Genomic DNA, 120,539 nt, shown 5'->3' with positions numbered 1-120,539 from the left:
GCAGCATATATGAAGATAGATTATATCTTGGGCCATCAAACAAATATAAAAGAATTGAAATCACATAGTGTGTTCTCTGACCACAACAAAATAAAACCAGAAATCAGTCACAGGAAAACACTTAGAAGCTAAACAATACACTACTAAACAATTCATGGGTCAAAAAGAAGTCATAAGGGAAAATTTTAAAAATACACTGAATGTAATTAAAATGAAAGTGCATCAAAATTGGTGAGACATAGCTAAAGCAATGCTGAGAGGTATATTTACTGCACTAAATGCATACATTGAAAAAGAGATAGTCTCAAATCAATAATCAAACTTCCCACCTTAATAACTTAGAAAAAAAAGGAGTAATAAAAATCCAAAGCAAGCAGAAAGAAGGAAATAATAAAGAGAAGAACAGAAATCCATGAAATAGAACACACCAGTGAAACAAAGAACCGTTTCTTTGAGAAAATCAATAAGATTACAAACCTCTTGCAAGACTAACAAAGAGAAACACAAATTATCAATATCAGGAAGAAAACAACTATCACTATACACTGTACAGATATATAAAGATAATAAAGGAATATTGTAATCAACTCTATATACATGTATTTGACAAATTAGTTAAAATCAAACAATTCCTAAACAACAAAGAAAAGCCCCCCTCCCACATTTGCAAAGTATTACAGCTCATTCAATATGAAGTAAATAATTTAAACAGCCTGGTAACTATTAAGGAAATTAAACTACCAAAAAAGGAAAATGGACTAACAAGCAAAATAAAGACAGACTCATAGATAGAGAGCAGGCTGACTGACAGCTGTCAGGAGAGGGGGTGGGGGGACTACAAAGGGGGATTGAGAAAAATTTCACCTGAACGTTAACAATAAAATCTCAATAAAAATACCAAGTTAAAAGAAAAAAATAAGAGAATGAAGAAGAGTCCTGGCCGGTTTAGCTCAGTGGTTAGAGCATTGGCCTTCGGATTGAAGGGTCAAGGGTTCAGTTCCTGATAAGGGCATGTACCTGGGTTGCAGGCTCAATCCTCGGCCCCAGTTGGGGTTATGTGGGAGGCAAACTATCAATGTGTCTCTCATTGATGTTTTTCTCCCTTTCTCTCTCTCTGTCCCTCCCTCTCTTCGACTCTCTAGAAAATTCAATGGAAAAAATATTCTTGGGTAAGGATTAACAAAAAAAAAAAAAAAAAAGAAATGAAGCAGAATGAGGACAGAGGCCTGCTCTGACTTGCTTGCTGCTATAACTTCCCTAACTAGAATGATGTCTGGCATAGAGTAAATACTCCATAAATATTATTGAGTGAAAAAAAAACCACACCTTGATCTAGTCTCACACCTTATACAAAAATTAACACAAAATGAATCATGGAATTAGATGTAAAATATAAAACTATAAATCCTGTAGAAAAGAAACAGGGGAAAATCTTTGATATCTAAGGTTAGGCAAAGAGTTTTAAAACGACATCAAAAGCATGATCTTTAAAAGGAAACATGGATAAATTGGACTTCATCAAAATTAAAAACCTTTGCTTTATGAAAGACCCTGTTAAGAGGAAGCTATGGATTCGGAGAAAATATTTTCAAACTACATACCTGACAAAAGACTAGTATCTATTATAATAAAGAACTCTCAAAACTCAAGAGTAAAAAACCTGATACTTTTATATTTACTAAAGACATTGAATTTGTAATTAAAAACCTCCCCCCACAAAAACAAAAACAAAAACTCCAGGCCCAGATGGCTGTACTGGTGAATTATGTCAATCACTGATAAAAGAAATTAGTGACATTAATCCTACAGAAAGTAGAGTAGGACTGAACACTTTCCAACTCTTTTGTGTATGACTCTCTGAGATGTAAACCTGGGAGCAGAATTGCTAGAACATGGAGCATTTAATTAATTTCACTAAGAGCTGCCAGATTGCTCTCCAGAATACTCCAGTATTCTTACCCATCAAGAGTGTGTGAGGAGTATTGTTTTCCACTATCTCCCCAACATTTGTTATGGTGGAGGCAATAAAATGCTGTGGAGAGAATGGCTTTTGGAAAGAAATGTCTGGATTCTAAAACTGGCTCTACCATTTTCTGATTCTGTGACCCTAGATAATTTAACTGAGTCTGTGTCTCAGGCTTTTCATTTGTAAAATGGATTAATAGTATCTATCTAATAGATACCAGGGCTTCTTCGGCATTAGTGGGTGAAAATGGTACTGTTTTATATTTTAGACATTTCCTCGATTTATCCTATTTCTGAATGAGGATTTCAAATTAGGCTGAAAAGCTGCAGAAATAAATGAGTTTCAAGTGAGCTACAGCACACTAGTCAATGAGTTTTGGCCTTTAGATTATTAATGCATGTAGTATACAGAGCTGATCACAAATTTCCTCATAAATTTGGATATGCAAATAGAATTTAGCTCCTTTTTGAATTACTGCTCTGATTTTCCTCACAAGTCTCACTCCCATCCTGCATTCCAATAGCTCAGGAACTCAAATTCCTCCCATTCTACCTCTTCTCCTCTCCAACGTGACATCTGGGTATATTGGGAAGGGCATTTCAATATCGAAAGGAAGGGATCCCCTGGCCTAATACTTGTTCTTGAGTGTGCACAAACTGAAATTCTCAGTTGGCCCAGTTTCATACCTGGGCATTCTGCCAGCATTTGCTTCTAAAACTGATGAATCCGTGGTCTTGTTTTTTTTCAGCTGTAAGGGCTTGTACCCCTCCCTGATAATTTGGCCTCCTCACAACAACCCTGTTCAGTGCTGCAGATCATAGTGATTTTCTGCCTCATACTCCATTGAGCCTAAAAGGATCTCTGCTCCGAATCCACACCATATAGGAATCCAGAGACACCTCTTCCTGACCATGCCACTCTGCCCTTGTATTGCTCCTGGAACCACAGTAAGCGTACTTCAAAGCACTTCCCTCCTAAAGCCCCAGGAGGGAAAACAGCCCAAAGCCTCTTTGGTCCCCATATGTCAGTTTACTGCTCCATCCCAAAGCCCCAGGTCAGACTGACTTCTTCCCATTCTCCCCGCCCCCCTTGTCTATTCCATCTACTTTCACCCATCGGGACAGGACGGCACATCTTTCTCCCCTTTGTTTGCTGTCTTATTTCCTCCTTCCTTTCATTGTTTGGGGCTTTAATTTCTTAATGGGATTTTAATTTACCTGGTAGACAATTTCAATAGTGAAATTGTCCAATCTGGAGTATTTTTACATGGCAGTCATTGTATGTGGGCTGTATTATCATATGGTACTTATTTTGTAATCTCTAATGGACTCAGTCTAATAACTGGGTTGGGCATAATTCAAGAGTGAATTTCAGTCCAGAGAATGGTGTGGATTTGTAGAAAATATTCTATACAGCCAATTTCAGATGGTTCACAGGCATCTCACTGTCACTCCCTGCTCCCACTGGAGGATAAATAGCAGTGATGGTAAACGTGGATAGAGGAGTGTTCATTTATCCAAAAGGACTTCTCCAATGTTCTGCTAATTGCCTCTCCTGAAGGACCAACCATGCCCCTGGTTGACCATGGGGAAGACAAGGGAATGGCTTCTGAAGAAAGTGGCAGCTTTTGCCTCTCTGCTCTGCCTTTTCTTAGAAGGCATCAGCTGCACCACAGTCACTAGTAAGTGGGGTGGTGGCAGTGAAGAGGTTGTGCACCGACACTCAGTACACACATGATCTGCATGCCCTCCCACCATGTGGCTTGTACCTAGTCAGACAGAGAGGGAGGTGAGTTGTACCTGGTAAGCTCTGGTGCTGGGGGTAAGGAGAGGACATCCGTGAAGGCCTTTAGCTCTGCCATAGTATGTAATCATGCAACAAATAATAATTCCACATATCAAAGCAGAATTTGATTCCCAACCCCCTGTCTCTCCCTCAGATTGCCCATCTCAGTGAATACCATAAGCTACTCAATTGCTCACTCCTGAAGTCTAGGACTCATCCAGATCTGTCCTCTTCCCTCACTCTTCACATCTGACCTATCAGCAAGTCTTGCTGGCTTTGCCCACAGAATATTCCTAAATACTCCATCTCCACCGTTATGACCCTCATCCAAAGTCCATCATTCCTCCCTGTTACTCTGGATTTTCTCCCACCATAGAACAGCCAGGGTGATCTTTGAAAAATGCAGATTAGGTCATGTCATTTTCCACCTAATTCTCTCCAGTAGATTCCTCCTTATGCTTTTAGAAAATACAAACTCACCCTGGCTGGTCTTGCTCAGTGGCTAGAGTGTTGGCCCACGGATCAATGAGTCACGGGTTCGATTCTGGTCAAGAGCACATACCTTGGTTGCAGTACATTCCCGGCCCTGGTCGGGTTGTGTGGGAGGCAGTCGGTCGATGTGTCTCTCTCATGTCGATGTTTCTCTCTTTCTTTCTCCCTCTTTCTCCCTCCCTCCCACTCTATCTGGTGATAAATGGAAAAATGTCCTCAGGTGAGGATTAAAAAAATATATAAGCTCATTACCATGAAAAGGCTCTGTGTGACCCGCCCATTTCTGTACCTCTCCATCCTCTTGGCTCACTCTTCCCATCACTGACTGTGCTCCAGCTACACACTCTGTTCCTTGAACACCCAGGGTTGTTCTGCCTCAAGACCTTTGCACCTACTGAGTGCTCTACCAGAAACACTCCTCCCTTTAAAATATTCGGGAAGCCTTCCCTTACCACCTAAATTGCTCCCCTGAAGTCCCCCTCTAACATATCAGCCTACTCTATTCTCTTTATAGCACTTAAAAATCATCAGATTTAACTTATTTATATGTTGGCCTTTTATTGTCTGTCTTTCTATATTGGAACAACCTTATTAGTGCCTGGAAGAGCACCTGGTTCAAAGGAGCGCTCAACAAATAATTGATGAATGAACATAGAACTTTGTATCTTATTTCGATTTTTTGTGCTATGGTTCACTCTGAGAATCTATCATAGAGGAAGGGATGGCTGGTAGGGCAGGATCAGGGCAATCCCAATAATACCATTAAGTGCCTTAAGAAATCATTTTGAATTCTAATGTTATCCCTTTAAAAATACCTCTTGTGGATTTAGCACAAGTGCTGAGATTACAGTAGAGAGCTGGGCAAGGATTTGGGATCCTGCGTGTTAGATCTGCCTAGGCATGACCAATATGAGGTCCATTTCCCCACAGTGTCTGTACACCCCCCTCCCTGGTGCCAGGCACACACCCTCTTCTACCTTCTATGTGAACACATCTCTTCTCAGTTCTGCACACTGCTTTCCCTTCAGCGTGTCACACCCTCAATGTGTACACACATACACTCCTTATCTCAGAACTCTTTCATTGAGTCACTCCAACTTTATTTTGGTTGAGGGCTCAGAGCAGGGGCGAGCTGCACACATGGACTCTCCGTTGAACACAAATGGCAGGGCTGAGCTTGGTGGGCAGGGGCAGGTGCATCAGGATATTCCTGCTGTGCAACCTAGCAGTACCCAGGGGCCCTTCCATGTACACAGGACAGGAATATACAGCCAGGCCACCAGGGTGTGGCAGGTCATTGGTGCCCAGGGCCTGGGCGCAGACGCTGACTGGAGGCAGAGGGCTGGGCTGGCTGGAGGGACTGTCCTGCAAGGCCCCTGTTAGTGGATCCCACTGGGCATTCCAGAGCTGTAGCCCAATCAGCAGCAGACCCGTCTCTGGAACTATGGGGTTTGGGCTGTTCACCACCTGGGGGCGCCAGAAGATGGTCAGGCAAAGCTAGGAAGCTAAGGGGTGTTCATAGAGTGGGATCAGAGAAGCAGATGGGGCTACTGAGGGGACAGGATCACCGAAAGGCACGGTTGGTTAGCTGGGAGGGATAATCAGGAGGTTGAGGGGGCGGAATTGGAAATGAAGGAGCTGCCGGAAGATACCTGGAGGTGCAGTGGGTTGCTGTTCAGCTCCTGATGTTTATGGGGGAAATGAGTGGAGGTGGGGCCTTGGCAACCTGGCACATTCGAGCTGGGAACATGGTGGTCCAGGGTGACCATAGCAAAGGCAGCCTCCCAGCGCAGCGACAGCAGCAGGCGGCGTGGGTGGCGAAAGGCTGATAGGTGAAAGATGCGCTTTGGTACTTCAGTGCCCACGCCCAGGTAGCGAACCAACAGCTGTCCACGGCGCGACAGCTGACGCAGCCAGTGCCAAGGCGGCTGCTGCCCCGCAGGCGCATGGCGTCTCCAAGGCGGGGGTAGGCGGCCAGTCCAGAGAGCATGGGCCACAGCTGCACAGCGTTGGGAGGCGCAAGGGGGCGCACCCTTTAGCTGCTGTAACAGGCAGTCAAGGTCCGGCTGCAGTGTGCTCACCAGCTGGCTCAGTTCCCTCACCTCCATCTGGAGGAAGCCCTCCACCGCCCGCCCCGCATTTTGCCCCATCACCATCCACCTGGCCTCTGCCTCGTCTTGGCTAGTGGTCTCGGTCAGCAGAGCCTGCAACGACTCCAGTCTCCGCTTGGCTAGAACAAGGCGCTGCCGCAGCCGCCTTTCGGTGCGCCGGGAACCACCCCGAGGTGCAGGCACCCAAGTGGATGAAGTCTGTTGCAGGGCGCTCAGAAGAGCACGACTCTGGCGTCGCAACAGCCAGGCCTGGGGTCCAGCACTCAGTCCACAGATCCCGGGTTCAGGTGGTATGGGCAGGAGGTGCATCTGGGCCTTGCATTCTGACATAGCGTCCAGCTCCTCTAGATCTTGGAGGTGGCAGTGAGGAGTGAGACACACGGTGGTCTCTGTGCACCCCAGACCCAGGGGAGTAGGCCTTCCTGACACTTTAACCCATAACTATATGAATATTGTTGTGTTGCCCCCTCCTACCCTTTTGTTGCAGCCGCTGTTCACATTCCCAGGAGGGTGGCACTACATGGCTTTTCCCCACCTCAACACAGATACTTGACTGAAACTTACCTGGGCTGGGTATCAGAGTGGACAGCAGATACTGCGGTGTGTGTGGTTGGTCCCAATGCCCCCTGCTGTGGCCCAGGCAGGCATGTATGAGGCTAATCAGGGCCTCCCTGTCCTTGTTGTCTCCCACAGGACCCCCATAGAAAACCGAAGCTGAGGATGAGGTCAGAGCCCCTCAGTTCCAACCTCTCCAGTTTCCACCACTTCCCAAACCAAAGCTGTAAATGATGTCCCGGCCTCAGAACTCCCACCTCCACACCTTTCCAGGCTCTCCTGGGGGCAGATGACTATTTGGGGGACAGGAAGGGTCTCACCAGCCAGCTCCTGCATGGCAGCATGGGGGTTGCTAAGGCTTGCCCACAGCTGGTCTTGGGTCTGAAGAACCTGGGTCAGGGTCACTTGATCCCTGGGGGAGGAGAGCAGGAAGTAGGCTTTTAAAACCATCTATATGCTGAGGACTCTCACATCTTCCTCTCCAGCCCAAACCTCTCTCCTGTGCTCCAGACTCATGAAGGCTCACTAATTACTAATTTGAGGCTCACCTCAAATACAACTTGCTTTCAGTAGAAATAAGCATTTTCCTCTACACCAGCCACCCAATTGTACAAGGCAGAAATCTGGAAGCCATCCTTGATTCCTTCTTTTCCTCACCCCATATTTTCTTTCCATCCCTGCTGTTACTACCCTAGTCCCTACCACCATGATCTCTTCCCTAGAGACTTCCAGAGCCTCTTAAAATTGTTCTGCCTTCCTCCAGCCCAGCCCTGTCTGGTCTGGTCTTCACACTGAAGCCAGAGTGATATTTCCAAGGCTCATATTTCTTCTACTTAAAACCCTTCAGTGGCTTCCCAGTCCTCAGGATAAAATTAGTCCCCTTGTCATGGTCTTAAAGATCTTCTACCACAAGCCTCACCTCTCCCACTCAACCCCCAGCATGTCCACCTCGGGCACACTGCCATCTTCTCCCTACTGCTGAGCTTAGTTTCCTTTGCTCAGAAAGGCCCCATCTCTACCTGATCTGCCTCTGCTTTTAAGACTCAACTGAAAGCGAGATCCTAAAGTCCTTGGAGAAGCTTTCCTTGACTCCCCCCCTGCCCTCACACTTTGGTGCTCCCAGAGGTGAATACAGCCTGTGGAAAACACTCCATGTTTGCTGTGTGACTGACTGACTGAACAGGATGGTTGGGGCCCTCACCAGCGCCCCCTGTGTGCCTGCAGCTTCATTCCATAGAGCTGCCGGTGTAGTAGGAGGCCGTGGAGGAGGAGCAGAGGCAGCACCTTGGTAGGGGGTTGCACGGAGAGTCCTTGCTGGGCTAGTTCCATATTGGTGATCAAGATGTGGCCCAGCTCCAGGGACTGCTCCCAAAACACAGGCATGCAGTGCTGAGTCAGCACAGCTGGAGAGGAAGGAGAGTGCTGAGTCAGCACAGCACAGTTGCCCTCCCATCTGAGAGCCTTTGGGGGTTGGGGGAGGGCATCTCACCTGGTAAGGAAGCGGTAGCCTCTGCAGACACAATAAGCCAGAGACGGAAGTCTCTGTGGACCACATTCCTGCTTGCAGGTTGAGCTAAAAGCAGTTCTAACTCCAGGTCCGAGACCACTAGGGGTCAGACATGGGACTGAGTTTAATCACTGGGTAAAGAGGGTCAGACACAAATCTAGGGATCAGACTTGAGGCTAAGGGGTCAGGAGTCAGATACAAGGAACAGGTTGGAAGATAGGGGATTGGCCATGAGGCCTGAGAGTTTAAACTCAGGCCCAAGTGTAGGAAAGGGTCCTAGAAATGATCTCTTGGCAGCAAACCCACCCTTGGCTCCATCCAGCAGTCCCAGCAAGGGCTGTAGCAGCTCTTTCGGCCACTGAGGCATCAGGTGACAGTTATCCAGCACCAGCCAGTGCCCGTTGTGCATAGTCTGGCATAGAGTGCTGACCACAGTGGAGACTGGGTCCCAGGCCTCAGAGCCCAAGGCTATCACCTCCACATGCTTCTGCCCCTGGGACCACAGAGAGATGTCAGAATAACTCCAGGTGACCCTAGGGTGACCCAAGGGACCCAGAGTAACATCACAATAACCTCAAAAGTTTCTAAGTAATCCAGAAATATCCATGAGAATGTTGGGAGGCCCCACCCCCACCCCATCCTAGTTCATAGGAGCCTGGTTGCTCTGTGGCCAAGAGGCATGGCCCAAACCTGCTCATGCTGGGCAGCCAGTTTCTGGATGACAGTCAGGGGATGCATGATGAATGTGGGGTGACCAGGTGGTGGCAACAAGATCAGCAGGGGCTGAGTAGCCTGACTGTGTTCAAATGGTATGGTGGAGGCACTCAGGTTTTCGTCCAGGGGCCGGCCCAGGAAGCAGGTGGTGAAGTCTGCCAGGGCACCAGCGAAGCACTCAGGTCTCAGCACACGCCACAGGATCAGCTTCTGGAGGAGGCTGAGTGGATCAGGCCCAGGCCCAGGTGCAGGCCCCAGCACTGTGGATGATAGTGACAGGTAAGTCTGCCAAACACTGGAGTGCTCTGCCAGGGAGATACGCAGTCCAGCAAATGGCGGCAACTGCTCTAATATTCCACATTCGTGCCAGGCTCTCAGCCCTAGCCAGGCTGGTCGAGCCACACCTGGGACTGGCTTGCTATAGCCTGTGCTGGGAGAAGCTGCCAGTCCAGGCCAAAGTGCCAGCTGCTCCAGGTGTGGTGCCTTCCTTGCCACTTGCAGCAGAGCCAAAGCACCCAAGGCACCTACCAAGGGCATGTGGGTCAGGCCCAGTGCAGCCACGGTACTGCCCAGCAGCTGGCGGGTCAGCTGTGTTCTCAGCTGCAGCAGATGGCAGCGCAGGTCCTGCTCCTGATGATTTTCACACCGCTTCATGCTGTTCAGGGCCTTCTTGGTGGTTGCCAGCCAGTTCTCTGGGCTCATTTGGAAAGGTGGCAGCAGGTTGTGCAGTGGGCTAAGGGCCTTGATAATGGCCATTCCATGCTGGACTATACACCGATAGGGTGCCCACACTACCATTTCCTGAAGCATCAGGTCTTCTAGCTCCTCATAGTGGGCATGCAGCTGACATAGCTCTGCCTGAGTCCTTACCATGTCCCGCAGGAACTTGGCTGGATCCTGATCATTTGGGTTCTGGAACAGTAGCATCAGCAGGAGCCGCTCCTGCACACAGTCATTATTGCATGGATTTGCTCCTTCCCCACATGGTCCCCCATCATCTCCACTCTTTCTCACCCCCATACCTGGGCCCCTCCAAATCTCAACCCATAGAATGGGCCCCTGAGCACCTCAGCAGCCTCCATAGCTTCGCAGGTATCCAGGGCTCTCCTCTTGAGGTCCTGCCAGCGGCCCTCAAGCTCAGGACGCTCTGTGCACAAGATTTCATGCAGCATCTGTTCTTCTAGGATGTCCATGTTCAGTCCCAGATCCAGCACATTCAGCCCCTTCAGCAGTTCACAGCCTAGTGCTTGGGGTCATATGGGAGACTTTTAACCCCTTCCCCATGGCAGAGCCACAGGGTGGGGGTACACAGGGAGTGTGGTTCCCTGCTATAGTCCTGAGCCTGCTCTGGGCCAGACTGAGTGAAGCTAGGAGTCTAGTATGTCCACAAAGCTGTGCTGGGAACTTACCCCCAGAGCCTCACCTTTTCCCAAGGCACTGAGAGGGAGGGTAGTGCTCAGATAGAGACAGAAGCCAGGCTGCACCTGGGGTGGGCTCAGCTGGTCCCGCTGCAGTAGCCATTGCAGCTCTTGGCACCCTAGGCCCAGCTCCATATTGGTTAGTAGCACGGGCAGGCCTGTGAGGGGAAGGGAAGGAAGGACACCCAACCACCATGCCAGCACGTAGGCCCCCCCATGCACAAAATCTGGCTCTGATGAGCTCCCCTTTGGCTGACAGCAGAGTTCCCCCCGGGCTCTTCAACAGAGTTAGTGCCCAGGATGAGGGTAGGAGCTGAGGTCAGCCTAGGGTATGAGAGGCCTGTGGGACCACAGAATGTGGGGAGGACAGAGGGGGACATGATGGGCAGGGACCAGTTCTTACCACCAGCAGCTGCTTCCAGGAGCTGAGGACCCAGGTCTGGGTCAGAGCCCGAGAGTACCCTGAGGTGGAGAACAGGCAGAGGCTGCTGCCTCTCTGTCTCATCCTCCTTGTTCTCTTGCACTTGCTTCTCTTTCGTTTCCACCTCCTCCTCCTTTCCCCTTTCCTCTGCCTTCTGTTCTTTTGTCTTGTCCTTAGCTTGGTCACTCTCTTCACTATTGTAATGATCTTCCTCTTCCATGCCCTCCCCTGTATACTCTTTTTGACTTCTCCTGGAGCCCTGCCCTGTGCAGAAAGAAGCAGAGGAGGTCTTCTCAGAGGAGGACTTAGCCTGCTAGGGAGCACCACAAACCCAAAGGCTCCATCTCGTGAGGAAAGTCACTTAAGCTCTCTGTGACTCAGTTTCCTTATTTGCAAGATGGGGTTGATATTGGTGAGTCCCTCAGAGGGTTACTGTGAAGTTGACATGAAATAATATATAGCAAGCATTCAGTTGGCACCCAGTAAGCAGTCAATAAATGTTAGCTATCGTTATTTCTCTAAAATCCCAGGGAGGGGTTCTAGGCACCCCTGAAATTGTTCCATTTCTGCCTTTCTGTGGGTCGAAGTGTCAATGCAGTTCCCTTGTTGCCTAAGCTGGTGTGTCACTAACAACTGAAAGTCGTCACTAATATAGAAATCAGTACTTGTAAGTCAAAGGCCGTAAACTGTGGAATTAGCCAAGTCATGGGCAGCATGGTGGACACAGACATCTGGCTAGCCAACAGCCACCCACCTCTTCTCCTTTGCCTCCTCTACTGCAGGAGCCAGAAAAAAGGAATACTTATTATTTTTTAAATCGTAAGAAATCTAAGAATTTTTTTTTTTTTTTAATTTTTTTTTTATCCTCACCCGAGGACATTTTTCCATTTTTTGCTCAAGTAGAGTGGGAGGGAGAGAGAGGAACAGAGAGAGAGGGAAACATCGATGCGAAAGGAACACATCGAGTGGCTGCCACCCGCACGACCAACCAGGGCCGGGGAAAAACTGCAACCGAGGCACGTGCCCTTAGCGGGAACCGAACCCGGGTCTCTCCAGACCGCAGGCCGACGCTCTAACCACTGAGCCAAACCGGCCAGGGCAGAAATCTAAGAATTTTTTAAAGTGTTAAGCATTTAAGAAGTTGGCAAGTGGAGGTCTCCAGGTTTATAGTTTGATAAGTTTATTTCCTATTGCTTAACACATTGCCACAAACTTAGCAGCTTAAAACACCACCTGTTTATTATCTCAGTTCTGTAGGTTAGAAGCAACATGACTGAATGCTCTACTCAGGGTTACACTGGGCTAAACTGAGGTATTGACTGGAATTCTCATCTGGGACTTGGGGCCTTTTCCAGGCTTAGGGGACAGATATTAGTCCCAGATAGCCTGATGACAGAGCCTGTGTTACAGACTCCCTTTATTATACACCTTCCATTAGAGATGTTCACTATTCTCACCCCTAACCCCTTCTTCTGGGAAATGAACACCCTCCCATCCTTCCTCTAGGAAATGTTCCTTCTCACACTCCACCCATATGGGTCTCTGATCCAAGCAGAACCAATAGAAATATTTCCCCAGAATTTCTGAACACTGGGCACATTTGGATTGTAAAGCTCTGAGTTGTCCAAGTTTCCAATAGTGCTGAGCAGACCAGAGAAGTGGAAGATCATAGACTGGTCAGCCACATAGATTCAGAATCATTGCAATATGGGCCAAAAGATGTAAATGTGACCTAATATAAAAGGCTGGTGAAACCTGGGATCCCCTGGCCACAAAAATTTAACATCTTCATTATGAAAGGGAAGATCACTATAACTAGAGTGCTGGGCAGGTCAGACGCCGAGAAGCACTATGATCGTTATCCCTGGCTTTACCTCTGCCCTTGGTGGGAGCTGAGGCCGAGCATCTAGTCTCTCTCTGAGGCAGTGGGTTCAGCCAGATGAGGGCCTGCTTGCTGGGATCAAGTACCAGAGGCCAACGGCAACTGAAGTAGTGGGTGCAACTTCTCAGAAGCAGGCCTGCTAGGCGAGCTGATTTTGCCTGGGGCTTCAGGTCTCGGTCCCACTGGAACTGTTCGGATTCAGAGCTTAGCAAGGACAGTAGGCTGAAGGGAGAGCGTATGGAGAGCAGGGGCTTTTTTGGTGGCAGGGCAGATTTCTGATTCTGCTTCAGGGCCTGTGCCACATCATCTGGGCCCAGGGGCTCCTGAAAGCCCCTACACAGAGCCAGCCACTTCGCCAATAGCTCCTGGCGCCGCAGTGGTGGGAAGGGACCCAGGTAAATGACGGCAGCTGAACACAGGAGGGCATCTCCAAACACAGTCATGCAGTGCCCCTTCAACTTCTGGTGTGGAAAGGAAGACCAGACGGTTCGTAGGCCAGTGAGGAGGGGAGAAGCAGAGGGTCTGGCAGAGAGGGAGCAAGGCAGGGTATGGAGGAAAGCATGGCAAGAGGGGCAGCATGGGACAGAGGGAGGCAGTGAGGGCACCAGAAGGCACAGAGGAGTACAGGCAGTGGTGCAGAAATGAACTCTGGGGGAACATCTGAGAAGGGCTGGTTACCTGGAGCTCTGTAGTCCAGGAATGCATGGGTGTGAGCAGTGCAGCCTTTATGGGCAACTTGTGATAGTGGCCACTCTGAGCCCAGGTGAGATTCTCTAACAGATGGTTGTGGGAAGCCTGGAAATCTTCCAGCTTCTTGGTCAGGGCGAAGTTGTGTTCCAGGGTCTTCTGAGCCTGGAACTGGTAGTGGGCCAGGTGGGCCTGCTCCCGAGACAGTGTGGCCTCTACCTGCCGCAGCAGCAGGCCCGTGGGCAGTCCGCGCTGTTGTGCCAGCCTGTAGTGCAGGACGGCCCAGAGCCAGGCTGCCAGGCTTGCTGCAGGTGTGCTTACTGCCCGCAAGGCTGCATCACTCATACCTGGAGCCTTCAGAGCTAGGTTTAACTTTGCTACCTCTGAGTCTGTCATCTTCTCCTTGGGGAAGAACACCAGCTCCTGGGAGAGTTGATGTTAAAAGGGATGGGGGAGACATAGGTGCTCGGAACCTTACTCCAACATTCTTACCTTGTCAAGTGTCCCTTTATGCCTCCACTCTTCCTCATCTGCTATGCCCCATATTTCCTACCTGATAAAAGTCCTCAGTGCATAACAGCTGCTTGGCACTGGCCCAGCCTCTATCACGGTGGAAGAGGTCACACAGTGTATCGGTCACCTGGATCACAGATTCTGGTGGTGCTCGATAGCTCCGTATCTCTTCAAAGTCACTCACTTTCAGCTGGCTCAGGGGCCCGAGAAATGCCTTGCCCATCTAAATGAGGAGAGATTCACTCTTGATGTGAACTCCTGAAATACCCTCTTTGTTCAAGGTATTGCCAAGTGGGATCATCTCCTCTTACAAGTCCCCATGAGAGGACTGTTCCTCAAGCCATCCTATTACTTTTGCCTCCCCTCCCCCCACCGCCAAAGACTCCATGACAAATCACTCCATCCTCTCTCTGGGCATCCTGTCAGGGGCTGGTCTCCCTCAAGAGAGGAGCAATGCAGGGCAGGGCCCAGAAAGAGCCCACCTGCTCCAGGAAAGCCTCATGCTGAGCCCGCAGGGCATCCCACTGCCTGGTCAGGTTCTTGATGAGGTTCTCCTGCTGCCGACACTCTTCCAGTTGCTGCTTGTGCAGGAGCTTGCCTTGCTCTAGCTGCTGCTGCACTGTTTTGAGGTTCTGTGAACAGAGACCCAGACTGTGCATTGGGACGGCGCTCTAACCAGCTGAACAACCTGCCCAGGGCTTCAAAAGTCTTTGTTGGTACTTTAGAGTCTCCTGGACTTTCTTTGTCATTACATACTGTTTTGTAATTGCCTACATTAGTTTATATCTTCCAGTCAACTAGATACCACAAAGGCAAGAACAGTGCCTTATCTTTCTTATTAGGAGGCACTCTAACCTAATAGTAACTAACATTTATTAAACTCTTACTACTTGCCAGCACTTTTAAATGCTTTACGTGTCAAATCTCATTTAATCCTCATTCTAAATCTCTCTGGATTTCAGTTTTCTCATCTGTAAAGTGGGAAGAAGGAGAGCCGCCTCAGAAAGTTGTGGCATGGATTCTATCTATCTAGACGTACGCCTAAGATGTAGGCGTAGACATAGACATAAATATTAACGACTGCCCAGACAAAAGAATGTGGAGGTCAATTAATTTTTGTTGAGTACAGTAATGAATAAATGAACCAACTGAATAGGAAAGAGAAAAGAGATAGAGTAATCCAGAGTGACTTCTGGGATTTGGCTTAAATAAGTGGATGGTGGCGCCATTTCCTCCGGTGGGGACATTGAAAGGAGCACACACTATTATGGCTGTTGAGTGGATAGCCAGGGGATCTGACCCTGAATGCCCCGAGACTATGCACACCTCTTATCCATAGTTTGGGCCTCTTACAAGTGACCTGGGGATCAAAGAATAGCACCCCTAAACCAGATCAACAATTCCTGGTATAATCATCTTGGGAAAAGGTAGGGCCTAAGACAAAAAGCTGGAATACAGAAAACACGGGAGAGAGGACTTCTGTCCCTCCATGAACTTCTTTTTTTTGTTTTTGGCATCTCTACTGAGTCCTGAGGTTCAATCTAACTAGTGACTCCTCGTGGTGGATGTTAGGAGGCACCAGTTCCACGAGAACTTCAGGGAGCACCATCTATGTAGAACGCAGTGAAAACCACAGACGATGCAAGCCATGTCCCTAAAGCTGAGCTACACTGGGTGATAGCCCTGAGGGCACTGATCAGAGAGGCAGCTTAGGCATTAGGAGCTATAAGGCCTGAAAGCCCAGTAGAAAGTGAGTCAGATTATCCACATGTGAGTTGATTACTACTTCAATTCTTTGTAGTTTTCCCTGAACCTGCATCAAAGTCTTGTGTAGCAGGAAGAGAAAAAAAAAAAATGCTATTTCAGAATTCCTCTTATTAAAAAAAAAAAAGAAAAAGGAAAACAAAAACAAAAACAAAAAAAACCTCTCTTCATGTTGGGAAAACAGCTTTACCTGAGAGTATTTGGCTACAGAAGGTGTGATGATGCCACTCCCAGTTCTAGCTAGATATGACAGGCTAGTTTATTCAAAGAAGGATTGCTCTGTATAAGGAAGCAACAGGATTTAGGGTTTGGACAAGAAAAAAAAAATCTCTTATTATGAATGTTATTTGGGGAGCTCTGAAAGAAAATGGGGTGACTGAATAACATTGTGGAGCAGGTATTGGGGAGATGTGGGGGGAGAAGAGAAAACTTGGCCACTGGGAAATGCCCTGTAGAGGAGGGTGACTGAGGAAATGGCGGCCATTGAGGACTAGTATACCATTTGAATCCATTTCTGATTCTGTCCTGGAATATAAATTCCCCCTACGGCCATCACCCATCCACGTTTCCCCACTCTACACAGCAGCCTTGTATACCTGGTGCTTTGTGAAAGGAAGAGGTAGAAGGACAAAGTGGTATTGGAAAGAGGTTAGCTACAAGAGGTGTGCCAACTAGCAGTGATAGAGCGTTCAGGAGAAGAGGATCAGAGGGCGAGGCAACCATGAGAATGTAGTCCCTGCCCCATCCCCAGTGGAATCTGCTGAGATCTTGGAGAACATTCTGAATCTTACACAATTAAGGGACTAAGGACAACCAGAAGCTGACACTTGGGTTTTATGTGTTTAGAAGAATCAGCCAGGTCTCAGCTGTGTTCTGGGGAGTTTTGAGTCTAAGTTCTAAAGGAGAAGGCAGCAGGGATTAGAAATACCCCATGGGGAAAGGGGGACTTTCTAGAGATAAGAACTAAGGTTCAGTATGTTTGGTTCCTCCAAAGTCCCCTTTTTGGCTTCTGCTTTGGCCCATAGTCTTCTCCCCCTTACCATGAAGGAGTTTTTCAGCTTCTGTTCCAAGGTGGAGATCTGGTTGGTGTGAGTATTGTGTTGCTCAAATAGTGTTGTCAGATTCCCCAGGGCATTGTGGACCCTGGAGATACAAGGTACCAGTGAATGGACCTGAGGGAGCAGAAGGAGAACAGGGCAGGGAATGGGACCGCTCACCGCTGGGCCTTGTTCTTCATCTGCACAACCATCTGTTGCTGCAGCAGCACAAAGGTGTCCAGGAAGTCCAGGTAGGTCTTGGGGGTTACAAGTGGCAATTCAGGGCACAGGTGCCCATGGTAGCTGGCTGCCGAAAGGTGGATGAGAGCCATGGCTTTGGCCACGCCAGGAATTGAGTCCTGGAGGTCTGGGCACTTCAAGGAGTCTACAACAGGCATGGCTTTATCCTGGACTATTGAGCTTGTAGAGGAATGGGAAAGGAAAGGGACTGCCTCCTGGCTCAGGAAGGAGGGCAGGAAAGGTGAAGGGGGTTCACTAGGTTCTAGAGAGAGAGAGAGAGAGAGAGAGAGAGAGAGAGAGAGAGAGACTGTAATAATCCTCTTTAGAACCTTGTTGAGATGAGTGGCAAGGACAGGTAGAAAGTGCTCACCATCACCAGGGGATAGATTCTGACCACCCTCCAGGTGGTGCTGGGCCACACTGACCAGGGAATCTTGGTCCCAGGGTTCATAGTGGTCAATGCTGGTGACGGCCAGTTGGAGGAGTCTCAGGAAAAGAATGGAGGGCAATTGTTTGTGGGCCTGGTCATCTCCAGTCAGGATGAACATGTGCAAGTGGCTGCACACTTGCTGGTAGAATCTGTGGGCCGGGAGCTCAGATACAGTCCTCCTCTTTATTCCCATTTTCCCATGCAGGCCCCAGTCCCAACCTTGAACCCTTAGCCCTGACCTTCTGAGCCCTTACAGCAACCCCTACTTTTCTTTCTGGCCTTTTGGCCAGAATAGAGCAAGAGCAGAGAAGCCCCTAGAACGGGGTTCTTGGCCTCACCTCTGCAGCAGGATTTCTTTCCTGATGGTCTGCTTGACAGTAAGGTTGTCTCTGAGGAGATGTTCTTCAATGTTGTCCAGATGTGCCTCTGTGTACAGGTCAGGGAAACTGCCTGAGGTTGCCAAGGCTAGCAGGCGATGAAAGGTGGTAAGATCCGCACCCTTGGGCACCAGCAGGGCCACTGGCTGGCCTAACATGCCAGCATGCCAGCTGGCATCCCGTAGACACTGGAGAATGGCCTCCTCTGAACCACATGGCAGATGGAAGAGGCGGGCCTGACAAATGCCAGCTGCCAAAGTGATGGCAGTACAGCGCCCAGTGCCCCAAGCCCCCGAGAGCAGCAGGCCATGCTGCCGGGGCCTGGTCAGCACTCGGACCAGGCGGGCCACGTGTTGGGCCATCGAGTGACACTGGGCAAGGTGTGGGCTCAGCTTTAGCTGAGCGGCTGACATGGCCAGCTGCTCCCCCAGGCTCTCCCACTGCCGTTCCAGGTACAAGTTGGGGATCTCAGAGTTGGAACCTAGTATCAGCTCCTGACTGAAGATCAGGTCTGAGGGCTTTTCCAGGGGACAGAGTAGTAGCACTGGCAGCAACAGGGGTGAGACCAGGTCCATCTGGGATGTCTTCAGCCACCAATTCGTGGATCTCTTTAGCTCAAGTTTACAGCTGGGAACCCTTGTGACTTCTTCCTGGTTTAACTTTTGACTTATGCTCTCTGTGTTCTTCCACTTTACTGGGGCTATGGGTGATGCAAGACCTGAATCACTGGAGGATGGGCCTGTGGTGACGCAAAGGCCGTAAGTGTCCTCCTCCTCCTCTGTCTCACTGCTGCTATTGCTGCAGTCCTCCCACTGTGCCAGCTCCCCTTCAGACTCCACTTCAGGCACTCTTTCCTCCCCCTCCCCCTCCTCCTCCTCCTCATAGCCCTTGCCCAGGCTTTGGGGCACTGGCCCACAGCAGAAGACATTCTGAGCTACTTCTAGGAGCAGCTTGGCACAGTAGGTGCGCTCCTTAGGGCTATCTAGCCGGTCACAAAAGGTTCTCTGTGCCTCATGCAGCCACAGACGTACCATATTGCGCATGGCCATCATAATTGTCAGGCGGGTGCCACGCAAGCCTGATACCAGGCGCAAATGCTCCTGGTGGTTGGGATAGTCCAGAATACCTCGGGAGCCTGTTCTGGTTGGCAGCAGCTGCAGGCTGCCTAGTAGTTGGCTCACAGAGTGCAGGGAGAAGCGGTAGTGTGGGTGGACAGGTGAAGGTATAAAACAGCTGCCCACAACCTCCCATGCCTCCACGGAGGCCCAGACCAGGGCTCTTGCTAGAACACTCTCCCGCTCCACAGAGGGAAAGCGTTCAAGCCAGGCCTGGATGATGGGTGTGTGCCTGCTCAGCAGCGTGGCTTGGGTCATGTCAGCCAGGGCCAGCACTGTGAAGAGTCGAAAGAGGCGTGGGGACAGTGGGTGCTCACAGAAGCCCGGCACTGTGGCTGTGGCGAGGAAGTTGACTATAGGTTGCAGCGCCTGCAGTTCCAAGGTACTGTGGGCATACACAGTGCCATTCATGGCCTGGCGTAGAGTCTCCAACACTGGCTGACAGCTCTTCTCTGGATCTGTGGGACATTGAGAATAACAGTGAGGACATGCATGAGTTTGCAGGGCAGTGTCATCCTGCTCCTCTAGCCCTGCCTCATTCTGTTTACTTCCTCACACATAGGATTCTAAAGGAATTTTGTGCATCTGATGCATCGGGACTTGGTCATATCTAAGTTGTTCTCTCCTACACACTCTCCCTAAAAGTGAGTAATTTCCTTTCTCTTCTCCCCTAATCGTGCAGCTCCTGAAGGGCTCCCTTGGCTTTCCAGCAGTTCATTCAGTGTTCTGATGTCTCCAGGAGTAATTGCTATCTATGTACATATATATTTGATTTTGCTCACGGGAGGCGGGTGAATGTTGCCACCATCTTGGACCTCCAGCAACCATTTACATTTCATGTAAATTATTGATATGGTTGGCTTAAGGTTTGTCATGTTGATATTGGTCTCCTCTATTTTGTATTGCTTATTTCCTGTTTCCTTTTATATAACTTGAATGTTTTTAGTGTCCCACTCTATTTTATTTATTCATTTATTTTTAGCTATACTCTTTATTATTGTTTAGTAATTTTTCTAGGGCTAACATTATGCTTCCTTAACTTACCATTACTTAGAAGTAATATCGTACCAATTCACACTTTATACTTGACCTTTCCCAATTCCGATTTCACCTTCCTATTTTACATTTCGTCATTTCATAAATGTAGTTCTTTTACTGTTGTAAAAGAACTTTACAACAGTATAATTAATTTTACTCACTACCCCACCCTATCCTCTTACTATTCCAATTTCTTTTTTACTTCTATATACATTACAAACGCCATCTTACAATGTTATTATTTTTGTTTTAAACTACTGGCTGTCTTTTAAGGAAATTGAGATGAAAAAGATAGTTCTTTATATATACCCACATATTTGCTATTTCTGATGCTCTTCATTTTTTCCCATAGACCTGAATACCCATATATTATTTCTCTTCTGTCTAAACAACATCTTTTAACATTTCTTGTAGTGCAGTTCTATCAGCAGTAAATTTTTTCAGCTTTCATGTATCTGAATTAACTTTATTTCATTCTCATTTATGAAGGGTATCTTTACTGAATAGAGAATTCTAAGATGCCAGTTTTCCCCCCTTTTAGTACTTTAAAGGTGTTGTTCCACCATCATTTAGACTATTATTTCTAATGATAAGTTAACCATCATTCTTAATGTTGTTCATCTGTACATAATGTGTCTTATCTTTTCTGACCTTTCTCAGCAGGTTGATTGTATGTGCCTGTGTGTGTGTATGTCTGTGTGTTTAACTTGGGGATAACTGAGCTTTCTATATTTTAAAGTCAATATTTTCTAAGAAATTGGGGAAACTTTTGGTCATTATTATCTCAAAGATTTTTTTTTTTTCTGCCCTATTCTCAGTCTCCTTTCCTTCTGGAACTCCAATTACATATGAGTTAAACTGGGGCTCTATTCATATTCAATGTTTTGTCCTTCAGGGTTTATTAACACTTTTGCCATTTTCAATCTGCTATTAAGCCATCCAGTGAATTTTTCTTTTCAGTTATTGTATTTTCCAGTTCTAAAATTTCCATTTAGTTATTTTTTGTAGTTTCCATTTCTTTTCTGAGACCTATATGTTCACTCATTAAGATCATAGTTTCTTTTAAGTACTTGACAACTTTTATAATAGCTTCCCTAAAGTATTTGTCTGCTAAACTTCTAGATCATCTCAGGGTCAGTTTTTATTGACTGTTTTCTCTTGACAATGGGTCACAGTTTTTTTTGTTTTGTTTTGTTGTATGTCTATTACATTTTAAATTTATTCTTTGCCCACTCTTTTGGTTGCTGTCACCCAAGAACAACTTTTGCACTTCTATCTATAATATATTTCACTCTACAATGTTTTCAGCCTTCCTGTTGAAAAATCTTCTCAGCTGTCATTCACAGATATGAATTTACTGTTTCTATTATCCACTGACATCCTGATTGTTTGTGCAGAGTCACTGAGAAGGGCAAATAATATAGTTGGAGAAAAGTACAGGTTTTGATGCTAAACAGATTTGAATTTGAATCTTAGTTCTGACACTTATTGGCTAGAGTGTCTTGGGCAAGTTATATAATCTGATTCTTCATCTTTAAACTAATCATGACAAGCATCCATCTTAATGGGCTTTTATGAACACTAAAGATGACATAAAGTATATTGGACATAGTATGAAATACATTGTACCTACTATTATGAATTACTTATATACCACCTGGTTCAAGTTTTCTTCATCCCATAAGGGACTTCAGTGTCTAACTGGATAATCCATGTAATGCTTTAGCCCATTTGCTCCATTCTGTACCTATTTTTCATTTCTGCCCAGTCTCATGACCATATTCTGAATCTGTCACCATTTAGAAACACACCACTTTAGAAACTTAAAATTTTAAATTTCCAAATATCCCAAACTTTCATCACAATTTCTCCCCTTTTTTAATTTTCCTCCACAAATTTTACTGAGCACTTACTTCCTGTTGAGTCTATCAAAATGAATGAGACAAATTTCTGTTTTCCTGAAGTTCAGAGTATAGTAGAAGAGACTGACACATAAACATAAAATTATAAAACCATGGTTGTTGCAGGAATAGTATCTAACCTAGCCTGGAAGTTCAGGCTTCCTAGAGATATTTCCTAAGATTATTTGTAAAGAATAAGTAGAATTTAACCAGATAAAGGAGAGAAAGCAGAGAGGACAGCAATCCCTGAAGCTAGAGGTAGCCTGATTTATTGGATGCCTGTACCTAGTTGAGTCCAGTTACAACACAGAATGTAAGAGGCTAGAGTACAAAGCCTCATCACAGGGAACCTTGCAAGAGCATTTACCAAAGTTACAGGTAATGATGGACTGAACCAGGGAAGATGGAATAGAAATAAGTGGAAATACTTGAGAGATATTTAGCAAGCAAAATTGAGAGACACATTGGTGAGAAAGATATCAATAGAAGATTTCTGGCTTAAGTAACTGGATGGATGGTAGTACCAGTTACTCAGAGGACACATAGGAGCAGGTTTTGGGGGAAGATGATGAATTCAGGGTTAGATTTGAGGTGCAATGAGACAAGAAGGTAGTGCCCTGGCCACTTTGGCTCAGCGGTTAGAGCGTCGGCCTACGGTCCAGAGAGACAAGAAGGTAGGGATATGCACTACGTGGTTGGATAAACAGGTCTGGTGAGTGGAAGAGAAGCCTGGATTGCAGATAAAGATTTAGCAGTCAAAGCAGAGAGATGGTAGAAGAGGCCATGAGAAGAGTAAGATTGTTCAGGGAACATATGTAGAATAAGAAGATATTAAGAATGAAACACTGAGGTTTGGTGTGCAGGTGTATATTTGAGAGTCAATGAATATTGCTAGGAATTTTATAGTCTTAAAAGATGACAATGACTCCTTCTTTCCCTCCTCCCAGCTCCTCACCAGGAGCGGCCAGGTGCAGATCCTCCAGCAGGAAGAGGAGGGAGCCTTTGGAATTTCGGTGCTGCCACGGGTTGTCTCGTGCTTGGCTCTGGACCCCTTGGCTCAGCAGAAGGCGAAGGTGGGTGGTACTGAAGGCAGGGTGGATGGGGGTGTACATGTAAGGGTGATGTGGTTCCACCAGCACCTCCACAAAGGCTGACTTCCCTGTTGCTGCCCCTCCAGCCAGCAGCACTGGGTGTCCCTCCGACAGAAGCAGGTCCACCACATACAAGAGCCGTTCAGTCTGCAAAACAGGAGCAGGGCTTACTGTGGCAGCTTCAGGACAGTAGTCTAGCTGAAAGTAAAGGTCTGGGGATCTGATCTTAAAGCTGTAGTTGCAGAACACTTCATGTATTCTTGTGAAAACATATCAAGGAATAAGAGCAGGTAGGCCTTAGCTGGGCCTAGAACGTGGACTCTCCCAGGATATCCCCATTAGCCACAACCCCAGCTACTGCACACTGTTTTCACACCTGGGGAGAAGGACTGAAGGTGCCCAGAGATCCCTTGATGAGGCTGCCCATGTATTGGCCAGTGAAGGGGACCAGTGTCCCATCTTCAGGGCATACATGTAGATCAAACACCAAGGCTGACGGTGGTAGCTCAGGATAGTTGGAGAGGCAACTAATAGAATCCCGCAGGAAGGTATCAAAGAGGGGCCAGAGTCTGCTCAGACGGACATACAGGCAAAAGTATCAGACAGTTATAGCAGTTCCATTTGTGACACACTCACTACTCCACCCACCCCTGACAGTGATGTCCCCTGGGTTTGACACCTACAGGCCAGTCTATCTTAGCCCTCTGCATCCCCCACTGCCCACCCCTGCAGATACCTGGAGGGAAGGTGGGCTCCAAAGCCCCAGATCAAGGCAAAAAGAAAGCTGCTGACAACCAGCAAGTGTTCCCTGTGCTTATTAGGCACATCATTGCCGTCATCCTGGGACCTGGTCAGAGAACTTCTTTTCAAGGACTTTAAGCTTTGGGCTACAGGATCACTATAGCTGAGGTTTCCTGCAAAGGCCACCATGTTCAGAATAGAAGCCCAAGTAAGAGGAAGTGGGAGAAGGGGAGGAGACTTGGCTCTATTCCTTCTTACTTTCAGTCCCCAAGCCCAGGTCCACCAAAGAACCCCTGACCCGGGCCCCAGCCATGTGCCATCTTTCCGCCAGGCCCCACAGTGCTCAACCCAGCCTTCTTTCCCTTCCCCTCACCTGGGACATGTGTCTTCTCATCTGTGCATAGGTGGGGATCAAGCAGGCAACGCAAGAGGCGAGCCAGGCTGGTGATTTCAGCCACACCTGGGCAAACATCTTTCTGCCCGTGTGCCTGCAGCAGGGAGCTGGCACCCTGGCAGGTGAGGAACTGGAGCGTTGCAGGCACCAGGTGGTTAGCCAGGTCGTTGAGCTCGGTGACTGTCTGGGGTTGCAGGCAGTACTCATGGGGCAGGGCTGCCATCAGGACCTTAAGCATCCCCTGCCAAGTCTGCTCCCCACCACACCAGACTAGGGCACAACGGCCCACCACTGTGGGGGACATTCCTGTTACATCTCCCACCTCCATCAAGAGAAAAGTATCTGGGGGTCGTTCTATCAGTTGACCATTGGGAAGGATCAGCTGTGGGGGGGCACTCAGGAGGCAAGTGATAGAGTCCAGCCAAGCAGCACTGGAGGCCCCATCACATATCACCCAGTGCTGAACCCTCACTGAGTCCTGTGCCCTGCTCTTTGGGTCCACAATCTTACGCTGACTGGCTGCCTGAAGCAGCCTGGGGAAGATGCCTTGGTGCCAGCAGGGGCCCTCTAGCCATCCCAGGAACTCCTGGGGGCTGAAGACACTGGGATACAGGTGGGTAATTTCCACAGACAGACAACCCGGTGTTGAGGTGTCCTCCATGCCCGCCAGCCGATTCTGGATCTTAAATAAGCTGTACCAACAAGTGGTCTTGCCACTGCCTGCAGGGCCCAGGAACAAAATGCCAGAGGCCCGGTCCAGGGCCTGACACAGCTGCTCCAGGGAACCCAAAATATCAGGGCTGGGATACAGGCCTTGGTGCTGCAATTCCTCCACCAGCAGTGGCGTCCTCAGCCTGTGGGTCACAGGCTCCGCCAGCACTTGTCTGGCACAGGGGAAGACCCCACAGAGCAGCTCTTGGAGGTTGTAAAGGTGGACCCCATCAGGGATGCTGAACAGTGGTGAGCGTAGCAGGGCACGCAGTAGGGCAGTCTCCTGGACATCAGCAAGTGTGTGGGGTGGCTGGGAGTTGGGTTCCTCCTCGGTCTCATTTAGGGCCTGTATCATGTCTGTGAGGACCTGCTTGAGCAGTGGCAAGCGGCAGGGCAGGGGCCCAGATGCCAGCTCACTCTCTAGGGAGAAGAATTTGGATAGGCGGGCAGCCAGGAGGGAGGCATCCCACATCCCTGCACCCAGCAGAGTCAGCTCTGCCACTTGCTGTAGGTTGGGCAGTGCCAGTGCCACAGGCCGCAGCAGCAGGCGCAGATTGGCAGGCACAGCAGGGCTCAGGGTACGCAGCGTCAGGACACAGCCATAGCCAAGGCGCATGTTCACCTGATGTTGCTCAAAGAAACCACTGCCAAGGAGCTGCGGGTGGGTTGGGTCGATGGCACTGGTGCCTCGGGAAGCCTGCTGGTACAGTGGGGCATAGAGGTTGTGCAGTTCAGCCAGGCGCTGGCCCAGGGCAGACAGCAAACCAAGGGGCAGGTGCTGAGCTGCCTCCAACAGCAGCCAGGCGCCACCCTGCAGGGCACCGTTCAGGTAGTTGCTCAGACTTTGGGCCTCTAACTGAGGCAAGCAGGGCATTATTACCAGCTGGCGCCCCAGGGCCTGTGCCAAGCTCTTCACTATGGCTGCCTTGCCCACGCCATCAGGGCCCAGTAGGGTCCCACAGGCCACCTCTTCCAAGGCCAATAACAGCACCAGGGCTGGCCGCTCATGCAGCAAGCTAGGTAGAGGCCCTAGTCTGGGACCCAGGTACTCATAATTGTACAGGAAGGACCGGCCCAGCACATCTACCCAGCATGCAGCAGGTGTCAGAGAAGTCTCAGTAGATGCAGTAGTCTTGAGACTCTGCAGGGGGCTTTGGAGGGTGATGTGAGGTGAACCCAGGTGGTACTTGAGTTGGCGGGCCCAGTGGAAGTCTGTCAGATCACTGACCTGGTGCTCCTTCAGCAGCTGTGCTATATCCCGGTGAGCCACTGCCATGACCAGCAGGGCACTGAGCAGGCTGGTCTGACGGACAGAGGGCAGGAGCTCCCTATCCTGGGAGGCCCTCTGGGCCTGTACAAAATGCACCAGTACCTCCAGCTTGCACACATGTGTGGGGACCATGGCCAAGGTCCTCCCCTCAAGCAGAGCCTCCTCCATCTCGGCCCGCCATACCACCTCCTCTGCCACAAGCACACACTGCCATGGGAAGGACTCGACTAACTCCAGCCAGTGGTGGACATACAGTTGCAGGGCCAACTGTCTTTGCTGGGGCAGCTCCTTGAAGGCCTTGTCTAGGGATGGGGCCAGAGCCTCACAGCTCTGCAGACGGGCAGCCACACAGCCCTGCAGCAAGTGCACCAGTGCCAAACGCAGACACTTCTCCAGAGAGGCCAGCCACCTGGGGAGGTCTGGATTCAGAGGAAGGGGCTGCTGCAGCTTCACCTCCTCCCCACCTGCTCCTAGCACTGCAAGTCCCTTCACCTGAGTCTGTACACCTGACCTTGACTCTGGGGCATCCATGTTTTTATCATTTGGGCTGGACTTGAAGCTCACAGCGAGCACGTGAGGAAAGCAGCGCCGTACCCATATCTGGGCCTCACGTGGCTCCAGTGGGGCAATCAGGAGGTCCACCAGCTCACTGTCACTGAGGAAGAAAAGGCGGGGGAAGCGAGCACAGAACCTATAGAGCACACTCTTTGGAGCCATAATGATTTCCTCCAGCTCCACCGAGCCTGCTTGAAGCAGTTGTCGCAGCTGTTGGCCTTGGAAGTAAGGGGTCCGCTTGACATTGGGCACTACAAGTGACAGAACCAAGGGGTCAGCTACAGAGATCTGCATCAGGATCCGATACTGCTCATCCATGGCCTTGAAACGGGAGTGCTGTGGTGAGGAAGAGGGTAAAAGTGAGGGTGGATGTGAAGAGGCAGCTCCCCCTGCCACTGTGCCCCGCTACTCAGGAGCCTTTGTCCACCCTGCCTCACTCCCCTTCCCTACCAGATCAGAAGTGGGAAACTGGATCTTCATCTCATGCAGAATTTTATTCAGAAAAATCCACTTGTGCTGGAAAGTCACCCATGCCTCCAATATGTCACCTGTGTGAGCAGCCAGAGGAATGCTGAAGGGATACTAGGGTTCTAGCTTCTGCAAGGGGGTCCAGCCTGCTCCTGATCTCTTAGGTTGTCCCACCCCCAAAATATTTTGCTCAGCAGGACCCAGGTCCCAGGACCCGGAGACCTTACTTGGAGGAGAGACAATTTTCACTGTGAATAAAGAAGTAGACCTGAAGGAGGTCCTCACTCTTTCAGATCTTCCCCACCCAACCCCCGCCTCTCACCCCATCCTTCTGAGCCATCCCACTTCAGGTCCCACCCATTAACTGAGCTGGAAGCCTTCACTCACTCAGGTCACGCATGATGGTCACCCACTCCAAAGCTCTTTTGTATAAGTCTCCCGACTTTTGGATGGCGAGGATTGATAACAACACCTGAAGACTTTCCTGGATAGAATCCCGCAGGCTGTTGTAATCTAAGGAAGGGTGGGCTCCAGCTAAGCTGAACGGCAGTCAGATGAGGCAAAGGCAGGAGTAGGTGATACCCCAAACACACTGAGACAGACCTCTAGCTAGTCTCCAGAAGACCCAGACATTTTTTTTCTTCTACTAGTTGAACTATATGCTCACCAAGAGCCACAGTGTGTTGGGAAAACTGTTTATGTGAGTTATAATTTCAACTCCAGAATTTAATCTAATATTATGAAATGTGGGTAGGAAAAGAGCTATTGGTTCTATGGAAACTATGGAAGGCTTCAGTAAAGATGAGTTGATAGAACACATTAAATTAAGTACAGGCCAGCCAATTTTTTTTAAATTAGGAAATTATCATAAACATCTAAAAACTTCTGTGACTCAGGTAACTTCATGTCACTGCTCAACTTTACAGAAACTGAAATTGGAAATAGTAGACAATGCCTTAGTGCAAGAAAGGAAGTGAGAAACTTTTTTCAGCTGACTGCAAATCAAAGCTCTTGTTCTAGGCTAAAAGATTATATATAAATGTACCTTTATATGTTTTATACTAAAATAATCGTAAGCCACATATGCATCATATTTTATGATTTCCCTTCGTAACTAACTTTTTGAACTTGCCAGTTGGGTTTCAATTGTGTTGGAAAGAAATTTTTTCTTTACTAGCAATTCCCTAACTATCCTATTTTGAGTGCCTGTACCTACACTGTTCCCTCTCCCTGCCATGCCCTTCTCCCCTTGCAAGTTTAGAAAACTCTCCTCCTTCATAAGTCAGCAAAAGGCCTCTCCCTAAGGGAGGGGGAGATTTCTCTGACTCTCCTTGGTCCTTTGAAGCTGTCTCCTTTCTGAGATTCTACTGCCTCCACCATGCACTTATCTCTATTCTGTCTTTCTCACTGGACTGGGAGCTCATGAGGGACAGGACTTTTCTCTGTAAATCTCAGGCTCTCCTCCTGTGTTTGGCTCAGAGGAGGCCAGGTGAGTTTGATGAGGGAATGAGAAAAGAATGAATGAGTGGGACAAAAGATCAGACAGAGGGTACTTTCTAGAGCACAAGAGCATCAAAAGGTGGAGAGACGTGACCATGAGGCATTTCTTAATACACTCAGAAAGCGAAGGACCTTTGCTAAAGAAGCCAGGCACTGGTTGGGAGTGAAGGGGCAGAGACTCCCAAGATTAAGACTGTATGGGAGTGCCCGGCTGGTGACTGAGCATTGTCTCATGCACTGAGAGGTCCCAGTTTGATTCCCGGTCAGGGCACATGCCCAGGTTGCGGGCTCAATCACCAGTAGGTGGTGTGCAGGAGGCAGCTGATCCCTGTTTCTCTCTCACATGGATATTTCTATCTCTCTCTTAAAAAAAAAAAAATCAATAAAAACATATAAAGAAGATTTATATGAGAGCTACATGAAACACATTATCTCAGAACAGAATGATGTCTCAGGCTGTCCAGCAAGGATCAGGACCTGGCTATAGAAGTCAGATCAGGCAGGACTTGGTGGATGTGGTAGATGAACATGGCCCCCTGCAGGGGACTTTCACTGGGCCACAAGGTCTGGGTCTCACCTGAAAGGATGAAGGTGCCACTGTCTACGGCCACTACCTCCTTGTGGGAGCTGTGGAGCATTTGCTTCTTGGAGCGCTCCAAGCCTCGGGGCTTGTAGGGCACGTGCAGGATGAAGTTGAGCAGTCGCAGCTGGCGTGCTTCCCAGACTTGCTGCAGCTGCTGCAGGTTCTCTTGGGCACGAATGTGTTCCTTTTCATTCCACCAGATCTGGAAGAGCCATAGCTCAGGGGATAACACTGGAGCTGGGACTCAAGGGCCAGAGCTCAGGAGTAGAGGTTTCAGAGATGGAGAATGAGACCACCAGGCTTCACAGACAGGCCTTCAGCATCATAGTCTGACTTAGGGCTGCTGCCCTGAAATCCACTATTTGCAAGGCTCCCGCTGAACAGCGCATGTACTTTTGGGGCAGAGTAAGTATTGGGGACTTGAGTGTCCACAACCTCAGGGTTGCCACCACTTCCTTCTCCTGGTGGGACATGCAACTGAAACCACCCATCAGATCCCCATATGCTCCAGGCAGGCCAGCAATCTCAACCCCACCCCCACCCACGCACAAACCAATATCTACTACCCCCTGCCTCAAGGGGCTGCTGGACCTTCACTGGCTCTGTTAGAGCTTAGCAAACAGAAGCTTCGACCACCTCCCTACCTCTAGTGAGCCCCACCTGATTGATTTGATCTGCAAACTCCAGCAGTGGACAAGTGAGCAGCTGGCCCAGTGTTAGGAGTTCTACGGTGAGACTGCCCAGCCCTAAGGCTAGAAGTAGAAGGGACAACAAGTCAACGCAACAGCAGTATATGGTAGATCTGGGACCCCGAGCCCAGTCTAGCCCAGCTCCCATACGGCAGATCTCAGAGTACAATACAGAGCCTAGAACCCTAATCCTAAGGTCCAGAGCACAGCGCAGGGCCCAGAGCTCAGACTCCAGCCTGAGCCAGCCCAGATTCGCAGGGAGGACCCCCATGGTACCTTGGGGGAGGCAAGGAGCAACCCAGGGAGGGGAGATGTTTCCAACAGGAGTGGCAGGGAACTGACTTGCTGCACTGTTCTAACCCTATGTCCTCTCCTTCCCCTCCCCTCTCTGACTACCTCAACACACCTCGGAGGAGGGCTTGAAAGTTGAGGCTATGCAGTGGGAGGCTGTTCAGCTTGATAAGTAAGGGCAGGTAGCTGCGAAACTCCTCCAGAATGTGCACGGCGTGCTGCAGAACTGGGCTTTGCAGCGCCAGGGTGGCACTCATCCGGGCTGCCTCTCTCAGCCAGCCGTCTGTCTTCTCCTGGGCCATAGGCAGGCTGAACTGTAGGGAGAAGGGCTCATGGTCAGCTAGAGACTCTTTCCCAGCCCCAACCCCCCTATAGACTCTCCATTCCCAGGCAGGAGCTCCAAGGAAGGGTTGTCAGCACCTTGACAAAAGCCATGCACTTCCATTCACTGATGTTTTCAGAGATGATTCGGTACAGGTACCAGATACTGTGCTGCTGCACGATGGGATGGATCCCACAGATGGGCAAGGACACCGGACTCTCATCCCCTGTGGGACAGGGTTGGCTGAGCCTGGGCTATATGGGGGGGGTGGTTGCATGGTGGGGAATGGTCAGTCAGGAGCCCATAATGACAAAAGGGAGGGTCCCAAAAGTGCCAGGGCAGGGTGGGGGGGCGTTCCAAAATTGTTTAGTGGAACAGTGGATTTGGGGACAGTCCAAGGGACAGTTATTCCAGGGATAAAATATCTGAGAAAATGCAATGGCAATAAAAGGAAAGGTTCCTCTTCCACTAGTCTCCACCTCACTGACTCCTCTCGGGCCACAGCACACTCTTTACAGTGGCTCGGGCACAGCAGGCTGGCTCCCCGAGGCCCAGGGTCTTGGCCTGACAGTTCCTTCTGGAGCACCCTTCCCTCCAGGAGCCATATGCTCACCCCTCCCCAAGTTCACATCCTTGCTCAAACGTCACCTCCTTAATGAGGCCTAGGCAGCCCACCCCTTTAAGAACATTCCCCACAGCTTTTCTTGTTGTTACTGTGGATAATAAATACCCATTTTTCCAATAGTTTACTTTGTACTTTGGTACTCAGATATGACATGATCCCATGACTTTTTTTTTTTTTTATCCTCACCTGAGGACATTTTTGCATTTATCTTCAGACAGAGCGGGAGGGAGAAAGGGAGGAAGAGAGAGGGGGAGAAACATCGATGTGAGAGAGACACATCAACAGGTTGCCATCCACACAACCCCAACCAAGGCGGGGACAAATTGCAACCAACGTACATGCCCTTAGCGGGAACCGACCCTCCCATGACTTTTTAAAAGAAGTTAACATTTCCTTACTTTCAGGCTTAAAAGATTTTGCGATTCATCTTGTACCTGTCCTCCCACAGCCCTGTAAGCATCCCTTCCCTGAGGAGCCCTGGTTCCTTTCCACGGGAATGATACAGGAAACTAAGATCGGGCACAGTGTGCTTCCTTGCTATGATGGACATAAACTCATATCCACATACATGTGCACATAAACACGCACACACACACAACATGTGTATGTGTGCTTTAAAACGCAGTAGAAAGCACAGAGTAGATACTAAAGAAAACGGAAGCTTGTAAGACAAGTTCACAATATTTCCCCCAAACTAAAAACAAAAAACAAAAACAAACAGAAGAAAGAAATGAGTCATGATAAAGAAGATAAAGGAAATGGAGGAAAGATCCAGAAAATCCAACATACAAATAAGAATTCCGGAAGGAAACCAGAGCTAATATAAGAATCATTATCAAATAATCAATAAACATGTTACCTACATAGGAAAAAATCAGACTGATACCAGAGCTGTTCCCAGTGCTACCTGTTGGAAGACAGTGATGCACTCTCTGAATCGGAAGAAAACCTCAGCGCTCATATTTAGCTGAGCTGTGATATGAGCATATTAGAAAGTCATTCTCAGCATAGAAATTTAGAAATGTTAACCCTCTAATTCCTTCTTAGAAAAGAAATACTCAAACATTACAGCCATCCAAGGAAAGAATTAAAATAATTTAAAAATGTGGTATTTTTTAAAAAAGGTAATGCGTAAACAAAACCAGGAATCCTTAGATATTAAAATAGTTGTTAACATGGTTATAAAACAAAGACAATGTCAAAAGTGTTGAGTAAAAGATACATAATGAAAAATAAAGAGTAGTATCACCCTGGCTGGTTTGGCTCAGCAGTTAGAGCATCGGCCTGCGGTCCAGAGAGTCCCGGGTTCATTTCCCGCTAAGGGCTTGTACCTCGGTTGCAGTTTGTCCCTGGCCCTGGTTGGGTCACGTGGGTGGCAACCACTTGATGTGTCCCTTTCACATCGATGTTTCTCTCTCTCTCTCTCTCTCTCCCCCTCCCACTCTATCTGAACAAAAAAATGGAAAAAAGTCCTTGGGTGGGGATAAAAAAAAAAGAAAGAAAAATAAAGAGTAGTATTAATAATCTGATCCAAGACCCTAGATTATTATTTTTTTAATCCTCACCTGATAACATTTTTGCATTTATCTTCTGATAGAGCGGGAGGTAAGGAGGGAGGGAGGGGGGGAGGAAGAGAGAAACATCGACATGAGAGAGACACATTGAGTGGCTGCCACCCACACGACCCTAACAGGGGCTGGGGACAAACTGCAACCAAGGTACGTGCCCTTAGTGGGAACCAAAGCCAGGACTCTGTGGTCTGAGGGCCGACGCTCTCACCACTGAGTCAAACCAGCCAGGGCAACCCTAGATTATTTTAATAGAACCCGGAGTTTGGTGAGAAGACAGAGATGGAAGAAGGAAGTCAAAGCAATGCTGTGGGGGTTCCTGGGCACAGCACCTCAGGGCCTGAGTCCACTACTCTGCTTTCTCAGAGACATCTCCAACCTTAGCAGGAAAGGTGAAGGTCTGTGGTCTATGTCAGAAGATGGGAAGAGGGTCTCCCAATACTTAGCCAAAGAGAAAGTCCCTTGCTTGAGGACAGTCCAAGTAGCCAACATGTCACATTTGGCCAAATGGCCCTGGGACTGGGAATGCCCATAGACAGAGGTGGTAATAGTGCAGTTGGGCAAGAAGCAATGTGCCTTCCAAAGGACATAAGTGACTGATAGAAGTGACTGCATCTGAGAAAAAAGAGAACTTGAGTTCACAAAGTTCTTCATGTGCAGAAGGGAAGGAGCTGCCCCGCTGTATGGAAGAGGTCAGACCAGTAGTTCTGTCCCCATCTCCTGCGGAGCAGTGAGGCCCTCAGCAGCCACCTCAACAGCACATTGGCTGGAAGCAGTGGTTGTGGAGCACGAAGGCCTGTTCGCAGGGGGCCCGCTGCCCTGCACAGGGCTGGGCTGACGCTATACGAAGGCTAAGTACTACATCAAAGACACCTTTGCAATCTCCTGCGTGGGCTTTTAGCCCTCTGACCCCATCACATTCTAATGGAACATTCACCTGTTTGTCTTCCCTCCTAGACTGTGAGTCCCCTGTCTCCCCACCCTAATGTGTTTCCAATGTACAAAGATTTTGTACTGCAATTTTCAAATATAAAAGGGACTAATGAAGGTATGAGATTCCTGAAACTTGCTTAGGGTCACACAGGACCCAGGACCTTGAGTTCAAGCCCTCATCTCAGCGGGAGGGTCTATCACGGTGGGAGCGGAGGGAGCCAGGATCCTCGGTGCTGGTACCGGTCAAAGTGGCATAAGCATGTTGCAGATCGTTGAGGTGGCTGGCGGTGTCCTGGAACTGACGCTGCAGGGTGACAAGCTGGCTCTCGGTGCTCTTCTGGTCTTGTGAAGGGTCCATGAAGGGGCTGGACAGGGCCTTGTCAATCAGGCCTTCCAGCTTCACCAACGCAGCCATCATCAGCTGCTGCAGCTTGGGCACAATGGCATGTCGCTTGCTGAGCAGGAACTCTGAAGCCTGGCTTCTCTCAGACTGAAATACCTCCCACGTATCCAGAAGCTGAGGGGCAAGCAGAGGGCAGTCAAGTCGGTTGGCGGTGGGGGAGGGGGACGGGTGGGCTGGGCGACTCCCTGAATGGTCTTCTCACCGAGGTGTCCAGCGCCTCCATGTCGGCACTGAAGAGGCGGAAGTGGTTGCGGATGAGTTCATGTAGTGACCGTGTGTATTCCATTCGCTCCTCCAACTTGCTGTACTGCTCATGGGCCTCGTTCAACTGCAGGGGCCACAGCGTGAGACCAACACCCCCACTCCCCCACCCCCAGAACAATCCTGCGCACCTCTTTGGGCCCATTCCTGAGGGGCACTCCCACCTTCTGGAGGCTCTAGGCTCCAGCCTCCGCCCTTTAACCCACTGGGAGCAGGGGCCATCTGAGATCACTTCCACAGACCCAGGTCTCTCTGCACACAGCACAGTGTCTCCCCCACCAAATCATTACCCTGGTGACAGGGCGGCAGATCGCTATCCGACTGTCACACAGAACAGACCTCTGTCTCTTTCACCACACCGGGGCCTCCCACTGCCCTGGGGAAACTGAGGCAGGAGAACAGGGCGAGAATTAGCAGGGGCCGGTCACGCACCTGACTGCAGTCTAAGAGCATCAAGCCCCATTGGAGCTCAGCTGAGACCTGAAGAGAGTGTGCTGAGCATTTGAGCAGGATGGGCCCCGACTAGGCTGGGAAGGAAGGACGGGGAGAGCCCACCTTCTGGGAGCACCGGGCAATGGCATGAATGTCCGAGTTGATGTTTTGGAAGACCTCGATGAACTCTGTGAGCTCTTTCATCAGGTGCTGGCTGCGGCTCCTGCACTCGCTCTGCACGTGGGCAAGGATGTCCATCCTGATGCTCTCCAGCTTGGATTCTGAACACAGGACAGGGCTGGGTGTAAAGGGGTGCATACAAAAAAGGGGTGCTGGGAGAGTGCTATAGGTCCAGAGTGGAAGTAGGAAGGGGAAACCAGATCATGAACTCATTCCCTCACTCACTGAACACTTACTGGACACCTGCCCAGTGTTCAGTCAGCTGCTATACACTGGGGCCTGTGCTGGGCACCGATAGACAAGAGAGAGAGAGTGACAGAGTGAGTGAGTGAGTGAGTGAGCGAGCGAGCGAGACAGAAAGGGTCTCCAGTCTCAGAAGCTTACAATATGGTGGCAGAGACAGACATATAAACAGATAGTCAAAACGGTGTGATAAGTGCCTAGAAGTCCTCAACCTGGCATAGTGCAAGGAGAGGAGGCCCAAGGAAGCTGGGAGAAGCCTCCGCAGAGAGGGGACATTGGAGCTGAATGTGCTGGGTAGTTCATGCTCCAAAGGGCAAAGGCACACCGCATAGACGAAACAGCATGTGCAAGGGCCTGTGGATGATGTGTCATGAATAGCAGAATGCCCTGCCAAAGGTGCAAGTTTTCTGCTTGGGGAGTCTTACTGCTTCTGCTCTAATAGGAGAGATACCAAGAACAGTGTGTAATCTGCCTTTTATTTTTAAGGGTTAAAGGAAAGAAGATATGGAAGTAGAATAAAATCATGGAAGCTGCCTTTGGCAATATGAACGACCCCATTGTCTTCGAGGGCAAGAATAATACGAATATGGGACAAGATCAAATATAAGATACTGCTAATTGTAAGAAGCACCATTATTTTATATACCACAAAAAAAAAAAATGATGCCATCTAAACTCTGACATGCCATCAATCATAAAACGCCTCTTAAGTTCAGAGATGTTAAAATAATGCACAGAAGAGCAAAACACAATATAGAAATATGGTATAAAATATACCACAAAATGCAGTATTATTACATGCCAGATACAATGTCAGCTATTTTTTTTTTATTGATTTTTTTAGAGAAAGAGATAGAAACATCGATGTGAGAGAGAAACTCATGCTCTCCACTGGGGACCAGGCCCGAAACGTGGGTATATGCCCTGGCCAGGAATCTCACCGGGGCCTCTCAGTCCATGGGACAATGCTCAATCCACTAAGTCACACCGGCCAGGCAATATCAACTACTTTACCTGTACTTTAACCCATTTTATTTTCACAAAAATACTTTGAGGTAGATACTGTTATTGTCCCTATTTTGTCCCCAACCAAGGGCTCAGAGATGTTAAGTAACTTTATGAACATCACACAGTGGCAGAGCAAGGATTCAAACTCAGGCAGCCTGGCGTCACTATTATAGTTGATGTTTTGAGCAGTAAAAAGTTAATCAGGTTATCCCCCATGAGCCTCTCTTCCACTGGAAAGTTGGATAGTGAGTTCCAGGGGCACATAATTGAGATGTACTGAGTATGGCCCATTTGGAGTCTTAGAGGAGGTAACCAAGAGGACTCGGCACCAAGAGCTGAGAAACAAGAGAAAGAGAACCTGTTGAGGGGCACCCAGGGTTGAAAAGAACACCAGGATGCGAACTGATCCTTTTTCAAATATCCCTCTGGACTGTGACAATAGCTAGGCCATTGCCATGGTGCTGCTTTTGGACCAGCAGCATCAGGCCGCGAAGGCAGCGAGCTCAAGAGCGACACCGTGTGGTGTAAAGGAGCAATGTACTGATAAAGTACCGCGGTTCCTAAGGTTGAAGTTGGAAATAGATGGGAAAACAGATTTGAGAGAGATTTAGGAGACAAAAGAATGGCAATGATTTGGCAACAGGTTGAATGTGGTAAAGTTAGGGAGAGGAAAGAGTAAAAGATAAAGTCAAGTTTCTGATGAGGACAACTCACCAGAGTGGGTAATTACATCATTCACTGTTCAAGGGAACTCAGTAAGGAGCGAAACAGAGTAGGAAGGGAAGAAGGTAAAATCAGCAAGAAGGATTAGCAGACAGAAAGGGATAAGACAACATGAAAAAAATTAAGCACCTACTGCATGCAAATAACATCTCATTTACCCTCCTTGCCATGACCCTGTGAGTGACTTCATTCTTTTGTCCATGCTACAAATAACACTGAAGCTCCATATCTGAGGTCACACAAACCAGTGAAAAACAGCCAGGATTCCGAACCCCATGCTTTCTCTCTCCATCTGCTCTTTTTGAAGGAGCCAGTTGATCCTGGACTAAGAATCAAGAAGCCAACAAACTAGAAAGAACACAGGCTTTCCAAGTAACGGTGGAGCGAAAGATGCCCCGAACAGGGTCAGAACGAAAACAGGCCAGTCACAGGCCCTCCCTGCTCCTCCCTTGCCAGCCTGAACCACCTTGTACATTTAGGACAGGGGTAGGGAAAGAGGGGAGCAGTTTTGTGGCCCATAAGGTACCTAATGAGGCATGCATGTCACCTGTTGAAGAACAAAAGCAAGGAGGGCTAGTACTTTCTTTTTTTTTTTTTTTATCCTCACCCGAGGACATTTTTTACATTTTTGTTCAGATAGAGTGGGAGGGAGAGAGAGAAACATCGACGTGAAAGGGGCACATCGAGTGGCTGCCACCCACATGACCAACCAGGGCTAGGGACAAACTGCAACCGAGGTACGCGCCCCTATCGGGAACCGAACTCGGGTCTCTCTGGACTGCAGGCCGATGCTCTAACCGCTGAGCCAAACCGGCCAGGGCAGGGCTAGTACTTTCAAGCAAACTCTTTCAGACCTCGGCTTTGAGGCTTCCCGCCTTCATAAAGAAAGCATGGGTTCGATCTCTGCAGAAAACGAACACTAAGATTTTTCTTAGTTACATTTGGTTGAACGCCCTCCATGCCATAAGAACAGAAAGTGTCAGGTGACAGGAACATGATTCTGAAGGAGTATGGGGAATGAGCAGGACCAAAACAGATGAAGAGGCTGTCTTCTTTGGTGGTCAGACCTACGGCTGCAATGGGAAGGGGCTCTCGGAAGCTCTGCAGGTCCAATGAGGGGCATGCATGGTCCCTGGTGGACAGTCCAGGCTCAAGGAGGGCCATGTGGATGAGGTAAGGAGGTGGGTGGAAAAGGAGGGAGGGTGAGCAGCACTCACTTATGTCTGCCTGTATATTGTGGCAGCTCAGCAGCAGCAAATTGCCTTTTGTGATCAACTCAATAGGCATATTGGAGACACAGGCCTTCCAAATGTTCAGGCGGCTCACCAGCATCACGTAGTTCTTGATAGGACAACCTCTCATAGACTCCAGTTTCTGAGGCCCCCAGGTTTGCAGAAATTCATAAATGCCTGGCATCCAGTGATATTTCCTGCAGAATCCCTGCACCTCCCATAGCATGTCCTAGGGGCAGACAAAGTGCTTAGGGCACAGGTGGGTGACTGTGATAGGACTTGGTAAGCACCATCCCACTCCTTAAGCTCTGCTCTCACCTTCAGCAGGGCCTGTTGGGTAGTCAGGGCCTGCTGGATTCGAGGGTTGTTATCCAGATCCTCTTGCAGCTGCTTGTAATTGGGGGGCAAGAACTGGCCCCGCAGCCGGTACCCACGCACCTCCAAGGCTTCAGTAGTTGTGTGAGACTTCCAGGGCCACACCAATCCTATATTCGGACCACAGAAGATGTGCACAGCGTCGCCGGGCTGGCCGTGGGACTTGGGCATCAAGGATTCCATGTTCGAGCCCTCCTCTTCATTTTCTTCTAGGGAGACACATGCCATAATTGTCCACGAGTGCCCTCCAGGGCCCCCACACAACCTCTCTCTCTAAAATGTGTACACCCACACACACACACCCTGCTCATGACTGAGTTTACACATACATCTATATTACAAACACAGTACACCAGACCCACAGAGGAATTTATTAGTGAGGGTTCAGGTAGAGAGAAGAAAGTTTAGCTACAATAAGCAGGAAGGAAATTATAGAATATTAAGTAGGTTGCGACTACTTGGAAGAGCTGGAAAACAAAAGCACTCCAGCTGCAAGGGGGTCTGGGAAGTGTAGCTGGTAGGAGGAGGTGGAAAGGATGTCGAGCATGCCAGTACTCAGTATCTTCCTCAAGAAATACCCTTGAACCAGGCCTTCCTTTTACCTTCTTAGGAACTGATTAATTGAAAATGGCAGTATTTGCATTAAAAATTTCAACCAAAAGAGGAGAAAAGCATCAAAGTGTTTAGAAAGGAGATCCTTACTAGCAACACCTAAACATTATAGCGCCTCACCCCGCTCAGTCCTCTTACCTCTTCTCTGGACTCACTTTCTAAGTGAGCGCATCCCGATTCATGGTTTTTGTTGTTGTTGTTGTTTTTCTAGCTTTATTTTTTTATTTTTTTTATTAATTAATTTTTGTTACAGATGTTTCTCCTTCTCCCCCACTGATTCCCCCCTCCCCTTCCCTCCCTGCCCTGTCCCCAGTTTGTTGTCCATGTCCACTGTTCATGCACACATGCATATAAGTTCTGTGGTTTATGTCTCCCTCACCACCCCACTCTTTAGGGGATTGTCAGTCTGTACCCCGCTTCCGCGTCTCTGGGACTACCCCATTCCTCAGACTGTTATGTTCATTATATTCCACAAATAAGTGAGATCATATGATACTTGTCTTTCTCTGTTTGGCTTGTTTCACTTAGGATGATACTTTCCAGGTCCCTCCATGTAGTCTCAAAGGAGAAGAGATCTTTCTTTCTTACAGCTGCGTAGTACTCCATTGTGTATATGTACCACTGCTTTTATATCCATTAGTCTACTGATGGACACTTGGGCTGTTTCCAGATCTTAGCTATTGTAAATAGTGCTGCTACGAACATGGGGGTACATATATTCTTTCTGATTGGTGTTTCAGGCTTCTTACGGTATATTCCTAGAAGTGAGATCACTGGGTCAAATGGAAGTTCAATTTTTAATTTTTTGAGGTAACACCATATTGTTTTCCATAGTGGCTGCACCAGTCTGCATTCCCACCAGCAGTGTACTAGAGTCCCCTTTTCTCCACACCCTCACCAACACTTGTTGTTTGATGATTTGTTGATGGCGGCCATTCTGACAGGTGTGAGGTGATACCTCATTGTTGTTTTAATTTGCCTCTCTCTGATGATTAGTGATGATGAGCATTTCTTCATATGTCTCTTAGTCATTTGTATGTCCTGTTTGGAGAAGTGTCTATTTAGTTCCTCTGCCCATTTTTTAATTGGGTTCTTTGTCTTCCTTTAGTGGAGTTGTATGAGCACTCTATATATATTGGAAATTAACCTCTTATCTGATATATCATTGGCAATTATGCTCTCCCATACAGTGGGTAGCCTTTCCATTTTGATGATTGTATCTTTCGCTGTGCAGAAGCTATTGAGTTTGATGTAGTCCCATGTGTTCATTTTCTCCTTTGTTTCTATTGCCTCAGGTGATGTATCAGTGAAAATTCTGCTGCGTATGATGTCTGAAATTTTGTTGCCTACAGTTTCTTCTAGGATTTTTATGGATTCATTAGTCGCATTTAAGTCTTTTATCCATTTTGAGTTTATTCTCGTGTAGGGCGTAAGTTGATGGTCTAGTTTCATTTTTCTGCATGTAGCTGTCCAATTTCCCAGCACCATTTATTAAAGAGGCTGTCCTTACTCCACTGTATGCTCTTGCCACCTTTGTCAAATATTAATTGAGCATATTGCCTTGGGTCCATTTCTGGGTTCTCTGTTCTGTTCCACTGGTCTATATGCCTGTTCTTGTGCCAGTACCAGGCTGTTTTGATTACAGTGGCTTTGTAGTATAATCTGAAATCTGGTAATGTGATCCCTCCAACTTTGTTCTTCGTTTTCAAGATTGCTGTGGCTATTTGAGGTCTTTTTTGGTTCCATATGAGCTTTTGAAGTACTTGTTCTAATTCTGTGAAGTATGCCATTGGTATTTTGATGGGGATTGCATTGAATCTATAGATTTCTTTGGGTAATATGGACATTTTAACGATGTTAATTCTCCTAATCCATGAACAGGATATATGCTTCCACTTTTTTATATCTTCCTCTATTTCTTTTTTCAATGACCTGTAGTTTTCTGCGAATAGGTCCTTTATTTCTTTAGTTAAGTTTATTCCTAGGTATCTTAATTTTTTTGCCGCAATAGTAAATGGGATTGTATTCTTAGTTTCTCTTTCTGTGAGGTCATCATTGGTGTATAAGAATGCCATAGATTTCTTGATGTTAATTTTGTAATCTACTTTGCCAAATTCATGTATTAAGTCTAGTAGATTTCTGATGGAGTCTTTGGGGTTTTCTATGTATAGTATCATTACATCTGCAAATAATGACAATTTCACTTCCTCCTTTCCAATTTGGATCCCTTTTATTTTTTCTTCCTGTCTGATTGCTGTGGCTAAGACTTCCAGTACTATGTTAAATAGGAGTGGCGAAAGTGGGCATCCTTGCCTTTTTCCTGTTCTTAAGGAAAATGCTTTTAGTTTTTGCCCATTGAGTATAATGTTGGCTGTAGGTCTTTCATATATGGCCTTTATTATGTCAAGATATGATCCCTCTATTCCCACATTGCTGAGCGTTTTTATCGGAAATGGATGCTGGATTTTGTCGAAGGCTTTTTCGGCATCTATTGATATGTTCATGTGGTTTTTATTCTTCATTTTATTTATGTGGTGTATCACATTTATTGATTTGTGAATATTGTACCCGCCTTGCATCCCTGGGATGAATCCCACTTGGTCATGGTGGATAACTTTTTTGGTGTATTGCTGGATCCGATTTGCTAGTATTTTGTTCAGGATTTTGGCATCTATGTTCATCAGGGATATTGGCCTGTAGTTTTCTTTCTTTGTAGTGTCTTTTTCTGGTTTTGGAATTAGAATTATGCTGGCTTCATAAAACGAGTTTGGAAGTCTTCCTTCTTCTTGAATTTTTTGAAATAGTTTGAGGAGAATGGGTGTTAGTTCTTCTTTGAAAGTTCAGTAAAACTCCCCCGTGAAGCCATCCCGATTCATGGTTTTAAATGCCTTCTTTTTGCTTCCAAATTTACCTTTAGCTCAGATCTCTCCCTGGATGCCAGTCCCATTTAAACAACTGCCCACTCCACACCTGTGCTTGGATGTTTAGTATGAACCTCAAACTTAATAGGGTCAAAAATGAGCCCTGATTTCTCCCCACCAAAATTGCTCTTCCCACAGTCTTCCAACTTCAGCAAATGGGAACTCCATTCTCCCAGCTTCTCCAGTCAAAACCTTTAGTCATCTTTGACTTCTGTCTCATACACAGCACACCCAGCTATCACAAAATCCCATTGGCTCTACATTAAAAATATATCCAGAATCCAATCCATTCTCACCATCTCTTCCACTGCCTGCCCCTCTCCCCAGACCAAGTCCGTCAAATCTCACTGCCTGACTGCAGTCCTCTTCCACCTCGCCTCCCTGCTTGGGCTTTTGTCTCCCCCTTTCCCCTGTCCTTGATTGAGAATGGGATGTTTAGAGCTGTAGCTCGTCTCCCCACTAGGAGGCAGTATGCCTGAAGATGGAAAGACATCTCTGACTGCAGCCTCTCTTACTACACACACCCTCTAAAGGATCTACCCTGACCTACGGCTAAACCCAGGAAGGGGTTAGGGAAGGATATAAAGAACCTGGTACTTGATGACATTTTTGAGCCACTGAACCAACCCTGGAAGCACCTACCTCGGGATTTCTTGTTATGTGAGATCATTGTTTTTATTGTTTAGGCCACTCTAATGGGGGAGGAAGCATTCTGTTAAAACTGCTCCATCCACACCCACAGCCTGACTCGATGGCGATGCCATTAGCACACTGCATGTGCCCTCCCCCTCCTTCCACCCTTCCTTCCTCCTGCCTCAGCCTTAAATACCTTCACAGTACAGGGCATCCCAGGGGGTCTTCAGGTCTGTAGACTGCATCATTACCTTCATGCCACCATATGGAGAAGGGGCAGAAGTGGAAAACAATGAGGGTTTGGACCAGGTTGAAAGCTTCTGATTACGGAGGGTATAATTTGGGAATTCCTATAGCCCCCCCCCCCAATACCTTCAGAGCAGAGGCCTTGACAAACTGAAGGCCCCCAGTCAGAATCTGGATCATGTTTTCAATACAGGGCTCATGAGACAGCTGGCCGCAGCTGTCAAAGACCAGCTGTGCTGAGAGAAAGGGACTGTGCCTTGGGGCCTATAAAGAAAGGTCAGGAGAGGTCGTGGGGCTGCTCCCCGTCATCTGGCCCCTGCCCACCTCCACACCTGCCACCACCACCTCACTTGCAGGATGTTGGCCACAAAAGAGGTTATCTTCTCCTCTATGATAGACACGAGGCTCTGGCAAATCATGTAGTCCACCAGGCGGGCCAACTGTCCCAGCTGTGGCAGCCAGGTCTCTGTCTGCTTCAGCTTCTTCTCCAGATGCTGGCGCTGCACCCTCTGAAGGTATATGGAGCCCTGGCCTGTTCGGGTCCTATTGCAGTTTTCTACCCGTTCCTGCAGGCCTTGTTGCATTTGATATGTATCCTCATGAACCTGCCAGCATAGAGAGTGGAAACCTAATTGGAGAAAGGGGGATGGAGAGCAAACCAGCCACCCACTGGTCTGTGCAAAACTCTTAAGTGTTTTGTTTTGTTTTTTAATTTTTTCTTTTTTATCCTCACCCAAGGACTTTTTTTTTTTTTTTTTTTTGCATTTATCTTCAGATAGAGCGAGAGGGAGAGAGGGAGGAAGAAAGAGAGAGAAACATCGATGTGAAAGGGACACATTGACTGGTTGCCACCCACACGACCCCAACTGGGGCCAGGGACAAACTGCAACCGAGGTACGTGCCCTTAGCGGGAACCAAACCCAGGACTCTCTGGTCCACAGGCCGACCCTTCAACTGCTGAGCCAAACTGGCCAGGGCAAAACTCTGAACTCTTAAAGCCAGAAACCTAGAACCTAGATATGCACACAGAGGGCTGCTTTTTTAGTGGAGATTAATCCCAGACATTTTTAAGTGACCAGAGAAGATGTGAAATGGAGAATAGATATTAAGAGACCACAAAGTACTATGTTGATGTCAGGCCTGTCTACTAAATGCCCCTGGGGGAGCTCAAATAGAAAATGTGTGCATGTGTAAATAGAGAGTCCCACATGACACAGATTAGAGAAAGGTTGGATAAGTAAGGCCAGCAATAATTCCAAGATATGGACTCTAACCACGGGGTGTGGGTGATGTGGCCTATGGACCAGCAGAGTACTGCCTTATGTGATAGTGGAAGCTGTCTGTGTGTACTGACAGAGACTTTCTATGGGGACGGGGGTATGTGAAATAAAAGTCTGGGGGCTTCTTTGTGGCTGCTAGAATCTGGGAGGGTCCTCAGCCTGCAAAGGCTGCTGACAGTCCCCAACTCCCTGAGCCCAACCTGTTGAGGGACACCAGAGACACTCGGAAGATGTTCTTTGTCAAATGGACATTTTGTCTTTGCTGCTCTCCTGTCCTTTTTCATGCTCAATAGAGCTTGTGATTAGAACTAATTGGTATTTGTGAATTGTTTTCTGCTAACCCTGAGCTCAAATCCCAGTCATCTGAGACCCAGACCTAAGGCAGCTGAGGCCTACGCTAGGCGCATTATACACAAGTGTGCCCTCAGACTGGGTGAGATGCCTTCTTCTGTGCTCTCGCCCTCCTCTCAGCACCACGTGCTGCCCACTTCGTTGCCCCAGTCCAAGGCTCATCATTACCAGTTACTTGTATGACTCGTTCACTACACTCTGATTTCTTCAAGGAGGAGATCTCTGTCTCACCTCATTTCACTTCGCTGTTGCTTAACCCAGTGCCGGGCATCGGCAGTTCCACAGTAAATATTTGTAACAGGCATGTATCACCTCACATGAAAGAGCTCACTGAGTGCCAACAGAGATAAAACCGTAGTCAATGGCTACAACACAACGTAATCAGAATACAATTTAAAAGCTCACCACTAGGGGCAGTATCTTCAAAATTCTGAGGACATTTTTTTTTTTTTTAACTTGGAATTCTGTACCTAGCCATAGTATCACGGCTGTTTAAAGATGAATGAAGAGCCCTGGCTGGTTTGGCTCAGTGGTTGGAGCATCGGCCTGCGGTCCAGAGAGACCAGGGTTTGGTTCCTGCTAAGGGCAGGTACTTCGGTTGCAGTTTGTCCCCGGCTCTGGTCGGTCGTGCAGGTAACAGCCACTCGATGTGTTCCTTTCCTTTCACATCGATGCTTCTCTCTCTCTCTGTTCCTCTCTTCCCCTCCCACTCTACCTGAACAAAAAATGGAAAAATGTCCTCGGGTGAGGATAAAAAAAATAAAAATAATAAAGATGAATGAAGAGCCCTGGATGAATGAAGAGCCCTGGCCAGTTTGGCTCAGTGGTTAGAGCGTCGGCCTGCGGTCCAGAGGGACCCGGGTTCGGTTCCCGGGCCTGTACCTCGGTTGCAGTTTGTCCCCGGTCCTGGTTGGTCGTGCGGGTGGCGGCCACTCGATGTGTCACTTTCATGTCGATGTCTCACTTTCATGTCGATGTCTCTCTCTCTCTCTCTCTCTCTCTCTCTCTCCCTCCTACTCTATCTGTACAAAAAATGGAAGAATGTCCTCGGGTGAGGATAAAAAAATAATAATAATAAAGATGAATGAAGACATTTTTAAATATACAAAGACTCCACAAATTTACCATCTACAGATTTTCTCTGGGGAAAAAATGCACTCAACAACAATAGTATATCTCTGACAGAGACATGCAGTAGATAAAGAAGATGAAGTGGTCTATGAGAAGTTTTAATGAGCAAAGAAATTTGTGAAACATATCGTTAATTCTAAATAGGTAGGCTGTAAAACAAGAATGCTCATAATAAAGCAGAATTAAAATTCCAAGAGATATAAACATGAGCATAACAGAAAGGGTAGAGGGTGGAGAGAGAGAAAGGAAATTAGGAGAATGCTAAGGTTTTTATTCTGCCTGGGAGAAAGATATGGATACAAATTCACATTTGACATTCATTCACTCAACACATACTCGCTGAGCACCTACTATACAGCATGCCCTATAATAAACACTGGAGATATATTAGTGCAAGAAACAGATGCAAATTCCTACCCTTTTGTGGGAAGATACAATAAATAGGTAATTTATAGTATATGGAAAAAGGTGAGAAGTGCTATAAATACACACACACACACACACACACAGAGCATGGAAAGAAGGATCAAGAGTGCTGGTGATCAAGGGGGCTGTGATTTTAAATAGGGTGACCACAGGAGGACTTCCTGAGAAGGTGCTTTTAGAAAAAGACAAGAAAGAGTTATAGTTATAAAAATGCAAGCTGAGCAGCTACATTTGCTGTTCTTACATATGCATTACATATGTATATAAGAGAAAACTAGAAAAGTGCAGTTTAAGCCAGTCAAAGGTTTTATTTAATGCAATATGAAGTCCCTGAAGAGCATATTGGCCCAATAATATCAATCAGAACAAAGCTCCTATCTTCCTCCTCCTCCAACCTTAATATGACTTTCACCTTTGTCCTGGTGAGATGCCTTCTCTATTACCTTCATCAAAGGGTCAGGTAATGAGGCGGGAGTCAAGGTCCAAAAGGACATTCCAGTTAGATCTGCGTCTTTGGAAAAGTTTTTCCAGTGACTTCCCCTTGTATTTCGTTGCCAGATCTAAGTTACATGACCTCCTCCAAGCTAGGAGTCTATGAAAAGGAACAAAATCAAGATCCTAAAACTAAGAAGGATGAGTAGGCACTGAATAGTTCCTGGGCTACCATGAGAATAAAAGTATAACATCCAAATAATTAGAGGAAAATAATAGCAACAAATATGTAAACAATTCAATAAAAGACAAGAAATGCAAAGAAGCCCTGGCCGGTTTAGCTCAGCAGTTAGAGCGCCGGCCTGCGGTCCTGAGAGACCCAGGTTCGGTTCCCACTAAGGGCATGTACCTCGGTTGCGGTTTGTCACCGGCTCTGGTCAGTCATGCGGGTGGCAGCCACTCGATGTGTTCCTTTCACATCAATGTTTCTCTCTCTCTCTCTCTGTTCCTCTCTCTCCCTCCCACTCTACCTGAACAAAAAATGGAAAAATGTCCTCGGGTGAGGATAAAAAAAAAAAAAAAAAAAGGGAAACATAAGACCTGGTTTTTACTGTATACCATACATAAAAATTCTTTTTTTTTATCCTCACCCGAGGACATTTTTTCTATTTTTTGTTCAGATAGAGTGTGGGAGGGAGAGAGAGAGAGAGAGAAACATCGACGTGAAAGGGACACGTCGAGTGGTTGCCACCCACACGACCCAACCAGGGCCAGGGACAAACTGCAACCGAGGTACATGCTCTTAGCAGGAACCGAACCCGGGTCTCTCAGGACCGCAGGCCGACGCTCTAACCGCTGAGCCAAACCGGCCAGGGCCATAAAAATTCATTTTAAATGGATCATAGACCTAAATTAAAAAAGGTAATACAATTTCTAGAAGAAAACACAGGAGAATAGCTACATGACTTTGGGGGTAGGCAAAGATTTCTTAAACGAGGTCAAAAGGCATGGACTAGAAAAAGACTGATAAAATGAACTTCAAGAAAATTAAGAACTTCTGTTAATCAAAAGACATCATTTTAAAAGTGAAAAGTTTAGCCACAGACTGTGAGAAAATATATACAACTTTTAATTTTGAAATAGGACTCATATCCAGAATTCATAAAGAACTCCTACAAATTAGCCCAGCCGGTGTGGCTCAGTGGTTGAGCATTGACCCATGCACCAAGAGGTCGCCGGTTGGATTCCAGGTCAGGGCACATGCCCAGGTTGTGGGCCAAATCCCCAGTGGGGGGCCTGTAGGAGGTGGTGTTCTCTCTCATTGATGTTTCTATCTCTCCCTCTCCCTTCCTCTCTCTCTAAAATCAATAAAGAAAAAAAAAATTTTAATAAAAAAAATAAAAAGAACTCCTACAAATTAATAGGAAAAAAGAAACACAAACAACCCAATTAAAAATGAGCAAGAGAGTTAGACACTTCACAGAAGAAGGTAGCACGTGGCCAATAAACATGAAAAGATGCTCAACATCACTGGTGATCAAAGAAACACAAAACCACAGTAAGATACCACTATTCACCTATTAGTGTGGCTAAAATCAAAAACCCTGACAATACCAAGTACTAATGAGAACATGGGACGACTGGAAATGTCCTACATCACTGGTGAGACTGTAAACTGGTACAATCACTCTAGAAAACTATTTGGCATTGTAAGACATACACATCATTTATTCCAGCGACCACTCCTGGAATATATGCCCCAAACAAATGAGTGCTATGTCCACCAAAAGACACCTACGAGAATGTTCATAGCAGCATTATTCATAATAGTGAAAAATTAGATCCATCAATAGGAAAATTAGCAAATAAATGGTGGTACATTCATACGAGGAAATACATAGCTTACAAAAGAAGGAATTACTGCTACTAGAGCATTATGGATAAATCTCACTAACATAATGTTGAGTCAAAAAAAAAAAAAGAAAAAAGAGCTAAACAATGCTGTCTGATTTCACTTATATGAAATTCAAAATTAATCTATGGTGACAGAGGTCAGAGTAGTAGTTACTTTGTGGGGTTATTGAGGTGCTGGGGGCTTACTGGGGTGCTGGGAGTGTTCTCTTATCTTCACGTGGGTTTATATATGCAAATATTTCAACAAACTGGACACTTGGTGTTTACTGCAAGTATAATTTATTAATAATAATAATAATAAAAACACCACAGCCCCGGCCGGTTTGCCTCAGTGGTTAGCTCGTCGACCCGCGGACCAGAGAGTCCTGGGTTTGGTTCCCGCTAAGGGCACGTACTTCAGTTACACTTTGTCCCTGGCCCTAGTTGGGGTTGTGTAGGAGGCAACCACTCGATGTGTCTCTCTCACATCGATGTTTCTCCCTCTCTCTTCCTCCCTCTCTTACTCCCACTCTATCTGAAGATAAATGCAAAAATGTCCTTGGGTGAGGATAAAAAAACACATACACACACAAAAAAACCAAACTACTGAGTATAAGAAAGTTATAAAGAGTTTTGTAACAGTTAAACAAGTGTGGGATTTAGAAACTGGGAGGAAGACAGAGACCGTGGAGCGCGGTGCCCCTTCTGCCCACTCAGTTTAGTGCAATGCCAGGTCCAGCTGCTGTTGTCAGGAGCGTACAGACCATCACTTCCCTGTGTGAATATACCAAGGACCTCCTTCACATCATTTCTCATTTTCACACAGTCTGGGTGTATCCTCTCTCTCAGAACTGGACATACCTGCAGATGGTGATTAGCCAGAGAACTTTGTGAGTATCCAGCCCCACCTAACAGACAACAAACTGCGATGATAGGTCATGGGCAAGAGGCAAGTACACTGCAGAGCCTCCCAGAGCCCTTGGCAGGGGGCATGTACTGCAGATGCAAAGTTAGGAAGGATGTCATCACTGGATGCTTCTACCAGCCACAGTGGCCAGCAGCATGAGAGATCAGGATTCCAACTCTCAGTTCCCTAGTGCCCCTGGTACAAACAGCTGAAAAATAGATGTTGTTATGTTCCTTCTCCTCCCTGCTCATGGCCAGGACCACCCCTTAGAAAAAGGCTGAGTCCAAGGCTCTTCCTACCTATTATTGATACCACCACCCAGAGCAGAGACTGCTGTTGCTAGGCAGGACAATGGCTCTGAGCCAACTGCAGAATACAGGCCACCCAGGGGGATCCCAGGAGAAGTTGAAGCCAAGAGGAGATGGAACTCTGGTGAGCTTGCCTTCGAGAAAAGGTTCACAGTAAACTGGAGCCTCTCACCATGTGAAGGATGGATGAGCAGAGGTGCAGGCAGCGAGAAAGCAGGTGCAGGGCCTTGTGATTCTCTGTGGCCAGAGCCTGCTGCAGGTCCAGCAGCTGGTAGCAACGATCCGGCTCCTGGGGCAGCCAGGACACAGAATGCAGCTCCTGCAGAAGCCTGGAATCAAGGGCCATGCTGGTCAGAGCTGGCATCTCAGCCCTCTTTCCTTGGACATGTTTGACCTCTTCCTAGCCCAGCTCACCTCAGAATGAGCAAAGGTTTAGACACACTGTAATACATCCAGTTACCAACAGTGACAGCTTCCTCTTGAGAGTTTTTTGGAAGGATTCAAGCCCAGGAAGCTGCTGGCTGGGGAATTCTTTGGGAGAGGCCTGGGGTAGGTGCAAATGTTTACACTGAGTGACCTTTCTGCCAGGAGAGAGGGCCAAATATATCCCAAGGTCTGACTTAGAAGGAGAGACTACAGAGGCTTCCTCCTTGGAATAGGGGAAGCTGGGGGGCCCTAAAAGTCTAGATGGATAGGTGATGATCCAAAGGTGATGAACCTAAAACTTCCCTACAGGCTATTTCTGAAGAAACTCACCTCTGTTATCCATACCCCACCCCACCCCACCCCCACCTGCCCTGAAAACACCACATCTCTAAACATTCTTGAAAGGGATGAAAGACCTCTAATAAACAGAGGATGATTCTTTATTCTGTTCCTATTAAGAGGCACTGAACATGATACTTTATAGTCACAATCTCATTTGGTTCTCGCTATAGCTGTGTGGCAGAAATCTTTATCTCTAGTTTGAAATTCAGGAAACTGAGTCTCAAAGAATAAAGTCCCTTGCTAGCATCCAGGATTTAAACTCAGATCAGTCTAGCCTCCAAGCCCTTATGCATTTTTGTTGTTGTTGTTTTTAAAACCTTATGCTTTTAATGAACACCATGATGATCAGGCTAGAATGGAGGATGCCCAGAGCATAGGTTATAAACTGGTAGCCCAGGGGCTAAATTCAGACTGAAATGGTTTCTATATGTACCACGAAGAGTTGGCCAACATAGTGTTTTAATAAAAATTTGAGCTCACCAGGTAAAATTAAGAAACTAAACAAAAATGTGGATTTACAGGAAATACTGAAAACTAAGGAAGCTGACATGCTGGACCTATATGCCCAATGGCAACTGTGAATTGGAAGTGAGTGTGACTGTCCTCTTTAGATGCGGTCTCCAGGTTGCAGTCCCCATACTTTGTAATGCCTTCCACCCAACCCACTGCATTTCTTCCTTAGCTCCTGCTTGGGCCCCACAGCCATCTGAGATGGCAAGTCCTGTCACAGAAGACAACTGAGGAGTGCAGAAAAAGCAAGCAAGTACTGAAAATAGGGACAACTAAGCTTTTCCAAAGAAAGAATCCAAGTAATACCATGGAAAGAGTAGATAGTTTAGATTCAAACACCTGCATTAGATCCCCAGATTAGATACTTAATAATTGTGTGATCTGGGGTAACCTGATGTAGGAATACATGATTATATGGCGACATGTTCAGAATATATTATTCAGAGAAAAAAACAACTGGTTACCTAACACTATGTAAAATCTGGTCACAATTGTATAGGTGACAGAAAAAAGACAGAGGGATATGCAACAGAATGTTCATAGTGGTGACTTGTGGGTGGAAGGATTGACACTGTTTTCCCTTTGTGCTTCTTTGCATTTTCTAAATTTTCTACAAGAAATATGTTATTACTTTTTATAAAAATGATTTTTAAAACTCCACAGAAGCTGTGTTCTGAAAACTTCTCACCTGCTGATATGGAGCAGCGCCACTCCAAAGTGGGGCACAGCAGACAGCAGGTGCCTGCCCAGGAAAGCCCGGCAGCGGTGCAGCCCCTGAGACTTCATGCTCTTCTTCCAGCTACAGAGCAGAGGGCAGTGAGGACATGCAGCTTGCTCTCTGCAGTGCTTCCCCAGATCCACACACATCGTCACCTACCGGGCCCAGGCCTTGCGCAAGAGGCAGTACTTGAAGAACGGAATGAACTGGAGCTGTTGCCAGAGGACAGAGTGGCGGTGCCAGGTGCCCAGCGTCATTGCTTCAGTGTCCTCCGCGGGATGTATATGCAGGACCCCAAAGGGAGAGAAGATGTAGTGCTCAGGATTCACCTTGCTTAGTGGCACCACCACCAGGCTGTAGGGCCTTTAAAAAGGGGCTCTGATCAATGGGAGCCCTGGGAACTTGTGCAGACTTTAGGAACGGACAAAAGAAGGGAGAGGAGATTAAAAAAAAAAAAAAAAAAAAAAGGAGGAAAGAAAGAAAGCAGTGGAAAGTGGGAAGAAGGGGATAAAGAGCAGAATGATCTTCAAAATAGAAAGATGGAGCAAATGTTATTAAGAAGAAATCGAAGCCAAGGATAGGTTGAGAGAAAGAAAAAGACCCCCAGCCAGTTCCAAGAGGTTCATATCTCCAGACCTAGCTATCCTACATCCCATTATAAATCAAAGACTGCCATTAGTTATAAGAGGCAGAATTTTTTAAATGAAACACTAAAATAAAAAGTGCTGCCAATATGATACTCCATCGACCTGTAAGATACATCACAGTTTCAGAGATGTTGAAATGTGGAAAAAAAAAAAAGGTGCATCTTGGAAATGATAAAATATATACATCTCTAGACACTGAAATAGCATCAGCGGTAATCAGAGAATGCCACCTGGAATAACTGAGAATGGGGAAAAGCAAGAGGCAACACGAAGTCTACACACAGGCCAGAGAGGGACACTGCCACCTCGTGAACAAGGCACCTCCAGAGCCATCCAACTAAATCCTTGTGCTTCAGAGAAATGCACCTGCATTTCACATGAGATGCAGTTTACAAGCAGCTATATAATAGTTGTATCTTGCAGCAGTAAACTAGTTAGCATCATGCTAGGTTTGGGCACACTGAATTAAGCATTTATTAATTCTTACTCTGTAGTTTTCTTTTCATAACTTATAGCCAGTAATATTCTGAAGCACTGAATATATCTTTATGCCCTTGGAAAGCTCTGTCCTACCTAGGTCCTATGCCTATAATGTCTAAAAGATATAATGGTCCTCCTCTATCTTTTATCTCTCTCAGCTTTCTAGAATACATTATCTTTTTAAAGTTCTTTTTTCCCTTTTAAAAATATTTCCCTCCCAGAAACTTGCATTTTATTTATTTATTTACTTTTGTTAATCCTTGCTGGAGGATATTTTCCCATTGATTTTTAGATAGAGTAGAAGGGAGGGAGGGAGGGAAAAAGGGGGGGGAGAGAGAGAGAGAGAGAGAGAGAGAAATATCAATGTGTCCATCTCCCTCACAACCCCAACCAGAGCAAGGGATCGAATCTACAACCCAGGTACATGCCCTTGAGTGGGAATTGAACCCACGACCCATCGGTTCATAGGCCAATGCTCTAACTGCTGACCCAAACAAACCAGGGCTCTAGAATACATTATTGAGAAAATGACTTAAGAGTGTTCAGATATATTACAGAATGAACTCACTAAGTTAAGTCACACAGAAACTTTATGTCTGACAAAGTAACTAGATCTTTCAAGTACTTTTATCCCCAGATTACAGATGAAAAAACTAAACTAAGAGAAGTCATAACTTTGCCTAACGCAGTTAAGGGAAGAATATAGGATTTAAAACCAAATCTACCTGACTGAAGCCTCCTCTCTTAACTACTGGGCCATTTAGCTTCCCACAGGCTGGCTACCTACCCTAGTGAGCCCTGGACCTCCCAAGGGGACACTCCTGTCCCTATGACTTTCTTAGTCAAGGCTGCCCTTTCTGCACAGGGCCAGAAATTAGGGAGTACTTCCTCACTCCCAATGGCCACTGCTCCTTTGGGGAGATATTCACTCATTCTATAAATGTTTATTAAGCCAAGCTCTGTGTCAGGCATTGAGCATACAGTAATGAACACAACAAATCCAGTCCCTGATGTCATGGAGTTTAGTTAAACCACTTATCAAGTTCCCCTTCTTTCCAAGTACTGTGATTGGAGATGAGGACATAAAATTTACTACATAGTCCTTGCCCTCAAACAACTCAGATCAACTGGAGTATTAAGTGATGCTAGAGAGTAAACGGGGCAAGTCAAGATCTTTCCGAGTCCCAGACCCATCTACTCAACTGCTTCCAGAACATCTCAGTCTCTGTCTTGCATGTACCTGAAACACAGCAAGGTCTATACTCCAAATATGTTCCTACTTTGGGTAATTCATTCATTTATTCAACAAATGTTACTGGCTTTGTACTCTATGTTAAACTGTCCTAAACCTTGAGGACACATTGCTGAACATTACAAACAAAAACCCCTGCTCTGACAGAGCTCTCATTCCATGGGAGAAGAGGATAAACCTAATAAATAGGGGGTGGGGGGGGGGCAGGAAAAGGGAGATGGCAGTGGGGGGGGGGGGGCGGAATGCAAGTTTAAGTGGGGCAGTAGAGTGGGGAGGAGATCGTGGAGCAAACACTCTAGGGAAGTGAAGGAACAAATTCCTCTGTAAATGTGAATCAAAATCTAGGACAAATATACAACAAATTAATAAATTCAAACACTGGGGGTGGGGTGGGAGGCGGGATAGGAAGGAGAGTGTCTAGGGGGAAAGGAAAAACATCTGTAACAAAAAAAATTAATAAAAATGGAAAACAAAAACTAAAATAAATAAATAAATTCAAACACATTGCGGGGGAAAAAACCTGTTATATGACAAATAAAATGAAACCACAAATGCCAGGATTCTACTTCTGCTGATGGTGTGCTAGAAATTTGGACCAACACTCCCACTTGAGAACAACTAGAAAAAACTGGGCAGAATATCTGGATAAGATGTGAAACTCATCTGTATGAACCTACCAGAGAACCCACAAATTAAATCTCCTGGGCTTCGGATTGGGACCCTAGTTACAACGAATACTAACCAGAGGACACCTCCGTCCTTGCTGTGGAGCCGCGGCAACTTCCACCGCTTCTGCTCCGAGGCTGTCGACAGCTCAGCTCCTCCTCTCGGTCGGTCATTTGGGAGCTTAGAGCAAAACGGACACACAACTGCCTCCACCGGGATCATCAGGCGCCCGTTTGGGGAAAAGAGGCACCAAACATGAAACTCACTTCACTGGGTTCCTTCCTTGGCAGACGCCGGCCCTGTGATTATTCACTGCCCTTTCAGTTCTCTTGCTCATGGTTTCTGGCTTATGTGCCTAATTATCTTTGATGGTGCTGCTTCTCTAATTGTAACTGCGCTGATCATTTAAAGTCCTAAGCTCACAATTTTCCACCACGGTCAATTGGCATCTCATCCCACACTGCTGACATTACTACCCTAACTGCCAGACAGTCCAGCGTAGCAGCCACTAGGTGGCAGTAGGTAGCTCATCACATTCCACCAAAAGTGGTAATTTAATTATTTGTGATGGCAGGCACTACATGTCATGGATTACTAGTATCCTATTTCCCATTAGCAAGGAGCTCAGTAATGTTCAAGGTCAAGGACATTACCAGACCAACATCAGAATCCCATATTTGAGGCTCGTTGCCTGGGACTACTCATGATACCAAGTACTGTATCAGTCAGGGTCCAGTCAAGAAAACCGAAACCACAGCAGGCATTACAACAAAGTGAATTCAATAGACAGAATGTGGTTTTTAAAAGGTATCAGGGGACTGAGAAAGCAAAAAGGGAGCACTAAGGTAGCACAGAGATAACTACCAGCCCTGGGACTAGAAGGACAAAGGGAAGAGGTTGGGGTTCTTAGTCGCTATGAGCTTGGAGGAGGGATTGTAGAGTTGGAATTTCTAAGGTGGTATTTCCTGGCTGCTACCAGTACCTAAGGATTTTGGAGGAGGAGCCTTGCAGAGTTGAGACTCAGAATTCTGATGGGAAGGTGTGACCTGGCTGGCTGGCGTTAGTACCTCTTAGAATCATGAAGAGGCTGATTCAGAAATGTGCCTGCTGCTGCCAGGATGAAGGACCCCTTCTGGGACCATGCTGACAGGAAGAGCAAGCAAAGAAAGGAGAAAGCCCCTTCTCCTCGTATCCAGCTGCCTAGTCTCCTTCTAGCACCCCCTAGTCATCAAGCCTAACAGGAGGCCAGCTGAAAAATGAGAAATGAAATTCTCAGTCTCAGCCCAAGTATTACAAAGCAGAGACAGAAGAGTAAAATTAGAACCAAGACACAGTTGCTTAATAACTGGCACAGTGCTCTCAGTGAGTTTGTTAAATGACTTGGTAAATGAAGGGATGTTCCATAGTGCTACCTAAGCCCAGGAAAAAGAGATCAGTGCATACAGAAAATAAAGCTCTCTGGGAGAGTGTATCAGATACTGCTTAAAAGCATGGACTTCTGAATTGAGATGGTTTAAGTCCTGTTTCCACCAACTACGTGACTTTGGACAAGTCCCTTAACCTCTCTATGCATCAGTCTACTCATCTTATATATGGAAATAGTAACAGCACCTACCTGGTAGGTGAGAATTAAATAACACATCTCATGTCTTTATTAGCCTAATGCCTGGTACACGGGAAAGATTGATGAATAGAAATTATTATTATTACTTCAGGAAGAGATGAGACTTGAATAGGGTTTTTGAAAATATGCAAGTATTGAACCTAATTAAAGAAAGTCAATGAATGCCTCTTGAGTCATGTTGGAGGAGGAGACTTGTTTTTATGACCCCAGATATAAAACTAGAATAAAAGAGAGCCAATGTTGGTTCAGTCTAAGGAACAGGATGCGTTGGGAAACACAAAACTTTCCTGACACTGTAAAGATTTAAACAGGCACCTGATTCATGCATTGGAGTTGGGAGAGTTTGCCATTCTGCGGTAATGACCAAATGTTTCTATAGTTCTAGGATAGAATAAAGAAGACAACCCAGCTGGTGTGGCTAAATGGATAGAGCATCGTCCCATGGACTAAGAGGTCCCGGTTCAACTCCTGGTCAGGGCACAGGCCCGGATTTCAGATTTCAGGCTCAATCCCCAGTAGGGGGTGTGCAGGAAGCAGCTGATAGATGTTTCTCTTTCACATTGATGTTTCTATCTCTCTCTCCCTTCCTCTCTCTCTAAAAAAATCAGTAAAAACATACTTTTAAAAAAAGAATAAAGAAGATAGAGCAAAAAGTAGAAGAGGATGGCTAAGACAAAAGGCTGTGAGGCTGAGGTGAAGGGAAGAGGGAGGGAAACTGGGAGACAGATGAGAAATGAGAGGGAAGAGGAGAAAACACAGGTGAGGAATGAGGATGGCGAGGAGATGGGGGGAGAGATAGAATGGGAGGAAGTCAGGGAGAGGAAAGAGAAGAGGCCTACATTTCGACTCTTACCTAAAGTACCGACTAGGAGCCACATTGAGGTAGATGAAGTGGATCTTCTTCAGGTATCTCTCTGTCTTCAGAATGGTCATTGCCTGGCTACCCGGGAGGGAAGTCGGAGGGAAGAAGCCACTGCTGCTCTTTTGGAAGGTCTTCTTTCTAGAAACTTCAGAGTCAAGCTGAGACCTTCATGAAAAAAATCAGGAGAGATAGGGCAGAGCAAAGAGGTCAGGTTGCCACTATTGGCCATTGAGAGGAGCCAGGTCAGGTGCCTAAGAGGACCTCTGTGGTGCTGACAGAGCCTTTTACCTCCTATACAAGCAAATGCCATCCATGGCACAACACAGCCAGGCAGCCCGGCCAGTGTGGCTCAGTGATTGAGTGTCGACCCATGCACCAACAGGTCGCAGGTTCGATTCCCAGTCAGGGCATATGCCCTGGTTGTGGGCAGGGTCCCCAGTGTGGGGCATGCAAGAGGTGACCAGTTGTTATTCCCTCTCGTCGATGTTTCTGTCACTCTCTCCCTCTCCTTTCCTCTCTCTCTAAAATCAATTTTATATATATATACAAAAAGCACAGCCATGTAGCTATGTTCACACAGACATGTGCATGGACAACTCCCTCCTTTCTAACAAGTGACTAGTCATTCTGGATTGACTGTAATTACTGGGAAGTAAGTATTATGTAATACTGAGTAAAAGTGATAGGAATACTTTTATTTTCCCAACTCATCATGTTGCAAGTCCACAGTCCTGGATTTCTCCTCTCCGGCAACTTCTAACCTTCTAGATCTCGTAGCTCTGCTCTCATTATACCCGCTTCCAATCCTGCATGATCTCCATGCCTGTGACTCTTCCCTGTTATCACCCAACCTCTAGTTTCCCACCCTTTCCTTTCCAGCCAGGATCCAGTGGTGCACCCTTTAACCCCTCCACCTTCTTACACTTCTACCACTACACTTCTACCTCACCAGTCAACAAAATGGACATCAAAAGGAATTATCCAAGAGACAAAATGTTAATTGCCTGGACTAATAAGTTTGGTTGGAGTGACCGCAGAGTGTACACACACACACACACACACACAAATACACACACACACACAATCCTCTGAATAATTAAACTTAGACTTAACCAAAGTATACCAGTGTCATTAACTGATCCTAACATTAATCAACAGAACAAGTTACCAGGGGATAATAGTACAATCTTATTGTAAAGTTCACACCAACTATAGGGTTTATGACTTTGATGTTGGATCGGGACATGGTAATGGTGTAACTGCTATTAAAGGTTCATTTTCTTAACAATTCAAGTCCTATGTGATCTAAGTAGGTTCAGCTTGCAGAACCAGGAATATTGGCTCCTCTCTAGATTTCTGGTGTTTGTCCATTCTCAACTGTGGGCTCACTCTGCTCCAATGTCTTAGTACCAGTCCTCAGGTAGCTTTCTTTTTCAGTGTCCTCAGCTGCTATCCAGGCCTCCACCAACCCCCACCCCATGCCCAACCCTGCCTAGTCCTCTCCCTTCTCTGCCCAGAGAAAACTGAGGCTCTCAGACATGAACAAACTCCCTCAAGTTCAGCTGCCTTCTCGCATATGTATCTGTACTTACTCCCATCCTAATCTTGTGCCCCAATTTGAGAGGAAGGAGTGTCCTTTCTTCTCTACAAGGCTAATCCTTCCTTTTGTGCTCTGGATCCCTATCCCCTCTTCATGAGGAATTTTCTATCTATTCTCCTTACCATTAGCCTATATTTATTCATTCACTCTACATATGTTTATTGAACACTCATTTCTCAAGTACTGTCTTAAGAGCTATGAACTTCTCTCAAACCTTTTTTTTTAAAAGAGTTCTGCCCAGACACCACTATTCTTTTAATCTGCTATCTGACTATATCTCTGTCCCTTTCAAGCCAAGCTTCATGAAAGAATAGTAAAACATAATTTCTACTTCATCTCCCGTTCACTTCTGAATACACTACAGACTAGCTTCCTCCTCACACAACACTGAAACCCCTCTCACCAACCACCTCCCTGTTGCTAAACCCAATGAACATTTTCCAGGTTTTTCTTACTTACCTCAACAGCATTTAACAATACTGACTGCTCCCTCCTCCTTGAAACTCTGCTCTTATTTCACCTCCTAAACTGCGAGATATTTTGACTCTAACCAAAACCCAAACCCCTCTGAGGTGCTTTCCTCTAACTTTATACACACACACCAGAGCAGCAGCCCGGGGAAAGGCAGTGTTCTTAATTTTATAGCTGCTTAGCACAATTTGTAATTATGTTACTTGTATCAACCTATTTAACATTTGTCTCCCTAACTAAGCTGTAAAACCCAAGGGAAGGGATTGAGTCTGTCTTGTTCACTTTTGTATCCTCAGCATCTAGCAGTTCCTGATATATATTAAGTATCCAATAATACTTACTGAAAGAATGAATGCCTGGGAGACCAGTCCTGGAAAAGTTCATGCAAATTAAGCCACATTCACTAGGCCTCAGAGGTTTACCACCAGGTCCAAAGAGAGCACCAAGAAAACATGACCCCTTCCCAACATCTCAACCCATTTTCACTTCAGTGGAGTGACCCCAGGAAAGGAAACTTACACTCAGAGCTCAGTGTAAAAGGAAGTCAGCTGGGGTTATTGAAGCATACATTGTTAGCACTGGCCACCTGCCATCAGGGCCCCCAGGAGCCTGCCTAACTGTCCACCATTAGGGCTCCAAGGCTTCAGAGAAAACTTGACCCAGCCATTAACTTCTAGCAAAAACTAACAAAGTCGAGCTTGATTACAGGTAAAACCACCCTTCTTCCCAGATAGTGAATGTGTCAAAGACAAGCTGCAAGCTACTTAGAAAATCAACCCAGAGAGGAGGGAGGTTTCCAAGACTAGAGTTAGAGAACTCTCAGAAGAGGAGGTCTCTGTTGGCATTCTGAAATCCTGAAGAAAACAAGGAGAGCCTGATGGGGGCGGGGGCATCTTCACTAGAGGGGCCAGGATACCCACACTGGCAAAGCTAGAGCAAGACCCTGGAAGGATCAGAATGAAAGTTCCCTCCGGCACTGCTGGCAACTCTAAGCTGCCTTAAAGCTGGCTTAGTTCACAATGATATAGGTGGGAAGGCCCTTAGATAAGCACTCAGCTAGAAGCATCCCAAGGAAAAGACCTGTACTCAGCATCCAGAACCCAGCACTAGGTCAGCCCAGAGACAAGCCTCAGGGATTATGGAGTGAGGAAAAGAACTAAGGAGGCTTCCAGCACCATCTGAGAAAGAAATCTGGAAACGGGAAACTCAAGACGTCTTCTGAAGCTTTGGCTTCCTCAGAGCTGACTTGATTTTCATTAATTTCTGCATTTCCCTGTGAGACTTAACACTCAGACCACTGGGTTAATTTTGAAGAAAAAGGAAGAGAGGAGCAGCTTTATACCATCTTGGTTTGGGGTGAGGCTAATCCCTAAAATCAATAGAGAGTTGGTTTTAGACAACCAGATGACCCAGGAGGCACCCATAAACTGGCTTCTTTCTCTCCTCTGCTCAAAACCCCAGACTGGGCCCCTCACTTACTCAGTCTTTCTTCTTCCAACAGGCTCCTCCTCTGCGCCGTCAGCGCCACTGCTTTCATACTGTACAGGGATGTCCGCTGCCAGCGCCAAGGGCAGGAGGCTAAAGCCATCTTGCCACCGGGCCTCTTTCAGAGCCACCTGGACACCAACAATACCCAGGCTGCGCTGTAGCTCAGGCAGAGTCAGTGGTCGCAGCCATGTGGCCAAATCCTCCCCTCCTTGCTGCCCACTGCTCCGGGCCTGCACGAAAGGGCATGCTGGGAGTGGGGGCCCCTGCTGGGACCTCTGGTTCTGAAGACAGCAGTCGACATGGGAGGTGCTCTCTAACAAAGAGGTGTCTGGGGGAAAGACCTGGTCTATGGCATCTAGCAGGTCCAGCTGGAGCTGGGATTGGACCCAGGGTGCCCAGTGGTACAACTGTCCCAGGAAGGGCAGCAAATCAAGGTGGCCGCTCAGCCAGGCACGATATGGACGGAGCAGCTGCAGCACTGAATGCAGGTAGTGCCAGGCTGCAGGGCTGCTGTCCTGCAGCACAGCTAAGAACAGAGTTTGGAGCTCAGCTACCAGGAGCTTCAGCCTTGGTAGTAACTCAGTTACTGCCTTCAGGAAGTGACTCTGTTTCCTGTGATGGTGCTGAGACTCAAGGGCACCAGATGATTCCTCTTCAGGAGATGAGCCCTCCCTTGTCTGGGAGACCAAGGGGAGCAGGGTATTCAACTGCTGGCGAACCGACCTTGCCCACTGCTCAGGGTCCGACTGCCAATTCCAGGCTCCTGGCTGCCGAGCCACATCTGTTTGGCCCAGCCCAGGAAAGAAGCAAGAGAGGGGCCTTAGACGCTGGTCAGGGGATGGTCGGGCTCAAAAGGGTTGGAGGAAAGAAGAAGGGAGGGACTTAAGACAGAGAAATGGGATCTGCTGGGCAGAGCCAAATCAGCACAAGGCCTTTCCTGGGACCCTTAACCTTACCTATAGCCTCCCCAAAGACTGGTAAGAAACCCACCCAGGACAGAAGTGGGGGCCCTCCCGTGCACAAGTTCCTTCCCATCACCCAGGATACTGTCCCCCTCACCTGGCCTAAGGGGTGCAGGAGGCAAGGGAAGGGGAGAGAGAGGGATCTGGCGATGAGGTTTCATCAAGGAGCACCTGTTGGGAAATGGGCTAACTTAGACTTGGGTCCTAGGCACAGACTCACTCTGCACACAGCCACCCACACTCAGAGAGACGGGCAGACAGACCACTGCAGAGGCAAACTGCTACACACACGGAAAACGACTCAGAGAACCTCCATAACAGTGAGGAACCGTCCCCGGGAGTGGAGCCTGGCGACCGACCGTGTGAACGAGGAACAGGCAGGAACAGGCGCGACTCAGAGGCAGCAAAGCCCCAGTCCTATCTGCAGGCGGGCTGAAGGGGCTGTTGAGGGCAGCAAGCAGGAGTGGCCATAGAGCACACTTGTCAGGATGGGCGGAGGGGCTAGCAGGAGGAGGAGTTAGAAAGAGGAGGAAGGAGGGATCTTGGGAGCGTAGGAGGAGAGGACCTTCCAGGGAGCAACAGCTAGAGTGGTCCCACAAGGCGAAGGGTAGCGAATGGGGCGCTATGGACGCACGCACTCCACCCCCTCCCAGCTGTTAGAACGGTTACTTGACGCCTCCAGGGAGGCTCAGGCTGCCGCCTGGAGCACCCGCGGTGAGCCAGTAAGGGGCGGGGCCAGGGGCGGGGTCAGATGCCCGTAGAGACGGGGGGCGGGGCCAGGCCGAACGTGCCTGCAGGCTGCCTACACACCTTGGGAATACCGGTCAGCGTGGCCCGCACTGAGTAACAAGGACAAGGTTGATTAAGGGAAGTAGCAATCCTGAGGGCTCCGTGGGCAGGTGTAGTCCTTGCACCTGTTTATCCATTCACTGAGCCGCAAGGCTAGCGCCAGGCACCAACGACCTGTCACTGAGACCACTTCGCCCTCCCCCACTCCTGCCACACACATACCCACCTCCCCCATCTCACCCCTCCCCAACCTTTAATAAGACAAATTCTTTTATTTATTAAAAAAAAATTTTATTTATTTATTGATTTTACAGAGAGAGGAAATGAGAGGAGAGATAGAAACATCGATGAGAGGGAACATCGACTGGCTACCTTCTGTATGCCCTCCACTGGGGATCGGCCCACAACCTGGGTATGTGCCTGACCGAGAATGGAACCGGCGACCTCTTGGTGCATTGGTAAGTGCTCAACCAATGAGCCACACCGGCCTGCAAAATTCTTGATCACAAGAAGCTCAAAATCGGGGGGTGGGGTTGAACGATTAAAACAAAAATAGAAATTCAGCATATAATAGTCCCACCTGGGCTGTGAAACCTAGATCTGCATATCCAACTGCTTATTTAATGCCTCCATTTGGATATCTGATGAGTATCTCAAACTTGAAAACTTAAAATGTCCCAAACCAGACTCCTACCTGTCCCACCCTGCCCCAAAGAAACCTGCTGCTTCCACTGTCTCCCCCATCTCAGTAAATGGCAAGCCAGTTTTTCCAGTTACTCAGATTAAAACTTGGAGTCACCTTTAACTTCTCTCCCTCCCTACCCCTCCCATTCTCACATCCCATGTCCTATCCTTCAGCAAATTCTGTTGGCTCTAGCTTCAAAATATATCCATAATCCAACTACTTCTCACCAGTTTAAAGGCTACAGCCTTGGTCTAAGCCACTATCACCCCTCACCTTGGTTATTCCACAGTTTTCTAACTGTCTCTCTGCTTCTACCCTTGACCCTACAATTTGCTCTTTGCAGAGCAGCCAGTGACCCTTTTCAAATATGGGCAGATCCTGTCATTCCTCTGCACAAAACTCACAAATGCCTCATCTCATTCTTTCAGACAAAAGCGGAAGTTCTATGATGGTCCACAAATGGCTATCTGTCCTGCTCTCCACATTCACTCGACTCTGGCTGTGCCTGGATCACACCAAGCAGGCTCCCACTTCAGAGCCTAGTACATCTCTGTGGCTGTGTAATAAATTGCCACAAACTAAGCAGCTTAAAAACAATACATTTAGTATCTCACAGTTCTGTAGATCAATGTCCAACATGGCTTGACTGGGTTCTCTGTTCAGGGTATTGTGGTCCTGAAATCAAGGTGTTGGCTGGGCTGGGTTCTTGTCTGGAGGCTATGGGGGAAAATCCTCTTCCAAGTTCATTCCTGTTGTTGACAAGATTTAATTCCTTGTGCTTGTAGGACTGAGGTCCCTAGTTCCTTCCTGGCCATTAGCCAGGGGACACTCTCAAGTCCTAGAGGCCACAGCCTTCCTTGCTAAATGGCTCCTCCATCTTTAAGCCAGAAACAGTTCTTCAGACCCTTCTCATGCTTCAAATCTTTCTTTTGTTCTCTTCTGCAATCAGCCAGAGAAAACTTCCTGCTCTTAAAAAGTTCATGTGATTCGGCTAGGACCACCAGATAATCTCCCTTACAGTCAAGTATGCTATATAACCTAATTTCAGAAATAAAATCTATCATATTCGCAGTCTTAGGGATTATGTAGGGTGTGTACACAGGGGTTGGGAAATCTTAGAAACAATCTTAAAATTCTTCCTATAGTATACACATATACTATAATAACAAAAAGACCAAAAAATACAATGACTTAAACATGATAGAAGTTTATTTTTTCTCTCATATAACTATCCAAGTATAATCACTCCAGGACTAACATGTTAGCCCTTTAGTTGTTCTGCCTTCTCCAAGGAAGTGGTCCTGGTCTTCAAGGTCCAAGAGAGTTTACACCATGTCTGCTAGGTCCCATCCCAACTAGTGAGATGGGGGAAAAGAGAAAGGAGAAAGCATACTCTTACTTTTAAGGCAATGCACACATCACGTGGTCACATAGACACACCTAGCTTCAAGGAAAGCTGCAAAATAATCTTTATTTTCAGTGGTCATGTGTCTAGATAAAAGTCAGGGGTTCTATTAGTAAAGAAAAGGGACAATGGATGCTGGGGGACAACTAGAGGCTTAAACTACAGTGAACACTCTTCGTCCAGATGTACACAAAGCTTACTCCCTCCTTTCAAGTCTCTGCTCAGAGACCACATTACTGAGTTCTTCTCTGGCCACCCAATATAAAATAGCAACTCTTCCCACCTTCCTTATCCTTCTTACTCTGCATTATTTTTCTTTATAGCACTTATTACCATCTCATATAAATATTTAGTTGCTTATTTCTGATTCCCTTGACTAGAAACATAAGCTCCATGGAGGCAGATTCTGATTGCTCTCTGCTCTCTCCCCAGCCCCTGTGCAAGGCCCCATGAGTAAGTGATCAGAAAATATTTGTGGAACAAATGTGTAAATGTATAGCAGTCTTCACAAGTAAGAAAGGACAGATTCGAGTCAGACTACCTGGACTGAACCCTGATTCCACCACTTACTAGTTGTGGGATAATTTACCTGTTTCATTTTTGTTGTTGTTGTTAAATGAAGATAATAATAATAGTATCTACTTTGTAGGATTGTTGTGAGGCTAAATGAATTACTGTATATAAAATTCTCAGAATAGAGCCTGGTGGATAATAAGCACTTGATGTAATTGATATGTGTTTTTATTGTTGTTTACGCCACTCTGTTGACATAATGGTGAACAAGCCTTAAGAGGATTCAGTGATGGCATAAATAAGGGTATGGGCAACCCTTCCCAGAAAGGACAGAGTCACAGAGTCACAGTAGGCCTTAAAGGATAAGGCCTTATGACAGTGGTTTTCCAGACAGACAAAGACAGAAGGGAATTCTGAGCCCTCAACATCACATAAAAATCTAATTGTTTCTATTGCCAGTTCACTCTTCCATTCTGTGAAGACTATTTCAAACCTCCTATACTCTCTCATCTTCCTTTTTCTTGTACTTTACTCTTTGATAATTTCACCTCCTATTTAAAAACAACAACCACAAAAACAGATGCTATATTAATCAGGGTTTTCCAGAGAAACAGAACCAATAGGATACAGGTATATACACATAAAGAGATTTATTTTAAGGAACTGGCTCAAATGTTTGTTTGGGGCTGGCAAGTCCGAAATCTGTAGGGTAAGTCAGCATGCTAGAAACTCAGGCAGGAGTTAATGCCTCAGTCTTGAGGCACAATTTCTTCTCAGGGAAATCTTAGTTTTTGCTCTTATGACCTTCAACTGATTAAATGAAGCCCACCTACATTATTGAGGGTAAATTTTGTTTGTTTGTTTGTTTGTTTGTTTAAAGTCAACCAATTGTAGATGTTAACCACATCTATAAAATACCTTCACAGCAATACATAGAATAGTGTTTGATTAAATAATGGTACTGTAACCTAGCCAAGTTGACAAATAAAACTAACCATTACACATGCTTTTTTAAAGGAACTCTCTCAATCTCCTGTAACCATATAAAAACACTACTTAAATCTGCTTTCATCCATTCATCACCACTTCCTGTTACCAATAAGAGGTGCTCCTTCCCTCTCTAAAGCCAAGCTCTAGACTTTTGCTCTGTAACTATTCTCTCTTGCCATTATCCAACCAACAAATATGTACTAAGCATCTATGCTAGACACCATTTTAGGTGGTGACATCAGTGTACAAAATGATAACACTGACAAAAACTGAATTATGGAGCTTACATTCCAGTGGAGGACACAGTAATAAATAATACACAGAATAAGTCAACTATGTGATAGCACTGTGGAAAAAAACAGAGCAGAGGTTAAGTACAGATTCGCTTCTGTCTCTTTAAATTACAAATCTTCTTTTTGTTATTATGAATAGTAGATTGAACTGGGAGGAGACTCAAAGATGTTCATTCAACAAATATTTATCAAGCACATATTATATGCCAGGCACTGTGATAAGAATGCAATGGTGAGCAATACAAATATGGACTCTGACCTCATGAGCAATTATTGGAAGTGCTACATGCCAAAGAACATGAAGAATTATGGGAGCTCTTTGAGGAAAAAGTATTTGAACTAAGTACTCATGAATGAATGAGTAGTTTGGTAGGTAGAGGGAAAACATTGCAAGCCAGGAAACAGCAGGTACAAAGGCCTTGAGATGGAAGTGTATGACAGGTTAGAGGAATCAAAAGACTAGTGTGGCCCTGGCCAATTTGGCTCAGCAGTCCAAGTGTTGGCCTGAGGACTGAAGAGGCACAGATTCAATTCCTGGTCAAGGGCAGGTACCTGTGTTGCAGGTTTGATCCCAGCCCCAGTTGGGATTGTGCTGGAAAAAACTAATCAATGCGTCCCTCTCATATGGATGTTTCTCTCTCTCTTTCTCTTTCCCTCCTTCCCTTCTACCCTATTTAAAAGTCAATGGAAAAATATCCTCAGGTTAGGATTAACAGCAACAACAAAAGGCTAGTGTGGTTAGAGCAGAGAGGAAGAGAAGGAGGTGTGATTCAGTTCAATTCAACAAACAGTATTGACAGTCCAGTGTTTGAGTCATTGATAAGATACAGCTGCGGTAGGCAGAGCATGGATCACGCAGGGCCTTGTAATTTATGTGCAGAATTTCAGTTTTTATCCTAAGAATGCAAAGCTGTTGCCAAGTTTTAAGCATCAGTTTGTGTTTTCTGGTCTACGAAGGAAGAACAGGTTGGAGGGATGCTCAAGTGGACACGAGAAGCAGTAGCAATTGTGATAATCCTGGTGAGAGATTGTGAAGATGGACAAGCAGACAGAACCAGGGATATTTAGAAATGTAAACTAATGGGATTTGGCAGTTAAGTGCAGGGATGAGTGAGGTTTCTAGCTTCTGCAACTAGATGAGTACTTTCATCCAGGCATAGGAGGAAGGTTTATGAGGAAACATGTTGAGGTGGGATGTTTTTAAGACACTAAAGTGGAAAGGTCAATGAAGTGGCTCAGAGGAGAGATCTGGGAGTCATCAGTAACCAAAGCTCAGAGTGGGGATGAAACAATCCTAGAAAAAATAGACTGAGAAAAAACAGGGCCTAGAGAAACTTTCAAAGCCTGGAGGTGGGTGAGCCTGCAAAAAAGCTGTGGCCAAAGAGGTAGTAATAATACTATGTGAGTGGAACTGCAGATACTGGTGGAAGACTGTTGATTAAAAACTGGTCAATACTACCAGAGGCTACTGAAAAGTGAAGTAAGCCGAGGCCTGGGAAATAACCACTGGATTTAAGAATCTGAAGATCACTTGGTGAGCCAGTGTGACCTCAGTAAGAATCATTTCCATAGAATAAAGTTTGTAGAAGTCAAAACAGACTGAGTGGAGGAATGGGATGGCGAGGGCCAAAGTATCCAACTGTTTTCCATATAAAGTAAAAAAAAAAAAAAAAGGATGGTAGCTGGAGGGAAAATGAGCTAGAGTGGTTTGTTTTTCTAACAGGGGAGTCTTTAGCATGTTTAAACACTAATGAGAATTTAGGAAATTGGGAAAAACTCAGATGCCCAAAGGACTAGAATTCAGGGCACATGTATAGGCATCGGCCTTACAAAGAATGCTGGACCTGTTTAGACAGGACAAAGAAAGATGCAAATGTAGGTGGGTGACCAGATGTGCAAGTTCTCAACTGACAGCTTCTACTTTTGGTCTAGGAGGAAATATGTATTTGCAGAAATTGAAGAAAATGATGGTGGTGGGGAGGCAGGGCTAGTAAGAGGCTTAAGAATATTCGTTTGAAATACTCATTGCAGCAAGCAGGAGATAACTGGAAAAATCCAGTGGGATTATAGGGGCTCAGACATCTATGGTAACTAGATTCATAATTATATAAATCTGCTTTATACTGATTTCCTTGAACAACTTTTAGCTGTCCAAATGCAGAGACAAATGTCTCATCTAAGCATCCAAAAAAGATGAGAGGTAAAGAAATGCAGTCTATTCTAAGAGAATCACTAGAATTTAAGCTGGAAGGAATCTAAAGATAAAGTAGAAGCAATGGCCTCACTGCTCCCGTGAAATCAAAGAATAATAGTAGAGGAATAGTTCAACAAAGTGGAAGGAATATGGTCAGTGAAAAAGATTTAAGTAAATAGTGTTTTGAAGATAGAGCAGTTTGGAGAGAAGACAATGGCCAGGGTATAACTATGGGAATGGATGTTTAAAAGAGTGGAAATCATTACTGTGTCAAAGAACTAAAAGACCAAATTATTGAATGAAGTGTCCACGTAAACATAAAAGTATCAGTGACTGGATAGGAAGACCAAGGGCTAGTTACTTAGAGAAATATAGGAGAGTAGTCGTTACTAAGGACAAATAACGAGAGGGTGGTACACTTGAATAGCCTCAGAGGAATCACTTTGCAAAAGAGGAGGCAGTTATGTTCTGAAGCCAGAAATGACAGGAATCCTAACCCTCACTCCAGTGTCTGTGGTAAAGAGATAAAGTTTTGTCAACATTTATTCCTGTTGTGCTTGAAACATTACATGTGCTAATTATGCCAATGGCAAGACCTGAGGGAAGACTCTGGCGATGCTGGAAGATTGATGGTAACAATAAGGTTCTTTAAAGTATTGAGAGAAAAGAACCAGGACAGAAGAGGTTGAAAAGTTAAGAAAGAGACTAATTGATGGATCAGACTGAGGGACACTTGTTTTTCCATGCTTGGGGAGAGGTTTAGTGCAGATGAGTAAGCAGACAGAAGCTCTGGAAGTTCAAAGAACTTGTATTCTCCTAGCCCTTCTCCAGTAATTAATGATTACGAGACATGGAAACACAGATAATTCACAATCATCTGGAAGTTTAATTACATGGAAATTTGTTTCAAGGACACCCACAAATGTTGATGTGGAAAAATCCTTCTACCAGCAGAATATCCCAGGTCCCCATTTCCCTGTCTCTGGAAATTGGGATGTTCACAAGTTGTTTTACATGCATTTATACTTTCCAAGGAAATAATTTTATTGGGTAGCTATTAAGCCGCTTGGTAAAGAAGTTCCTGGTCAGCAACTGTTACTTTCTAATAAACCTTTCTATTCAAAATTTGTTCAAGAAATAGCAGCTAAAAAGGCAAAAAGCTAATTGGAGACACTTTTTTTCAGTAGGTCCCTGTGCATAAGATAACTTCTAGTACATTCTGGATTCTTATTTCCTCATCTGATAAGTGTGGGATAATACCTCTTACTTGTACTTTTGTCATAAAGATTAACTAAGGTAAAACATAACATATACCAATGCCAGAACCTATATAAAGTAGGGGCTCAATAGATATTATTTTGAGAGGTAGACTGGTAGAGTAAAAAGAACATGAATTTTGGAGTCAGATCTGTATTTTAATACAGGGTCTCTTATTAGAGAATTTTAACCTCCTGAGCTGTACAAGGGAGAAAACTGTGTGCTCTGTTGTAAGAAGTTATTTTTATTATTAAGGGAACCAATGTCTAAGAGCTCCCATTTCCTCTGTAAAAAATGAAACATGGTCACCTGATGGGGAAGTTGAGGGTACGGTGATTAAGGAGAGCAGTGAAGGTATAATTGCCATGGTGATTAAAGACAGCAAATAGACCAGGAACCCACAAAGGGTTGCTTTTTGGTAATGAGGCCTTGGTTGAGGTTGGAAACCTTAAATACTTAGTGGCATTCATTACACAGCTGTGTTTTTCTCTAGCAGTTTGAATGGAGGAACAGAAAAGATTAAATAGCTGGAATGATACAAAAGGACACAAAACCAGCAAGAAAATGTGATGGAGTGATAGGTCATTCACACTGCTGAATGCAGAAGTAAATTCCACATCGGGGAGGCAATAAAAAAGAACAGATAGGCTGTAATTAGAAATCACAGAACAGGCACAGTGGGAACAACATGGGGTAGAGTGGAAGAGCTGGAATTAGGAGATTATAAATAAGCAGTGAGACATGAAGGTAATATTAAAGAGATGCCAAAGATTTCCCTTTATCCCTTCTTTTCCACAACCACCACCATCTACTTCTTTGGGGGGTTTCTTTCTCTCAATTTGCCCATATTGCAGAATATGGTCCCCCGAGTCTTCCCTTTTTGGACTCTCCCTGAAGACCGGCACAAAGACTTCTTTGCTTAAAGGTTTTACGGCTCATTCAGGAAGATCAAAAATACTAAGAAAGTAACAACTTAGGGATATGGTTAGTTTCAGAACACCCAGAATTCTAACAGGTTTAATCTATCTGGAGCTACTGACTTATAAGGAGGTAGTCCCTAAAAACCTGTGATTTCTTTTATATTTTAATCCTCACCTGAGGATACTTTTCTACTTATCTTTAGATAGAGTGGGAAGGAGGGAGAGAGGGAGAGGGAGAGAGGGGGAGGGAGAGAAGGACAGAGGGAGAGGAAGAGAGAAACACTGATGCAAGAGAAGACACAGCAACTGGTTGCCTCCCGAATGACCAGATCAGGGCTGTGGACGAACCTCAACTGAGGTAGGTGCCCCTGACCGGAATCAAACCTGCAACTGTCTGGTCCTTGGGCCAAGGTTCTAACCATGGAGCCAAACTGGCCAGGGCAAAACCTGTGATTTCTTGATCTGATGTCCTTAGCTATCTCCTCCTTTCCCTAAATCTGGCAGAATTCCTTCTTGTAAGACACAGTCCACAAAAATAAAAATAAATAAAAAGAAGTTAGGAATGAATGCATATCTGGCTCACAAGTGAGCCATTAAAGTGAGACAAGTTTAAATTAATGACAGCTACACAGAGCTCCCATTTTCTGTCATCTGGCCAGGAGCCACGTTCCTGTTGCTATTACCAACCTTAAATTGTACCCACAGACCTTGCTTTAACTAGGTGCCTGGAAAGGAATGCTGAGGTTTTCCTTCTGCAGGCAGCAGGCAATTTCTCTGCTGCCAGGATTGAAGCCAGCAGATATGCACTGACAGATAAAGGATGGTGCCAATAAAGTGGACAAAGCTTCCCTGCCCAGAACATAAACCAAGCAGAATAAAAGCGGGTTTATTAGCTCCAGGAAAAGGAGCAACAGTACCCAGCGCTCAGTCAACTCCTAAAGGCTGCACGCAGCCCAAGGTCCACTGGCTCCTTCAATGTGAGGGTCCATCCAGTGCCTCCCTTCCTGGGGTTGGGGGTGGCTAGCTGCCTGCTGGTGAGTTTCCGGGCTGTTCAGCAGCAACGCCGGGCACAGCCGAGGCAGCCTCGTAGTCCGCGATGCGGCGCTGTACCAGGGCAGGCATGAGCTGCACATAAGCGGCCATGAGGCGGTGGTTGGAATGGATCAGCTTCCCAGCACAGCTGTGCAAACAGGCCTCCTGGAAGAAAGACAGGGCGGGAGTAAAGGGCAGAGGGGTCCTGGCAGGTCCGTCTCCTTCCTTCTCATCCCCAGCCTAGGGGCGAGGGTCATGGAAAGACCTCCGCCAAAGGTGAGGGAAGTGGGGGAGCAGGAAAGCAGTCCGCGGTTGATTGTCCCCACCTCCTCGGCGTCCAGAGCTCGGTGGTGCAGGCTGGGCACGCAGCGCTGGAAGCAGAGTTCCGTCATCCGATTGTAGACCAACAGGAAGTCCCGCAACTAGGAGAGAGGGGGACCAGAGACTCGGCGATAAGGGAGCCCACACCTCCACCCAAGGCCGCGCCGCCCTGGGTTTGCCATGACCGCGCACCACAGCCCAATGTCCCCAGCCCTGGGACCCCTGGCTCGGTGGGGTCCCCGCCTGCAGACGGCGATGCGGGCTGAATGTGAGGCCCTGAAGCCACTTTTGGCTGCTACTCACGTTTCTCAGCTGCTGCTGCTGCTGCTCCATCCCGCACAGGCACGCAGCCGCCCTCACTTCCGCTACAGCGCCTTGGTAACGCCCCGGAAATAATCTCTCGCGGATCCCGGGGGACTGAAGGGTCGCCCTGCCCCAGCTTTAATGTCACTTCCGCCCTTATCACCTGCGACGTGGCCGGCTTCTTCTGCCCGGGTGCGGACGTCACTTCCGCCGAATCCCTGACCTGCTGCTAGGACCGCGACGGGAACTGGAGCCGGAGGTCCCCGCGCGGCCCGGGCCTGGCGCCCTGAGGGGAAGAGCCGCCCAGCCCGAGGTGAGAGGGGCGTACTTGGTCGAGTGGAAGTTGAACGCATGCACCAGCCCTGAGGGCAAGATACCTCTGAGCCCAGGGAAGGATGAGGACACACCTGATGCCCAGGTGTATGGGGTGGGGGGGCAGGGAAACACACCTGGTAGGTATAACTGACTTTGGAAGGGATCACTTATGTCCTGGGAAAAACAGGCTTTTCCTAGAGGCTGAGAACATACACCAACTGATTCAATTAAGGCCTGGTGGGAAGGGCCCGAGGAAGAGAAGGTGCATAGGGTGGAGGAGGGGTAGATCACTTGAAGAAAAAGGGAAGAAACACTAAAGGAGGGTGAAAGGCCAAGCCGTGCATGACATCCTTGAGCCCTGGAAAGGGCTTCATCTCCTGATGGGGAGAAACACCTGCATGGGGATAAGCTCCAAGAGACTACAGACTTTACCTGTTTTGTTCACTAATGCGTTTCCATGGCCTCAAATAGTGCATGGCACATAGTAGGTACTCAGTAAATTTCTAATGAATGATCACCGGAGTCCTAATGGGGTTGGAAGGTCATGAGAAGACACCCAAGGCCAGGGTGTGCATGTGTAAAACTATGCACCTTGCAGGGGAGAGATACATATGCTACCTGAGGGAAAGAGTGGTAGCTAAACCAGAACACTCAAGCCCTGGAACAACCTCTGACAACTCAGAAATAGTAGGGGAGACCTTTCTCTTCTAGAGTTCTGGCCGGTTTCCTTAACTATTTGTGTTGGGCTTTGCAGGGCGCTGGGGTGGAGACATTGACTCCAGTCCCTTCCCTAGCCATGACGGACGGGATCCTAGGGAAGGCAGCCACAATGGAGATCCCCATCCATGGGAATGGCGAAGCTGGGCAGCTTTCTGAGGATGATGGGCTGGAGCAGGTGCTTCTGTTTGATTTTTCTCCTTATTGTCAGTTTAGGAATCCCAACTCATAAACCCTTGGCTTTCATTCCACTTCGGTTGCCTTCCCTAACTTATCCAACTCCCTTCAGCCTTTTTACAAATCTTCATTCTGATTCTATGCAGACTTCCCTTGTGTGCTTTCTCTATGATGCTTCAATCCAAGCTTGTTCTGACCCCCAAAATGCTTCAGCTGCCCCTAGTTCCTGAAGCCCCCCTCTTCTCTGGCCTATAGGACCTCCAGCAGGTGATGGTGTCAGGACCCAACCTCAATGAAACCAGTGTTGTGTCTGGTGGCTATGGGGGCTCTGGTGATGGACTCATCCCCACAGGTATGAATGATCAGAACAGGACCGGAAGCTTGAGTAGACAGGGGGAGAAGAATGGTTCTGGAAGTATAGGAGATGTCTGAGAAAGCTTGAATTATCTCTAGAGATCTTGGAAACTCCTGCTAGTATGAACCCTATGGACTCTCCTCACCCCAAAGCCAGTTCCCAGGGTTGGCTAACTGCTCCCATTTGCTATTTCCCCTGAGGCACACCCTTTCTCTGCTGCCACCACCTGAGTCAAGTTAAGGACTCTGTTCCACAGAAATTCCCCCTGCTCTGGAGCTTGATGCTGATTTGGAACTTTATGAGGCTTCTCAGAGTTTCACTTTAGACTCTAAAGCTTGGAGGAATAAACAACCCTGAATCTCACACAGACTTGGATACCATGTGGGAATGTCAACCAGGTGTCCCCTTATCAGGACCCACCAGCCTTGACTTCCCACCCCACACTCAGTGTATTTCCTCTGTTTCCTCTGCCCCTATACACCAGCAGCTCCCTCCTCTCTCCCCCTCCAATCCCCACCACCTTAGAAGGTGGCCAGATGTATATTGGTATTTTGGTCTCAAGGCGCAAGATATGAGCTCCTCCTAGTGTGTAGGAGAATCTAATTGCCTCTAGCGTATGTTCCTTCAGGAGAGTCGTTTTCAGGTGCTGGGAGGGAAGGATGGGTGGGAGCCACAGAGGTGTCTGGTTGTATCTGAGAGATGCTGGTGTCAAAGAACTTGGTCCTTTAGGGTCTGGCCGCCATCCATCTCACAGTGCCACTCCTGCTGGCCCCGGAGATGAGGTGGCTCGGGGCATCGCTGGAGAAAAGTTTGACATCGTCAAGAAATGGGGCATCAACACATATAAGGTGGGATTCAAGCACCTCATCCTTCCCCCAAATTCCCCCTGGGTACCTTTTTCCCTTCTCCTAGATCCTAATATTCCATCTATTACTGAGACTAGGAGCCTGGGTATACCGGGATAGATACCTGTTGTGGGGGCAAGGTGCTAGGGTCTCTGACCTCTTCCCCCACTTTTCAATCAGTGCACAAAGCAGCTGTTATCAGAGCGATTTGGCCGAGGCTCTCGGACTGTGGACCTGGAGCTAGAGCTGCAGATTGAGTTACTGCGTGAGACTAAGCGCAAGTATGAGAGCGTCCTGCAGCTGGGCCGGGCACTGACAGCCCACCTCTACAGCCTGCTGCAGACCCAGCATGCACTAGGTGACGCCTTTGCTGACCTCAGCCAGAAGTCCCCAGAGCTTCAGGTGCCTCTGCCAGGCCAAAGTGGGTGGGGGGACTGGGTCCAGGCCCTCCCAGGCAGTCACCCCTCAGCCTCCCTCCCTCCCTCCCTCCTGCAGCCCAGAGGGAGAACCCCTACAGGGTGGGCCCAGCCCTGCCCCCAGCAGCACTCACCTGTGGAGGCAGCCTAAGGGTTTGTACAGAGGTCCAGAAGTTGGAGGGGCTGGGGGAGGCGGCACACTAGGTGCCTCACAAGTAACCCTTCTCTGCATTGGTGAGAATGCCTTTGGTGCTCAGCCTAATCCGAGCCCCTCCCTTGCCTGCTGCACTAGCTTTCTCTGTTCTAGTCTTGTGAATTTATCTGAAACCCCGCCCCCACATTCCCACCCCAGGCATCCCCAGGGTGGCCCCACTAACTTTCTGGCTAAGAGAGCCTTGTTGGAGGCAGTCCTTGATTGTTTCAGTTTTAATGGCTGCTTCCTCCCTAGGGAAGAGGGGAATGAAGGGCCCTACAGCTCCAGTCAGGTAGGGACTCTGTCTTAAGGCTTGTCCCTCCCTTCTGCCCTCAGGAGGAATTTGGCTACAATGCAGAGACACAGAAGCTGCTGTGCAAGAATGGAGAGACACTACTAGGGGCTGTGAACTTCTTTGTCTCTAGCATCAACACATTGGTCACCAAGACCATGGAAGACACACTCATGACTGTCAAACAGTATGAGGCTGCCAGGTGTGGGCACTGGCAGGGCCTAGGGTTTGGGGAGTTGGCTGGCTTGGGTGGAAGTTTAAGATTAAGGGCATAAGAATTCAGGAAGGAAAGGAGAATGTGGAGAACAGAGAGGTGGAGATGAGCCTATATCACCCCCTTCCCAGGCTGGAATATGATGCCTACCGAACAGACTTAGAGGAGCTGAGCCTAGGCCCCCGGGATGCAGGGACGCGTGGTCGACTTGAGAGTGCCCAGGCTACTTTCCAGGCCCATCGGGACAAATATGAGAAGCTGCGGGGAGATGTGGCCATCAAGCTCAAGTTCCTGGAAGAAAACAAGGTGCTAAACTCACCCTTTTGACCCCAGCCTACCTTCCCATCTGTATCATTGACCCTCTCCTTAGACCCTCCCCATTATTGTATGGAGAAATGCAGTTTCACTAAGGAGCAAGATCTTCCCCTAGTCCCCTCAACCTCTGGACCTTTCCAGGTCTCCCTAATTCCAGTCCCTGGCCCTTTTCTGTTGAACAGTCAGCTGCTGGTCCTAGGATCATGACCAAAAAATCACACCTTGAGCTGCAGTACCAGAACCCAAGGTCTAGCAAATCAAGTCAGGTTTCTCCCATCCAATTGACCTTTCTCCTTTGACTCCCTTGGTGGAGTTCAGCCCCCACCCCAGAAGTACCATCAGAGCAGAGTGCATGTGACCCTGGTCTGGTCTCGGGCTCAGCCCCTCAAGAAGGGCACCTGAGTCCCAGCTGACCCTCTGGATTCCCAGATCAAGGTGATGCACAAGCAGCTGCTGCTCTTCCACAATGCCGTGTCCGCCTACTTTGCTGGGAACCAGAAACAACTGGAGCAGACCCTGCAACAGTTCAACATCAAGCTAAGGCCTCCAGGAGCTGAGAAGCCCTCCTGGCTAGAGGAGCAGTGAGCCGCTCCCAGCCCAACCTGGCTATCAAGAAGGACACTGGGAGGGGCAGTCCCAGGGTGGGGGAGATCGGACATGGGACATCCATTGCCAAGTGCTGTCTGGCATGGGCTCCTTTTCCCTGGCTGGGGCCTGACACCAGTTTTGCCCACATTGCTGTGGGTAGGGATGGGGCTTGCCGGCCCAGCAGCTGCTGCCCTGTCCCTTATCTTCTTGGCCACTGGGCTTTATTCCCAGATATCTTCCTTTCACTCCACAGCCAAAGGCTATGACAAAACTACTCCCTGGCCAATGGTATCACTCAGGCCTATCCCCAGCTCCTGGGGTGTGCCCCCTGACCAATGGCAGAGCCTCAAAAGGCCCTGTCAGCCAATGGCAGCTCTTATTGGGCTTCCCTGGGCCAATGATGTTGCCTCCAATACCCTTCGTCCCTCCTCTATGCGTGCCCATTGCAGAGAAAGGGACTGGGACCAAAGGGGTGGGAATAATGGGGAGCCCCATTTCTGGCCCTGCATCTAAATGGGCCTCCCCTCACTTATCCACCCAGTTTAATTGTGCTTAGAGCCCTGGAAGATTGGGACCTAGCACTAGGAATAAACCTTTCATAAAAGCAGGCCCAGTGAGGTCAATTTGTGGGGGACTGTAGGAGGGTGGGCTGGGTGGAGAAATGTTCAGTCTAATACACCAAGATCCTATCAAGTCAGAAGAATTGAGGCCAGAAAACTGAAGTCACAGGTTTTAAGAACAGTCTGAGGATCCATTCTCCCCCAGGCCCAGTTTGAGCCAAAGTTTTATTTGGCCTTTAGGTCAGCACCAAGATAGCGATGGATCTGAAGAGCACAGGGCCCGAGGGGCTTGGGCCTGTAGAACATCATGCATTCATTCATACAGCAAATATTTACTGAGTGCTTTTACTTGCCTGGCACTGCGCTAGACCCTGGGGAAACATCAGTAAATAAAACACGGTCCCTTTCCACAGTGCTTGTGGTCTAGTGAGGGATAGAAACAAGTAACCAGGCAACGACAATGTAGTGATAAGTACTAGGATACAGAGGTCCAGGGAGCTCTGGGAGCCCAGAGGAGGGGCATCTGTCCTAGACTGGGATGGAGATGAGCATGTCATCTTGAAAGCTAAGACTTAAAGGGTGAGTAAACAGCCAGAAGGAGTAGGGGAAAGAGCATCCTAGGCTGAGAGGCTAATATATGAAGGCCCTGAATAGGAGTCGAGGGATTGAATTTGGAATGAAAGATGCAGGGGGAGTGGCTAGAGGAAGACTACAGTGGTAAGGTAGTAAGAGATCACAGTAGGCCTTTTCAAGCCAATTAAGAACCTTTTCCCTTTGGAGGAGGGGAGGCATGAAGCCTTATCAGCAGAAGTATGATGGCATAGGTGAAGTCTAGGGCTGAGGAAAGTAGTCCTTATGAGGCTTAAAATAGTGTAATACCCAGACCTCAGTTCCTTCCTAGTGGGTAGTCTAGTAGCTCTGGCCCTACCTCCAAAGCAAGCATGAATCCTAAGGCCCATCATAAAGCGAAGGGGCACCTGAGCTGGGTGCCTGAACTCCGGTGGATGAGAGGTTGAAGCAGTTTCCAGGGCCCCTGCTACACCCAGATGTTGAGCCCAAATCTAAACTTTGAGGCAAGAAAGCTCCCCAGCAGCACTTTAGTCAGAGCCCAGGTGCCATCACATCTGCTCCTTAGCTAAGGAGAGCTCCAGAATGTTTCAGCATTCTCCCCTACCTGTGTGGAGGGCTGAAGGAAGGCAACAACCCAGTCAGCAGATCCTCATAGCACGGAGATCTGCAGCAGCCCGAGGATTTTGCCCTTTGTCACAGATACTGCAGCTCCCAGGCAGGCTTCCTGGGCTTTGGTCAGCCTGCAGTCATCTGACTGGAGCTTGATTATTAGGGGAGGGTTGGCCCACACACAAGACCCCACTTTATGAGTCACTGGAGATTTTCAACATGAAAGGTACTGATGAATTTCCAAGTGACTGGAGGCAGGACCTAAATGCAGAGCTCAAACGCTGGTTACACTACTTTCTAGCTTGAGTGATCAGGCCCTTGGTTTCTTCCGTTGTAAAACACGGCTAATAAAAGAAGCTACCTATTAACATTATGAGTATTAAAAGAGATGAAATATGTAAAGTGGTTCGTTATGTGTCTGGCACAATATAAGCACTCAGTCCCTGTTAACTGTTATTATAATTTTTATTACTTTCCACGGGGGCTGCTTTTCCACAATGTGATGATTCTGAGAATTGCTCTGGTCTTTGGAGTGTGGAAGGGAGTCGCTGAATGGTCTGAACCATAATTTTCTCGCCAGGGTGCTCCTGAGAGAGCCAGACAACTAGAGAGGAATCAAGTTCCCCCGCCTTTCTACCCAGTCACCATCTTCCAGAGCTCTGGCTACTGCCCTTCCAACCTTGGGGCCCAGAGATCCGTGCCGAGGTACAGACGATTCCTGTCTCCCAGGATCAACGGAGACGAGACCACACTAGCAAATTCCGTAGGAGCCCCCCAGAGAGCAGGGAAGGGCACCTCCAGGAGGCAGCCGGGACCGGCTCCCAGAGTCCTAAATCCCTGCTGTCCAGCTTGCCTGTTCTTGACAGAGCCTCATTTCGGCCTGAGACTTACTGTGCCGCCCTGCCCTAGAGCAGTTGGCAGTCAGAGGCAGCTGACGGGGACCTGGGGACCGAGGATCCGGGATCCGGGATCCGGCTCTCGGGTTCTCCAGCCGGCTAGCAGAGGCAGTTCTTGCCATAGGCTCGGGGGGGGGGGTGGGGGGGGGTGCGGGGGGAGGGCGGTGCGCTGCGGGCGGGGCCTGCGCGGCGGCGGGCGGGGCGTGGGTGGGTCTTCAGTCCCGGAGCCGCCCCCTCCCCCGGCTGGTCCGCAGCCCCGCCCCGGCCCCTCCCTCCGGCCTGTGCGGCGGGGTCCCGCGGCGGCGAGGGACGTGGGGCGGCGCCGCGGGCAGGGCCGGGCGGACGGGCGCTGGCAGCAGGGGCAGCGCGGGCAGCGCGGGCAGCGCCGCGGGCCCCTCGGAGCGGCCGCAGTCCGGGCCTTGGCCCTCCCATCCTTCTCCGCCGCGGTGAGTGTGACGGGCGGTCCCCGGGGGTGCGTTTGTATCCCTGTCTGCCCTGGTCTGGGGCCGGGTCCGAGCGGCCGTGCGTCTGTCCGAGCGTCTATGGGTGGGGGCACGGATGCTTTTCAAAGCTGTGGCTGTCTCTGTCCGTGTGAGGCGTGTCCATGTCCGTGGGAGCAGTGGGGGGATTCTTCGGGCTGTGGCTTCTCACGTGAGGTCCATGTTTGAGGGGGGCAGGCGCGGGTGGATGGGTGATGGTTCCTTGGCGGAGCGCGGGGTTTGGGAGCTTGTGTATGTTGGCAGAGGCCGAGGGTGGCGGTGGTGGTGGCGGTGGAGGGGGGCGGGTGGGGTTGCTGAGTGGGACTCTGGAATCTTGTGGCCCGGCCTGTCTGAAGGGTTCCTTTCTCCCTGATGCAGACACTTCTACCCCTTGCTCCCCTCCTTCATCTTCCTCAGGCACCAAAAGGCCCACTAGTCAGGATGGAGGACACTCTTTCCTCCTCTAGCACTGCTCCCCGGACAGGAAGCCTCATCCAGAGGCTGTTTCTTGTAGGAAAGGACCCCCCCCACCCCGGTTCCCCTGCAGCCTGTGCCCTGCCTGGAGGACCCCGAGCCCCTCCCTGGTCTGGCCTCCTCCCTTTTGGACTTGGCTACAGATCCTGGGCTGCAAACCTGCAGGGACAGATGGTTGCAGGCTGGAGGGGCAGGCTGCACCCCAGGGAGGTCATTCTGACTGAAGGCAGTCCCTGGGCTTGTTCCTGGTGTGGGGGAGTCTCTCATGTGGACTGCATGAACTCAAGATTGGCATCAGTAAGAAGATGAGATCTGGGAAGTTGGAGCAGGTGCTGAGGTCTTTTTCACAGGTCTGTCCCTGCCTGTCTGTCCAATTCACCAGAGCTCATTCATCCCCTAAGCAGGTCTCTGATTTACTGCAGAATTGGATCAGAGCTGCAGGCCTGACAGGTGCCTGCCTCTCTTGGCTTGTATGCCTCCAGTGACAGAGCACTTACTACCTTATGCTGTGGGAATGCTTCTTTATGTTAAGTGGAGGTCTTTTTCCTTGGAGCTTTGTTCACTTATCTTGTTATTGCCTTTGCTTTTACCTCTCTGTCTGGTGAGAGGGAACTACAGTGATTTAAGCAAGGCTCTCCTGTCACCATTGTATACTGAGCATCTTCTGTGTGCCAGGTACTGCCTTAGCCACTTAAGGGACAATGGCATTCTGGCTGAGAGAAGAGCTTGAGCAAAGGCCCACAGTTGGGATAGTACAGCCAGTGTTCAGAAAAACAGAGCAAAACCATACAGCTAGAATAGAGGGTGCCCAGAGGAAGTGTCATGAGTTCCCTAAACCTAGCAAACATTTATTTTGGAAGGGAGGTGGGGGCAACTACAGCCACCCTCTAACACACCTAGCCTTACCGTGGAAATCAGCAGTCAAATCCTCAAAGTAGTATGAGATGGAGTTTAAACCTAGGCATATATGACAATCTGTAGGGACCTTAGGCTGGAAAGATAACCTTGGAAATCTCAGATTTGGGGAACATAAAGATGCCCACACAACATGCAAGTAAGGGGCTGGAGTACGAACTTGCCTAGTCTTACCTTGCATTTGTGAAATTAGTGACAGTCAGGACTAGCTCCTAGATCTCTTGACCTTTTTCTAACCCAGACATATTTAGAGGCAGACTCAAGGATAGTCATAGCTTATATCTGAAAGGTGAAAGAAGAGCAGGAACTAAGAAGACTCCCAGATTTTGTGTGGTTAGATGGATGTTGGTGCCTTTTTTTTTCTTTTTTATTTGAGATGAGAAATGCAGCAGGAAGAGTAGGTTAGGGGGAAATGATTCAGTTTTAGGCTAGTCTCCATGCATCTTCCATGTAGAGGTATCCAAGGTACAGCTGGATATACAGGGCTGGAGTTCAAGAAAGTTTTCTGCACTGGAAATAAGGTTTGGGGAATCATTAGCAAGTGGATGGTAACTAAAACCCTGGGAAATGATGAGATTTCCCTGGCAGAGTATGAAAGTGAGAGAAGAAGACCCAGAACAAAGCCCTGGGAAACGACATTTAAGGAAGGGGCAGTGACAGAGCAGTCAGGAACAAGCGGAGAACTTAAATTGAGTGGTCATGAAAGCATCGGATACAGCCTCTAACCTTTTGAGTTTTGCTCTTTTGCCCAACTGGTTCATGTTTCTTAATTTTTCATGCTCCTGTTCCTTAGCTCACCTTTCCCAATGTATCTATCATACTCCTATTTGTCCCTCAAGGGCCAGCTCAGATATCCCTTCCTCTGGAGGCTTGTTCATTCTCCTCCACCACCTTCTGACTCAGAGTCTTCCTCCTCTTTGCCACCATAGCAGTTTGAATATGTCAGTATCATGACACTTATCACATTGTAGTTATATATTTCCATGTCTGTTTCTACACTTGTCTGAAGGACAAGTAATATGTCTCTTTCACCTTTGCATCTCCATTTCCAAGTTGAAGGGCCTGGTCCAGAGTGTGCTCAGAGGAGTTTGATTGATAGGTTGATCAGCTGATCGAATAGTTCTTTCACCTACTCAGTCTGGAAGTGGTGGGGGAGATGGTACTGTGAATTTCATCACTCTCCTTCCTTGCCGATCTTATTGAAAGAATTCCTTGGCTTTGAGGACTTTACCTCCTCCTAGGCTTCATCTGTTCCAGAGAAACCCCAAAGATTATAACCTGTAGTCATTTGACATTTTGCCAAGGCCTCAAAAAACCAAATACACCTGGAGGCTAGTGAGCAGGGGTGAGTCATTTTAGGAAGCAGCCGAGCCTTGATAAACCTCCTGCATCCACTATTTTAACAATGCCTTGGTTATCTACCTCAACTCACAGCTGTGTAAATCTGGGACTCTCCTGAGGTTGTAGGAGGAAGTCATGGGGGAAATGAGATGCTGTTTGAGAATTTGGAGAAACTGAAAAGCCTTGAAACACATCCCTTGCACATGTCAAGGATCCAGTGGAGTCAGCAGCACTGGCTGTCTTCATTTGCTCACAGTCGACTTCCTCTTCAGCCCCCTGGATCTGGCTTCCTCTCCTCTAGCCCCTGGAAACCACACTCTCTGAATTAATGACAGTTTCTCCTGGGCTTTAAATCATGGGACCTTTCTGCAGCATTTCACAGTGAGATTGTTTCCTTGTCATGAAGCTTTATTCTCACTTGGCCTTCACAGTCTCCCTCTTTTCTGCTTCTCTTGCCTTTCTGGCTGCACCTTTTCCATTTCTTTCAGGCTTTGCTTTCTGGGCTTATCCCTTAAATGTTGAAGTTCCTTGGGGCACAGTCACAGGCTCTCCTTTCTCATCTCCAGGTGATGTCATCCACTTCAAATCTTTATCTTGAAGCCAGACCTCTTTCCTAGGCTCCAGCCTATCTTTCCAGCTTCCAGCTGGACCTCTCCACTCGAATATCTCATAGGCACCTCAGATTCATCTTATCAAACACTGAACTGAACACTCTTTCACCCCATCTGCTCTTCTTCCAGAGTTTCCAAGCCAGAAAACAAAGAATCATCTCTAACTCTTTCTTCTCCCTCTACTCTTCACATCAAACAATCTAGCCATCAAGTTCTGTTGACTCCTCCTTATGAAACCCCCTTTTCTCAACCTCCCCTTTGCTACTCCTCTAGTTAATATCACCATCATCTCTCCTCTGGAATATCTTAGTAGCCTTTTAGCTTTTCACTTGTGTCCCCTCTAAACTATTTTCCACACAGCAGTCAAAAATTTACTGTTCTGGCTCTATCACTCTATACTTGCATACTCTCGACCCCCTCCCCCCCCAACACACACACACACACACACACACACACACACACACACACACACAAAGGTTTCCTTTGCTCTTTGGATAAAATGTTAATCCCCTAGCCAGTACGGGTAAAGTCTAAACTCCTTAATAAAGCCAACAAAGCATTGTGTGATCTAGCTCCTGCCTACCAACCCATCTTGTTTCATAGCCCTTCCCTGTCCCAGTGTATGACTCAGTCTCCTGATGCAGAAGTCACCATGCTCTCTGAAACTCTCACTCACCCTGGAGCTCTCAACTTGAATGATACTTTCTTTAGGAGGATTCCCTTGTCCTTCAACCTCCAGTATCCCTGTCCTCCACCCCAAATCTAGGTAAGGTGACCTCTGTGCTCCTGGAGCAACCTATGCTTCCCCATCATAGCCCTCACCATATTGCACTGCAGGGATCTGCTTATTAGACTGGAATCCATGAAGGCTAAGCTGCAGCGATTTATCTTTGAATTCCCAGGCCTAGCAGAGGTGTTGAATGAATGACAAATGAGGAAATGAGGTACCGTTAGAGCTGAATCATACAACTGGGTGGGATAAGAGAGAGGGGATGACAGTAAAAAAGAGGATGATATCTCAGTTCTGGGTTCAAGGTCCTCCAAGTGTCTGCTGTGATGAACAGTCCACTTAAACCATTGACAATAGGACCTTGGGGGCAGATCTCTAGGGTGCAGTGGGATGGGAGAGGTGGAAGTAGAAGTCCAGGAGAAGAAGGGAATCTAATGATCCAGACAGGGCTATGGCGTCAGAGGCTGCATGCCCAGCAAGCCTGGGTGGGGAACTGAAGCAGGAAGGGGAAGAGAGGGAGGAGCTGTGGGACCTTGGATGTAGCCCAATCCCCACCCCTTTGTGACTGGCTGGGAGAGCCCCTTGGGCTTGGAGAGAGGTGGAGCCTGACATTAGCTGCCCCAGCTGGGCCCAGTAGACCACTCCTACTTTTCCTCCCTGCCCTCCCCTTTATTAGACAGAAGCTTCAGCTTGGCTCTGGCCTCCTGTTCTTTCTGGCCTCAATCTGTCCCCCCTCCTGCTATGTTATCCTTGTATTAAGTTTCCAGATTCAGAACCAGTCACCTCTGGAGAGAGAACCTCAGCATCTCAGTGTCCACATCAGGAGAGGATGCTCTCAGGGAAGCCCTTCCAATCCTTCTCATGCCCACCTTCCCTCAAACAGAAGGCACATAAGCCCAGATTCTCTCTGGTCCTCCTTAACCCTGGAGAAGTCTCTGGGACTGGCCCCACTGCATTCATACACTCGTTCATCCGTTATCTTTAGAGAGGCCCATGATGCATGTAGCCAGGTACAGATAGTGTTGACTTGCTCCTAGTTGCTGCCTGTTTTGAGTATTGCAGTTATCTTTCTGCTTCTCTTCATGGCAAGATTCCTCTCATTAATTGTCTACATCTGCTGTGTTAATTTCTTCATCTCCATTCATTTGTTAGTCCCTCTAACCTGGCTTCTGCCCCTGCCACTCCACCACACCAAATCTGGTGGACACTCTTCAGTCTTCATCTTATCTCACCACTCCTTTCTTGAATCACTCTCTCCTCTTGATTCCCTTAGTCCCATACTCCCCTGGTTTTCCTCTCATTGCTCTAATTCTCCTTCACTCTCCACTCCCTGTTCCTAGGTGGTCTCATCCATTCTCGTTGCTTTAAGTGCCATTAATATGCAGTGCTTCCAAATTAGTAAGCAGTCCAGACCTCTCCCGTGAGCTCCTATATTTCTTACTTGACATCTTCACCTAGATATCACACAGGCCCCTCAGACTCAGCGTACCTGAAACAGAATGCCCCAGATCACCTCCTCAGCCCTGACTGTCTCTGCATGGCCCACCATTTGCTCAAGGGAGAAAATGGGGGAGTCATTATTGACATTCCTTTCCCCCTCTCACATCCAGTCCATCATGATGTCCTTTGATTCAATCTCAAGAGTGTTTCTCAAATCAGTCCAAGTTCTTACCAATAGCTCTGCTGATACCCAGTATCATAGTGAGGAACTGGGTTAGCCTCCTAACTGGTCTTCCTGCTTCTACTCTGGCTCCTCTTCAATCCTCATAGCTGCCAAAGTAGCTTTTTAATTTATTATTATTTTTTTTTTGTAAATTGCATCATTTCTCTCCCAATTCAGGAGAAAATCTAGATTCTTAACATCAGGGTCCTTCCTGATCTCATTTCAGCCTACCTTCCCAAGCTTATCTCTTGCCTTTTATTCACTTTGCTCTAACCACATGGTGCTTTCAGTTTCTCAGTGAGCCCATGTCAAAGAACTTTTACTCATGTTCCTTTAGCCTAGAATGACTTTCCTCCTTCACTCTCTGATGCCCCTACCCTTATCCCTACCATTTTCCTTCTGTCTCTAAGTGCTCTGCTTAAAAGTTACCTGCTTGGAGCCCAGCCATTGTGGCTCAGTGGTTGAGCATCGACCCATGCACCTGGGGGTACTGGTTTGATTCCTGGTGAGGGCACATGCCCAGGTGGTGGGCCCAATCCCCAGTGGGGGGCATGCAGGAGGTGGCCAGTCGACATTCTCTCTCATCGATGTTTCTATCTCTCCCTCTCCTTTCTTCTCTCTCTCTCTACTATCAATAAACAAAAAACTTTTAAAAATACAAGTTGCCTGCTTGGAGAGGCCTTTCCTGATCATTCAGTCAAAAAAGTGTTCTTCCTCATAGGATACTTTTCTTCTTTATAGTGCTCCCCTCCCCCAGTTCCTAATTATATGTTTATATTATTTACTTTTAATATATCTGTCACCACTTCTCTGCCACAGGGACAGTGACCAAATCTGTTTTGTTTATCACTCTATCCCCAGTGCCTGTACAAAGTAGGCACTTAATAAATATTTGTTGAATTACTGAATTAATTCAATAAATACAGATTGATCCTATGTCAGGCTCTGTACTAAGTGCTAGGCTATATACGTACACACACACACACACACACAATGCCTATCCTCAAGAACTCTGAGTATAGTGGAGGAAGCAGAAGTAACAAGAAAATTATAGTATAGCATATAAGGGCTAGGATGGAGGAAATACAGGGTGCAATAGGACACAAAGTTGGAGCACCTTACCCAGAAATCAGGGAAGGCCTTCTGGAGGAAGTGACATTTACATGGTGACTGGACAGACCAATAGGAGTCAGCCAGGCAAAGTGGAGATTGGAAGAGGATCTCAGGCAGAGGGAACAGAATGTGAGACTGCCCAGTAGTAAAGAGAAGAAGGAGTTTTCCAGGAACTAAAAGAAAATCAGTGTTAATGATCATAAAATCATGAGACATGAGGTATGGGTAAAGCTAAGCCATGCTGACAAATTTAAGAAGTTTGGATGTTGTCCTCTGAACAATGGATAACCATTGAAAGAATTTAGACAGGAAGTTAGTGACAGGATGGAATCTGTGTTTTAGAAGCTTCATTCCAACTTTGAGGGGGTGGTTGAGAAGCACAAGTAAGAGACAAGGATACTGGTAAGAAGGCTATTGCTGCATCTCAGGAGAGAACTGGCGGTCACCTGAATTGGGGGCAGCAGCTGTGTGGTTGGAGAAAAGTGGACAAGATATTTAGGAGGCAGAATCCACAGACCTGGATACTGATTGGATGTGGAAAAGAAAGCAGTCCTGGCAGTTGTGCTGAGACAGGGGGTCAGAGGTAGGAGGGGCTGTAGGTATGCAAAGGAGAGACACTCCATCAGGAAGGTCCCCTGGAGGAGCACTTGAGGGAGGCAGAGAAGATAGAGGGTGGGTGTGTCAGTGAGAGTGGGCATCTGTTTACCATGCACATGACATGTACTATTGCAGTGCTCAAAACAACCATTTGAGGTGGGGGCTGTTATTCCCAGAATTGTAGATTAGGAAATTGAGGCTCAGAGAGGTTATATGAATTATGCAAGGTCACATAGCTGGTAAGAGGCTGAACTGGGTTTGAAACACAATCTAGCCATGAGTCTGTACTCTTAACCATGGGCTACTCAGCCCACCTACTTCACCCTAGATCGTTGCCTGTCCTGCCCCTGGCAGGGAAGAAATGGGGCTAGTTCTCTGCAGGGCATTTGAGTGGTGGGGATCAGGTCAAAGAGGGAGTGCTGACTTAGCTGGTGCTGACCATTTCTCCATATACAGGCTGGTGTGAGTGGCAGGAGCCATCCGTGGGCACCATGGCAAAGAGGCAGGACAGCCCTGGCCCGGAGGTCCAGCCCATGGACAAGCAGTTCCTGGTGTGCAGCATCTGCTTGGATCGGTACCGGTGCCCCAAGGTTCTGCCTTGCCTGCATACCTTCTGTGAGAGGTGAGAGGGTGTGTGTACTGGGAGGGAGGAAAACCTTGCCAGGGCCCGCTGAGAGAGGAGTGGCATGTGCAAACTTATAAGAGGTGAGGGAAGTTTGTGTACACATGCAGGGGAGCAGGAGATGAGGGTTTGATGCAAGAATCCATGAGAAGACCAGAAGCTTCTAACACTGGGCCATGGTCCCTGCCCAGAATAGGGCCTTTTCTGCCCATCCTCATTGTCATCCTGGGGTACTGAGCAAAAGGCAACCCCTTGCAGCCTCTAGGCTTCTACCCACTATTCATTCACTCAACAATATTTATGTAACAAGTAACTATGTGCCAGCCCTGTCCCCAGCACTGGGTATGCAGTGATCAGCAAAAGCAGATATATCTTTGCTTTTAAAGAGCTTATGATATAGCCCTGGCTGGGTAGCTAAGTTAGTTAGAGCATCATCCCAATATGCCAGGGTTGCTGGTTTGATCCCCGATCAGGGTACATACAAGAATTAACCAATGAATGCATAAATAAGTGGAACAACAAATGGATGGGTTTTTTTTTCCTCTCTCTCCCTTCCTTTCTCTCTCAAATCAATCAATAAATTAAAACAATTTTTAAAGAGCTTATAGTATAGTGAAGGAGAAAGTAATCAAATAATCATATAGCCAGGCTACAGGTGAATGTAATATCGTACCCTTAATATGTGCTGCAAATAAAGTGCTAAGCTATGAGAGCCTAGCATATGGGATCTTATCGTTTGGAGAATCAGGGAAAGCTTCCTTGAAGTGCAGTCTGGAGGCTGAGTAGGAGTTAACTAAGTGAAGGGGGTGGTAAGAGCATTGCAGGCAGAAGGAAGAACATGGGAAAAGGCCGTGTTGTATGAGGGACTGTGTCAGGTCAGAGGGCCCAGAGGAGGCCTGGACAGGCGGAGCCAGCTAGTGTGATTGACAGTGGCATGGGAAGAAGCTGGAGAGGAAGGTTGAGGCCAGACCACATGGAGCTTTGTGGACCTGTTAGGGAATTTCCCCCCGAGAGCCACATGAAGCCTTTGCAGGATTTTAAACATGATCATATCTGTATTTGGACACTATTCTCTCTCTGGCCCTCATGCCTCATTGCGCTGCCTTGAGTGGCCTGGCCCTGGGTCTTCTCACAATTTTCTCCAGCCAGGCCTTCCCGCTGCCTCCTGCCTTCACTAAAACCTGGCTCTGCCCCAGGGGACTCTATTTCCCTTCCAGCCCTGCCCTTTCAGATTCCAGCTCTACTGCTCTCTCCCCTTCACCAGCTGAAATAGACTCCGCCTTCCTGCCCTTTCCAAGTTCTTCCATTAGCTTGAGTGACTTTATTGCCCACTCATGCCTCTTGGTTCTCATCTGTTTCTCCAGGGATGTCCTCCATGCCACCTCAGTCATACTGCTTTCCAACACCCTGCATCTTGCCAACACCCAGAATAATACCTCTACTTCTGTGTTTGTAAACACCAATATCCCACTCCTGGCTCCCATTACCCTATTACCACTACACCAGCTTTGACTGAATGTAGACCTCCAGCCTTCTCAACTGCTCCCTCTTTTCCCAGCCACCAGATCTAGCCTGGCCTTTCTTTCTTTCCTGCCCATCCTGGATCCTATGGCTGTCCATCTGACTGGCCACCACAATTCACTCACACCTTTGTCCTTTTCTAAACCCACATGGCAGAAGCTCAGTGCTGGATCAGTAAGATGTCTCTGCACCTTCTCCTACTCCCAGATCGTTGAACACTCCAGCAGAAAATCAGTGCCTGAGAAATTACAATAATAGCTACTATGTATTGATTACTTACTATTTGTAAGGGACTGGCAATGAGATTTACAGGTATTGATTTACTTAATCTTCACAACAGATAACTTTATTATCCCCATTTTAGAGAAGAGAAAACTAGAGTTCAGAGTCATTAAGTAATTAAGAAATGTTTCCACAGTAAGTAAGTAGTCAAGGTTTGAATCCAGGTTTGACTGCAGACCCTCAGTCTTTTAAAATTTTTTATTGGTGTATAATTGACATACAATATCCTATTAGTTTCAGGTATATATCATAGTGATTGGATATTTATTTATTTATTTTTATCCTCACCCGAGGACATTTTTTCTTTTTTCTTTTGTTCAGACAGAGTGGGAGGGAGAGAGAGGAAGAGAGAGAGAGAGAGAAACATTGATGTGAAAGGGACACATCGAGTGGCTGCCACCCGCACAACCAACCAGGGCCGGGGACAAACTGCAGCTGAGGTATGTGCCCTTAGCGGGAACCGAACCCTGGTCTCTCTGGGTCGCAGGCCGACGCTCTGACTGCTGAGCCAAACTGGCCAGGGCAGTGATTGGATATTAATATACATTACAAAATAATCTTCACGATAAGTCTAGTTACTATCTGTGACCATATAAAGTAATTATAATATTCTCTTTATTTATTTATTTATTTTTGGTATGTGCCCCTAGCGGGAACCAAACCGGGACTCTGGTCCGCAGGCTGATGCTCCAACTGCTGAGCCAAACCAGCCAGGGCCAAAGTCATTATAATATTGTTGGCTGTATTCTCTATGCTGTGCTTTACATCCCCATTACTTAATTTATTTTATAACTGGAAGTTTGTACCTCTTAATCTCCTTCACCCATTTCAACACCACCACCCCTCAACCTCTCCATACTCTGGTAACTACCAGTTTGTTTCCTGTATCTATGAGTGTATTTCTGTTTTGTTTTGCTTTAGTTTTTTAGATTCCACATATAAATGAAATCATATAGTGTTTATTTTTCTCTGCCTTATTTCACTTAGCATAATACCCTTGAAGTCCATCCATGTCATTACAAATGGCAAAACTTAATTATTTTTATGGCTGAATAATATTCCATTGCTTGTGAATATATGTATATATGTATGTGCATATACATACACACACCCCACATCTTTATCCATTCCCCTATCAATGGACACTTAGGTTCCTTCTATAACTTGGCTATTGTAAATTATACTGTAATGACCATAGAGGTGTATATATATCTTGTGAATTGGCATTTTTATTGTCTTCTGATAAGAAATTGCTGGATTGTATGATAGTTTTATTTTTAATGTTTTTGAGTAACCTCCATACTGTTTTCCACGGCGGCTGTACCGTTTGACATCCCCACCAACATGTAGGAGGGTTTCCTTTTTTTCCACATCCTCATCAAGTCTTGTTACTTTTTGACTTTTTGGTAATAGCCATTCTGACAGTTGTGTTGTAATAACTCATTGTGATCTTGATTTGCATTTCCTTGGTGATTAGTGATGCTGAGCATCTTTTCATGTGCCTGTTGGCCATCTCTATATCTTTTTTGGAAAAATGTCTATTGAAGTACTCTGCCCATTTTTTATTTGTTTTTTTTTTAAGGTGATAAAATTCATTTTTATCTTTATTTTTTAATGTTTTTAATTAATCAATTAATTAATTTTTGTTACAGATGTTTCTCCTTTTTCCCCCACTGATTCCTCCCTCCCACTCCCTCCCTACCCTGTCCCCAGCTTTGTTGTCCATGTCCATTGTTCATGCATACATGCATATAAGTTCTGTGGTTTATCTCTCCCCCACAACCCCCTCCTCTGGGAATTGTCAGTCTGTACCCCACTTCCATGTCCCTGGGACTACCTTATTCCTCAGACTGTTATGTTCATTATATTTCACCAATAAGTGAGATCATATGATACTTGTCTTTCTCTGTTTGGCTTGTTTCGCTTAGGATAATACTTTCCAGATCCCTCTATGTCGTCTCAAAGGATAAGAGATCTTTCTTTCTTACAGTTGCATAGTACTCCATTGTGTATATGTACCACAGCTTTTTTTTATCCATTCATCTACTGATGGACACTTGGGTTGTTTCCAGATCTTAGCTATTGTAAATAGTGCTGCTACAAACATGGGGGTGTTTCTGATTGGTGTTTCAGGCTTCTTAGGGTATATTCCTAGAAGTGGGATCACTGGATCAAATGGAAGTTCAATTTTTAATTTTTTGAGGTAACACCGTATTATTTTCCATAGTGGCTGCACCAGTCTGCATTCCCACCAGCAGTGTACTAGAGTCCCCTTTTCTCCACACACTCACCAGCACTTGTTGTTTGATGATTTGTTGATGGTGACCATTCTGACAGGTGTGAGGTGATACCTCATTGTTGTTTTAATTTGCCTCTCTCTGATGATTAGTGATGTTGAGCATTTCTTCATATGTCTCTTGGCCATTTGTATGTCCTGTTTGGAGAGGTGTCTATTTAGGTCCTCTACCCATTTTTTAATTGGGTTCTTTGTCTTCCTTTTGTGGAGTTGTATGAGCACTCTATATATTTTGGAAATTAACCCCTTATCTGATGTATCATTGACAATGATGCTCTCCCATACAGTGGGTTGCCTTTCCATTTTGATGATTGTATCTTTTGCTGTGCAGAAGCTTTTTAGTTTGATGTAGTCCCATGTGTTCATTTTCTCCTTTGTTTCTGTTGCCTTAGGTGATGTATCAGTGAAAATTCTGCTGCGTATGATGTCTGAAATTTTGTTGCCTACAGTTTCTTCTAGAATTTTTATGGATTCATGAGTCACATTTAAGTCTTTTATCCATTTTGCGTTGATTCTTGTGTATGGTGTAAGTTGATGGTCTAGTTTCATTTTTTTGCACGTAGCTGTCCGATTTCCCCAACACCATTTATTAAAGAGGCTGTCTTTACTCCACTGTATGCTCTTGCCACCTTTGTCAAATATTAATTGAGCATATTGCCTCGGGTCCATTTCTGGTTTCTCTGTTCTGTTCCACTGGTCTACTGGCCTATATGCCTGTTCTTGTGCCAGTACTAGGCTTGTTTGGGGTTTTTTTTGTGTTTTTTTTTTTTGCTATTACGTTGTGTAAGTTTTTTATATGTTTTAGATGTTAACCCTATATCATATGTATGATTTGCAAATATATTCTTTCTTTCTGTTGGTTGCCTTTGCGTTTTGGTCATGATTTCCTTCACTGTGCAAAAGATTTTTATTTATTTTTTAAACATGTTTTTATTGATTTTTTTAGAGAGAGAGAGATAGAAACATTGATGTGAGATACATCAATTGCTGCCTCCTGCACCCCCCCTCTACTGGGGATTGAGCCCGAAACCCAGACATGTGCCCTGATCGGGAATTGAACTGGGACCTCTCAGTCCATGGGATGACGCTCAATCCACTGAACCACATGGGTAGGGCGCAAAAGCTTTTTCGTTTGATGTAGTTTCATTTGTTTATTATTGCTTCTGTTGTCCATACCTGAGGAGACTGGTCCAAAAAATAGTGCTAAGACCAATGTCAAAGAGCTTGCTGCCTATGTTTTCTTATAGGAGTTTCATTGGTTTCAGGTCTTGTATTCAAATCTTTAATCGATTTTGAATTTATTTTTGTATATGATATAAAATAGTGGTCCAGTTTTATTCTTTTGCATGTAGCTGTTCAGTTTTCCCAGCACTATTTATTAAAGAGACTGCCTTTTCCCCATTTGCCTCCTTTGTCATAGATTAAATGACCACATATATGTGGGTTTATTTTTGGATTCTATATTCCATTGATATGTGTCTGTTTTTGTGCCAGTGTCACACTGTTTTTTTTTTTTTTTATCCTCACCCGAGGACATTTTTCCATTTTTGTTCAGATAGAGCGGGAGGGATAGAGAGGAAGAGAGAGAGAGAGAAACATCGATGTGAAGGGGACACATCGAGTGGCTGCCACCCGCACGACCAACCAGGGCCGGGGACAAACTGCAACCGAGGTACGTGCCCTTAGCGGGAACCGAACCCGGGTCTCTCTGTACCGCAGGCCGACGCTCCAACTGCTGAGCCAAACCGGCCAGGGCTCACACTGTTTTGATTACTGTATCTTTGTAGTAAGTTTAGAATCAAGAACTCTGGTATCTCCAGCTTTGTTCTTCTTTCTCACAGTTGCTTTGGCTATTGTGTAGTCCCATACAAATTTTAGGATTATTATTGCCCTAGCTGGTTTGCTCAGTGGTTAGAGCATCGGTTCATGGTCCAGAGAGACCTGGGTTCAGTTCCTGCTAAGGGCACGTGCCTCAGTTGCAGTTTGTCCCCAGCCCTCGTTGGGGTCGTGTGGGTGTCTCTCTCATGTTGATGTTTCTCTCTCTTTCTTCCTCCCTCTCTCCCTCCTGCTCTATCTGAAGATGAATGTCCTCTGGTGAGGATAAAATAATAATAATAATTTTAGGATTAGTTTTTCTAGTTCTGTAAAAAATGCCATTGGTATTTTGATGGGGATTGCATTGAATCTGTAGATTGCTTTCAGTAGAATGGACATTTCAACTATATTAATTATTCCAATTTATGAGCATGGTATACCTTTATATTTATTTGTGTCATCTTCAATTTCTTTATCAATGCCTTATAGTTTTCAGAGTAAAGATCTTTGACTTCTTTGGTTAAATTTAATCCTAGCTATTTTATTCTTTTTGAAAAAACTATACATGGGATTGTTTCTCTTCCTGATAGTTTGTTACTAATGTATAGAAACACAATCAATTTCTGTAGATTAATTTTGTATCCTATAACTTTACTGAATATATTTATTACTTCTAATAGATTTTTGGTGGAGCCTTTAGGGTTTTCTATATAAATATTGTGTCATCTGTAAATAGTGACAGTTGTACTTCTTTTCCAATTTGGATGCTTTTTATTTCTTTTTCTTGCCTAATTTCTATGACTAGGACTTCCAATACTATATCAAATAAAAGCAGCAAACGTGGGCATCCTTGTCTTATTCCTGATCTCAGAGGAAAAGTTTTCAGCTTTTTACCATTGAGTATGATGTTGTTGTACAATTCCTCTATCTCCCACGCTGTTAAGAATTTTACAAATTATAAACAGATGTTGAATTTTATCAGATGCCTTTTCTGCATTTATTGATATGATCATATGATTTTTATTGTTTTGTTAATGTGATGTATCACATTGATTGAATTGAGGATATTGAACCATCCTTGCATCCCTAGAATAAACCTACTTGATTATCTTTTAATGTGTTTTTGAACTTGGCTTGCTAATAGTTTGTTGAGAATTTTCCATCTATATTCATCAGGGATATTGACCTGTAATTTTCTTTTTTTTGTGGGGCCTCTGTCTGGTTTTGGTATCAGGGTATTGCTTGCCTCATAAAGTGAGTTTGAAAACATTTCTTTCTTTTTCATATTTTGGGGAATAATTTGAGAAGGATAGGTATTAACTCTTCTTTGGATATATGGTAGAATTCACATGTGAAGCCATCTGATTCTAGACATTTGTGTTTTTTTGGGGGGTGCTTAAATTGCTGATACAATATCATAACTTGTATTCAGTCTATTCAGATTTTCTATTTCTTCATGATTTACCTTGGAGTATTGTGTGTTTTTAGGAATTTATGCATTTTTCTAGGTTTTCCTATCTGTTGGAGTATAATCATTTATAGTATTCTGTAGAGCCTTTACTCTTAACTACTATTTATTCACTCATTTATATTTTGGTCCCTGCTCTTAAAGAACTTATGTTCTAGTGGGAAGTGATGGACAGTAAGCAAGCAAATAATCAAATAGGTGAGCCACAGCTTGTGCTAAGTGTTTTGAGGAAATAAACAGGGACTAAGTAGGGGTGGTTGGGCCAGGGGCTATTCTACATAGAGTCGCCAGTGAAGGCTTCATTTAGGAGGTGATATTTGACCTGACACCTGAGGATGAAAAGGAGGCAAGATATGTGCAGATTGTTCCGACAATGGGAAAATCTTTGCATTGTTCCATGCAAAGGCCTTAAGGAAGGAGTAAACAGGCATGTTCAGAGACCAGAAAAGAAGACAGTACGGCTGAGTGAGGAGGAAACTGGGATGAAGTGAGGTCCAGAAGAGTCAGAACAGTTATGGGGTAGCTTGGCAGTTTTAGGAAAGTATTTGGATTTTATTCTAAATGCATTGAAAAACCATTGGAGGATTTATTTTAGCAGGGAAATAATATGATATAAATTAGATTTTTAAAAGCTCACTCTGGCTGCTGTGTTGAAAAGGGATTGTAGAGAAGTAAGAGTGGAAACAGGAATCCAGTTAGGAAGCTGTTGTAAGCCAGGAAAGCTCAACAAAAGGAAGGAGATCTTGATGAGTTTGAAGGAATTTTGCAGGGGAAATACCAGATTCCATGAGCTGAGAAGAGAGCTCTTGGGGAACAGAGTGGAATGATTGAAATGCAAATCGTAGATGGGATGTGGGTGGTGGTAGGAGCATGGGAGTGGACAGCTGAGATGAAGTGGAAGAAAAGATCACTGGGGATGAGGAGATCAAGGAACTAAGAAATCCTAATAGTGGATGGGTCACCTTGTGGATGTTAGAGCCACTGGGACTGATGGCAGGAGGGGGAGGGTAATGGGACAGTGGTTAACAGAAGAGAGTAAACCAGAGGAAAGACTTTAACAACTGGGGAAGCAACCATGAAGTTAGCAGAGACAGTAAAAAGGAGGTGGTGTGGACAGAAAGCATGAGCTTTCAAGGAGCTGAAGAATGGTTTAGAAATGTTCCAGCTGGGGGTGGGGAGGACTCCACCCCACCTTCTGGCCCTAAGGAATGTGGAGTATGACACAAAAACCACTCTCTACTTGAGAGGACTGCAGGGAAAAATAGGTCACAAATAAGTTAATATTTGTGAAGCACTTAGAATTGTGCCTGGCACATACTGTTTGTCAAATAAATAAAAGTAACTAGTTCAGATCTAGAGGTATGGAGAACATTAACAGAAGAGATTGAGGATATGGGAAAGTTTGCAACATGTTTGTGGTCTCCAAACATGCTGCCCTCAGTCTGTAAGCATCCTCTCCTCCTCCCTTCGGTGACTACTCCCAGCCCTCCTGTTCTACTGAATCCTCCCTCTTTTACTCTGAGCACCTGATCTTGCCTGAGGCGAGTTAGGCACATTCTCTTTAAATTTGCTCCCATGCTCAAGTACACCCACCTCTCTCGTCCAATCAGAGGACCAATCTGTGCTACTTCCCCATCCATAGACCTTCTTCTGGGTCTTCTAGTCTCTTCCACCTTTCCTTCTCCACTGGCTTCTCAATTTATGAACATGCTCAAGGCTCCCATCACAAACAGATAAAAACTGTTTATGTCTTTGTCCCACTAATTGCCATTCAATCTCTCAACCCCCTTCTTACTCAAACTTCTAACCTCCCATTCACTCTGCAACTGGCCAGTCGAGCTTTTCTCCCCTGGCTACTCTGATCTCTCTGTTTTCCTTATGGACAAAAGTACTCTCACATTTGCCAACTTTTATTTCCCAGTCCTTAACATTCCCTGACTCTTCAGCTGCTTTAGACACTGATGACTCCTCATTCCCTCTTTCTGGAATTGTGCTGTTCACTTTGCTGCTCTGACACAGTCTCTCCCCCGCCTCTCTGCCCATTGCTCTTTGCTCCCCTTGTTCAGTATTTGCTGGGTGCTCTGACCTGTTTCTATCATTGCCTACCCATCCTTGGCTGATTGCATCCTTTCCCATGGCTACAGAGGCCATGTAAATATTGATGCATCCTCATCTATAGCTCTGTTCTGCCTTCTCCCCAGCTGTCTACAGGTCCCCTCTACCTGGATGTTCACTGTTACAGACAGGCCAAGCTGAACTTCCCTATAAACCACTCCTTTTTCTGTGTTTCTCATCTCAGTGAATGCCAACACCATCCACTCAGCTCTCTAAGCTAGGAATCCCGGAGTCAACCATGACTCATCTCTCATTCCCCATATCTAACCAGACAATACCTCATACTAGCCTCTTAAATACTTCTCAGATTTGTTCCACCTTAGTCTACATTGCTACTGCCTAAATCTAGGTCTTCTCATCTGTTGCCTAAACTGTTGCAAGAGTATCTTGGTTAAGCCCATGCCTCACCTTGCATTTGGATCCAGGCTCCAGTGCTCACTAGCTTTGTTACCTTGGACTACTTACTCTTTCTGAGTCTGTTTACATAAATAAAGTGTAAAGCACAGCACCTGGCACATAGTGCTTAGTAAATGATAATTGGATGATGATGATAATGTTACCACCCCTTGCCTGCTGTCTGGTCACATTCAGATTTACCCTCCACCAAGAGGCAGTGAAGAGGAGCTTGATAAAATGTAAACCTGACTGTCCCGTGCTCCAGTGGCTCCCTTTTTCTGTTGCAGTGACTTCTAAGCTCCTTGGTATGGCCCCCCAAGGCCCTCCATAAACTGGCTCCTGTGTCTCTCTCCAGACTCCTGTTACCATTCCTCATCTTGGATTTGGTCTCCAGCTATATCAAGCTGTTTATAATTCCCTACCCACACTATGCTGTTTCTGAATGCTTTCTATGTCTGGAACACTCTTCCTCCTCTCCCTGCACCTTCCTTTGGTCAGGCTAACATTATTTATCCATGGAGACTTAGTTTACATCACCTCCTCTGAAACCTTTCCTGCCTACCCTCTCCACCCACCCTGACCCAGATGCCCCTCTGTGCATCTCCTTATCAGTGCATCTACGCTATTCCTTTTATTAATGATAATAAATAATAGCCTACAATATATAGTGTTCTCTATGAGTTAGGCAAATACTCAAAGCAATATTCAGTGCTTTCTGTGAGTTAGGCATATAAGCCCTTTATATTTAATCCACCACCACCCTGTGGAGTCTGTATTGTCTCCATTTACAAAGGAAGAATCCTTGGCTCATCCAAGTTAAGTAACTTGTCAGGGGTCACAGTTTAGTCCACTAACCTGGGAATTGAACCCAGGAAGCCCAGTCCCAGGATCCACACCCTTAATCATTACACTGTTTACTTCTTTAAACTCTCTATTTCAGTACTTCTATAAACACTCCTTGGTAGAGTGAAGTATTTTAGAAGTGCTCACTGTGCTTTATCTTTATATCCCCAGAGCTTGGCACAAATTTGACAAGAGCAGGCAGTCAGAAAATGTTTAATGAGTTAATAAAGTAAGGGCTAGTTAGTTGCACATTTTTCTATGAGAAGGGTTTGTTAACACCTGTGAAAGGAGAACCTGTGTTTGTGCACACTGAGGAATGCGGATATGTCAGCTCCTCTGAGGGAGGTCAAGGATGTGTTTCCACTCAGTTGTGAGAGATGAGACCTTTTATACCTGCTGGCAGGACAAGATGCCAGAGAGGTTTCCAAATGAAGTATAACAGCATAACAGCACCCCTGTGAGGAGAGGGATCAGCACCCGTGGAAAGGGTGAGGAAGGGTGCACTGACGCTGCCCCACCCCTTCCTTCCTCCCTGGCCAGATGCCTCCAGAACTATATCCCTGCCCAGAGCCTGACGTTGTCCTGTCCAGTGTGTCGGCAGACGTCCATCCTCCCGGAGCAGGGCGTCTCTGCACTGCAGAATAACTTCTTCATCAGCAGCCTCATGGAGGCGATGCAGCAGGCACCTGATGGGGCCCACGACCCCGAAGACCCCCACCCCCTCAGCGCAGTGGCTGGCCGCCCCCTTTCCTGCCCCAACCATGAAGGCAAGGTGGGCCCAAGCAGGCCCAGTGAGGCCAGGACTTGGGGTGGAAGGGGAGGAGTGGGTGGGGGAGGGGGCCGAGTGGCTGTGGGTGAGAGGTGTTTCTCTGGATAAGTGGTCCAGGTAGGGGGCACACCTGGAAGGTGAGGGGCAAGGAGGACAGATGGGGGAGGGGAGGGGCAAGAAGTTTGGTGTCTAGCCGTTGCCTGACTGGAGTCTTTATGCTGCCAGACGATGGAGTTTTACTGTGAGGCCTGTGAGACAGCCATGTGCGGCGAGTGTCGCGCAGGGGAGCACCGGGAGCACGGCACGGTGCTGCTGCGTGATGTCGTGGAGCAGCACAAGGCCGCTCTGCAGCGCCAGCTTGAGGCAGTGCGCGGCCGGTAGGCGCCTGACGGGAACCTGGGCTGGTGGTGCCATCAGAGATGGAGTCTCAACGGGGGCAGGGGAGGGACCCTGGGGAGGGTAGAGATAAAATTCTGAGAGAGAGCAGGGAGGCCTCAGGTAGGGGATCTACTGGAGGGCAGAAGTAGGGAGAAGGAATGGTTTGGTAAGGGCACCTCAAGCCACCCCAGTATGAGATGTTTCCCTTCCCCAGACTGCCACAGCTGTCCGCAGCTATCGCCTTAGTGGGGGGCATCAGCCAGCAGTTGCAGGAGCGCAAGGCGGAGGCCCTGGCCCAGATCAGCGCAGCCTTCGAGGACTTGGAGCAAGCGCTGCAGCAGCGTAAGCAGGCGCTGGTCAGCGACCTAGAGGCCATTTGTGGGGCGAAGCAGAAGGTGCGTTTCTTCACCCTTCCCTACCAACGCCCATCACGAGAAGGCCTTATTGCCTCCGTGCGTCTCTGCTTTCCACACTTGCACACCCCTTCCCCTAGTCTATACCTTCTGCCTCCTGATATGGCTCCAAGGTGCTGCTGGCATCTATGTCCATTGTCCACACTCCCTCTCTCGTATTTCTTTCATGCCATAGTACTCTAAGTTCATCAGGAGTCACAGAGACGCCCCTCTGCGCCAGTCTTCTCACCTAGCCCACCCCTAACCCCTCCTCAGGTGTTGCAGACACAGCTAGACACACTGCGCCAGGGTCAGGAGCACATTGGCAGTAGCTGCAGCTTCGCGGAGCAGGCCCTGCGCCTGGGCTCAGCCCCGGAGGTGTTGCTGGTGCGCAAGCACATGAGAGAGCGGCTGGCAGCGTTGGCGGCGCAGGCCTTCCCAGAGCGGCCACACGAGAACGCGCAGCTGGAACTGGTCCTCGAGGTCGATGGGCTGCGGCGATCGGTGCTCAACCTGGGCGCGCTGCTCACCACGAGCGCCACTGCACACGAGACGGTGGCCACTGGCGAAGGCCTGCGCCAGGCGCTGGTGGGCCAGCCCGCCTCACTCACCGTCACTACCAAAGACAAGGATGGGCGGCTGGTACGCACCGGCAGCGCCGAGCTGCGAGCGGAGCTCACCGGCCCGGATGGCACGCGCCTTCCTGTGCCAGTGGTGGACCACAAGAACGGCACCTATGAGCTGGTGTACACAGCGCGCTCTGAGGGCGAGCTGCTCCTCTCAGTGCTGCTCTACGGCCAGCCGGTGCGTGGCAGCCCCTTCCGCGTGCGTGCCCTGCGGCCGGGGGACCTGCCACCTTCCCCAGATGATGTCAAGCGCCGCGTTAAGTCGCCTGGCGGCCCAGGCAGCCACGTGCGCCAGAAGGCAGTAAGGAGGCCCAGCTCCATGTACAGCACAGGCGGCAAGCGGAAGGACAACCCCATTGAGGACGAGCTCGTGTTCCGAGTTGGTACAGAAGGCCGGGGGCGGGGCCAGGCAGAGGCGGGCTCAGGCAGGAGGTGGGGCGAAGAGGGCAGGGAGTTTCAAAATGAACTGGGAATGAACTCTCTTGTTTCCCCCCACATCCCTTTCCCACAGGCAGTCGCGGAAGGGAGAAGGGCGAATTCACCAATTTACAGGGTGTGTCCGCAGCTAGCAGTGGCCGCATAGTGGTAGCAGACAGCAACAACCAATGTATTCAGGTGAGCGCCTGTCCAGCTTCCCCAACACCAAAGTAAAGGTCCTCTAGCTACAGCCTCTGGACAAAAAAAAACCCAACAACCCAAAAAACTGTATAGGTCCCTTCCTGAAAGAAGAAGCCCTACACGATAGTACTATTCCCTAAAGAACTATAAATCATAGCACTACCCTTCACTTACCCACTTGCAACCTCACCCCACTGGCCACAATGGTAACCACGTTCACCGTTAGGCACCAGAATTCACTGTGCTGGCGGCTTATACCTCCCAGGCCATGGCTCAGCCCAGACCAGCTCCTGGGCCCCAAATATCTGGCCTATTCTTCCTTCCCCTCTGCCTCCACTTGAGCCTCCACCTGGCTGGCTACCTTTCTCCCCTTTTTACCACCACGTGGTCAGGATGCTGGCTCTGCCCTTCCGGGCTATGTTCCAACATACCTTCCTGGCTCCAGAATGTATATTGTCTGCACCAGTCTCTGTAAACATCCGGTCGACTAGACAGTCAAATGGGGTTAACCTGTGAAAAGGGGTGTCTTCAGTGGTAAGACTATTGTGCACACTCACAGGTGGTCCTGCCTCTTGTCCTCCCAGCCCCTCACACACCTGATTAAAGCATCCACCACACAAATGGACATGGCCTCTGCTGCACTTGAAGCTCTTTAAAGCCAGAAAATGTGGTTTTCTCTGTTTATTCTTCGTAGTAAACCCAGAGCCTATTGGCGGGTTTACTACAGAGCCCCGTGTGGTAGACACAGCAGAGCAGTTAAAAGCTCAGGCTCTGAAACCAGATACCTGAGCTTGAATCCTAGCTCTGCCACTTACTGACAAGTCATGTGACCTCTCTGAGCTTCAGTTAACTCATGTGTAAAATTAGGAAAAGAATACCTCATGGGGTTGCTGGAAGCATTAAATGACATAATGCACCATGCCCCGACACCTCCTGAACCTTCTAATGTTAGTTAAAAATATCATTGTCCAGGTGGAGGCTGTCAACAAAAGCCAGGAGGTGGGAGAGTGCTGGAGGGGGTCGCTCTGGGAACTGGAAAGATCCCAGAGGAGCTGGAGGTAGATTACTATTAGGAGCCAAGTAGCTGAGGTCACACTGAGCTTATCCTGTACTGGATTGTTTCTAACTACCCTGAACTTCAGTTCATGGAAACCCTTTATCAGGGAGCAAAACTTTCCCCTGAAGATCCTTACTTCTCAACACCTATTAATTTACATGTCTTCCTGACCCGGCCTGAGTAGCCCTGTCATAGATTCAGCTCTGCCAGAGGTCTGTCACCTCAATGTCAGATCCTCCCTGGTCCCTGCTTTCCACTCACGCTACAAGTGCCAGGAGCTTTTCCATGATCATATTCCCAGTCCTGTATTTCCAGCCAGCATTTATTCCTATCTTATTCTTAGGAGCAGAGGAATGGAGAGGCCCAGTTCAGCACAGGGAGGTATTTGGATGCAGCCTGGATAGTGAGGAGGAGATGGGGTGGGGTACAAGCAGTGGGGTGTTTCTGGGGCCCTACTCAGTCACTCCCTCCACCCTCTATCTCTTTTTTTGTTCCTTATGCCAGGGATGCTTTCTGGCACAAACACTGAGATTTGGGAAACTGTCCCTAGTGTGCATACACATGAGTGCTCACATGCACAGAATGACATGTGCTGCTTTGTCTCTCCAATGAGGGGCTGTGTTTGTCCACTGTTTCAGGGGGGAAATGAGAGGGAGGGCCTGGTAGAGACCCTCTCATTCAAGCACTTTCTACTCCTATAGTAGTCTTTCTTGTTCCTACTCCCACCTGTACCCCAACTTCCTAGCTGCTAGGAGCCTGACTCGGATTCCAAAACTGCGTTTCTGTTTCTCTTACTCTGGGGGCCTCAGGCCTGGTGTGGACTGGACTCCCAGGTGGACTGTGACCTGCACCCCTCAGTTCTTGAGGATTGGGCTCCTCGTGAACTTTTCTTCCTTTGGACCCATCTATGGTAGAGGCTGAGTGAAGAATTTGATTTGATAATTTGAGTAATTGTCTTAATCCAGAAATTTTACCAGCTTTTCTATGAAAGATTGCTCATTTCCTTCAGGCAGAATATTAATCACAGTCTTCTCTGAGCTCCTCAGCCTTTTGCTATAACACTTTTCATACTTTGCCAGAATCACTGGTTTGTTTTATTTTGTTTTAGTCTCTCTCCCCTATTAAGCTCAGATTCCAAAGTTATTTAGTGCTACTGTGATATAGCAGAGAGATGTTAAAGACCAAACTAGGGCACCAAACTAGAGATGTCAAGGAAGCAAATATGGCAACTTTGGATGAGCCTTCAGTTGTCAAGGGAGAGGGAGGGATCAGGAATGGCAGGACTTGGTGCACTGAGCAGGTGGTGTTGCCCTTCAGGAACAGATCCAGGTATAAGTTGATGAGTTCACTTTTGCACATGTTGGGTTTGAGATTGCTGTATAGCATTCAAGTGGAGATGCCCAGCTCTGATCTGAGATTTGTTGAATGCCTGCTATATGCCCATTGCTATACCAGGGCTGCCAATGCAACAGCAAAGAAGAGGTAGCCCCAGCCCCACCAAGTACTTACATTCTTAGCAGGGAACAGAGATATTTAGTTACAGAAGTGATGGTTGTTAGGAAGAGAGCTATAAAGCATATATCATGGAGACCTGACTGTATGTGTATACATTGATTCAGGGGGTGGAGTTGGTTACCAAAGGCTTCTCTGAAGAATTCATCTTTCTCTGAGACTCGAAAGATGAATAGTTGGCCAGATGTAAGGGGTGGCGTAAGAGAGGACAGGAAAAGTAAGACATCCCCCACCCCCCAGGCTCCATCAGTTCTGAGCTGGAAACTGAGCTGCTCAGACCAAAGGAGGCACATGCATAATCTCACTGCTTATCTGGGAGAATCTTTTAGTCTCTCTCACATCAGCTCTTCAGTCTGTGGTCCTGCCCTTCTCATGCTAGCAATGCTGTCCCACCACAGGACAACAGAGCAGAACAGGTGAGGGCATGGTGGAAGGTCTGCATCAGGAGGGAGTGATGTCTCTTGGTGGGACCAGTTCAAACAGCCTTGCAGGCCTAAGAGATGGGGGTAGGGTGAGGATAGGGGCCCAGTCCACTAAGGAGGAAGCAGGTCTGGGTGAACACTGAAGGCCAAGACCCAGAACTTTTGCTATCCAAGGCTGCTCCTTGGCTCTGATTCATCTTATGTCCCCAGAGCCGATAACAAAGTAGTGTTTGACTTATGCAGTAAGTGGTGAGTAATGTTTTGGCTGCAAAGGAGAGGCAAGAAGGCTTAGCTGTAGAGGGAAGGAGCCTTAAAGGAGGTGCTTTTAGGATGGAGACCTGAGTATGTTGGGTGGCTAAGGTGGAGGAGGTAGGAGAGGGCAAGAGGTTGAAAGATTTATTCTGTCCAGGAAGAAGGTTGCCTTGTCAGCCCCATAGCTGGAAGGACTGATCCTTGTCCATTTCCCCACCCCAACCCCCTCCTGTCTGCTACCAAGTCTTGTTGAGTCTACCTCCACTATGTCTCTTGAGTCCATCTACTGCCCTCTAGCAGTGCCCTGGTCCAAGTCATCATCATTTCACACCTGAACTGCTGCAGCAGCCTTGAGTGGTTGGCTAGCGTCCAGTCTTGACTCCGCCCTGCAGCCAGAGTGTTCTTTCTTAAAAGCTCCAATGTGTTTTTTTCCAATATTACCAAGCAGTTCTCCAATTTTAGTGGATACTGACCAGATGTTCTGTGAATTAAACTCAATTCTGACACTGTGTATCTAGAGATAGTGTCATATCCCACAGGTTAAGGGCTCAGTCCCATAAGCTGGCCCCACTTCAGACACCAGTCGCAAGTCAGGTTGTCACCTGTGCACTGACCGACCAGTTGGAAGTTGGAAGTTCTCACAACCCCCTCTTTAAATTCTATTAATTAGCTAGTGAGGTTTACAGAACTCAGAGAAACGTGCCTATGTTTACCATTTACTGTAAAGGATCTGCTGAAGGATATGGATGAACAGCTAGATGGAGAGGTCCATAGGCAAGGTCTGGAAGAGTCCCTAGTGCAGGAACTTTCATCTCTGTGGATCTGGGTGCACCATCCTCTCAGTATCAACCCAGAAACTCATCAAATCTTCTTCAAGAGTTTTTATAGAGTTTAATTTATGTGTGTGTGTGCACGCACACACACACACACACACACACACACACACACACACCCTTCCCAGGGGTTTGTGGGTAGGGTTGTTTCAACCATTTAATCATTTGGTCTTTCTGATGACCAGCCTCATCCTCAGGCTGTCTAGGGTTCCCACCCTAAGTCACTGCAGTAGCATAAACTCAGAAGAGGGCCCGTGTGAATGATAAAAGATACTCCTATCACTTGGAATTCCTGGGCTTTGAGGAGCTGTGTGCCAGGCACCGGGGACAAAGACCAAACAACTGTCTTATTATACCACAAAAGCAAATCTCATTTTGTCACTCCTCTGCCCAGAAATTTTTAGTGAATCCTCATTATGTCCAGGATAAAACCTGACTCCTGTTGTTTGCGGATAAGCAGGACCCCTACTGGACTCTGCCTTTTACATACTGTCCACTCTGCTTAAAGCCTTTCCTCCTGCTTCTTACTAGCCAACTTCCGTTCATCTCTTGGCATCCTTTTCGCCTGTTAGCTCAGATATCCTCTTCTCTTGGAGCCCTTCCTGACCACTCCCCCTCACGCCTTTCATATCCGTAAAGCCCCATGCACACCTCTGCTGCCTGTGCCCGGAGGTCTGTGGCCGCGTCTGAGTCTTCTCTGTGCTCCTGACCTGGTGTCATCGGTGCTTGTTGGATGAATGAATGAATGGGGGGGTCTCCTTCCTCAGGATCCTGCTCCCTTCCCTCTGTGCCCACAGTCTCTCCCCTCCTCCCCCTCCCTCCCTTGATCCTCTGCTCCAGGTTTTCTCCAATGAAGGCCAGTTCAAGTTCCGCTTTGGGGTCCGAGGGCGCTCGCCTGGGCAGCTACAACGCCCCACAGGTGTAGCAGTGGACACCAACGGAGACATTATTGTGGCAGACTATGACAACCGTTGGGTCAGCATCTTCTCCCCTGAGGGCAAGTTCAAGGTGAGAACCTTACTGTCAAAGCACTCTGCACCCCTGGTGGTCAGCTGAAGTGGCCATTCTAGTGCCCTCTGGTGGTTGGGCCTGGATCAGTCCATCCCCAGCCCAAGATTCTGCTTTGGTGCCAGGCTGGGACTGTTTTCCCCACCAGGCAGGATAAAGACCCTAATGCATATCTCCTTCCTCCAGACCAAGATTGGAGCTGGCCGCCTCATGGGCCCCAAAGGGGTGGCTGTGGACCGCAATGGACATATCATTGTGGTTGACAACAAGTCTTGCTGTGTCTTTACCTTCCAACCCAATGGGAAGCTGGTTGGCCGTTTTGGGGGCCGTGGGGCCACTGACCGTCACTTTGCAGGTATTGGGAGACAACTCAGACATCTATTCCAATTCCCCAGTCCCAGAGAACCCCTGGGTACCTCAGCTCTAAAGACCCCTGCTCCTGTGTCTTGGCCCTAGGGAACCCTTCCCTTCAGTGTACCTTAGCACCGTCATCCCAGGGACCCCACCCCTATCCTAACACTCCAGATTTATCACTGCAGGGATTCTTCCCCGTCCCATTCAGAATCCCAGCCACTGCGCTAGAGACCACTTTATATTTCCAGGGCCCCATTTTGTGGCTGTGAACAACAAGAATGAGATCGTTGTGACGGATTTCCATAACCATTCAGTGAAGGTCAGTGTCTTCTCTCACCTCCCTTTTCTCCCCTGAAGATGACTCCTTTGCACAGTAAACATTTATGGTGTGGCCCTTTGACCCAGGCACTATGCTAGAGGTGACAGGGACACGGTCATGAATCAAGTAAATACTTTCCCTGTCTTCTTAGTTACAGGCTAGCAGAGAAGAGAAGAGTTAACTGGTATATTATGATACAATGTCATAGTTTTGTGATAAGGACGTGTAGAGGAATTCAAGGGCAAGCAGAAGCATAGCAGGTGAGACAGAGTGGCCGAAAACACCAGTGAGAATTACCAAGAAGCTAGAGAAGAAGGAGAGGATTTGAGGCAAAGGGGACCAGAGGAGCCAAGAACTGGCAGTGGGAACCCTTATGCAGTGGTCCTCAACCTGTGGGTTGCGACCCCTTTGGGGGTCGAACAGCCCTTTCACAGGAGTCACGTAAGACATAACAGTAGCAAAATTACAGTGATGAAGTAGCAAAAAAAATAATTTTATGGTTGGGGGGTCACCACATCATGAGGAACTGTATTAAAGGGTCGCAGCATTAGGAAGGTTGAGAACCACTGCTTATGGTGTGTTCAAGAAACTGCAGGTAGTTGCGACTGCGTTTACGAGGATGAGTCTTGTGTGTTCTTTACAAGGAGCTTGCTCTCTTCCTAAGAGCTATGGGGAGTCACTGAAGGACTGCAGGCAGGAGGGGTGATGCAATCCTGTGTGTCTTAGAAAGGTCACTCTGGCTGGGGCAAGGCTAGAGGCAAGAAGGGCAATCTTTTGCAATAATCAGATAAGGACCATTGCAGTGGTAATATATACACAGGGTACAGATTTGAGACAGAATCGGCCATTGTGCTAGTTCATTGGCTGTCAAGCAGAGGAGAAGGTGGAGCCGACAATGGCTCATGGCCAAATGGGTGTTGCCAGTCACCGAACAAGAAGTCAGAACTGCTTTCCCAGGGAAGACGGGCTGCTAGATTTGATAGGTCCGAGGAACATCAGCTGGAGATGTCTAGCAGCACTGGGTGCGTGGATGGGAAGATCTGGGCTGTAGCTGCAGATCCGAGTGTCCTCAACCCTAGGCCTTCACCCCATCCTCCTCCAAGACCCTGCCCTCTGCCTGAGGCCATGTCCCCAGCCCCCAGCCCTTTGCCCTGCCAGGTGTACAGTGCCGACGGAGAGTTCCTCTTCAAGTTTGGCTCCCATGGTGAGGGCAACGGGCAGTTCAACGCCCCCACAGGAGTAGCTGTGGACTCCAATGGGAACATCATTGTGGCTGACTGGGGCAACAGCCGCATCCAGGTGAGTAAAGCCCAGGGACGGCATGAAGGTGAGGTTTCCTGCTGTGCCCTGTGCACGCAGCCCAGAGATACATCTCATCGGCCTGCCTCACCTCTCTCTCGTTCTTCACTCATTCCCCAGGTATTCGACAGCGCCGGCTCCTTCCTGTCCTACATCAACACATCTGCAGAGCCACTATACGGCCCACAGGGCCTGGCACTGACCTCGGACGGCCACGTGGTGGTGGCCGATGCTGGCAACCACTGCTTTAAGGCCTATCGCTACCTCCAGTAGCGGCACAGGGGCCCTGCCTGGCTCATGGAGGGACGGACATAGGGGGATTGGACAGGAGGGTCTGGCCCGTGGGTGGGCTAGGCCTGGCAGCACTGAATGTGGGCTGTGGGCGTGGGTGCGCCCAGTGCCCTCCCTCTCCCCATCTCCCACCCCCACGGTTGCACTTTATTTATTCGGTTCTTGCTTTGGTGACTGGGTGGGCCTGGACTGTGGTCCCAAGGACGTGTGCAGAGCTTCACCCTCCCGCCTTTACACACCTCCCCTGTCCCCTCAGTCTGCTCCCCACCCCCCAACCTGGGGCCAGAACAGCTTCTCACTCCAGGGCAGAAGTCCCTTTGGTTGTCTCCCTACCACCCCATACACACTGACAGAGACAGCAATACCCCACCCCCATATTAAATAAATGTGTTCGCCACGTGGTTTTGATCTTTCTTGTGGGGTGGGGCTGTGAGGGGATGGGATGGTGGGACTAGCTCTGGACTAAAAGGTAGGCAGGCAGGCATGGCACCCAGATTCCCAGACGGGTCCTGATGTTTTGAAGCTTCAGGAGAGCAGAGCAAGGGAGGGTGAACCCCTGGGATCCTGAGCCACCTGCCAAATTCCCATCCCCAGGCCCTGTATCTGCAGAAATAGTAAGTCCTTTGTGTGTGGGCTCTGGTGCTGAGAAGAGCCTGGGAAGTGGTGCTTGGCCCGGCCAGCACCTGCAGGAAGAGCAGGAAGGCCGTGACAGCAATCCTTGAGGCCGGCGGGGTTAGAGACCTGGGGCGAGCCCAGGCGGAAGCTGGGTGTGCGAGACTGCCCGGTCAAGTTTAGAGCTTGGTCCAGAAGCCCTGGAGCAGTTTCACCCCCCCCCCCCCCACACACACACACACACCCTGCCACTGCCATTCCGAGATTGCTGCCTTTTTCCCACAATGGAATGAGGATTCTAGCACCCCCCGCCCGAGCTCTAGTCTCTGCCAGGGTTTGGCTGCCAATCCCAGAGTTAATTACAACCAGCACTCACTGATTTGGGAGGTAGGGACTATGACACTCTCCCTCTGCAAAAGGCTGAGGCTCAGAGAAACAGGGCATATTGCTGATGAAGAGCGGAGCCCAGACCTGAATCTGTAGCTGTTGCCCTCCTAGTTGGTAAGTGGTGGCACTTATTTTTATGCCCCTTGCTCCTAGCCTGGTACCTGGCAAAGAAGGTGCTCAGTGAGATTTGGGGAATGATGAATCTGAGAAGGTTGGTTATGTGAGCTCATGGGAAAGCTCAAGACATTGTTCTGGCCCTGACCAGTGTGGCTCAGTTGGTTGAATAACATCCTGTGCACCAAAAGGTCATTGGTTAGATTCCTGGTCAGGGCACATGCCTGGGCTGTGGGCTCAATCCCCCGTAGGGGGCGTGCAGAAGGCAGCTGATCAATATTTCGCTCTCACACATCAGTGTTTCTCTATTCCTCTTTCTTTCTCTCTAAAAATCAATTTAAAAAAAACACAACAAAAAACAGCCATTGTTTTTGTGTAGCACAATTCCTGGGGCTAGGATGGGAGGGCCTGTCCACAGAAGACCATGGGGGTTTGTAGAAATCATGGTGTTCCACATGGACCAAATGGAAGTCTCAGTTATGTTCACTTCCCTGGTCTTTGTTCCCACTTCTTGGGACCTGGTAGGCAAGTGGAGGAACAGATGACCTCCCCAAAGGTTCTAGGGAAAGTTTTTTGTTTTTAAGAGAGAGAAGAATGGAGAGAGAGAGAGAGAGAGAAACATCGATGTGAGAGAAACATAGATTGGCTGCCTCCTGCATGCCCCCCACTGGGTTGAGATCGAGCCTACAACCCAGGCATGTGCCCTGACCAGGAATCGAACCAGGATCTCTCTCGGTCCATGGGACAACATTCAATCCACTGAGCCACACCGGCCGGGCTAGGGCTCTGATTATGAGCAGGATTGCCTGAGGCCACGTGCTGACCAGCAGAGATGGCTGCTCAGCCATCAGTCCCCAGCAGCAGTGGGGCCTTCCCTGAGAGCTCTCAGGCGATGGTCTCTTCCTCCCCTGCACCCTCATCTTGAGCAAAGTGCCAGCAGTGACGTGAGGATGGAGGCTCCAAGTTTCCAGCCCTCAGCCTCTCCTTTTAGATACCTAAAAGTAGCAGGGAAATACAATGGCAATAAAGGTGAACTTCCTTGGGTGGGAAGTCCCAGATGGCTTTCCTACCAGCCTGAGAACAAGCTGCTGGGGCTGATTCTATAGATACCAGATTAGGTAAACTGCATAAGTCATGCAGAAAGTGTCTCATGGTGGGGTCACTCACTTCTTCTTAGACATGATCAATGTGGGCGTTTTCTTCCCAATTCAGGCCTTGGGCTCAGCAGTAGGCAGAAGTGATGCCTGGCAGTGGGGGCTGTGCCTTGGCTTAACTGGCATAGGTCTTAGATGATCTTGGGGTTGCAGCAGAATCCCTGCTGGGACAGGTCAGAAAGTTATTCTGTGGCCCTGAAAGGGCTCATGCCTTGCTTGTAGGCTGTCCGGTCAAAACAACCCATATGTGGCCTGCAGGTTCATTTATTCATTCAATAAGTACTTCTGAGCACTTACTGTTGGTCAGAGTGGTGGACCCTGGGAATACAGGTCCATGCCCTCTGGGCTGATAGTTTACTGGGGAAAGCGGGCAACCAAGTAAACACATGGAACTAAATGTGTAATGACCACTGTGTTAAAGTCGTGAAGGAACAGAATACAATAAATAATATAGAGAGTATGTTGTTAAGGAGGGTGGGCAAGGAAGGTCTCCTTGAGCAGTGGCCTGAAGGTAGGGGAAACAGGGCGGGGTAGGAACCAGCTGTGTTAAGAGGAGGAGGTAGAGCTCTCTGTCCAGTGGCAGAGTCGGGAGAAGATGCACAGAAATGACACCTCACCAGGGGAAGGAAAAGAAGGAAGAAGAACCTCAGGTGGGCGAAGGAAAAAATGTATTTCGTGTCTGCCACATCTTTGTGTACTTCCAGGACACCTGTTCATGTCACCGATCTTTCTGTCAAGGAAACCATCTGCCACATGACTGGTGGGATGAAGGTAGGCTGACCAAGATGAGTCCTCTCCATATGCCATGGTGTCGGCTGCCCAGGACGTGGCCCAGAGGTGCGAGGAGCTGGGTATCACTGCCCTCCACATCAAACTCTGGGCTACAGGAGGAAATAGGACCAAGACCCCTGGGCCAGGGGCCCACTCAGCTCTCAGAGTCCATGCCCACTAGGGACAAAGATGGACGAATTGAGGATGTCACCCTTTTTTTTTTTTTTTATCCTCACCAGGATATTTTTCCATTTTTTGTACAGATAGAGTGGGAGGGAGAGAGAGGAAGGAGAGAGAGAGAGAAACATCGACGTGAAGGGACACATCGAGTGGCTGCCACCCGCATGACCAACCAGGGCCGGGGACAAACTGCAACTGAAGTACGTGCCCTTAGCGGGAACCGAACCCGGGTCTCTCCAGACCGCAGGTCGACGCTCTAACCGCTGAGCCAAACTGGCCAGGGCAAGGATGTCACCCTTATCCTTTCCAACAGCACCCACAGGAAGGCAGGTCACTGAGGTCACTCTGTGAACAAGACTCCTCAAACTATTGTTTTCTGCTAATAAATTGTCTCTGTGTGAGCTAAGGAAAAAAAGAGAGAGAAAGAGAGAGAGGAGGTAGAGATTCCAGATGAAGAAAGAACAGGTACAAAGGTCCCGAGGGGTCTAGAGCTTGGTGTGTTGAAAGGCCGAAACGGAAGCCAGGGTGACTGGAGGGGAAGGAGGGTAGAGTGAGAAGGAAAAGCAGCAGGTTGGAGTCGGGCTTGAGCTGCATCATTTAGCTCAGGTAACGAGTTTGGATTTGATTTGGAGTATAACAGTAAATCATGGAAAAGTTTAAGTGACAAGGATGAAAGGATGCCTTTTGGGGTGAATTGGCAGCTAGACAGTGACTGTGTGGGGTAGGAAGAAAATGAGAATAAAAAATATCAGAAACTTGTACATCTCTAAACTGCTCCTCTCGAAGACTGTGGATACCTTAACACCATTTATGGCTTTCCAGTTCTAGGAATGTGTTCTAAGGAAATAATTGGGCCTAGGTACAAAGATGTGTGTGCACAATGTTTATTACAGCTTTATTTAAAATAGAAAAATAACACCCCCAAAACTAAATGTCCATCAGCAAGGAATGGTACATAAAGTTTTGCTTAAACATATAATGGAGCGCTGGCCAGTTTTGCTCAGTGGTTAGAGTGTCAGCCCACAGACCAGAGAGTGCACCAAAAGTGGCAGGTTCGATTCCTGGTCATACCCATGTTTTGGGTTCAATCCCACTTGGGGCACACTGGAGGCAGATAATCGATGTTTCTCTCTCACATCGATGCTTCTCTCTCTCTCTCTCTCTCTCTCTCTCCCCCCTCCCTTCCTCTCTCTAAAATCAATAAAAAGATTAAAAACCAGAAATGGCCCTGGCTGGTTTGACTCAGCGGTTAGAGCGTTGGCCCACAGACCGAGGAGTTGTGGGTTTGATTCTGGTCAAGGGCACATACCTGGGTTGCAGGTTTGATCCCAGACCTGGTCGAGATTGTGTGGGAGGCAGCCAATCTGTTTCTCTTTCATATCTCTCTCTTTCTCTCTCTCCCTCTTTCCCTTCCCCTCTATCTAAAAATCAGTGGAAAAATATCCTCAAGAGAGGATTGACAAAAGGGAAAAAAAAGGAAGAAGGAATGATGGTGTTTGTACCATGAGGGAGGCAGAGAGGGGCAGACAGATGTTGGGTCTAATTAGCTAATTAGAAATTAGGAACAAGATTCAATACTTATTAAACACATACAGTGTTTCAGGCACAGTGCTAGGTGCTAAAGATGTAGAAATGAGTAAATCAGACAAAATCCTTGTCTTGTTCATGAAGGCAGTGTGGTGGATAGCAGGGTGATGAGCTGGTTTGTACAGGCTTACAAGAGCTCATTGTCAAGTTTTCGAGAATTTTGACAGCTGCTTGTCAAAACTCAGCCATTATTAAAAATTAAATTATGTAAACTTAAAATTAAATACATTTTATTAAAATCAAAGATAACAAATACTCAAAACTCATCACTTCCTAATTATTTCTCTGTATTTTACTATGACCTGTGCTCTTGAACTTATTTACATCTATCAGATCTGCATGGTGGAAATACCATGTGGTGAGTAACATGTTACTGTGCTACTTTTTCTTCCCAACTGCACGTTTGGATGTGTTGTTGGTAGCCTGAAGATGGCCGTGATATTTATACCACAGCAATTAACAAATGCTACAAATTGGCCTTTTTCCTTCTGGAGAGCTGGCTCTTCACCATGCACCAGCATATCCCTTGATAGGACACGGAGCACACTCCCAGGATCCAGGCAGCCAGAACGTAATCGTGGCTCTACCACTTGCTAACGGTGAGATTTGGCTAAGATATCTGATGTCGGTGTCCTCATTTGTAAAATGGGATTAATCTTATCCTATGGATATATCTGATTTAATGAGATAATCCCTATCAAGTGCTCAGGACACTGCCACGCACATACATGTGCCCATAGATATGAGCCAATTATTATTATAATGATTTATTCATAGAGAAGTAGGAATGGGCTATGTAGGAAAGCCCGTTATAAGACAGAGCAAGCAGAAATGTGCATGTTGGAGGAGTCATTTGGGAGCAGTGAGCTCTTTCTGGTACCTGGAACTTTACCCCTAAGGTTTCTCAGCTTGGGGAAAGGAGGGACACAGTCTCTGCTCCCTGGAGCACACCACCATGGGCAGCAGACCCAGCACACCAGCGCTCAGTGGTACAGGAGAAATGAGTGAGGTCGGAGAACTCGGGTCAGCAGCAGGGGAGGCTGGGCATGTCCATTCCAAGGGACAGTGGGTCAGTGTCCAGCTTAAATGTGGCCCCTGGCAATGCAAGAGGAAGCTCTGTTCTTGAAGACGTGGGCAGGCCTGCCTTCAGACCCTCTGTGAGGGGAGCAAGAAAGCCGCTGGTTAGGACTAAGAAGACTACATGAAAAAGCAGGCAGTTGGATTTTACAGGGCTTGAATTCCCCAGGAAATCAAGCAAGAGACTGAGTGTCCCCAACCCACTCTGGGCAGCAGAGATTTGCAGAGGAAGGGGTCGTGCCACTGAGGCCTCACAGCCAGGCTGAGGAGAGTGAGGGAGAAAGTGTGGAGAGCTGGTTTCAGGGAGGAAAAACTGGGCTCTGGCCTCGGGTTGAAGGGTGGGAACGCACTAATTCCTATAGCCTCCAGGGGGCGCTCAGGCCCAAGTGAGGACAAGCACTTTCTCTTCGCTCAGGTCAGAGACTGGGAAGGACTCCAGGACAAGAATAAATGCCACCCAAAGTGAGAAGAGAAGCAAGGCAGGCCCAGCCTTGGATCCTCTGAGAAGAGCTGCCTTGTGCCTGTGACCAGCACCAGATGGACGACATATGCACAACTTAGGTTTCCATATGGATAGTCCTCTGCCTCTCAGCTCTTGCTCAGAACTTGAACTTCAACCTGCAGTGCCTGCCATGCTGAAGACTCGCTGGCCTACTCCTGGGGCAGGGAGGAAGGCTCCTACAATGGTATCTAAGCCACCTTAGGGTAGAGGAGCGAATTAGGAAACAGTGAAAAGAGGCTATAAAGCCATATGTTGAAGTAGTTCAGGGGTGAGGGAACCAGAGCTGTGTGGGAAGAAGAGGCCACAATGAAAACCTATCAGCCAGTGCGTGTGCTTTCTCCCCTCAAAGAGCTGCGCAGGCCAGAGGGGAGGCCGCGCCCCTGCACCAGCCAGTCAGTGCAGGGCCCTGATCAAAAGACGACTGAAGGCCCTCACTATGGTTTTCAGGGGGGTGCTAGTGACTCGCTGTGAACACTTCCATTTCTTGAGGGAGACTCAGTGAAATCTGTAGGACACACGACACCGTTCTGGAGCTAAAAACAGTTGTTGAGGGGGTTGCTGATGCAAGGTGCTGAGGAGGGAGAATCCAGCAAAGTCCTCTAAGATTTTAGAGGCTGGGAGGGAAAGAAGAGTTGAAGGGGAGCCTGGGAGTAGCTGTTTCCAGAGCCCAGTGCCCAGCAGCTGGGGTGGAGCAGGTCCAGCCAGGGACGCCTTGCAGAGAGAAGGTGGGTGTTGGGAATCTGCCCTGGGAGCCGTGGCATTGCCCATGCTGTCAAGGGCTTGGGGAGTCCAGCTCTGCCTACTAACCAATGGGGACGAATGAGGCTAACAAGAGGCACGTTTTTGTTTACAAGTCGGGAGAGGACATTAAGCCCGATGGCAGAACCCAGTGACATGTTCCAGAGTTCCCAGAAATCTTTGTTTTCTTGTTGGGAGGAGCCTTTGCAGAGTGCAAAAGGGATCTGAGACCTTTGCTAAGATTGTATAGGGAGAGGTCAGGGGCACGAAGCCATGTGAGAGGGATCGGGACCCTTTCAGGCTGGGCTAGGGAAATAGGGGTGCTGGAACCAGTCAGCCTGGCCCATAGATGCCTCTGCTTATATTTACCTTCAGCCTCAGCAGGGAGTCTCAGATGGAAATGGGGCAGGCTTTGGGAGTGGCCCCAGGGAGTACTGAAGATAGCAGGTACTAGAGATCACAGGTGAGTTCCCAGGACTAGAGGAAGGGAGGGATGTAGGGCCAGGACACTGAGCCCTGTGACTAGCACCAGCAGTGACAAGGGGACCTGTGACCCCTCGATCACAGTATGCTTCCCATCATAACACACCCCAGGCCCTGCCCCAGGAGGGAAATTGCCAGAAATTTGTCTGCAACACTAGTCAGTGCTTGAAATTCATTTTTCATTCAACAAATGTTATTGAGCACCTTTTGTATGACATGTACTATTTGTGGTGGAGAGAATGTAATAGTAAACAAATACGTAGAAAGATGAAAGAATTTCAAGTTTTAATAAGTGACATAAAGGATATAAACCCGAGTTCGAAATGGCTGGATACAGTGGCCATGCAAGGCCTCACTGTGAAGACAGCATATCAGCAACAGTCAGCTGTAAACATTGTGAAACCCCTTGCAGTTCTGTTTATTCTGTGATGGGTAAATAAAGCACATTTCCCTTAATGTGGAAACTACCAAGAAAGACTAATTACTAGCAATTAGTAATTAGAGTCACCTCTTCCTGTCCCGTTACTGTCAACCCTTCCCTCCCAGGTGATTTTTGTAAAGTTCTTTGCCAATGGGGGTGGAGCCAGGGTGGGACCTGGACACTGATGGCGAAATCTTACTGACGTATCAAGTGCAAAGCACCTCCTGGCGATGGGCAAGGAGACACCTGATTGGTGGGGTTGCTCTCATGCCAGTAAGGAGCTTAGTGGATGTACAGTCCTTAGTTCATCCTAGCTTGATGCCTGTGTCGGTGGCCGGAGCTGCTTCATGCTTGGGACACACACACACAAAAAAAGCTGAGAAGCCTGGCCAGTGTGGCTCAGTGGATGAGTGTTGACCCATGCACCAAGAGGTCGCCAGTTCGATTCTCAGGATACATGCCCAGGTTGTGGGCCAGATCCCCAGTGAAGGGGATGCAGGAGGTGGTCAGTCGATATTCTCGCTCATCAATGTTTCTATCTCCCTCTCCCTCCCTTCCTCTCTAAAATCAATAAAGAAAAAAAATTTTTTTAATTAAACAAATTTTTTAAAAAGCTGAAGATGCTTGGAAATGCCCCAGAAAGGCCCTTAGAGGAAATTGGAAATAGCTGTTCTCTGAGTGTTTCTAAGTATGCACATGTGTGTGGGTAAGCATATGTAAGTATCAGCGTCTTTAGCTGTCTTGGGGCAGGGTTTGACTTAGTACACAAAATGCCAGTGTCCTCCTCTTCTCTCCTCCCCATTGGAGAGGTAAACCCAACCACAGAAAGGTGGTCTTTAATCAGTCTACCCACTTCCTTGATCTTATGGGCAACCAGATCCATCACCAAGGTGATGAGAGTCACAGCTGGGCACTGGTGGCATGGGCTACTCAAAAGCCATTGAAGGGGGATGGGGCCTCCTGCCGGGAAGAGAGAGTCTCTGACTCAGATTTCTGTCCTGGACCCTGACCTTATTTACACTGATGTAATCAGCCAATATTGGCTGAATCCTCAGGGATAGCATTCCCAGCAGGCTTGGAGGTGGGCTGGTGCCCTTGCCGTCTCTATAAAGGGAGTTCAGCAGGTGACCAGGGCTGTCCTGTGGCCTTTCCAGCTCAGCATGGCTCGGGCACCGGGAACACTTGTTGCACTGGGGTTGTTGGGCCTGTGCTGGTCTCTGGCCATCGCCCACCCGGTTTCTCCGTGAGTAAAGCTGATGCTGGGGAAGGAGAACTGGGGTCTGGGCTAGAGTGGGACAGAGCTAGTTTTTAGGCCTGGTCAAGTTTGGGGTCAGGAGCAAAGGAAAATGGATTGGGCCCTTGGATCCAGACAGCTCTCTGTCTCCCCTCTAGGACTACTGCCTCTGGGAATGGAGCTGAAGATGGAAACAAGATCCCCAACATGCTCGGTGAGGCCCTGACTCCCCAAATGTATCTGTCTGTGTAACTCTGTCTCCGCATTTTATCATCTGACTGGCCTTTTACTTTGTCATCTCCCCAACTCCACCTCAGAACTCTGCTCAGATGGCTGGAGCTTTGATGCTACTACTATGGATGACAATGGGACCATGCTGTTTTTTAAAGGTAGGAGAGGTGAGGGTTGGGGCATTTGGGACCTCAGACTTGGTCCCCTTCACCAAGGGTGTATCCATCTGTGGGAGATCTTAGGAATTATCTAAGATCACCCAAAGTTTCCCTGTAACCATCTCAGTAGGCCAAAACTGTGTTCTCGGTCTCTCAGTGAGGGTGTTTTTCAGGGGAGTACGTGTGGAAGGCTCACCACTGGGCCCGGGAGTTGATCTCAGAGACATGGAAGGATTTCACCAGCTCCCCGGATGCCGCCTTTCGCCTTGGTCACGACAGTGTATTCCTGACCAAGGTACTGCTGGGTCAAGGTCAGGGATGGACCAGGAAGTGCTGGAATCCACACGAGAGACTCTCCCCCAAGTGGCCCTGGCATGGAGCCTTTACCAATAAGTTCCAGGGTTCCTCCTCCTGCGACTTCCCTTCCTGGAAAGCTGAGACTGGCAGGCACAATATCCAATGGCTATTCTGCAGTCCTCCCCTTTGTCCAGACCTCTGCCATGCCTCCACTGTTGGCCATCCTTTCCTTCATGGCAGTCTCTTCCCTTGGCTTCCATGGCCCTGTTTCTGGTCCTCTTCATATGGTGGCCACAACACAATGGCATCTGGCCCAGGGGGGAGAGAAGGATGAAATCCAGCCTAGGCTGTGTCTGCTCAGAAGAAAGGACACCTTCTCCTAACTTGCACAAAGGTGCTGTGCGGCTCGAGGGGCCCTCACCACCAGCTCTGCTTTCCCTCCTGCTTCTTTTCCTGCTCGTTCTGACTTCTCATCCTTGGCTAGTCCCTGAATGTTCCTCGGAGATCCATCCCAACCCTTCCCTTCACCCTCCCTTGGTGATGTCTACCACTGCCATGGCTCTGAGGACTCTCTCTGCATGGATACCAGATGTGGATTTCTCCCTGGAGCTCCGGACATCTCTTTCCAATTTCCTGACAGACATCTTTGACTTAGATGTCCCATAGGCACATCCCCCAAACTGAACTGGGTATCTTTCTTACACATCGACCTCTTCTCCTGTGTTCCTGATTTCAGTAAATGGCACCCCCACCTGTCAGTTCCTGCAAGCTGGGTGCGCATGGGTCTTGAGATCTGGCCCTTGGTTATCTTTTCAGATTATCCCCCATCCCTGCCACATTCACGGTGCCAGCTACAGGACACTGCATGTAGTTCCCTGAGCATGCTCTGTGCGTGCTGCTCCCTCTGCTGGGGAGACCCTTTCCACACTTGTCTCCCTGGAAAATTCCTGCTCAGTTTCCAATTCTTGGCCCAAATGCTCCCTCCTCTGTGGAGTTTCTAGGGGATTCTCTAGGTAGATTAGGCACTACCACTCTAGTCCCGGTGCACTTCGCACCCACCTTGGTGGTTGCGTGTCTAGGATGATGGGATCCTTTCTGCATTTGGACAGTGAACCCCTCGAAGGCAGAGACAGAGCCTTGTTATTCCTTTACCCCCTATATCTGGATATAGTAGTCATTCTTGAATTAATAAATGAATGAATGAATAAATGAACAAATGAATGCATACATGGATGAACGACTACAGGATCACTATTATCGGATGTGTTTGCCAACACTAAGGGTGTTGTAAGAGGGTGTGCCATGGGAGTGTCCGTTGTGCTAAGCCAGGTGTGTATGCGTTATAGTAATAGTGGCAGGCTATACACAAACTGAGGGTGCGTATTCTTTAAAGGGACAGCACATTGTTGTGCACAGATGGACTGAGAGTGTATGGGGCTGCAGGAGGATGTTGTATAAGTGCAACAGATCAAAGATGTGTGTAAATGCCGGATGACAGTATGTGGGGAGCATAGTTAAAAACAGAGTGCTTTTGTATTCAGGGCGACAAAGTCTGGAGGCACCATCCCGAGAAGAAAGAGGAAGGATATCCAAAGTTGCTCCAAGATGAGTTTCCCGGGATCCCATCCCCACTGGATGCAGCTGTGGAATGTCACCGTGGAGAATGCAAGGATGAGGGC

The 120,539-nt window shown here is 47.5% G+C and overlaps 5 protein-coding genes across 6 annotated transcripts in view; 3 read left to right on the top strand and 2 right to left on the bottom strand.

The window, feature by feature from the left end:
• Nucleotides 1–5,359: 5,359 nt before the first annotated feature.
• Nucleotides 5,360–61,346, bottom strand: DNHD1 (dynein heavy chain domain 1; the record flags this gene model as incomplete). Its single annotated transcript, XM_036242201.1, is given in 42 exon segments — nucleotides 5,360–5,710; nucleotides 5,896–6,704; nucleotides 6,919–7,068; nucleotides 7,230–7,321; nucleotides 8,111–8,312; nucleotides 8,399–8,515; nucleotides 8,723–8,909; nucleotides 9,107–10,072; nucleotides 10,198–10,376; nucleotides 10,554–10,706; nucleotides 10,952–11,233; nucleotides 12,844–13,312; nucleotides 13,530–13,961; nucleotides 14,092–14,274; nucleotides 14,534–14,683; nucleotides 16,856–16,958; nucleotides 17,033–17,237; nucleotides 17,463–17,671; nucleotides 17,861–19,472; nucleotides 22,909–23,191; nucleotides 23,421–23,613; nucleotides 23,781–23,958; nucleotides 24,159–27,051; nucleotides 27,166–27,263; nucleotides 27,571–27,696; nucleotides 29,261–29,468; nucleotides 29,927–30,018; nucleotides 30,362–30,560; nucleotides 30,667–30,794; nucleotides 33,935–34,263; nucleotides 34,265–34,425; nucleotides 34,914–35,071; nucleotides 38,162–38,405; nucleotides 38,495–38,760; nucleotides 42,914–42,968; nucleotides 43,090–43,227; nucleotides 43,314–43,568; nucleotides 49,864–50,020; nucleotides 51,658–51,768; nucleotides 51,847–52,050; nucleotides 57,210–57,383; nucleotides 60,769–61,346. Coding segments are annotated over 42 exon segments (14,079 nt in total), but the record flags the coding sequence as incomplete, so codon positions are not given.
• A 3,168-nt stretch (nucleotides 61,347–64,514) lies between these two features.
• TIMM10B (translocase of inner mitochondrial membrane 10B) lies at nucleotides 64,515–72,529 on the bottom strand. Of its 2 annotated transcripts, XR_004956709.1 has the most exons (4): nucleotides 72,442–72,529; nucleotides 72,144–72,239; nucleotides 71,703–71,982; nucleotides 64,515–64,568 (listed from the first exon to the last, which is right to left on the bottom strand). XR_004956709.1 is itself a non-coding variant. In XM_036242231.1 (3 exons), exons 1-3 carry the CDS (start codon nucleotides 72,469–72,471, stop codon nucleotides 71,806–71,808), a joined length of 303 nt encoding a protein of 100 aa, XP_036098124.1. In that variant the 5' UTR covers nucleotides 72,472–72,529; the 3' UTR covers nucleotides 71,174–71,805. The 2 variants fall into 2 exon arrangements, 1 of the variants encoding a protein (XP_036098124.1); XM_036242231.1 differs by lacking the exon at nucleotides 64,515–64,568 and having other exon boundaries at nucleotides 71,174–71,982.
• Nucleotides 72,530–72,659: 130 nt separating this feature from the next.
• ARFIP2 (ADP ribosylation factor interacting protein 2) lies at nucleotides 72,660–77,472 on the top strand. Its single transcript, XM_036242216.1, has 8 exons — nucleotides 72,660–72,754; nucleotides 73,511–73,651; nucleotides 73,906–74,002; nucleotides 74,735–74,853; nucleotides 75,031–75,252; nucleotides 75,796–75,953; nucleotides 76,097–76,271; nucleotides 76,710–77,472. Exons 2-8 carry the CDS (start codon nucleotides 73,553–73,555, stop codon nucleotides 76,863–76,865), a joined length of 1,026 nt encoding a protein of 341 aa, XP_036098109.1. The 5' UTR covers nucleotides 72,660–72,754; nucleotides 73,511–73,552; the 3' UTR covers nucleotides 76,866–77,472.
• A 2,425-nt stretch (nucleotides 77,473–79,897) lies between these two features.
• TRIM3 (tripartite motif containing 3) lies at nucleotides 79,898–109,311 on the top strand. Its single transcript, XM_036242217.1, has 12 exons — nucleotides 79,898–79,949; nucleotides 87,883–88,048; nucleotides 99,325–99,556; nucleotides 99,779–99,930; nucleotides 100,146–100,326; nucleotides 100,600–101,332; nucleotides 101,461–101,564; nucleotides 106,484–106,651; nucleotides 106,838–107,006; nucleotides 107,254–107,324; nucleotides 108,483–108,623; nucleotides 108,744–109,311. Exons 2-12 carry the CDS (start codon nucleotides 87,918–87,920, stop codon nucleotides 108,894–108,896), a joined length of 2,235 nt encoding a protein of 744 aa, XP_036098110.1. The 5' UTR covers nucleotides 79,898–79,949; nucleotides 87,883–87,917; the 3' UTR covers nucleotides 108,897–109,311.
• Nucleotides 109,312–118,100: 8,789 nt separating this feature from the next.
• HPX (hemopexin) overlaps nucleotides 118,101–120,539 on the top strand; it is a 6,772-nt gene continuing 4,333 nt past the window's right edge. The window contains exons 1-5 of the mRNA XM_036242230.1: nucleotides 118,101–118,183; nucleotides 118,333–118,388; nucleotides 118,492–118,563; nucleotides 118,737–118,858; nucleotides 120,402–120,539. The exon at nucleotides 120,402–120,539 is cut by the window's right edge and continues 16 nt beyond it. Of these exons, the coding sequence (XP_036098123.1) occupies nucleotides 118,101–118,183; nucleotides 118,333–118,388; nucleotides 118,492–118,563; nucleotides 118,737–118,858; nucleotides 120,402–120,539 (471 nt within the window). The remainder of the gene's footprint in view (nucleotides 118,184–118,332; nucleotides 118,389–118,491; nucleotides 118,564–118,736; nucleotides 118,859–120,401) is intronic.

The sequence above is a fragment of the Molossus molossus genome, unplaced genomic scaffold (genome assembly GCF_014108415.1).
Source record: "Molossus molossus isolate mMolMol1 unplaced genomic scaffold, mMolMol1.p scaffold_m16_p_41, whole genome shotgun sequence".
Lineage (NCBI taxonomy): Eukaryota > Metazoa > Chordata > Mammalia > Chiroptera > Molossidae > Molossus > Molossus molossus.
The sequence above is the reverse complement of the archived record's forward strand: the minus strand, read 5'-3'. Positions and strand labels throughout refer to the sequence as shown.

Bases quoted from the DNA above. Each gene is read 5' to 3' on its own strand.
- TIMM10B (XM_036242231.1), bottom strand. From the start codon at position 72,471: ATGGAGCAGCAGCAGCAGCAGCTGAGAAAC. The intron at 72,240-72,441 runs GTGAGTAGCAGC...CCTCTCTCCTAG, and splicing joins AGCAGCAGCAGCTGAGAAAC to TTGCGGGACTTCCTGTTGGT. The intron at 71,983-72,143 runs GTGGGGACAATC...TCTTTCTTCCAG, and splicing joins GAGCTCTGGACGCCGAGGAG to GAGGCCTGTTTGCACAGCTG.
- ARFIP2 (XM_036242216.1), top strand. From the start codon at position 73,553: ATGACGGACGGGATCCTAGGGAAGGCAGCCACAATGGAGATCCCCATC. The intron at 75,954-76,096 runs GTGTGGGCACTG...CCCCCTTCCCAG, and splicing joins AAACAGTATGAGGCTGCCAG to GCTGGAATATGATGCCTACC. The intron at 76,272-76,709 runs GTGCTAAACTCA...CTGGATTCCCAG, and splicing joins AGTTCCTGGAAGAAAACAAG to ATCAAGGTGATGCACAAGCA.
- TRIM3 (XM_036242217.1), top strand. From the start codon at position 87,918: ATGGCAAAGAGGCAGGACAGCCCTGGCCCGGAGGTCCAGCCCATGGAC. The intron at 99,557-99,778 runs GTGGGCCCAAGC...TTATGCTGCCAG, and splicing joins GCCCCAACCATGAAGGCAAG to ACGATGGAGTTTTACTGTGA. The intron at 108,624-108,743 runs GTGAGTAAAGCC...CTCATTCCCCAG, and splicing joins GGGGCAACAGCCGCATCCAG to GTATTCGACAGCGCCGGCTC.